The 144,179-nt window shown below is 38.9% G+C and overlaps 1 protein-coding gene across 1 annotated transcript; it reads left to right on the forward strand.

Moving 5' to 3' along the window:
* The first annotated feature begins 7,239 nt into the window (after positions 1 to 7,239).
* Positions 7,240 to 116,498, forward strand: BICC1 (BicC family RNA binding protein 1). The gene is made up of 21 exons (XM_037400683.1): positions 7,240 to 7,607; positions 44,647 to 44,693; positions 60,240 to 60,309; positions 87,772 to 87,851; positions 89,030 to 89,188; positions 90,111 to 90,164; positions 91,182 to 91,376; positions 92,343 to 92,594; positions 96,283 to 96,414; positions 97,525 to 97,711; positions 98,245 to 98,403; positions 98,776 to 98,972; positions 99,237 to 99,378; positions 100,477 to 100,633; positions 102,030 to 102,195; positions 103,548 to 103,587; positions 104,260 to 104,414; positions 106,749 to 106,905; positions 109,434 to 109,594; positions 111,828 to 111,927; positions 113,489 to 116,498. Exons 1-21 carry the CDS (start codon positions 7,406 to 7,408, stop codon positions 113,617 to 113,619), a joined length of 2,943 nt encoding a protein of 980 aa, XP_037256580.1. The 5' UTR covers positions 7,240 to 7,405; the 3' UTR covers positions 113,620 to 116,498.
* Positions 116,499 to 144,179: the final 27,681 nt, after the last annotated feature.

Raw genomic sequence — 144,179 nt, forward strand, 5'->3', positions numbered from 1 at the left:
AACAATACCTTACTGATCCCCGTGTAAGGATGCTGATAAGTTCTATTAAGAGTCTCAAATGCGGTCAGTGATAAAATTACCGAGACCTGTCCAGGAAGTCAGTACAAGAAGAGACAAGACAGGGAACCACGGGCCTACAATACATGCCCAACATCCAGCCAAGGCAAGAGACTGAACGCCAGAAGAGCTCAAACCAAGAATGAATGCTCGGGGCCAGGCTTAAATGGAGCTTCTGGGCCCATGGGTGGAGAGTGTATGTGGGGCCCCAGGTGAGGCTGGTCAGAGAAATTAAAGCCTATTAGTGCATTTAGAGTCCTGATAGCACAAAAGTGTGGTTACTGAGGACTGGCAGGTTAGTAGCTGTATGGAATAAAAGCAAGCATGTTTTAATCACTAAATTTATCTGGGTGCTTTTTTACAGAATAGTGACTCATAAAGTGCAAGCAATTTTATAGTAATGAAATCAAGTTTTAGGCATGTATAAGAAAACAAAAAAAAAATTCTCAAATCCCATTTTTCTGTTTGATTTCAGGTAGATAACCAAAGACTGATCTCAGCAGCTATTAACCTTTTACTATCGAGATGAAAACGCATAAATTTCACCAGCTATTTTACTCAATATGAAAGCCTTGAGTGACCAAGGGTATTCATGCAGCATAAAGGAGAATCTTTCTTAGTTGAGGGTCTATTATAATAATTCAGTAAATCCTATCTGTTGATAGAAATGGAAGAATAGAGTTTAAATTGCATCATTCTTAAATGCATAATAGCAAAGCAGGATGTTAAGAATGTACATTACATGTACAAATATTAGCAAAACAAAAATGACCAAAATATTATTAATAAAAAAGGGCAATCCTTTTGAAACCTGACTTCAGAAAACAATTTATCTGTAATTTTGTTTTTATTAGTTTAGGAATTTAGAGGGAAAATGCTTAATGTATTTGACTTAAGTGAAGAATTAACTCCTCTCAATGCTAAAGTGATATCATAAATTATTTTAGTAGCCTTTCCCTCTTCAATAAAGCCACTTTTTCCTGCCTGCCACTTTAAACTTGAGTGAAACAGAAAGAATGTGAAATGCCTAACAATCACCTGGGAAGATTACAGTGGCGCAAGGGGAGTTTCAGAACAGGAATAATTTTTCTTAAGCCAGGAGGACTTTTTTCCATTGACTTCTGAAGGAGAGAGAGTCTCTCCTGCTCTTAAATAAGGAAACAATACGGTTATCAAATTCAGAATTTAGTATTTAGATTCTAATTTACTGAAAACATTATAAAACAATTTTTCCTAATTTAAAAATACATAATGCAGTTCTTTTGGCAGCAATGAAGGATGTTACCTGACATGACAAGGAGATTGCCAGTGCAGTATTTGTGTCCTCAGTCTTTTTGGTCTTTATAGTGCCATCTCCAACTTTGATTCATGCTATATTTACTCTCCTTGCAAATTAGCCAATATCAGTATCTTTTTTTGACTGATAATATTTAAATCTCTCTTTATAATTGTTTTCTAATTAGATTTAGAATGTGAATTTATTACTGTGCTTCTGAGAGCCAAAAGAGACAGGCTGCACTGTTGCCAGAAATTCCCAATGAAATTTCCAAGAGTGAAAATTCCTGGATTTCTGAGTCTCATACATTTGTTTCTAATTCTCCTAACATTTCAGCAAAGACAAGGTTCACAAAGTCCATCTGTTTAAAAGTCTTCAAAGATTAAGATGTTTAAAACTGCATGGCTATAATAAGTGTCTACAGAAGGTTATACAGTACATTGAATGTTACCAAATGTTAACACCTTCTGTGTGATGTCAGGACTTCTAAGTCTAGGTCCTACAGTTTTCTGTCAGATTCACCAAGGCTGTATTTATTTCCCTGTTCATTCTCACAATTATTAATGTTTTTTTAAAAAAATCATTTGGTGATGGGTGACGTACCAGAAAACTGGAAAAGGTCAAATAATAGTGAATGTCTTCAAAAACTGCAGGAAAGGAACGGAGAAATTTTAGCCTGCTCAGTCTAAATTCAGCTCTCAGAAATATTCTGGGGAAAAAAAGGATCACACAAATTGGAACAAGTAACTGGCACAAGTAACTTAATAACGAGATCCAACAAGAATAAATCCTATCAGACTAATGCGCTACTATAATAGACCAGGAATGTCTGCAGGTAGGGGAGTAGCAGTACAGGCCATATGGAAGGACTTGAGCAGAGTTTAAACTTTATTTCCTGTAACATTCCCATAAAGTATAGCAAAAATTGTCAGTTGCTGACATAAAAATGGGTGAATAACCATCTCCACACAGGATTGTTATGGTTGTTTCACTGTCAAAATGGAAGGATGTATCAAATAGGACTGTGATATTCTGTTCTGGGCCCATATCTGTTCCGTGTTTCATTGATGATCCGGATGAGGAAACTGAAAGTATGCTTGTTAGAGGCATACTAAATAAACCTGCAGAAGTACAACATTACTGCAAAGAAACGTTAAAAAGAACCAGGAACACAGTCTTTAAGAGAAATGGGATGAAATTCAACAGGGACAAGACCAGGAGATCATGCTGAGCAAGAGTAATGAGCGCCAAAAATATACAACAAACAACAATTAGTTAGATGACAGGGTCTGCTGTGTGGATTTGTTTGTTTGTTTCCAGAAAAGGGCCTCGGGATTATAGTACATCGATATAAGCCAGTAACGGCATGCCATGGAGACAGAATAAGCATGACAGAGAAATGAATAAGCAGGAGTACAGATTGTGAGACAGCTGATAAGATCATGCTGTGGTTCAGCACTGGTAAGGCCTCAGCTGTGGTACTCTCCCCAGTTTGGTGCTCTGTATTTCGAGAAGGATGTGGATTATTGTGGAAAGAGTTTGTGGGACAACAAGCAGAAACATGACCTCTGAGAATGAGCTGAAAGACTCAGAAGTGGCTAGCTTAATGAAGAACACTTAAGGATTAATCAATGCTTGATAAAAGTATTCACAAGCATCAAAGTTTGATACAAAGAAGAAATAATCCATTCACTGTGTCCATGGTGGACAGGACAAGAACTAATGGCTGAAGTTGCAGCAAGAATAATTCAAGTTATTTATTAAGGGGAAAAAGTGTTTCCTGATGGCAAGTGAAGCACAGAAATTTACTGGAGAGGTCATGGAGACCTCTTCGTTAGAAACTGTAGAGGAGTGGAATAACAAATATCTGTCAGGAATGAACTCAGCAGAGTTAGGAGATGAACTAGATGACCTGTTTGAGATCTCTTCCAATCTTTTTTTATGGAGCCATGACTCAGTATAGCTAAGAAGATGTTTCAGGATCTCTCTGCTTTTATGGTTAGAAAAAGAATTTATCTTGGAAATGTCTAGGGGTGGAAAAGTTTTCATAACAGATGGAGGACCTTTTATGTACTTGCTGGTGGGCATTGAGTGCACAGTACTTTAGTACACAGTAGGCCACGTTATGTTATTCTGAGAAATCGGAGTTAATGGGGCCTACTTGGGGATTATGGCACAACAACATGAAAGACAAAATATCACGGGCTCGTACTTCTGCAAAGGAGATGAATGCAATAAAGCCTTTCAAAATACCACCAGCATTAATTTTCACTGGTAATAAACCTCTCCCAAACAACTAAACCCAAATTTAGCACTCTCCTAGAAAAGCATTTCTAGATACCACAGATATTAAAGATTTTTCTAGGCCTCCTTCATTTCCCCCACCCTCACATTGCAGCTTTCTGAGCTAGTGCTTTTGCAAGTGTCTCTAACCTCAGAAAAATACAGGTAACACCATGTTGCTTCATAATGTTGTGAAGTAGATGAATTTGAGGTCAAGAATAATAAATAAATGCAAGCTCTGGAATACAGACCGTGCTGTGTTAATGACAAGTTACATTGTGTCACTCTTCCATTTATAAGTAGCTTCCACATCTTGCCCTTGTGGAGTGCAGAGACAGCTAGCCATCAGGTTCACGCTTTGGCAATGGCCCTAAGGCAGACCCAAAGCCATCTAATGGTGCTCACTATGTGGTGGCTGTCATTTCTTGTCCACAGGCCAGAGGGCAGAACCACATTCTTCACCGGAGAGATCCTATACCCCTCTCGATATGGGGCATTTATACAGTCCCAAAGAAATGTGACTTATTACAGTAGATCAACCAATTAGTGATTCTCCTTTAAACTCATAGGATCTGTTTCAGCCCAATGAATATTATACAATAGACTTTGCATATACGCTGAGTGTGAGAATAAACCACTTTTCTACTCAGTTACGCTTTTTCTGAGATTTGCAGATATTACGTGTGTGTGAGGTGAGGAAAAGAGACCAGGATGAAAAAAGAGGGAGAGAATGTAACAAAATAGACACGGTATACCAAAATAAGAAAGATCCTGTTATTCTTTTCTTTGATCAAGCTACTGACCACATAAAAATGGCCAACATAAATTACATATGCCAAAGTCAACTTCAGCTGATGTTCTTTCTAGCCATTTGATCTTTTATCTGCCAACTTCCATCCATTTTCCCCAATTCTATCCACACTTAATATTATTTTAGCCATTAAAAATGTGGTTTTCAGCTTAGTTCAAGTTTTCTGTGCAACAGACATTTTATTCTTCCACTGCAATATACTGGAGAAATAAAATGCCATTTATGCAACAGAAGTGATACTCTACTGAATATATACTATGAATAATAACTCTTAATCACTAAATCTGTTTCTTTTTCCAACAATTTTATATGGATTTAAATAGGAAATCAAAGAGTTTACTTCTTATTTTTGGTCCAAAACCACGCCATAAAAGGGTTATTTTCAATGAATAAAACCTAAACTGTGTACATCATTATTTTTTAAAGAGATCTTTGATTTATTACACTGTTTACAATGGCTGCTGGGGAAAAAAAAAAAAAAAACAAAACCCACTGCCGAGTTCAACCATAGCTAATTGATGAGAAAGAAGGTTTCTGTGGCTATATTGCAGGAACTGATAAAACAGAAGGAAAGGGACATTGAGAATCCCTGGCTGTAAATCTCATTAGTTTATGAGTGGAAAATACGCAAATATTTTTTTTTTGCTCAGAGGTGCTAAGCACCTGTAGCTGCTGTGGACTGTAATTGGCACGGTCAACACTCATAACATCTGAACATTTGGGTTGCATATCTTACTGGTCCCGGCATCTAGAAGACAGACAATTCCAGCTGGTGCTGATCTCGGTCAGGCTTCAGACTTTGCTGAATTTCAGGTTGCTTTGGCGTGGACAATATTCAATTTTTCATCTGTAAAAAAAGAAACAAACACGAACCCAAACAAATGGTTGGTAACTGTAAACTTCTGAACTGGGAAGAAAAAGACTTGAGTGTTTCCTCAGACTGCCCTGCACACCTAAAGTGTTATCATGCTACAAGCAAACCATGAGAGAAAAGGAGATTGTGCTGTTTTCATGACCTATATTCATGTTTTGTACTATTGTTTTTGACTTTAGCCATTTTATTTCCCATGGTCATGAGAAGTATCAGAGGGTCTTTTGAGCGGTATGTTGTCTGCAAGCCACTGGCTAGCATCCACAGAGGCTGCGAGACCACCAAGAGAATTAAATACTGCAACTGAATACTAGATGTTTCCACTAAGAATACCTTCCTCTGTGCACATAATGTTCTGTAGAAACGAAACCATGGGTGTTGTAGAATTCACACTGTCATGACGCCAAGTGGGAAACATGTAAAGACTCAGTAAGCCAAAATGTGAACCTCTGTAAGAATGACTGCATATTGCACCTGGACACTGCACAGTTCCCATCTACCTGGAGTATTGGTGCAGTTCCTGACAAATTTTAACACGGTTCTTCAAACTGATGTTAACTATGAGGCGAATTCACCATCGCCTAAGTCAGCTGTATTTTTGTATCGCTTTCCAGTGTGCATACAGCAACCTGGTTTGGCCATCGTAACCATGCGGATGCTCCAGTACTGAAGAAGACAGATGACAGGTGTCTGCGGCACTGCGGGCGAGGTGTGGTGCTCTCAGGGCAGGGTACCACTGGGGATTCCAGGCACAGCGCTGCCAAAGCATCTTATCGCTGCCTGCTTTTTCAGCAGAAAGCAGCGATTAATCAAAACAGAAAGCTTTTGTTTGATTGTGTGATGTGCAGCACTGTTTTTTTTTTGTCGGAGAGGATTTCCAAAGAAGAAACAAGCTGGCAGACCCAGAAAGGGGCGTGCACCCCTCGCCTACCTGGCCTGGGCAGCCACGCATGGGGCAGTGGGTCCGACTGCAGAAGCAGCGCAACGGCATCGCTGTGAGCGTGGCTGCTCCTGCCGATGCTTCTCCTGCACGGGCGGGTGCTTTTGGTCTTAGATCTGTTTGTGAAGCGACAGGAATTGCGCCGTCCTGAAACTCCCGCGCTGGGATGCCGCGTGCGGGTTGCGGGATGCCGGGTGCGGGTTGCGGGATGCCGGGTGCGGGTTGCGGGATGCCGGGTGCGGGTTGGGGCCGTTACGCCGGGAGCCGAGGGACGCGTATCCCGCTTTCCCGCGGCGGTGCCAGCGGAGCGCGTGGCCTGGCGGAGGCTTCGTACCGAACAGCAGGGCCCCGTGGCCACGAGGCGGTCTGTCCCCACGCCGAGCCAACGGCGCCTCCAGCACACGGGCAAAACTTTGCCTTGCCTGTCCCTGCCGCGCACGCAGGCGGGTTCCGCGGGGTCTGTGTGTGGGGGGGGCGCTTTTTAGGCGGGAACGATTTTTAGGGCCCGTTCTCCAGAGCCGCCACCCCGCACGTCGCGTGTTCCCCGGAACCCCACGATCGCTACCGACCCTCCCTCAGGCAGCGGAGGCGGGAAGCCGAGGGGGCCGCGGGCAGCCCGGCGCCCCCCGCCCCGCCGCGGGCACCGCTCACCTCACGGCGGGGCCTGCCCCGAGCGGGGAGCGCCCGCCGGGCCGGGCTGGGCGGCGGCGGCTGCCCCTGAGCCCCGCTGACAGGGACCCGGCCGGGGCCGGCCCTGAGGCGGAGGCGGTGCGTTTGTGGGCGGCATCTCCCCTCCCCCTCCCCGTCCCCCTCCCCTCTCTCCTCCCGCCGCGCCGCGCCGTGCCCCCTCCTCCCGGGCCGCGGCCGGGGATATCCCCGGCCCCTCCCCGGCGGGCCGGCGGCGGCCCAATGGAGGCGGAGATGCTGTGCGGGCTGCGGGCGGGCTGGGGGCGCCGCCGAGCCGTGGACGCCGCCGCCGGCCCGGGGACGCGCACACTCGGCGGGGAGCCGGAGGCAGAGGCGGGCGCAGGCGGCGGCGCCGGGGCCGGGACTCTGGCAGGCGGCGGCTGGGATGAGCCGGGGGGGCGGCTGTGGGGGCAGATAGCGTCCCGCGGGGAGGCGGCCGAGTGGGGCTCGGAGCGGCGGCGGGGGCCGCCCGGCAGCGGCATGGCGGCTCAGTGCGACCCGCTGAGCGGGTACCTGCAGCAGCCGCTCTCCGACCCGGGCTCCAACAGCGAGCGCAGCACCGACTCCCCCGTGCCCGGCTCCGAGGAGGACTCGGCCGGTCCGCCGCGGCCCCTGCACAGCCCCGAGTGGGGTGAAGAGCGATTCCGGGTGGACAGGAAGAAACTGGAGGCCATGCTCCAAGGTGAGGGCGGGGAGCGGCGGCGGCGGTCCCCGGGGGGCGCGGGGCGGTGGCGGCCCGGGAGGGGAAGGGGCCGGGTCCCCGGCCCGCCGTGCCTTGCCTCTCCCCTTCCCCGGCGGGCCGGGGAGCCGCCTGTCAGCCCCTCCGGCGCCGCAGAGGGGTGGCCGCTGGCCGGCCGGGCGCTGGCCGCGGCCCTGGGTGGGTGGGAGCCCCGCGGGCCGGTCCCGGGCTGCCGGGCGCTGCCGTGGCCTCCCGGGCCGGCGCTGCTCGGGGCGGGGTAGGGGGGGAGGCTGCGTGTTTCCCTCTCCCCGCAGCGGAGCCGCGCGTGGCGGCCGGGGGCGTGTGACAGGGCACCCCCGAGGCGTCAGACGTCGCTTGGAGCCGGTCCGGCCCCGGCGTGGCGGGTGGTGCCGGTGCCCAGCCCCGCCAGGGCTCGTCTCGCAGCGGCAGCCAGCGCGCAGCCAGGCTGCGGCTTTGAAGGTCAAGGTGCCTCAGAAATCCCTCTTTAAAAGCATAATATCCGCGCTCTGGCAGGGCGGCTGAGGCTCTCGGCTTTCGAGGAACAGCCGGGGCCGCGGCGTACCGGGCAGGGAGCCTCTGGAGCTGGGCGTCCCGGCCGGAGGAGCGGGGCTGGCTGCGGGAGAGCTGACACCGGCAGCCGCTGCCCTGAGACTTGCTCAGCCTTTGGCTCTGTTTTCTTCTTCTCCCCCCCCCCCCCCCCCTCTCCCCTTTCCTTGAGACTACATATTTTGTCCCAATATGTTTTGAATTATCTGACTCTCCGTGGAAGTTACGTAGGCAGCTTCTGACAAAATATATAGGAGTAGCAGTTGCTGTTGTTGCTGAAGAGCAGATAAATAGACGGGAGCCGGCTGGGGCTGTTGCTGAGTGGGGTGCTGCCCCTGGGGTGTTTTGTGCTGCTGAAGAGCCCATGAGAACGGAGGTCAGTTTCAGGACTTGTGTTGTCAAATCTCAGGCTGTGTTTGGATCAACAAGGAAAGATAAAGTTAGTTTCAGGAAGGTCCTCCTTCCTCGGGGACTACTGTTTTGTAAACACTTCATGTTAACACTTAACACGGTGTATTTCATGTACGTTTTCAAAACAAACCCCTGATAAATATTTCACTGTTGTTGGTGTGGCGTGTCACCTGGAAGGCATTTCATTGACTTGCTGGGAGCCGGGGGTGCTGGTTGCCTGACCCTGCCCTGCAGGGCACCTGCCTCTGCCAGCCATGGCAGGCTGCGGGAGCGAGCAGGGGAACGGGAGCCGGTGAGTGGGGTTGGTCCCCGAAGAGCTGCGGTTTGACTTGGTGACTACAATGATTGGAATTTTTTTAATTGAGATTCTCTCTCCTGGGGGTGAGTTAATCTTTAATCAGTTAATACTTTAGCACTAGTAGAAAAATCTCATTATGTAATGCAGTAAAGAGAAAGGAATTCTGAAATACAGAAGTCTCATAAGCGGCAACAACTATTAATAAAGATTTGCTCATCGAAGGTGTCTTAAAACCAAAAAACCCCCATGGATATTGAAAAGAAAAAAGTGTTCTTGCGTATGAAGTTACAGGAAGAAGGGTCAAAAGTTAAAGTACTGAGAAGATTGAAGATTGCCTTAACATTTTCCTCTAGTAGCAAAATAAATTTCCATTATCTCATCCCACACACAGTCCTTCCTTCTACTGCCTGAGGTAGTAAGCATGTGAAGGTAAAAGACGCTCCTAAGCAGAATCCATATACTGTATAGGTTGTGTCATCCAGTAGTAGCCAGTGTCAAAATGTGAGAGGTTTTTTGTTTGTTCCATTTATTTTTTTTTCTTACTATCATAAGAGTGTAGTAAAAAGTTGTGGTTGATAGAGTACAGTGAGTAAATGCAAACAGAGTGCTGCCGCCTTTTTGATGAGAAGTTGTTGTATGTCTGGTCTAGAATACACATGGTTTAGGTGATGGTTTGAAGAGTTTTTGCATCAGATGTACTTTTCTTCACAAAAAGGGTGTGTTGGACTTGTCAATAATCGATTTTGCGTGAAAACATAATTTTTTTGGATTATTGGTAATGAAAAACTGCTTATTGGGAAGTGTGAGGCACACATAATAGCTCTTTCTGTCAGAAAACTGAACTTTTTGTTAAACATTGTCACTTTCATTCAGTTTCTTTTACGTACTTTACAAGTTTTTTATCTTGCCTCTTGAATTCCTACAAGATAGGCTTTACTTGTTCTTTCCTTGTAGAATACCTCAGGCACCAAATAGCTCTGTCAGGGTGTCACAAAGAGCATCGTGAAGCCAGATCTGTAACTGGCACCCAGAAATTCAGTGTCAATCATACTGCTAATTACAAGCCAAAGTTGAATTTGTTTTAACAACTTCCCCATCTCCCCCCCCCCTTTTTTTTTTTTTTGTGGCCATCTGTTGGGAGTGGAAACTTTTACTCCCCCTAGAAGGAAAGGAACAATGGAAAGGAAGCAGTGTGCCATCTCCAGAAACTAACTTTTTTTAGGCAGTTCATAGGGTCATGATTCATACAGTTTCTAATACCAGATCCTTCACTGGAAGATCTTAAAATATGCAGAAATTGCATCGTGGAGGGGAAACACCTCTGTAGTCTTAAGTGGTGATGACCAGATTTCTGATTTCCAAAAGTTAGCTGGATTTTTTCTTTTTTTTTCTTTTTTTTTTTTTTTAACTCGGGCTGGTGTAAGTACAGCTTTTTGTTCGTATTAAATGCTTAAAAGCTCTTTTGCTTTTACCAGCAGCTAGACAGCATGTTTATGCTTGTGAAAGGTCTTAAAATGACTTTAAAAACTTGTGATTTCTTCCACTGTTCACGATAGCTTTCTTATTTTATGGGAAAGTGGGAATATGTCATCTTTAGTTCAGTCATCTTTAAAGCCAAGCTTGAAACCGCATCTGTTGAAGAAACCTGTCAGGAAATGTTCTCATTTTTGCTTGTGGAATCCCTTATTTTTTTGCTAGTTAACATCTGTTGTTTACTGTATTAATGATGAAATGTAAAAAACAATCAGGGCTAGAAAGAGTATGAAGAAGCTCAGTGTTTTTCTTGGTCCTTCTGTCACATTTGGTGATTGCGTTGCTGAATTTTCTGTTTCTGCCATGGCTGTTTTCATCTTTCCCGCACTTAATATTGCGTGGATAGTTTCTTGAGGGGCAACGCAGGCTTCGGTGAGACTCACCTGGGCATAGCAGACTGTATAGCTCCTGGGCACAACTGGGATACAGTTGTCAGATAGAAAATCCACAACTGGAGTAAGTGCCGTAGTGAGATACCGGGTAGCTCTTTCAGAAATGTTCAGGTGGCTAATTTGCTACCAGTTGTATTTGAAGCAGAAACCAAATGTTAACTGAGGTATCAGAAAATCTTGATAGATTTGAGGGTGCTTCTGGTACATCCCCCCCCACCCCCCACCCCCCAACTTTGAAATAATTGGTTTAATATTTTTGGTGTTTCGGAGTGTGGTTCTGAATAGCCTTAAGATAAGTATGTGAAATGAAAGGTAGAGGGAGCTTCTCTAAGAGCTCTTATGTTTGGAATATCAGAAAATGCAAAATGCTGTGGTAAAAATCCTAAACATAAGAATAGTTTTTTCTTGTTATGTCCAACTCCTTTGTATGACTCCTTTATTACTTGCTCATAGATGAATGGAATAATGTTCCAGAAACAAAGCTTACATTCCACCATAAAGCCTGAGATATCTTATGGTGCATGTCTTCATCAGAGTTTATTGGTAAACAAATATCTTGAGAATAAGCTTTTTCCCCCCCCCCAGGAAGCAAGTTTGATTAGAATGGATGAGCTGTTCTTTTCAGCAGCAACAGAAGATGATCTTTCATAGTAGCCCTATTAATTATAGCTACTCTGCACAAAATTCTGGTGTATGCTCAGGTGACTTAATACTGTGGAATGAATGACTTAGTGCATGTTTGACTGCCTGTTACCATAGCAGCTGAATATTATTTAAAAATGCAAACCACTAAACTTAGAAAAGCTGTCAAAAAAGTATAATTAACAGATAATGTCACAGCAATCAATCGAATTAGACAAATAGCCCATGAACTTAAAAGAAGAAAACAAACCAACCAAAGAAACAAAAAAGGCAACTTTTTCTCTTGCATGTATGTCTTATTCTTGGCTACAAAGCGTTATACCAGGCTTGCATTTCAAATAAGCTTTTTTCTATGTCATGCTTTTAAACGTACATTGGGGGTTTTGATGGGATATATGTACAACACGTTTAAACACTTCATAACTTTATAATAACTTTATAATGTCACACAACAGTATTTTGGTAAAAAAGCAAATTCATGCTGTTTTTTAGTAAGAATCTAACGGCAGCAGTGGTGTGTGCACCATATTCTATATGGCTCTTCCCTGTCCTGGTCCCTCTGCTTTGGTGCTCTTTGCATGTCATGGGGAGTTAGGAAAATGCTCAACTAGTAGTCTTTCACCAGAAGAAGCCATGCTTTTCTTAGAGCGAAGTGACCTAAGTAGTTAGAGACAATTTTTTCCACAATCTAATCTAGGTCAAAGTTTAGTGTAAATCTACTGAAATTTGTTAATTCCTTTGCGTGGAGGTCACCTTTTGAAGCCATTGCCTGATCCTAGGACTGTACTTGTGCAGTGCCTAGTTCTGATGCTTGGATGATAACCAATTTATTTTGTTTGCTGATCCATCAGGTGAAACTCACTGTATTTAAACATGTATATTTTCCCTACTTAATGCATAACTATGTGGGAAAGTACTTTTAATACTTTTCTACTTCTCTTAGACTTCTAGTAGTTTTAACTACAGAGAATAAATTGGTAAGTGTGACAAGCAGAGTTTGAGGGGAAGAAAAATGCTTGTATTTGAATATATTAAAGAAGATGGAGATGTTCAGATGTTCTAGGGAACCTGGGCCTCTGCTGCGACATTGCTATGAAGCATAGTTTTGTTAAAGACTAGCCCCTGAAAACATGAATTGAAAGATTTTCAGTGAGTTAGCTGCTTAATAGGCAATCATAATTTAAATGGAATGGTCCTGACTGATGGTTTCTGTGTGGTGATAGCAAACTCCATGTTAAATTTATGTTGGGGTTTTTTATGTTTAAATGGCTAAGCAGGAATTACTAATTCTCTTCTGGAATTTTACTTTTTTTTTTGAGAGTGTGATGGTGGCAGGAATCTGTATAATTAAACTAAATGTTGTGTGATCCTTTGAATAATTTACCTTTCTTGCAACTGAAGTTAAGAATACTTAGTGCTCTTGATTTATACTGCTGTTTAAAGTTCCCTGTGTCCCTGTTGGAACTTTAAGAGATGTGAAGTATGTCTTTTTCTTTGACCAGATTCTTACTGAAGTATCTTCTCAATTCTTTATTTTAGTAGGTCCTAAACAGCTTCCTAGAGGAAGAAAGTGTGGTGGGTTTTTTTTCTGAATTGAGATTTCTGTTGGTGGTTTTTTATTTTGGTTTTTTTGTTGTTGTTGTTCCTTGCAATGTATCAGCATAACCTGGGCAAGGACATAGTTGTGGAAACTGGAGCCTTTCTAATAGCATATACATTTGGTATTTAACTTGCAAATAGTAGAAAAAAAAAAAAGAAAAAAAAAGTTCTTTTTCAGGTTTTCAATTCCCTAAAGTGCTGAATAGTCTATTTCTACAAAAATAAATATATTAAATGAATTTGTGTGACTTTTAGTTTAAAAATGGTCTTGCATTCCACTGTTAACAATTGTAATAATACCACTTTCTCAAGTTTCAGTGTTTTTTAAGTAGTACAACGGACTATCATGGTTTGGCATGAACTGCTAAGTTAAGTATTGCTGGCTTGCACATTCCTCTTGGTTATATTGTAATCTTTACCTCCATTGGAAAATACGTCCTATTTTGAGTACTTATTTCAGGCTCTTGGCTTTATGCCTGTCAAACAATGAAACATGCTAGTTTTTTTTTAATTTCAGCCCTCTGTTGAAGAATGAATAGCTTTTTAATTTTTTTTTACAGTGATATCCCTTACTGTGAAGACTCAGTGGCTTTAAGCGTAAAAACTAATATGACTACATGTGAATTGGAGTTCAGATATCTGAACTCATTTTGTGTGTACTTTTTGTAGCTGAAGGAATGAGTATACTTGATTTAAGGATTTATTCTTTAAGTTGCTACCTGTTAATTGGTGGTAATTTAAAAAAAAAAAAAAGACTTAAGCAACTAAAAGCCTTCCTTGAAACATATCTGCAGCTTTTGTTCAGTATCTATTTTTGTTTAGGCCTAGGCTTTCTTGTCTCTGGTTCAGATCAGTATGACTGTATTGCATGGGCAATGTAACTCTTCATGTTTCGATGACTTTTATAGCTGATTTATGTGAAGATGTCTACAGTGATATCCTCTTTACTGGAATAGGAGTACATAACTTTCAAAAAAAATTATTTCCTGTTAAAGGTTCATTGATGTGAAGGAACGCTCATGAGTGATAGCAAGCCTCTGCCAGGTCACTGTATGTGTGGAGCTATTGGAGTCGCTGTGATCCTCACGGAAAACACAAGGCTGTATCTCTGCTGCTGCTCTCCAGCTAATGGAGTCTAAGGAATCTGGGTATTCAACAGGTTCTCTCATTTAATGTAAAAGTGTAGGTTTTGGATACTGGGGGGAAAAACTCTTGATGTCTATGCAAAAAAAGGTGGGTGTGATAGATTGGGGGTTGAAAACAAATACAGAACAGAGATTATGCTAGGTGTCTGAATGGGTAAGTCATTTGCCTAGTAGCATAACTGTGTTTAACTTTTCTGCTGCAAAACAGATTTCCTGAAAAGAGGTTGATGGGTATGTAGCAACACTGGTTTGTCCTAGTCATTATCCTGGCTCTGTAGCTCTAGTGCAGTAGAGACCAAGGCACAGAAATCAGAAAGGCATGCAACAGGCACGTGCCTGCAGGACACTTAGAGAAGTCATCATGCTTTCTCTGGGAAATCCACATGAAGCACATATCTCACTGAAATGCCTGATGCTAATGCAGGCAGCACGGATGTTGGACAAATGGGACTGGAGGTCTGCATGCAGTTGCAGAGCTATGGTCTCATTGAGGTTGGAGAGGTGTGGTGGGAATAGCTCTTGGGACTGGAGTCTTTCAATGACTGGATACAGGGTCTTTAGGATGGACAGGCTTGGATGCCGAGGAGAAGGTGTTGCCCTTTTATGTGAGAGAGTGGTGGGCTTGCATGGAGCTCTGCCTTGGAGCAGGTGATGAGCCAGTTGAGAGTGGGTCATGATTACTGGATAGACCGAACCTGGGGGGTGATAAGCATGTCTGCTCAGTCCATCATCTGAGGCCTTGAGATGACTTGCAGAAGCCTCATGTTTGCAAGCCTCCATCCCCATGGAGGACTTTAACCATGCTATTCTCTGCTGGAGGAGCTGCACAGCAGGGCACAAGCAACGTGGCAGGCTTCTGGAGTGCATTCATGACAAGTTCCAAATGTAGGTGGTCAGGGAGGTGACAACAGGAAGTTCTCTGCTGGACCTTGTACTTGCAAGCAAGGAAAAACTGGTCAGGGATGTGAAGATGGAGGGCAGCTATTTAGAGGGACCTCGACAGACTGGAAAAATGGGCTGGCCAGAATGTCATGAAAGTCAACAAAAGTAAATGTGAGTTTCTGCACCAGGGGAGGAATTACCCCATATACTATCACAGGTTTGGGCGTGACAGGCTGGAGGGCAGTGTCCCAGAAAAGGACCTGGAGGTCTCGATGGGCAAGCTGATCATAAGCAAGCCTGCAGTGTAGTGTTGTGACAAAAAAGCCCAACAGCATTCTGGGCTGCATCGGAAAGAATGTTACCAGTGGGTTGAGGGTGGCATCCTTCCTTCTTTGCTACTCAGCCCTGGGGAGACACATCAGGAGTCCTGTGTCCAGACCTGTGTTTGCCAGTACAAGGAAGACATGGGTGTGCTGGAACAAGCCTGGCAAAGGGTCACAAAGCTGTTGGGGGACTGGAGTATCTGACATAGGAGGAGGGACTGAGACATCTGGGACTGTTTATCTTTGATCTTGATAAGTCACAGGGAAGACCTTACTAATTTTGTGTAATTGTGTTGGGGTATAAGCAGATGGAGCCAGACTCTTCTCAGTGGTGCCTAATGACAGAACAAGAGGCAAAATTTCATTTTATGACTTTTCTCCTTTATCTGAAAAGGAATCAAACCGTAAAATCTGGGGATTTTGGTTAGTGTTTCAGTGTTCAGTGCTGAAGTGAGATAGTGAATTTCGGAAAGCAAAGGAATCAAAAGATTCTTAACTACAAAGCTGAACATTGATTTCACATTTTCAATTGTTGAGCTACAATACTAAATCTAATATTTGACAGTCATGTTAGAGGTTAATATTTATTAGTGTTATGTATTGAATAAGACTATAAATACATGTTTTTAAATAAATGCTTTATCAAATAACAGTATTAAAAATGGTACTTTGCAGCCTTTACTTCAGAGCTGATAAAATTGTGACTGAGTATAGGGGTCAATTTGCCTTCCCCAGGACAGTGAGAAACATCTGCTGTGGAAAAAATGGTCTGTACATCCCACCTTTAAAAATCCTAGTAGGACTTCTTTTTTAAAAATTTTGTGTTTCTTATGCTTGGGTATTGGTGCTTTTTAGTGTCATGTCAGTGAAACTTACAATACTGATGGAGCAGTCAAAAGTTACTTAGGTTGGTGTTGGCGTTTTGAAGCTGTGGTTCTCTTGAACAGGTAGAAAATCACTAATACTTCTTAAATTCTTAATCTTATTCTATTTGTTTGTTGTGGTTACTGCTGTTTGTTAGACACCGCTTTAATTCATGGTGTCTCCTAAATACAAGGTAATTATGTTGCAAGTCAGCGTTTACCATTTGAGAGTGTTTCCCCAAAAAATCCATGTATATGATGCTGTTTCACAGGCCAGTTGTTGACCACTGGCCTCTGCCTGTGAACTGTTGTTTCACAATGAACAGTGAAGATCAGAATGTTGGGGCATCTTACCTCTTCCTCCTTATGCACACTTCTTATTTTTATTCTGATCCTTCTTTATTTTGATCTTCTCTTGTGCCAATACTGTATCCTCCTGTCTTATTTCCTTAGATTTTTATTTATTGACAAAAAAATGATAGTTTTTTGGGTGGTCTGTGGTAGGTGTTGGTGTAGCCAGGCTTTAAGTAAGCAGAACTGAGAACAAGTAGCGGTGCCCAGTGTGTTTGATTTGCACCAACCTGAATGATGCAGTCACAGGTTCAGTATGTGAGATGAGGTGTGGTGACCCCGCTGTGTGGCTGGCAGCAGTGTGCGTGTGCACGGTAGTTAAGTACATACCCTAGGTCTGTTGTATGCAAGGGCTGGGTATGGCTAATACAGGCTCAGCTGCAACCTGTGCCTGGGGAGGGTGCTGGTACCTAAGCCCCCGCAGCCTCCGGGAGGATGGCAGCTGGGACAGGGGGTGGCTGCCAGGGCAGGTCTACGTAGACACCTTCCTGTAGCCTGATCCTGCCCACATGGGGGGTGTATGGGCGCTGAGTTTGGCTGCAGATCAGTCTTGCCAGGGATGCTCTGGCCTGTGGCAGCATGACTGGAGGGTCCCTGGCTGGAAGGGGACCTGCAGCCTGGCTGGGTGAATTGGGACGCAGGTCTCTTGTAGCAATGCACTGAGCGCTGCTGCTTTGCTGCCTTCCAACAGCTTTTAAAATTATTTTCAAAGATTAAGTTAGCTTGTGTGTGCTTCTTAACTGCTTGAGCTTAAGCTGAGGCAACAGGATTCACTTACAGGAACTGGATAAACCAACTGGAGGTTCGGTGGCCAAGCAGTGGGAGCTGGCTGTGGTTTGGAGTCGCCTCACTGGTTCAAGTGGTGTAGTTCATGGACTACATGCAATGGCTTACATTATGTCCTGCTGAGCTTTATGTTCTTACTGGTGGCATGCTAGCAAGTTGTGAAAACAGAACTTCCTAATGCAGCTTAGATTGGAGCACAGTTGTGTTATCTCTATCACTTGGATTCTGCTGTGTAAGCTACAGAAAAACTTGTTGCTCAACATAGCCTTCCTGGAAGTCTCTTTTTTGTACATAGGAGAGAACAAATAGGAGATAATTTGTTCTTTAGTTTCTTTTTTTTCAAGGGTGAAGGGTTTTTTTTTAAATGTTTAGAAATGTATCACTGGTGAAGAGAAAGACAGACAACAATAGACATTGCGTTTAAAAGGCACGAGATTTCCAGTTATTCTGACTACCTCCCAAATGGCCAGCTGCCAGCAGCTGTGGCTTTTGAATTTGGAATCTTGAGATCAAAAGTTTTATAAATGCTGTGGAATAAAGCTATATTTTTTTATGCTTGGGGTTTTTTTTAAATCTGCCCAGGTGGATATTCTCTAAAACTTTAAAGGTCAGATTTTGACCCATTTTATTAGAGGCTAAGGACTATTACTGTGGTCACTTGCCAGGACACACACAATCTGCGATTAGCTGAAGATTTTTTGATAGGTATCACTTACCAGTTGTGAACTATATGTGTATATGTAGTTAAATGTTTTAGCTGTTACACCATCTCTAGAGAGGTACAAATGCAGCCTGATAGAAATGTTACTGGACTAGGAGCAGTATCCTCCACTGATCTGCCCTAAGAGCTTGATTAAATTGCTTTTCTTTGCCCAGTCTGACTGACTGTTGAGTCTTTTCCCAGTGGTAGGAAGCTGGTCAGTGTGGTACCAGCTGCAATGCAGCCTCAAATCCTCTGTTCCCTTGCAGTTCCAGTACTTGCCTGGTGTGTAAGGATTGCAGTAAACCTTGTGGAAAATACTCCTTGTGTAGGGGGAAAAAAACCTTGATGAAGTTGTGTGGTGAATCTTTTTCTAAAATACAAATTTAAAAAAATAGTGATGCCCCATTCCTTTTTCGGCTTTTTGCCCATTGGGAATGTGTAGATGCAAGTGAACTATGAGCTGTCCATTTTCCACTTGCTCAACTTCTGTGCAGGCCGGGCCTTGGGAGGCTTTGCGGAATCTTGGTTCCAATTTCTGCTAAAACTATGTGATATAAATTAGGTCTGTAAGAATTTTTTTCGAGGAAACAAATAAGCAGCAATCTTTGTGCTCATATGGTTATTGAGCCTTGCAGCATGTAGATGCTGAAGAAAATTTCTTTGTCATACAGTGGCTTTTATAGGTACTTTTTCCCCCTATGTCCCAGGGAAAGGTTTTTCTGATTTTTTTTTTTTTTTGTGTGTGTATGTGTGTGTCTGCCCAATGTTTTATTTGAGAAGCTATGGGAAGGCAAATTTTTTTTAGGTCTTTCAGTCCTTCTCTAAAGCTTTTTAACTTGCAAAGATAACTCCTATTTGTCAGTTACCACACAACAGGTTGTTTTTGCTCTAGTTGCTAAAATATTATAGAGCTTTTGAAATCCAAAATTATAAATAGGAATTACTGCCAAAGAAAAAATGAAACTTCATTCTAGATCATTCAAGTAAAATATATAATTTGAGTGTGGATATTAAAAAAAGGTTGGACTGGGATATTTTTCTACTTACTTGGTATGACGTATCTGTAAAAACTAGATTCATTGCTCAAACTAGCAATGAGATGACTAGCAGAACAAAACCAAAATGCCATTTTGCTGCTTATGGAACAGGCCAGATCAGGGGCATTCTTGGAAAGGAATTATGTTATATTTCCTCATGAAGAAAACTTGCAGTATTTTTTTAATGAAGTTCAGCTAAGCAGTTTATAGTATAAACACATCTGAAAACTGGCATTAAGCCAAGTACGTCTGTCCTGAAAGAAACAATGTTATTAAGATACTTGGAGGTATAAATTGGTAATACTAATGATTTATCCTGTTTTTAAAAAGTGTCATTTCAGTCCTTTTGAGAATGTATGACTTCCTCTTAAATCCAGTATATGCATAACACAATCAGTCTCTTTGATCTGCTGGTGCTATTAGTAACTTTATATAGCAAGTTTTAAAATTTGTAATTGTATTGAATATTCTGAAGTTTCATAGTGAGGTTACCAGATATTCTGGAGTTTAAAATATTTTCACCACTTCCTTTTTTGTTTAGAAAAATATTTTAAAATTCGACTTACAGGTGGGTGATACTCTTCAATTTTAAGTAAAGTCTAGCTTTAGGAATTTGTATTGCCACTGTGAATTAGTGGTTTAACTAACCTTTAAATTTGCCTTTTTCCCTATTGCCAATAACTTTATGTGAATGGAAGGCTTAGATTATATCTATTTTTATTGGCTCTGTTCTGTTCAGACTGTGCCTGCAATAAATTTATGGCAGTTGAATATACGAGATCAGTAACTTAAGACCAAGCATCTTGAGAAATGTAAAAAATGAAATACATAATTCCAAAATAAATATTAGGTCAATTAAGTGATGCCATGAAGCATGTTTATGTTCAAAAAAGCTTTAGCAGATTGATGTCTTCTGAATATATTCCCCATGACCTTTATAGTAAGATGATTGAATTGCTTGAGGGAATATAAACAGGGATTCAGTGAACTGTTTGCAGAATAATTAAACCAGAAGCTCTGTTGTAAAGTAGCTCCTATGCAGAACATTTCACTCATCGTGGCTTTTGTAGCACAGTGTAAAGTTAATTGCTTGATGGAGGGGGAAAAAAAAAATCTGTGTTTAAAATGGTATCTCTGTGTGATACATATATTAAAGTAACAAATGTGTATATGAATTTTGTGTAATTCAAATGAAGGCTAGATATGCATGTTGTTCTTCCTGTAATATTGAAATACTTAATTTCACTGTGATCTACTTCAAAGAATATAAGGCTTGGTCTTACTTTTTGTGAATGTGCAGCCATGGGTGAGAAGTTCTATGGAATGGTGAAATATTAAATGTCCTTTGTTTATATGCACTTAGAGCAGTTAAAATAGCATTGATTTAAGGAGTCTGGATATGGAATACATTTTTTTAAAATACTATTTTATATAGTGAAAAGGAATCTTGGTGCACTTTTTTGTTTTTAGTAAAAAACCCATAAGTGCTGGTTTTCCTTAGTAAATTTACTTCTGGAGTGTGTGTAAAATAGCGGATAAGGGAGAATCTGTTTCTAATCTATTCCATGTGCAGAAACAGCGAATAAATTTGATCAATTCTTTCGTCCTTTATAAGCAATTTCTTCTTGAAATACGAACATATCCTGCAGAATTTTCTTTTCTTCCTCTGTGTGGAAGACATTACTGTCATTAGAGTCCAGAGTACATGGATTCTCAATATGTGTGAAATTTTTTAATGCACTAAACAATTGAACATGTAAGAGTGTTTTCTGGGTTGCTTAGCAGCAGTCAGGTTTTTTACTCTAAGTGGTCTTCAGTGACATCTTTAGATTGTTCAGAGATTTGGCAGAAATAAAAAAGTCATTCCAGTGTTTGAAACACAAGGAATCGTTTATGCCATGAAAAAAGTAGGATCAGCTTACTTTAAAGTTTTGTTTATATTTAATCGTTTACAAAACTTCATATTCTGTGTTCCTGTAAATGTTTGGGAGAAGTGAGTGCTGGAAGATTGTATTCTGTTGGATGTTAAGTATAATTTTAGGTGATTTACCACCTGAAAGATGCAAACTTTGATTACAGATCAATTGTATCTAAGTTATTTTTAAATTGTTAGTGTTTTGAATTAAGAATATAATTCATAGCAAATAGAATATAAAATATTAAATGTAGTACTTTTTTCCCCTTAAGGATATCAAATGCATATTTGTAAGAATCTTTTAATTGGGTGGGTCTCCTGTATCACTACAGATTTTGTGTTGGCACTGCTTTCTACTCCAGCTTAAATAGCCAGCAGAGAGTTTGAGACTGGTTTTAAATTAATATGTGTTAAAGGGTTACGTGCTGTCAGCTTCATGCTGCAGCTCCCCACTGACTTAGGTTGCTTTTGGTGTCTCTCTTTCCTGCTACCTTCTTTCTACATTGCACAAGTTAAAGGAGTGTTCATTCTCCAAGCAGAGCACTGGCTTGAGTCTAGTGGGAGCATGCCGCTTGACAGAGTAAAGCGTGGGAGAAGCGAGTGGCAGAGTTAAAGGAAAGATTTACATAGCTGCCCATGCAGGTTAGCCAGACCGGAGTTTCAGTAGAAGAGTGTAAATGCCAAGTTTTTCAGACACATAGGAAATATTTTTGTAGTGGGAAGTCTTGGGACCCGAGAGGCAAATAGAGACGTGACTAAGAGGATTATAAAAGTCCAGTAGCTTTGGATGCGCACAGGAGAGAGCTCCCTGTACGTCGTGCGGCAGCCAGACATGCTGTTCCGAGAGGATCTGCTCTTGGCGCTTCTGTTCAGCTTCTCTTCCTCTCTCTCTGTTTGTATTGTTTTATGAGAGGAGAGGAGGAGAAACCACTCACCGGCTTTGTTCTGCCTTCTTCCAGTAATGTGATGAATTGAGATCAATCGGAGCACATTCGGCATTTTCGCAGCTGGCGCACAGACGCGGGGCTGTTGCTACTTCATGCTAGTGAAGTGCAGGCTGAGGGCAGGCACGGGGAGCTGGGAGCTCACCGGGCTGCCAAATGAACGTTCAGCGTTCAGCTTTCTTCCCCTGCTCCAGCCTGCCCTTTCAGAGGGAGTGCAGCTTTGGTGAACACCTATATTTCAGTGTAGGCTTTGGTGTAAATACTTTCCTACTTACCCACCCAGGCTTGTCTTCTTTCCATGGGATGCGTTGAGTTAGGGTGGTCTAGTGCATATGTCGGAAGAGAGCTGCTCCAGCTGATCAGATCTGCTTTTACTGGAATGGAGGCAGTGGTAAGACAGTTGGGACTAGTGCATTTTCTGCTCGCAGCAGTAAAGCAAATTCAGATGCCTCAGTGCACATGGACTTCCATATTGAAAGATTTAAACAGGAGAACCATGATGTAGAACTGCTGGTTATGCATCAGTCATCATTGGTTTGCATCATTCTACTCTAAAGAGAAAGGCAACAACCATAAAATAAATTTTGTAATCATCTAGATAGTGCTAGAGATTTAAAGATCATAGCTTTGTCTACAGGTGAGTATTCACTTTGTAAGGTGGTGCTGTTTTACTGATCATCTTAATATTTTTAAATAATTTGCAAGGTAATTTAGGGAATACACGTATTTAAGGTAGGTCAATTTTAGCTGATAGTGTGATGGTAATGGTAAACTTAGAGGTTCTTATTCTGAAACACTTTAGAGTCCTTAGTACTTAACATCTTATAATTTATACTTTCTTACATTATTTTAATAATCAAAGGAATAAGAGTGCATTCTGAACAATGTCTAAGTAATTTTATATCCTGCAAAGGAGTTTAGCAACAGCAAATGTTACAATGTTATACTCCCTTCTAATTACAGAATAAAAAAAAAATATCTTTCATTGTGGTCTCTTGTAATTCCCAAGCAATATAGTCTTCTCAAACATTGTGGTCTTGGGCTGTATCTCTTTAGTTCAGGTTCAGAAATGCAGAGGCATTTTTTTTTTAAGTAGTTCATTATTTAAACTTTATTGAATTTAAAGGGATAGTACTTAGGCTTTTTTTGAGGACAGAAGAAGAGATGAAGAGGCTTGTTAGGAGGAAGACACTTTTCTAGGGGTTTTGCAACTTTTAATTCAGATTCTTTCAATGTGCTCTAATGACTGGTATCTTCTTCTGTAAACGGCAGTTACTGCCCCAGATGGACCACAGGTCCAAACTAGTATGTCGCCAGTTGCTTTTGCTCAAATACAGACCATTACCTGACTTTCTGGCAGGATCTGGTTAATTACTGCGACGTGCAGGTTGGCAGCTAACTGAGCATCCACACTGAACACATTAGGGATTTGTACTAGCTCCCTGATGCTACTTCTCTAGCAATGTAAGAAGAGTTTTCTCTTCTGGAGGAACCTCTCTAATCTGTGACCAATTGGGCTCATGCAGACACAGAGCTGGTAAGCATTTCACTGTGACAGTTTAGGCAACAGAAGCCCATGCGGGTTTTTTTCTAAAACAAAATATTTGTTCGACACCTTAAATTTGGTGATTATTTTTCAGCAAGTTACAGAAAAAATCATGTCTGTTTCTGCAAACTGGTTTTGCTAAGGTTGTGGGTTTATAGTAGCCAAGCTGTCTCATGATTTCAGGGTAGCAACTTACAGAGCTGAAAAGTATTTTATGGTTAAAGACAGTTGAGCTATAACAGGAAACCTGAATTCAACCAAAATCAAAATAAAAGAAAAAAATGCAAACAGGAAGTGTTACTTTTTTTTGGCAGCCTTAATAATAATGGTTTATGAACTCTAGAAATGGAGTAGACCATCCAAAGTTTCACCTCTGTTAATTCTAGAGATCTTTTTTATTATTATTATTATATTTTTTTTCAAAATGGAAGATTGAGATGTGCAGAGACAGAGAACCTTGTGAGCTTTTTTGACTTTCATTCTGGTCATTGCAATGTTATTCCCTCTATGTCAAGACAGTTTTGCTGTGTCTATGTGAATTCATAAATTGTTCTTTTACATGCTCGTCCTTGCAGAACAATCTACTAGTCTCAATACAACTTAAAACAATGAGGCCATGCATAGAATTAGAATTCAGCAGTGTGCCAAAAAAACAACCAACCACCACCAAATAGCCAAATTCTGGTTTAAAGGGACAACTGAAATAGTTGAAGTAGCACTGGTAAAAACATCATTAAGGAAGATGTTTAAAAACAGGCAGTAGAAGAAATTATTTTTCTGATATAGTGGAACTGTATGAAGCACAAAGATTGGAGCCACATCTGATGTGCCGTACTTGTGCTATTGCATGGAGTTGATGGTTATACTTTTGTAGTACCTTGAGCTGAAAAATCAGTAGTACTGATGGTGTTATCTTTAGAATGTGGCCAAATAAGTGTGTGTATTTCATATTTTTTATAAGGTTTGGTTTTTTTTCTTAGAATACCTGGATTTCAGTATTAGGAATGCTATTCTGAATCTTGGGTTTGCATTTCTGTGAGTATGCGGACTTAATTTGGGTTTTTTAACTGTAAAAATAGACTTGATACAAAATCACCCAGTCTTTGCTGAGAAACTGGGAAAATTCCTACAGATTAATTGCAAGTCTAGGAAGATCCAGTTAATAAAGTCGATAGTAGGAGGCTTTGCTTGATACTTATCATGTGTGAGTAGAGCTGTGTTTGCCGTTTTTCTGGAGTAGGCATACTGTAGTTGTACACTTCTTACTCTTAGTGGACATTTTCAGTTGAGGGAGGATTTTTCTGAACTTAAAATGCTCGTTTTCTCTGGTGTCCGTTGCATCTGCTGTGTGACAGCAGAGCTGAGCATCTGCTCTGCTGCTAGAGTTCTCCCTGGTGACTCGTCCTTACCCTTTCTCAATGCCTTAGTGTTACAAAATTACTGAATGAGGGCTCCTTTAAGATTTCAAGAGCTAGTTCTTATGCAAATACCTTTTGTCTGGAAGTGGAAGTTTCCAGTATGATACATTTACAAGAAAACTCCAGTATTACTAACTTTCTTCAGGTACAGTCTTCTGCAAGCCTTGAGATACTGTTTACCTCTGCTTAAAGGCTCATGAAACATGAACTTTCCAAACATTCAACAGAGGAGCTAGGCCAGCAAGTCCTCAATTTTTCTCTTTCTGCTAGTTTAAAGCTAATTCACTTTAACTGCACGAAGAAAGTACTTTTTCTGTTAGCTGGTTTGCACTGCACGAAGCTATAGTTCATGTTGTGGAACATCTTGAAGTCTGTATTATTGTAATGGAAGAGGAATGTTAGGAATCTTTTGTGGACAACTTATTTTTTTGCCGCAGAGCTTTGTGTCCTTGCTTTGGGTGGTGAAGAGTAATGACTGTGATTTCTTGTTTAATTTTTCTGTTCCTTAGTAGTAAGCGTTTTCTGATGCAAGGGATCCATGTTCTATCCTCTCCTTCCTGTCTTAAGAAGAAAAAAAAATTGTAGAGTTAGTAATTTTAGGCGAGATATGTATCCTTGAATTTCACATTTTCAGCTGGTGGCACACCCCTGGTTTTTGTTTGGTTTTGGTTTCGGGGTTTTTTTTTCTCCTGGATGACTTAGTGGCATTCTTCAGTGTTACTTCAGTCTTTGTGTAGTTTATGCAAACCTGTGAGAATACTGACCTGTGTGTTTTGTTGTTTTTTTTTTTTTCTTCTGTCCTGAGTCACTGTGTGTGAATAAGTGGGCTGAAATAGAGGTGAAGGGCTCAATATATTGAGAATGCATAATTTAAGAGGGTAGCCAGTGGAGGGTTGGTTTTTTTCTTATAATATAAAGCAGCAGCATTTGAAGGTGAAGTTGACTTGCAGAACTTCCCAGCAGTGTAAAGCTCACCCAACATCATGTGAAAGACTACCTCTATCAAGAGGGCTTGATAAAGCCTAAGGGAAGTAATGGAGGACTTAAATTTCAGATTTTTTTTTTGTGATTGTGATACTTGCCTGAATGCATTGCAATTTAGTGTTGAAAAATCATGTGGCTTGAAATAGTCATTAGAAAGAGAGACTGTTGCAGTGTGTCTACCTTTTAAGTAAACTTTATACTTTTTAATGGGGTTTTTATGTTCCTGCTATTCATTGATTGTAACTTTCTTTTAATACTCTCTTAATACAGGCTTTGGTCAAGAATGAAAACCTAAAGCAAATTTTCTCAGTATTTATTAATTGGATCTGATTAGGAACTAGAGCAAGGCATTGTTGCTTTTTTTTAAATTTTTTTTGTAAAATCAGGTAGCTAGTGTTTAGAGGAGACAGTAAGCCAAATATGAGCACATAAGGAGTATTGACCAATCTGTACTCTGGGTGGTGGTGGTGGTAGTCATCATTGTTCACCAAAATAACAAAACTGAGAACCCCTGGTTGTCAAAGAGCAAAGATGCCATTGTATTTTTACTTCCCAGCAAAACTGAGTACTCTGTTCAACAGAATTAAAGATAAACCAAACCTCAAGTGCTACTATCATTCCTTTTTTGGCTGAAGATACTACTGATGGCGATTGCAAACAAGCGTATAGACTTTTGGGTTTTTATCGATGCGTAACTTGTCTCCTTCACAGAAACGTGACCCCAGTACACGTTTATGTCAGGGAATGTGGACTTTGAGCTACTTTACTTTGCTGTCAAGTAGACTGCATTTCTTCAGGAAGGTTTGCAGTTCAAAGACCCTAGCTGTTTAGAACAAAACTGTTGTTGAATTGGAAACTATGCATTCACACAGTGTTCCTGTTTTCCCACATATCAAATACAGATACGATTGAGAATTCAAAATTATTTATTTGATTAATTGAAAATAATTAATATGTTATGCTCACTTGTGTTTTACACTGTATAAATCAAACACAGGTACTTCTCAGGAGGGAACATGGCTCTATGAATAAAGGAGTCCTTTTTCTCATGTTACGTATCTCTATCATTCCTGGCTAAAATTACTCTCAAAACCAGTCCCTTTTAGTGTTCCCTGATGATGGCTGTTTGTTGTGCTGCTTTTAGAAAGACATTTGGCTAATGTGTTTCCTTTTGCCAGGCTTATTTGATATTTAAGTTGATGTTTTAGGCTAGTTGTGTTTTGGCCTGTTAATGCTTATCTACCTGTAAAATAAAGGCATATTTTTCTGTATTTAAGTCTACTGTTGTCTGCTGCCATAGCAATCTAATCTTTACATATTATTGGATAATACTTTGCTAGGATTTTTTGTCCAACAACTGGCCTTGGTTTTGGTTTTATTCACTGTCAGGTCCTCAGAGTGACATTATGCTCCTTGGTTATAAAACATATCTTCAGAAAGTAAGGCTTTTGTACTTTGTCAGCTGAGCTTCCACAGTTAGATCTGGATATGTGTGTTAATATATTTCAGTTAATTATGGCTACTCCAACAAACGCACGTTGGTAGGTAACAGGACAAATAACAAGGTTTCAAATTAGACTTTATTTTTCTCATTGGTTAGCTGGCATTCCTTCCAAATGAGTGAGACTTTCACTTCACTTAAAGTGAGTGTTTTGGCAAAAGCATTATGCAGGCATGAAACACATGATCAGTATTTATAAAAACAGGGATGTTTTGCAAGTACATGTTGAGAGAGATGTTACACAATGTTTACATTGCTTTATACTGACAGGTGATAATGTCATTCTGCATTTAGTGATAAAGAATTATGATTCTTGTATTTGTCACCCCAATACTTAAAATCTCTGATTTGAAAGAGCTATAAGGTTTATCAGTTATTATGCACTGTATTGCAGGATGTCATTGCATATTTTTTTTGAGGAGTAGGGTGGTATGCTGCCTGAGGCACTTACCATGGTACTTGAGACTCTAAGCTTTTTGCTTTAGTAGTTAATATGAATACAAAAGCAAATGTAAATGGAGACATTAAGGGCATTGTTTATGCTGGTAAATGTCGTGTGTGGATATGCTAAATGCTTGCTACCATGTTTACCATCATTTCATCGTTCATTGTGAGATGTGCCTTGCACTGATCAGCAGACACTTAAAAATGGTAATTTGAAACACTAAGTCATGTTCAAGGTCAGTTACGAATGTTCATTATGATGTATTAAAATTTTCTGCTACAGAATAGGTTTTGATTAACTTATTTTTCCTGTGTACAAGTTACTTTACTGTGTAAACACTGGAAAAGGAGTTACTAGTTAATGTAACACAGAAGAAAAAAAAGTATTCACATAAACTTTCAGTGAAAGGTTCCGAGTTGAATAATACTTACAGAAATGGTAAAGAAAATATTTCTGAAACAGCATTACATTAAATCAGCTGCACTAACATCTTGCTACTTAATACTGTTTTTGTTTGCAGAAATATAGTATTTCTTGAGCTAAAGCTCCCACACAGGAACTGGAGGCAGAAGTAGGCCAAATATTAGTTCCTTATTTGTTATCGTTTGTTTTTCTAGATTTTGGCAGAAATCGCACATTCTTTGTTTTAATTTTTCACTTCCCCACACTTGACACTTTGTATCCTTTAAGTTTACAAGTTTCCTTCCAGTTTGTTTTGCATGAACTTAAAGGGATTTGGTATTGTATCAGCTCTTTTAAGCAGGACTTTTTGAGTCTTAACAGTGGAAAAGAGGAACTTTCAGAAATACTCAAGGTTACTAGATAAATGAGTTGTGTAACTTAGAATTACAGTCGTCTAACCACAAAACAATGCTTTCTTGTTTACTTGCGGTCATTAATTTAGCTTAAGTATTTCCTGTGCTGTATCACAAGGTTGTGTAAATCGAGTTTTGTAGAATTTCTCTGGCTTACATATTTCTTGTAAACAACAGTTTTAGAAATAGCTTTGTGTCCATAAAAATACAAATTAGCTAGCAGCGAGCTAGATACTAGTCTTTGAGATCATACACTGTAGGCAATAATTTGCTTGCCTGTAAAAAGACAGGAATCTTAGGATTCGAGTAATGTATTTTGGGCCTGTTTGTGTAGGCAATGTAAATTCAAAACAACTCTCTACTTCCTGACTGTTTCTTAAATTCCTCAGTTTAATATAGTTTGAGTAAAAGGTTCACCAATCCACAAAGGCTGGCTTTCACATCTTGTTATGCATACATTTAAGAGATGTTTATTTAGAATTAGTCTGATAGCCATAGCAGTTACGCAATTTTGCTTTTGACTGCTCAAACCTATTAGAGGTTTCATTCCTCAGCAGGATTACTTCCTGAATATTGTAAAGTGCAAATGAAGCTTTTTCACATCTTGCAAGTGTAGCAGTTCAAAGGTGTTGCCGGACTTTGCAGTCTCTCTGGAGCATTTCAGCTACCCTATGGCAGGACCTTGCCTCTAGGAGGTGGAAATCACAACGAATCTTACAGTTAATAGATCTGGCTTTCTAAAGACCCATCTGTTAAGAGGGAGGTGGGGGAAGCTTTGTATTTCCATACATCTCCTATATAGCCAGAATAAATGAAAGCGTAGCCCAAATATACATATAGGGTTTGATGTTTGAGTGATAAAGTTGGTGATAAATCTTTGTTCCCGTAGCCTGTTCATATATTCCTGTGTGTTCAGGTACTCTAAAATCTGCATCCGTGAATAATTTTTTGTCATCTTGAGATCAGCCTAAATCTGGGAGGAGTCCCCATGTGAAGATGGCTTACAGCCTAGATCAGTGCTTTAAGGTGAATGGGGGAGTTAAAACTTCTCATCAGTTTTCCACCATCCACATGTAGTCTTGGTGTGATGCACTTCCAGCATGACTGTACTTAATTTAAAAAGAGCTTTGGGGTTTTTGACAGGCAAGACTCCATAACAAGCATTGAGCTATTTGAATATATATCATTGTATTTTCTACCAAGTAAGATTTTGATTTTGGGTTGGTGGGTTGTTTTTTTTTTTAAACCTTCTGGGTAACTAACTTATGGTCTCTTTCCTTTTGACTATGTAATACGCACTGTGAGCTCAGCTTCCTCATACTTGAACTATCATGCTTTCTTGGGAGGTACTTGGTTCAAGGCAGTTTGGAGAAGCTTGTGGAATTGTAGCATCTAGGACTGTAAAGCATTAAACTGAGCAGTTCTCAAGGAAATGGTAATGAATATGTTACCTTGCTGCTTGCTTGTGTAACTTGAAATTCTGCTTTTATATGCTTTCCTTAGAGCTAGTTTGGCAAGTTTTCTGAAATAGCATTTAATAAACCCAACGCAGTATGCAACTGGTTAGTTTTTTCCCCAATTAGAAAGACTTCTTATCCCTCTGTCCTTTAGCTCTTCATTCACTGCAGAGAAAATATGTTGTAGTTTTTTCCGTAGTTATTAATGAAAAATTACCTAGAAAGTTGGTGAGAGAATGTAATTATTATTTACCTTAAGTTCGCAAGGATTTGATACCACTCTGCAAACATTTTACAGATTTACTTTGAAAATCGTGTTGGTAAATAAAAAGATACTCTACCAGTGTGAGTGCAGAATTTCCTGCGGAGCTCCGTCTTTTTGTCCAGAAGAAGGCTTTCTCCTGGCGCCAATCTAGAGCAATTTTTTTTTCTGGATATATATGTATTTGCTATGTCTGAGTCCAGTACTGTTTGTATTTGTAGCATTGCCACAGTGAAGAAGCAGATGGGCTTTCCCAAATCAAGGAACTTAACGTAGGAGATAAAACTAATGTAATTGTTTTAATTATTTTTATCTGACTCTCTAAAACTGGAATGCTTTTGCTTGTCCTAAGCTAGCTAAACACTCCACAACATTAAAGTAAAAGCTAATCAGTTATGCTTAACAGCTAATGCAGTCCACATAGAAAATAACATGATTTGAGCTGGTATGGATGCTAGGCTCCCAGCTAAATTTTACCACTGAAATGTAAACCAGTGCAGGTTTTTGTCTTGCTGTAAACTGTATCTAGAAATATTAACTATACAACATGCCATTTTTTTATTAACTCTGTATGTTTGAATCTTTTTATTTATATGTATATGCATAAACAGAGTCATTTAATGCTTTGGCAGCTGTATATAGCAGTTGTGTGAGTTAATATGGGAACTGTTCATAAGATGAAAAAAATATGTTGAAAATGTGGACATAAAAACAGCTGTGAAAATACAACTTTTTCACCTTTACCAGAAGGGTCTAGACTTCTGTTGTGCTTTGATCTTCATACCTAAACAATTACTTCATTTCCTTTGTTTCATGAAAGCAGAAAGATCTTGGTGTTGTGAGTAAACTTGAGTTTGGCAAAGTAACTTATATTGCTGGTTTTTTGTGCTGATACATAATTGGGATTCTTTGTCTAGCTAATGTATGGGAAAATACATGTCAAATAAGCGCACATTTTGTGGTGATAGATAGCTCTAAACTTGGTATATGATGGGTAATTTTCTTTTATTCAACCCACTGTCTTTACTACTTTTTAATTAACTAAATACTTCAATGTATTGCCCCAGTGCTTATGCATGTACTTATTTAAATCTCATATCTTACGCTTTTCTTGGCTTTTTAAACTTCTTGTCCTTTGCTACTTCATGCTAGTTTATAGCCCAGTTATGCTTATGAAGTATCTAAGTGGGTTTGCATTTTTTTGCATGTAAACTTAAGACTCTTGGGTTTTGATTCAGGAGGAGTGTAAGATTAAAAAAAGGATATGATTTACTAAATACTCAAAGCAACAGCTGGTATCAAGTGGTCACTGCTTCGCTAGCAGTGTTGGTAGTGTAACGCATTATAAATTGAATCTAGAAGAGTCACTCACAATCTTACCCTGAACTGGAAATCAGCTGTTCTAAATTTAACAGCCCTCTTCTGGAATTCCTCTATAGTCACATGCCTTAGAATGTGTATATTAGAATATACTAAAAATAAGGCTGAAAAGGATTTGATTAATACTTGAAATATCGATGAAGGCATTTTATGCTTTTGCATAAAATGGAATTTGGTAGGCTTGTGGTATGTATATATATTTGATAATTAATAGAACTTATTTTCATGATACCAATTACATGTTATACAATAGGTACTGAGTGCTTGACCTGACTACTAAGTACTTTGTATGGAGACCAGAGATGTGGAGTAAAAAGAATGAAAGCATCTGTGAATGGTATCTGGGAAAGAACTTACCTCTGAGGTGATCCATCTGTTTTCAGACTGATTAATACAAAATAGGAAAAGGCAGATACGCAGATTAAGGGGGAAAAACTATGCCAACCAGATGAGATGTGTGGATTTGTGAGTGTGGTCTTTTTCCTGTGAGGTGTTACCAGCTGTGTAGATGTGCAGAATCAGGGGCTCAGATGCCTAGAAAAGAATTCATAATATGTGTCCTTTAAAAACTGTGAGGCTGTTGGTGTTTGGTTTTTTTATTTTTTTTTATTCAGTTAGTCAGAAATTAAAGTGTTTTTTTGACAGAAAAAGGGGAACCTTGTGTGTGTGGTGTTCTCCAAATATACCTATTGCATTTGGGAAGCTGGAGAGTGTGAGTTGGTTAGTTTTTGGAAAAGGAAGAAACCCCCTTAATTCCAAATAATGGGTTTTGTCCCAGTCCATACATATTTGCAGAATCTCATACAACATGATGGTTCCAGATACACGCAGTGTCTTGTTGCTGTTTGAAAAGGCGTTTTTTTCCCCTTGTAGCTCAGTATGTAACCTACATTGCAACAGACTTAAACTGGTTTCCTGTATAAAGCTTTGTCTTTGACTTAATCTTGGCTTCTCTCCTGTAACTCCACATCTGTGAATGACTCATAACAAGCAGGGCCATCAGAAAAATTTTGTGTATGTTTTTATCCAAATCTGTAGGGGTTTTGTTTCTAATTTTTTTACAGGCTTGCTACATTCTTCCCTCCCATGTAATGAATCATACTGTATCTGTACATGTACCTGACAAGAAAAGTGCTTGTGGATTGAGAGAAAGTTGAACGCTAAACAAATAGAAAGAATATCCCCAGCCATCAATCTGCTGAGAGCAGAGCTTTCGTATTTGGCAGTTGTCCTCTGTCAGCCCCTGAGGCACTTCTGATATTATCCTTTCCTTTCCTCCTGTAAACAGCAAGTTCTGTTAAATGGATACTCTGGCTTGAGGGCAGAGGTGGATGTGTTGGGCACTGGCAGCAACAGAGGTTCTGCCTCCTGAGGCATTCAAGGGCTTTTTTTGAGCCTTCACGGCATCCAGTGACTCAAGAAGGCAGCCCTGTTGCCAAGCTTTTCAGAAAAATGTCAAGCTTTACATCTCTTCTCTTACTGTTACGTGAATGTTTTGACTCATTTCCAGATGTGTGACAGCATGGAGGTAGCTCAGTCAGCTGTCCTGTCCCTTCTGGAGTGTTTATGGTGGCTCGGCTGCGTGGAAGAGGAAAACTGCTAGAGACTAAAAGATGGGTCCTTGTCTTCCATCTTTTCTTCTAGGTGAACAACAGTCCCAAAGTTCAGTGTGAGTTCAGTACATGTCAGCTTATGTGCTAATAACAAAAAGGGATTCAGCTGAGGTGGGCAAGATGAAAGCAGGGCTGGAATGGCTTAACCCTACCGTATTGGTTTGATCTCCTCCCTTGTGTCGGGGAGTAAGCGTACAGTAATGGAAAAGTCAGGTGCTGGCATAAGAAGCTTTTCAGTGCTGTGATGAGAAGTATTTTATAACAGCAGCGGGTCATATGGGATATTGGTGAGATTTTCCTACAGCTACCAGAACAGCCCTTCTCCAGCTGTCTGCTCCAAAACTACTGCCTCTCTTTGGATCATGGGCCAAGGGAATTGATACTATCTAGGCTGTTTAACGTGGGGGAGTTTTTTTGCTGACTTCATGGCTGGCCCCTGACTGTTTCTGTCAGTTCTGTTGCTACAAAGGATTTGGAACAAATTAATACAATGTGACAATTGTTCCTGGCCAGCCTGTCATTCTGATCACAGGTTCCCAAATTTTCTGAAAAACTGAAATGCAGAAAGGCCTGTCTGAAGGCAGGGACACAATTAAAGAACTCGTTGAATAAAATAAGAAAAGCTAAACCACCTCATTTTTCCTCTCCACCTCTCAGCAGAGGTGACACTTCTTGGATGTGACTCCACTTTGCATCTTGGAGGGCTGCTTGGCCAAGGAGTGTAGGAAGACTGAGGTAACAGAATATTTACTTTTATAGATTTAGGTAGCAAAAAGATTTTATGAGCATTAGAATGATTAATTCTATTCCCTTTTTAGTACAGTATCCAAAATATTCTCAACAAATGCTTTTCTCAAAACTGGGGAGAAATACTGGCGCGGGGCACAGTGCATGAATCCACTAACTATAATATTTTAATCAGGCTTCACTCATGATAGTAGTTGTGCATCTTAATAAAGCTGTCTCACGCTAATTGACAGTGTTTCATAGTTTTGCTTTTTAAAAACTGATTATCAGTAGCACAGGTACAAATTCTTTGTGTCCTTAAGAGAAAGTAGAAGTAGGTTCAGCATATCAATAAACTTCAGCTACTACAATATTTAGATGCTGGAAAGCTGTCTTCATCCATTGATCAAAATGGAAGAAAAATGATGCTTATTAAAAATTCAGATTATAGTAATACGGGAATCTCTTGGTGAAAAATTATCAAAAATTAAGCCTCTGTTCTTGAAAAGAAACGTTTTCACAAAGCAAAGGAAACCTCATTTTGCTCATAATAAGTATATTCTCTGATTTTGTATACTATATCTGAAACTTTAATGGTGGTGTTTAACTCCTAGTGATAAGAAATAATTAAAATTATAAGTTGAAATTTAACTTGCCAAAGCTTACAGTAATGTAGCAACTGTTCTTGTTTCAGAAGAATATCCAGTATTTTCTATGACCAGCAGCCCTCTGTTTGGGATGCCCCGTCTTGATTTCTTTCTTCCTTTGAATTGAATTCTCATCTCTTCATTACAGCCTGGCAGCTAGCTGCATCTTCTGCATGGATATTCTCCTATAATTTTAACCTTTTACAATACAATTAAAGTGCTTACAAACTTTTAATTGAATCTTTGCATTTCCTTGAGGCTTCTTATGCTTTAAGGAAAAGTCTAAGTGAAGTTTTGGGTTTGGTGTGGTTCTGTGTTTTTTTTTTTTTTACTTCAGTTGAATTTTTACTAGCTAGGGAATTTCCAACAAGCCCTCTGCTGCTCCCAGAAGCAGGGGAATTGATTTTAATCTGTCAGTCATTGAAATCAAGAATTCAGAAGGGTTTTTTGAAGAAAAATGCAGGAAATATAGTGACTTCCAAAGACACGCTTTGTTCTTTGGTTTATCCAGTTATGGTTGGGCAGCTGGGTATTCTAAGGAAGAAGAGGCTTTGGTTTCAGCCTAGATTGTGGCAGTAAGAAACAGAAATGTCTGAACAGGCTCTAGAAATGCTAGCGTGAAACTCAAGTTGGTAAAAGTTTGGATGAAGCAAGAGGAAGTTGATAACTTCAGCTAGAAACATCAGCTGGTCTATCGACTGTATGCAATAGCAGAAGTCCTTGAATGGATCAGAAGGGATGACATACGAGACTTCCAGGAATGTTTTACCCAGTATACTAAAATAGAGTGGAAGAATCAACTTTTGCAGGGTTGGGAGAGACTGCCAGTAATCGTTTTTGCTTTTTGACCTCTTCTTGACTTATGACTGCAGTTCTACCATAGCACTCCTAATCAAGCTGGAAAGGGGAAATTTTTGTTACTGGGGTTTCCTGAAGCAAGGAAAGAGAGGGAAAGTAACAGAGATCACAAGATGTTTGGGGCTTTAATATTGAACAAGTGTCAATCAGAGGCAGCTAATAGAGTTGTTTTAATCAGGTAATACAGTGCTGACAGCTAGTCAGTTTTCCTGGCTTTGTTTTTGAGAGTAGCTGGCTGGAAGCAAAGCATTCACTTTATTGTCTTCATTAAAATCCTGTATCTTGTGCCATGCACTCGACTGTGCTCCACGTTACATAAGGAAGTATTCTGTGGTGGTGTGGATGAGCTAGACCCATGTGTGCCTTTCAAAGGAGAGATTTCTAACAAGGAAAACGGGGCTCCCAAAGCAACCCCAGCTTCACAGCCTGCCTTCAAGCTGTGACTTGGCTATAAAAATAAATAAATAAACAGGCTTCTCTATACAGGGACTTGGCAGACAGCATTTTCCCTAGAGATAAATTTGTTTCGTAAAATTGGAAAAATCTGTTGTTATATATCTAAAATTTACAGTTGTTATATATTAAATTATTGGTTCTAGATAGACTTTTAAAAATATTGGGGGGGAGGGAACTGAAAAAGCAAGTAGCTTTCAGTGTTACTCGGTTCTTTTTACTTCTTTTTTTTCTTCCTTTTTTCCCGATGCTCTTAGTTACCAAATCCATGGAGTACTTACAGAAACTAGAAGCAAATCTGTAGGAATATTTGTTCAAAAATAAATGTTTTCTTGGTCTTTAAGGCATAATGGATTTTAATTCTTGCATTCTTTCTTAGCGATGTATGCAGAGATAGTGGAAGTAAGCATAGTTTATTTTAAACTTTCCTTTTTTCTCTGTTGTCCTCTTTATCCATCCATCATTTGAAATGAATAAAACTTTATGAATTTGGTTTGTAGGATGGTTTTAGTTATTTCCCAACAATACTAATTTTAATACAGTATGCCAGGGGAAAAAAGGGTTATTGAAAGCAAATATTCTAATACGTGAATATGGCTATATAACCTTTATGATTCTGTGTCTTGAGAGTAAATGTGGGCTTAGGGGGAGAATGAAGAATACAGTCTTACCCATCTGTGTTTACACATGCATTCAGATGACATGGGCCTTGATCCAAGACATCTCATCTAGCTAGCAAGTAGTCTGAAAAGAAGCCATAGACAGTGAGCTTCTGGGGGGCTTATAGACACGGTATTTTAACAGCAGGGTAAAAGTATTCTATACTCAGTCGGCTTTTTTTCCCAGAATTAGTTATGTCTGTCAGAAGTTATAGCACATCTGGCCTCTTTATGGATAGCGTAGTTATTGCATATCAGGTTCCTTCTAACAGAAGGAGATACAGTGGAACCCACCCAAAAATGTCCAGATATTTAACAGTGTATTTATCGTCATTTACCGAGCGTGCTGAAATTCTTCTGATTCTTCTTTGGCTGTTCTACCAGAGGAAGAATGCTCCCATAGAATTTCAAGTTTGCATCATGGATATCTTTTTGTCTGCATTGTTTCTAATTTTTCCTCCAACCTTTTAATAAAAGGTAACACTTATTTTCAACTTCAGTCCAAGTATCCTTTTGTCACAGAGTATGTAGACACTGGGTAATTTCTGTAGTATTCCAGATCTGACAAATTTGTCAGCATGGTATACGGACAGGTATGTTTTTGCTAGCTTTCTTAGCTGTTGAGTGTGCCAGTAACTTCTCAAGTAATTTGGGTCTCCCTTCGCACACCTCCTCCTACTGATACCTCCAGCTGACTTTGTGGATTTACTCTGACCTGTCCATGGTAAGCATCCTCAAAACCTAAAGGTCACTTTATATATGAATTTAACAAAATGTAAATGCCTGACTGTATTTCACTGACTTTGGAAAACTTGGTTGTATTTATGAAGCTACTTAAGATTCTAAAATACCGAGATTGATATGTGTTACAGGTTACTTCATTACAACAAATTGCATTAAGTGAGCTGAATATGTAATCTTTTTGAAAAGCCAACTGAAAAATAGTAGTCAAGACTGTTATGCAGATTTCTTGTGTGTTTAGACCTCGTTACTTTCCTTGTCAGACCCTTTCATTTTAGCTGAGTTATATCTCTATCTCGTTTCTTGGTTTCTAAGCTGAAAACTGGAAGTGAGACTAGCTTTGTAGTTACAAGAAAAATGGAAAATTGTTTTGTTTGGATTTCAACAAATTCAATTTAAGGTCCGTGTTTTTTTTCTTTAACAATGTGTGCTCTATCTTTTAGTTCCTAAAGGCATATTTTCAGCAATTTGGCTTAACTCTGTGGCCATTGGGGTGGAATTCTTTCTCTTGGCTTGATATAAGCAAGCTTTCAGAGTATGCATGGTTTAGTGTCTGACTTTGTGCACAGGAAAACAATCGTTTTGTCAGGTGGTTTCTGGTTCAATGAAACAAGCTCTTAGTTGGATTTTTTTGCTTGTATGATAACCAGCTTGGTAACCTCTGAGAAAGAGCTCAGACTTTCAATGCGAGTAACTGTCCATTTCATTTACAAAATAACAGTAAATAAAACCCAAACTTGGCTACGTAGCTAGCATGCTTCTAAGGCAGTTTCAGGAAAAAATCAAATCTAGTTAACATGAGGACAATCTGAACTGAAGTGTTATGAATTTCCTCATTCAGTGGATAGGAAAGGTAAAGGATTATTGATTACTTACCTTCAGGTATATTATTCTATAGTTTCCTAAAATCATAGAATAGTTTGGGTTGGAAGGAACCTGAAAGATCATCTCATTCTAAGCCCCCTGCCATGGGCCGGGACACCTTCCACATGACCAGGTTGCTCAAAGCCCCATCCAGCCTGGCCTTGAGCACTGCCAGGGATGGGGCACCCCCAGCTTCTTTGGGCACTTCTAGTGCCTCACCACCCTCAGGGAATGATTTTTTCCTGTTAAGTTGTTCTGTCTGACTGAAATTAAAGTATATATAGTTATCTCTCCTGTTAGTGTGTTGATGCAAGGCATGATTTTGTTTCACCATAGCTGAAACCTGAGGAGCAGAACATGGTTTTAAGTTTTCTTATAAATGTAGTCTTTCAATGCGGATGGAGGAAGAAGTTTTGATACCGATCAGCATAAAGGCAAATTCACAAACAGATATTACATTGTATTTTCGATAACAATTTCAAGAGTTTAGAAAATGAGATATGAAGCTGATGTGAGATCAACACATGCTTAGAATAATTAATTTTTAACAAAACTTGGCATAATCAGTGTATCTCGGGTTCAGTTCCTGTAAAATACGGCCTGTATTGTAACTATTTTTTTCCATAATTAAAATAACATTTGAAGTAAAAGTTCAAATTGATTTTTCCATGTGAACTTAGGAGAAATTACAATTGGGCTTTTTTATGATTTGCTGATTAAGTAGACAAGTAGTGTACTTCATGGGTACCATAATAGTTAACACCTGTTTCAACTGTTTAATATTTGTATTGGATGGAACCTTGGCAATCCAATATATCTTGAAAAGCAAAAACCTAATATAAAATATTTCACAGTATGGAAGAAATTATAATAAACAGAGTAGAGCTTAAAATATAAAATGCTTATTACACACATTTACGTAGCCTTTCATCTGTATTTTTGAAACCAATGTTACCATTCTGTGTAAAAATAATCCTAGTTTTTATGAAGGTCAGTTAAGTGATTATTCAATACCATAAAATAAATTCTCTTTCTAAGAAAAAAACAGCATTTCCCGAGTAGCAGAGGTTGGCAGAAACTAATCAATTTGTCAGTCAGAAGTTGGTACACTGTATTAATTACAATTTGGTTTGTGGTTTCTCCCAAATTTGCTTCGGGGACAGAGACCATTGGCAGGAGGGTGGAACGGTCACCTAATACAAGTAACCAGGCATGGCTTTCTAGAGCTGATCTGGAGATCTTGTCAGAGCACTGATGCCTTTTAAAAAAAAGCAACTTAAGCAGTTGTTATTGGCGCACATGTAGTTTAATTCAAGGAGTGCTTTCATTGTCTTGGTAGCACTTTTGCTGTAAAATGCTGCTAGAAAGTTAACTACTCTTCTACTCCTATTTGTAGTGCCTACTTCTGCTGGTGGGAGCCAGTAGTTCTGGAGAAGACTTACAAAAAGATAATTTTGGCTGCCACTGCTTCCTGAAGCTGTACTTGCCTAAACGCCTTTAGCTGGTGTATGTCAGAGCTACCAGCTAAGTAAGCCCCGAAATCTCCTTCCCTCTGCCCTTGCCAGCTAAGCAAGTCCGGGGGGCTATTCCAGTAAATACTACTTTGTCTATTAAGTCTAAAGCTAGGGCTGGTCTCTGCCACAGATGCACAGAAAGCTGTGCTGTCAAACAAAGGAGAGCAGCACAAGATGGAAGCGAGCAGCAAAGGCTTTTTCTGTTTGTGGCCAAAAGTGTTCTTGTAAAACACAAGTCTGTCTTGTCTTCCACAACTTGGACTTGTTTTTTCAAAACATTCTCACAGCAGCTGAAGATATTGGGGCTCTAGTGACCTGTATCTGTAGGAAGAAAGCTCTCTAAAAGTGTTTTTTAATCATTGTTTGAAGTGGAATTTAGCAAGCCATTAAATAACTGAAGTGCACTTGTCGACATATTTCCTAGACCAGGACTGTGATGGTATCTGAAGTGTTAAGTGTTAGCGTCACTTCTTAATGTTGTTTGTTAATGGTATGTTATTTTAAAATCATTCATTTCATTTAAGAAGTCAGAAAATTCAAAACTGTCTATTAAAATCTGAAAGCTTATTTCAAATGTAATGATGAGATGGACTAGATTGTGCCCTCCATGCAGCACAAGTATGGCACTGCTGGCCCCCTCAGCCTCCCACAAAAGACTTGTTCTCTTGAGTGTTTGAGAACTTGAAAACTTACTGCTTTTTGAAGAAAGCTTTGGTTCATATTAAAACGTTAATTAATATTAGTTAATTTACTGAAATAATATGCCAGGGTACGTCAGTCAGATGTAAATTTGGGGAGCTTATCAATGTATTTCAAAGATGAGTGTTATTTTGGGAGTTGGGGTTAATACTCTCAAGATTTGTTTAAAAAGAAGTTGAGCTTAGGATTCAATGACCTATCAGACTTTTTCCTCAACACAGATTAACTCTTGCTCTTACCTCTGTTTATCTGATTTGAGGTAAACCTCAATGACTTAACTAAATTGCAGCTCATTGTAGTGAACACTGTAGATGGTTTCCACTTCTAGTGACTTATGCATAAATTTCATAACTCTGGAATGGTTCTTTTGCTCATTTCCCTGCAAAAGATGCTGGTTTTGTCTTGTTTGAACAAAATCTGTTTAGCTGTTAAATTATGAAAGAAATGGATAAATTTTGCCTTGTATGTGGCTGCTGTTACTGTTTTCAGAAGTGCTAGAATGCCTTTGCCTGCTTTGGTGATTAAGTAGTAAATGTTTCGCATGCATGTTGGAAACTTCCTTAAATATAGGTACTTAGAGGTAAACATAGATTAAAATGTGTGTAATTGTGGGTAGCATTCCAAAATTCATAAACTACTGGTAAGATTTAATTTTTCCTAACTGTAATTTCTCCTTAAAAAAGAAATCAAATTTTAAGAAGCAAGTAAAATAAGAGTAAACCAATAGAATTGGTACAAATGGTTATATCAAGAGGAGGGAGGGCAAAAGAAGGAAATAGCTGGAGAAGAGCAAACTTAAAAGGAAACATAATATACTGCTTCACATAGTTCATCTTCAGATTGCTAGGCATTTTTTTCCTTTCTGGTGAAAGATATATCCTAAGTGTAACTCAGTAGATCAACTGCAGTTCTGAGGATTTTTTTTTTTTTATTATTCAGCGCATAATTGAGATGGTAATGACTAGATCCCCTTAATATACAAAAACTATTTTATATGAAAATAATCGGGCATACCTCTTAATGGATTAAATAGTGCTGCATCATGGACATGAAGTGACAAATTACTAATACATTGCAATGTTTTTAATGACATGAAGAACTGCTTTAGGTACAGAGACCTTAAATGTCAGTGTCTTAAAAAACACCACACAGTCGTCTTGCTTTTTATAGGTATCATGAGAGCTTACAAATAAGTTATCACAAAACATATTTTATGTGCTAAAAATCTATAATTAAAGACTATATCTTAATAGTATGGTTTTAGCAACTAAAACCACTGATTATTAACAAAAGATGTTTCTAAAGTGCCATTTGCTCCAACTTCACTATTTTCTATACTGTTTTGTATGGGTTTGTTTTTTCTGTGAACCTGGTTTAGGATGCTCTTGTTCCTTACTTAGTCTGTGCTTGTTGGAGTCCATCTGTTGTGCCGTACAGTTGTTGGTGGGGCCAAGCTGTAAATCAGGTCACCAGAATGATTCAGATTAAAAATAAACCTACAATAAAAAGCATAGAATTTGCTTTGTCAGCATTGTGTTTAAATGTCTTGCAGAGCATCGCTGCTATTATGTAAGTAGTCTCTTGTTTTTATTCAGTTCAGAAATTGTGTATTTGCAGCTGGAACAAGATCTGCCTATTCTCAAAACTGCAACTTCAGCCTCACGTCAGTCATGTTCTCATTTCCAATTATCTCCTGTAGAAATAGTGTGGTGGGACTCCTCATTTCCCAAAAGTTTCACAGCTATTCCTGAGTTAATGGAAAACTTGTCAAACAACATGCACGTATCGAGTGTCCACTGTCAAAAGAGTTGTGTTTTTCTGCTAGTATCTGTAGCTTGTAAATCTGAAAAACTGAAACCCTCCCTAATTGTTTTCTCTGCTTCCAGAAGACCTTGTTCTGGTGAAACATGCAGAAGTTTTCTCTTACAGGTGCTTGCGGCTTTGGAGGGCAAGGAGGGCTTTTGTTTTCTTCCCAGACTTGTGGAACTGTGGAGTCTGTAATTGCTCTGCAGCAAGATGACTGCTTGACAGGCCTCTTTCGCTGTCTCTGCTCTGACTATACTTGAGTTAAATAACATGAAGTTGTGAAGTGTATTAGATGAAACTTCCTACTGTACACTTTCTCCATGGTATTTAAGTGTTGCTATTGATATATTGAGCAGCTTATTTCAAATGTAGTGGCATTGCATCCTCTCGGGTAGAAAAAGTAATGTTATGCTTCTAGCCCGTATCTGGTCAGTTGCATTTGTTCCTAGGTTGCGCTAGACGAGTTTAATGTTAACTGAAGGGTTTGGAATTGCTTGTGCAATTAGAAGAGTGGGAAGAACTAAGTACCTGAAACAGTTTTGAAGCCAAGGTGATGGCATGAGCTGGAGGTTTGTTTGGTATGTGAGAAATAAAGAAAAAACTTGATGACAATGAGTTTCTTCAGTAATCCAGTACCGTTCAGGGAACTTTTCTGCACTTGGAGTTCTATTTGGAGGCATCCCATTCTCCAGGCAAAAAGAAACTGTCTGCATAATGATCTTGAGCTATTGTGTGTTGAATAGGTTGCTAGGTCTCGGGTTGCGACCCAGCTAAGCGGCAACGTAAGCTATATGCAAACAGTTCTATCCCTTTAAATGCAATAATTTACATAAACTAAATTTACAGTTAAGGTTTTAAATGCATGTGGGAGATAATCCAGGCCCTGATCCAGGTCTTGCTCTTGACATCACTGAATTACATTATTGCTTCTCGTAGGTTTCCAGGCTGTCTTCTACAAAGATGTTTTGTTCTGCCACTGTGATGTTGTTGGCACTGTTTTGGAAAAGTGTTGTGAAGGCTCTATAGTCTGTTTACAGCCTGCATGTATTTGGTTATTATTCACTCTTCCTTTTGTTAGGGTTTCCTTTTTATGTAAATAGAAATGTCCCAGTTTGACCAGTACAGCCCTAGAGTACAAGGAGCATTTTGGTGTGCTGGCACGTGTACTTCAGGTGATACCGGTTTTCCCTGCCTATGCTCCCTGAAGCTGAGTCCTGGGACCCCCGCCGTGCTCAGCCCTGTGCGCTGGGTCGGTTGACTCTGCAAGAGGTGTGTGATGGCGGTGAGGAAGAGGGTGGTGTTCTCCGCTGCCTTTTCTTCACCGAAGAGGATTGGTGTGAAGAATGCTCTCTGATAGCATTTCTCCTCACCAAGTCAAGATGTTCACCTTTCAGCCTGTGATTTCCTAGGCTCAGGGGGTGAAGTACTCTTAGTTTTTCCCTGCTTGACAAGTGCTTCTTTGCCCACAGTTGCCAAGCCCTACTAGTAGCCATGATCAGTGCCACAATTAAGCTTCAAGTCATCTTTCTTGAATGTCGTTGTGAAGTGTTGAAATGTGCTCGTGCCTCTCGTTTGTACAATGGCCTCATTTCTGGTGGGACTATCTAGGGGTGCCCTTTGTTTTTCAGCTGCTCTGAACGTAGTAGCTCATGAACATCGGCTGGTGGAAAGTACATGTTGCAAAATTTCATGGGGTAACAAGCAATTGAGAAAGGAATACTTAACAGCACTAGGAAGTATTTAGATTTTTGTTGTAGTTACTCAGTCTTAGTAAACCGAATAGTGGTAGCTCTGTATTTCACTTCAATAGAAAAAATTGCAGGATAGAGGAAAACATATTCTTAATCTGATTCTGGCTTACTATAATGCTTATTCTTGTTTTGGTTCTAATTTTTATTGTTGATACATTAAATCTTGTGCCCTCCTAGCTTTCTTTTGATCCTCTTATGGGTAGAATTACACAGCAAAGTATGCAGTATGAATAAATCATTAGACTTACACGACCATATTTACTTTGTAACTAAAATATGCATCAGTATATTATAGCTCTGGTATGCAAATACAAACATCTGCTTGGTCTCCATCCTTCACAAATGACTTGTAAAAGGCAGTTTCGGATATTACTCAGTTGTTGACAAATGTTTATTGCATGAGAAAAGATTGCCTGGAATTTTGGTTTCACAGTAGTATGTACTCACTAATAATTTCTGTATGTAAACCTGTACTATGTACATAGTAACCATATCCCACCTTTCTTTTACAGCTGCTGCAGAAGGCAAAGGGAAAAGTGGGGAAGACTTTTTTCAGAAGGTAAGAAAGATATTTTAATTGTGTAATATCAGTTGACTAGAGGAAAAATTATGCCCACTGCTCATGAGATCAATTTGATCCACTGTATTGATCAAAGTTTTGGAAGTGTTTGTCATTAGTGTGTCTGCTAACCCATCAGCTGCGCATGGAATGCAATGAGAAGTATGTTCTTTGGTGTATGCTACTGTCATTCATGCACAACAACTTAATTATCCTTTAACTGTAAATGTCAAAGTATACATTATGAAAGTTTATTTTGCTTAATGGCAGGGGCTTCCCCCAAAAGATCACGTGAGGTGGTCTTAAGATTTTTAGGTCTACAGAAAAATGCTACATTCTGTTACTGAAAAACTTACACCAAACTTTTTGCGCTATCATTGCAAGCATAACTATTTGGTTGAGAAATGCAAAGGCCTTTTAAGAAGTAAATACATCATCCACAGAGTGATTCAATAAAGTTTGTGGTTAGACAGAAGCACGGAAGGACTGGAAAATAGTCCTGCAGCAACTAAACTACAAAGAGAAACATGGTCAACAGTAATGGCTTTGAAATTACTTTTGCAAAGGAACATGGTTTTGGGGTTTGGTTTTTTGTTTTTGGTGTTCTGGTTTTTCTCAATAGTAGTGCATAAAATATTATTTATGACTTATGTTAATGAAGCTCTGGATACAAATAAAAATGACAAGCTGTGTTGTCTGTTGTGCTGTTGAGAAGATAGTGTAAATTTTCATGCTGTATACTGTAATACCTTGAAACTCCTTTTTGACTGGTTGTCCAATAAAAAAGTAGTTTGCTGGATTTTCCATGTTTTCTACATATTTATAAGTGGTACTTCAAAAAAGGTCTCTATTTTTAGATGTGAAAGAATACTTTATCCTGCATGTAGTTGTCCAATGCTTCGATGAAGGCTGGTGGGGAGGAGTATGTATACCATCAAAATTTACGTTTTGGGAAGTATTTATAGGAGTCTTCAGATTGTTGCTCTTGACTGTCAATTGAGTTACTTTTTGAATGTGGTGTTTGTGCTTAACTGTCTAATACTAGTGTGCATAGAGGAGAGTGTGCCAGTAATTCTTCCTTAGCATTTTATCAAAATGCATAGCGGTTTTCTACTTAGTGAAACAAGGCTAAGCCATAGTACTGTATACTTTATTCTACACATCGTTCGTTTTATGACAGTGTTTTCTCACATTTGCTTAAATATGCTCATAATTCTAGAAGGTGTGGACAAAATATTTCCCTATGGCATTGAGCAGTTTATATATTTGACATGTGTATTTGGATACTTGACTGTTTACTGTAGATATTATGTACCTTACAATTATGTAGTTGTTACTGTAATAACAAAAAATAGTGTTTTAGATTGAATAGGAAAGCAAAATGTACTAAACTTCAAGTATGTGAATGAGGGTACGCTACTTACCCATATTAATAATAGATGTAGTGGCTATTTTGACATTAATATATTGTCATATACCTGCCTAATTATATTATATAGACACAGTGTGGATGTTGTCATAGGTTAAAGCTGCTTCATTCTGACTGGCATTCTTCTTTGTCTCATCAACTCTATAGTTCAGGTTACTAAGTTTCTAAGTACATACACACAATACTACAGCTAATAAAAACAGATGGAAACTATCTTCTTCGTGAGTTTTCTTTTGTTCAAAAAAATCTTTGGCTAGTTGCTCACAGCTTACTCACCGTCTCTGTCTGTGCAATTTCCTTTAATCAGAGTTAAGCTTTTTCCTTTCCCATGTGAAATGAATAAGGCACAGTTTCTGGAGGTAAAATGAAGACTCTTTTCATGTGTTTCAGGTTGTGTAGCAAGGAAGAAAGTGATTTGTAGCATTAGAAACACATTGCAAACTAAAGGGGCAAGATACTATGAGAAATTTAATATGAATTCGAAGCTATAGTAAATGTGTGGGAGTTTTTAAGTAGTTTTGAAAATGAGATTTTCTTTAGGGCGTTATTGGCAGGCAACTGGAATGGGGAGGGGAAAAGCATCATTTAAGAGGTACATCAAGAACGGGTGTAACTTGTGTAAATAATGCCACGTACAGCATTTTTTGACAAGCTCTACCCTCCGTGTACTGAAGTTACTGCTTGGTGTGGCGGGGGTGAGGTGGAAGCAGTTTCCATATGAGCGCTGAAGTGATGGCAGCAACAAGGCAAAAGTTCAAGAAGGTGATTCCATGTGTTGAGACATGCAGACCGAGAGGGAGGGGAGAGGAGGCTGGTACTGGACAGAGTGAGACAATGCTGCCAACTTGCAGGCGACTCTTAAGTGGCTGCTGGATCTTGCTTGGTGGCTGGGCAAAGGGGGACAGCATTTGGGGTTTTTTATTAGTTTGCCCTCATACACTCGCAGAGCTGGGCTAAAAGTCAGGGACCCGGCCTGGATTGTTGTTATATATAGTATGCCCTAATGAATCTGTCATGTTTTCAAAGAAAATTAAGTTAATGCAAGGTTTTGGTCTTAAGTAGTCTTTTACTGGTCTTGAAATGTGTGAGCAAGTAGTATTACTTTCTTGGATTTTCAAAATCAAGCAGACTCTTAGTGGATGTGAACTGCTTATATAAGCTTTTAAATTTTGAAGTTTAATAATAACAATTTAAATGTCAAAATGCGTTATTTCACTGACCATTTTAGCAGGACTAAGTGCATGTGCTGCAATTGCCAGTAAGTTACAGAATAAGCCCCAGTTTTTGCCTGCAAGGGACAAATTAAGCTAATATTTCTGCTCTGTCACAGTGGGGAAGCCCCTTCCTCTCCTGAAATAAAATGAAAAGTGGATAAAAGTTTTTTGGTAGCATCACTTCAAAAAATCTGAAGACTATAGCATACTTTCTTCTAGTATTTCTAAGTTTAAATACTGCTTCAAAGGAGGGGGGGGACCTAACACGGTCTAAAGTGGATTTTTCAAAACCACTGGGAGCTGCTAATGACTTAGCAAGGAGTAAGTAAATAAGGTGATAGTTTTCTCTCTAGAGCTCTCTAATGTCCAGTTCAGTGACAGATAATCTTAAATACACATGGATAGGTTTGCTGTTGTGTGATGCTACTTCTGTGAAAGATCCTTGTGGGCCTTGCTCTATATATTATTGACCTAATTTATTCTGTGAATAATACATAATATTAAATGATTACTTGTTCTTTACCGAAAGCCCTTTGTCGGTTGATGGTGGAATTTTTCCATTGAGTTCCATAACATCTGGTTCATGCCTCATAGGCAAGCAAGGCCCTTCCCAGGGAAAGCCAGGACATTGTTCCAAGGACCATGTAATTGATGTAGCACTATAGATCTGCATGGTACTGTTAAATCAAATGTAAGAAGTTGACGGGTCTCTTCGCTGAAGAGTTCATAATACAAAACAGATCAGGGTCAGCTGTGTGGACAGAGGGGAATTTAATGCATTGTTTCTGGTTGCTTTTAGTTCTTGCATCATCAAGTGGGTTTTTTGGGGTTTTTTGTCGTTAGGTTTTGGTTTTGTTTTGTTGTTTTTTTTTCTTGAGCACTTGGAAATCTTAGTGCTGATAAACTTTCATTCTGAAACTTCTCAGGGCAAGAGTGTACATCTGGCCTTATCATGGCACTGTCAGCAGTATGGTGGGTGGTAGGTGACGGTTGTGATTTTAGTAGAAGTTGGGTGGAGCTTTTGGGCTAACATGGGGACTGTATGTGCAGAAGGTAGTGTCTAGAAATGATGCACATGTGGTGCTCTGCCCAGATGCTTGACTCTAGGTCAGATGGAAGCTGCTCATTTCAGCGTAATTCAGTGCATATATGTGTTAGGCATGGGCTTCTGGAGTATTTCTGAAGGGGCTCCTCAGATCTTCTTTTCCTGGCTTTCAAGAGTTTGTTTGTAGAACTTGGTTTTGTGGAAAGCACAGTATACTACCAGCCAGCAGTAACTTGGTTTTATTGCTGCTGAATGTCTGAGATTATTTAGGTTTTGTGGGGTGTTTGGTTTTGTTTGATGTGTTGGTGTGGGGTTTTTTGTGTTGTTTGTTTTTTGGTTTTTTTTTAATCAAAGAGAAATGGTGTTAAGAATATACTCCTTTGCACAGCTGCAGACACTTAAGGGTTTTTCAGATATCACTGGATTTAGGCAAAATGTGTGTTTAAATGCTCGTGCTTCTATTGACTGTAGACTCGCTTATTCCCTGAAGGGGACGTAATCATGCTTGGAGGTATGAAGATGCAAATGCACTGATGTTGCATGTGTGTACCAGAATGTACATTACCTATTTGTTTAGGAGGCTCTGGCAGTAAAGGCAGTAAGAAAGCTGCTTCAAGCTCTGTTTTTCTAAGATAGTAAAAGAGTTTGTTTTGCAGCATCCTGTGTTTTCACTTGTACCTTCGAAAAACGTTTGTTAGGTTGATCTGGCACAAACCTTCTAACTTTGGCAAAATTCTTGAGTGTGAATATATTGATACAGTGTTTACTTAAACGTGAATGCTTTTCTAAGAATACATAATATATACTGATGCACATAAATGTAACTGAAATTGTTATTTTTCTCCCTGCGGTAGGTCAGGCTGCAAGTTGGTCTGTCTTCCTTTTTAATCTCTGAACGTGGAACACGTCGGTAGAGCTTCAAATGTGAATTGCTTAGGGCGTTTTCAGGCATTAAAATATTAATCATTGACCTGAGACTAAGATGTCTCAGGCTGATTATTATCAGTGTTCAGCAGTAACTTCTGAAGGGCTTTCCATGTGTCCTCATCCATGACTTCTCTTGAACTGCCTATTTGTAATTATAGTCTCCCTAAGGCTATATTCCCATTTCTGATGGCAACCGCTCAGCTATTGGTTTCTTTCAGTGCTGTTTATCTTGCTGGTGAGACATAGTGAGTTCATGGCTATTATACAATATCATGGGTTTTGTCTCTGTTTCAACCACAGGAGCAGTTTTGAACTGCAGAAACTGGTTCCACAATGTCCACTTTCTCTGGCTAGAAATCCGTATCTGCGTTAGCGTTAAAATAACCTCTTCATGTAGAGTTTGGCTCTTAGCATGTGACAAGGATATATTAAGGCCACACATTTCCAGAGCTTGCTTAAAGCACCCGGCTGTGCTAGGCTGTGATGGGAATGCTGGCATGCGCTTCTAATTTACATTGAGCTTCCTCTCATGTAGCTTCCTGGGAAGAGGAAGTGACTGCTCAGAGAGAATGGTATGGATTAGAAAGTTGAAAGAATGTCAGTGGCAGTCAACATTTGCAAGAAATCTTGAGAGAGGTTTGTCTCCCGTTTGGCAAAACCACACCTAGTGGAAAGAAGGAGACTGTTTAGGTTGGATCGTTTTCTCTAAAAAGGTAAATTGAGAATGCTTACTTAACTTCTTGCTTAGTTCAGACAGAGCTAAGTGGTGGGAAGGCTTCATTCTTGTGGAAAACTGCATTAGTCACGTCTCTAGTATAGCAATCATGCTTGGGGGTTTTATTGTTTATTTCATCTTTAGTTTCTTCTATGTTGCTTCTGATATAATAGGGACAACCTTGAGGGTTTACCTGTACTATGAAAATGCTCTCTGATGGGCCTGATCCTTGAAGTGCCCACTGCAGTTGGAAGCCTTAAAACAGCACTGTCCTTGTTGAGTTCCTTGTGAATAATTCCCTTGGTCAGGAACAGTGGCAATTTTGATCATTTAGTATTATACATAGTGACTGTCTATATCACTGCTTGGAGCTTGTTCTGACTTCCAAGTGAATCGGAGTTTTAGTTGACGATGATGTTCCATTTTATTTTACCTTATTGCTATACTTAATGTTTTGTGCAATATCTCTTGTATTGTAAAGCAAAGGAGAAGGAGCAATTTTGTCACCACAGTCTTGATTGAGATGCCTAATCCTTTTCACTCTGAAAACTAAATGCTTTCTTAAAATAGGGGAGAGATTCTGGTCCTCAGAAATACTTGGTCTCTGTCCTTCCCCTCTAAAAACAAAAAATGAAGAGCTGAGTATGAGAATGATACAAATCAATAATATGCACTGGGTTCCTGATTTGTAGGGAAGAGACTTGCTGCTTCTGCTTGGAGAGAAGAGCTGCCTGCATATTGGTGTTTCTCACAATGTGCTGTGGGGGCTTCATTGTTAAGTAATAGGGTTTTTTAATTGGATAAATTTCCCCTTATTTATATTATTTGTGTAGAACTCCTTAATGCTGTACACACGGATGCATTTATAGCTTATATTTCGCATGCTTAGATAATCCCTTTACATTATTGACTATACTTTTAGTAATTTATTTTAAATAAAAATACTACAGGTGACTTCTGATTAACGTTTCCATTGAGGTTGAACAAAATGTTCAAGTCAAGTAAAGGGGGGACTTTAATGTTTCTCTGTAGGTAAGGGCATTTGATCCATAGTTTTCTTCTCACTTTACTTGCTGTACTTGTAAAGTAAAGAGTTCTGTAAACTCTGTAAAAAAGCAAAAAAACCCCCAAAAACCAAAAAAAACCCCACCGTTGCAGAAGGTTTACTTGGTGCCGTTTTTGGATGCAGGAACAATGCTGCAATACTTGCTTGCTTAACAAGACCCTTTTTTAAAGAATGATCTTTGCCAGTTCATTTCAGGTAAAGTGAAGGTTAAAAAAAAAAGTCATGTGTGTGCATGCATGTGTTCTTTTCCCTTCTAAGCTAAAAATGCCTTATTTATATTGTTTCCATTTCCAAAGCCATATCCACATAGATGACTTTTCCCAACTCTCTTTACCGATTCAGAGCTTTTATTTATAGCTTGACAGTTTGAGTTGTAAAGCTGGTATTGTTTACTCTGCTGCCTTTATTGCCTTTACGTATAATCTGTTAATTAGTTTTTGAAGTATTATCAGATGATACTCATTGATCAAAAGTACAAATAAATGAATACATTGGCTATAATGTTGATTTTGTCCTCTAATTTTAGCTTCAATACCACTTCATCCTGCACATGCTTACCTTATTTCTTGATAAAGTCAGTAGGAATAGCTGTGAGTACCTAGTGATTATGGTAAATTTGTTTAGAGTTAATCTGGGCTAGGATATAGCCCTTGACAACAAACAGCCTACTTGCTGCTTTGCAGAAGTCTCTAAGCCTGTACATGCAGACCACAAAATTACTGGTCATGAGAAGCTGGAGGAAAGCATGTTAGTATTTTGCTTAGCCTAACGTGAAGCTGTGTAGAAGTATGTGAATGGGAAACAGGCATGTTTTTCTTCTGTTGCCTCCTTGTACCTGAATCTAGATTAGTTGGAAAATTCAAACACTTTAATTTTGTCATTTAACAGTTAAAATAAAAATCAGTTTAACAAAGATGGACAAATTAGTATGCAAGGATCAAATTCCCACAATATTGAAACAAATTACTTGCAGCAGAAGAATGAAAAAAACTATGTATGGCAGTACTGAACCTTATCCATACTGGGTATCCCATATGGTAGTCTCTAAAATAATGTGAATGTTATCCTTTTCAAAGACAAAGTTAGGGGAGAAGGGCTAGCCAAGTCACATAGAGATACTCTTTTTTTTTTTTTTTTTTTTTTTTTTCCAAAATGTGTTTGGGGGTTCTGACAGTTGGAATATAAAATAGGAAAGTCAGGTACCCCTACCGTCCAAGACACATGCACTGGTGCCCTTGCACTTGGGAAGGCACTTGTTTCATAATGCTCCTTCTTGTGCACAAACTTGCACATCTGGAGCGCAATCCTTGTCGTCCCTGTGCATTGTTTTGTTGTGTATTTTTAAGTAGTTTACACTTAATGTACACTATTGGTATCGGCACTCTTAAGAAAAAAAAATAAAGGTTTTTCTGCGTTGTCTCACTGTGCTGCCACTCGGCATAGGAGATAGCTTTTTCTGCCACACAGAAGCACAAACTGTGAACTCGAAATGGTGTGTTGGTCTGGAACGTGTGGGTGCCTCGTGGCTATCTGCTGCTGCTTGTGCTCAGAAACAGGACCAGGTTTTGTCATCTCCTCTTTTTTAACTTCTTACATGCTTTATATTTTCTCACCAGCAGTGAAACTGTGCCATTGTCATGTTCTGGGTCCAGCATCTCAAGTGCTTACTCCAGCCTCACCAGTTTCAGAGGATGAATTCACGCTGTCGGTTCCTGAGTAACTTTACACAATTCATTTCTGTGTCTTGTTCTTCCTTCCCATCCTTATTCTTCCCCTGCTTTCCCCTCCCCCAACCCCCAGAAAACAACAAACCATTAAATATAATACTCCTGGTTCCAGCTACACCCATAGCTCTGTTCTTGCTGCCAAAACTCATGTTCAGGGATCAGTCATGAGCTCAGATACTGCTGCTTCACTGCTGCTGCATTGGAAGCAGAAGAAATAAGTATCAGCCCATATAGAATGTTTGGCTATTCCAACTCTTCAGTCTTCCCTGCTTTATATAGATTTTTTTTTTATTTTTGTGCAAATGATATTCCATGTTTCAAATAAAATTATAAGAGCAAACTTGTTTATTTTGCTCTAAATGCGTAGATACTGTTCTAATACTACTTCTCTGAAAGCAGAAGATGCAAGATAACATCTTGCGTCTGTGAAACAACATTCAGAGATGGGCAAAAATTTTGTATATTTGTTTTTACTGGGCATCGTGAGGTCTGATTTTTAAATTATCACATCACCATTTGGTTAATACTGAATTAGACTGTACATGTAATGGTTTTGTTTTCTAAAATAATATGCTTATTTGGGTGTTAAATTTTTAACAAGTAAAATCTGCAATGCTCAATTTTTGGCACTTTTTGTGAGTTAATGAATTGGATAACTAGTCCGTTTGCCCTAGTACTCTTGCCTTGTTAACTACATGCAGATTTTGCATCAAAACTGCAACTGTGTTCATGCTGAACTTAATTTGTGTGTCTGTCTTCTTAAAAAGAAATTATTTCTTTTTGTCAATTAAAATAAAATTGATGATCATCTGGAACTCCAGACTTCTAAATGTTCTGTGCATAACCCCAGCTCTCATTATGGTTCTTAAAGCTCCGTTCTTCAATGCAAGCTTATACTTTTTCTTATTCAGTTCGCTTTAGAAATACTTGAGTTGCCTGTTTACTTTTGTGGCTACTTTGAGCTAAAGCAGTTGGAGCCCTTGGTGGTATGAAAACTGGATACTTAAGCAGAAACTTTTGGTATCAAACGCAGCTTCTGTGCGTTTGTAAATGATGGTGGGTAAGGACATGTATCTGTCTTAAAATGAGTGTTTGTGTCTACTAACAAGACATTTCACATGTAGCTGAGATTAAGACAGTGCTTCATGTCAGTTTTCCCCTCTTTCCCCATTTGCTTTTTCCTCTGACTTGTTATGTTAGCATTGCTTCAAACTACTTTCAATTTTAAACTTCATATTGCTTGGGAAATCACATCTTATTTGGTCATACCTTTTTGTCTTGCTGGAAAAACTACTTCATACAAAGAAATGGTCTCTGAGATCTGTAAGTGTAGGGTTGAGAATGCCATGAAGAGTGAATCTAAAGGTAATTCAGAATATAGTTTGGGCCCCATCTTGATTGTATGGTTTGTGGTATCTTTTTTTTTTTGTCTGTACACAGAGGCAGTTTCTGAGGGAAAACCAAGATTCGACAGGTATAACTATATTTGCCTATAGCGTTGTCTTTTGCTCTGTCACTTAACCCGCTGAAGAAAGAACCTTCCCCCAGTGCACCAGAGGGAACTGGTTCACTTTTAGAAGTGCTGATTAATTTAGAAGAATCACTGCTGTGTTCTCTTTGCTGCTTCTCATCCACCTCTGTGTTCTATGCTGCCTCAGAGAGAATAGTTCTTATTTTCGTGGATATGATCACCTGTAGCTATTAAGTTTAATTTCCTTTCGTATAATTTACCCAACCAGTCTGCTAAAATACCACATGCAGCATGTCCTGCTTTCAGCATTTGTCACCCGGCTCATGAACAGGATTTGCAGTCTGCTTACAAGAAGTGGAGCATTGTCCCTGAAATATTCCAAGTAGCAAAGGAGTTAGTGCTCTCTGAGGATTTGTGTTCTTTGATAGTTGAAAATAAGGTACTCTTGCAGTACTCAAAGGTTTAGATGTGTGTAGTGCCATTGATGATGTTGATTTAAACCTAAATGTTGCTGTTTGTTTTTAACCTGCACAGAGGAAAACCTAGGAAAAATCTTGAAGATAAACTCAGCTGTTCAAAACATGACACAGACAGATAAATAAAAACCACTGGTGGGCATACAGTTTCATTTCTTTCTAGGATTTTTACTAGTGTGAAAAAATCTGTGTATCTACCAAATATGTTGTTGTGTATTTAAAAAAAAAAAAGTTCTTGAATATAGATTAAGATAAACATGTACCTGTTCTATAATAGAAATTTAAATGTGTTTACAAGATTTTTAACATCTATGCTTATTCATTATTTAAGTACTCTACAAGTTAAAATACTGTGTATATCTTCTGTTGTATTAAGGAAGGTTAAACTGAGGATGCTATTCCTTGCATAAAGCCTCGCATAACAAACTGGCTTTTTTTAAACAGTTATGCTTGCAGCTTTGAGAGTGACTTTTGCCACTTCTGTTGGAATGAGCTCATTGCTGAGCTAAAGCTGAGAAAACCAATTGCAGAAACTTACTGGCATATGCAGGTGTCCCCTCTTAGCTTTTTTTTCCTTTCACTGTGAATAAGGACTGAAGCAGAAATGGCCAAGGTGTGTGAATCCCCAAGGTGGGAAGATCAGAAATAGACACCTTATCGCTGCCTATAAAGAATACTACTGTCATTTAAGTGCTTGGTTTGAAATGAAGAAAGGTCCTGTTTGATATGTTGTTCTTTTTCATCTACTCTGTGTAAAAATACTTCCTTTGACTTCGGAAAATGCTTGTGGGCTTCTGGGGAGTTTGGGTTGTTGGTTTTTTGCATTCAGGGCATTCCAGTTTCCATCCAAAATCAGCTAAACAAACATTACAACGTAAGGAAAAAATAATTTCTTACTTGTGCTTAAGGTAAAAACTCCCCAAAGTGCTTAAAACTAGAAATTTTTCAAGCTTGAATACAAGGAAGCCAAAAGCTTTTCTTCCAGCTGCCGTAGAGCTAGGATGTTTTCTTCTGAAGGCCCAGTGATTGTGTAACAGAGCCATTCTTTCAGGGTCACGGCACAGTCCTTATTTGTGTTGTTGGTATCTTCCACTTCTTGTGTCATCTTCTGTATGTTCTCCGCTGAGAATAGTACATATTTATTGGGGCTGTGTAAACACTACTGGTTTCTCGTGGGAAAGGGCAGGAGGGGAGATGTAGGTAGATGATTTCTTAGGGTTTTCCGCATTTTGAGAAGAAGCAAGAGATCATTGACTACATGATTAAATCTTGCTGCCAAATATGCTTGCTCTCTTTGGTCAGTTGAACCCTCAAGGCGAGGAGAGTTACGGATTAGTATAAACCCTATTTCTTTATATGAATAGGGAAGCCGAAGCAGAGGTGCTATTCCGCAGAGATCTCAGTGGAAATGCAGCCTAGGGATGATTGAATCTAAGTGTTATGTAACTGAAGTATTTACACAATTAAAATACATGTATTATACGTATATTACTTGTAAATTGAGTTCTGTTTTGTTCTTTTGAGAGCGGTACTGCTGTTTTCAGGGTATGTGGCACGACACTGAGTATTCACTAAGAAAACTATTCCACTACAACATGCAGTTGAGGTTTTTATGGAATGATTCCAAATTTGTTTCAGGAAGAAAAATAAAATCCTGGCACTGAAAACTGCCTGGCTTAGAATGGTGAAACAGAACTAAAAGTTGATGCAGCAGTCATCTACGCTCTGCAGAGTTTTACTTGTCACAGTTTTCGACATCTTACCTTCAAGTTCAAAAGCTGTAGTAAAAACTCAGTTTCTTGTTTTCTAGAGCTTTGTAACACTCCTGCTACTACAATACATAAATAATAAAATAAATACAATAAATAGTTTTAAAAGTAGGCAATATAGTTCAAACTTTTCTTAAGGGTTCCTAGAAAGCCCCGATTTCTCAAATAAAACCAGAAGTTACTTTTCATTACAAACCTTTTTAGGCAGTTAAAATTCTCAAATTGTTTTACAGGCAAGATAAATTATTTCACTGGTTAAAAAAAAAAAAAGTGCTACAGCAAAAACTGTTATCCTTTTTTTCCTACATAATATGTGGTTTTCAAAATTCTGGAAAAGAATGATTATTGCAATCAGCTTGGAATTCATCATAAATTTTACTGCTTGGAGTTGAAAGCCAGCACATACTCTTAAGCATTTTTATACTTCAATAAATGCATTTCATTTAAATGCATCCAGACTTCTTTTTTTTTTTTTTTTTTCTTTCCAACTGCCTGAGACAGGCAGATAAACTTTTCTTTGTATGACCAAACTGAGTCGTCTTTTGGGCTAATGTGGTAATTTCTAGCATTGCATTCTCCAAAGAGCTTAAGGTTATTAGGTGGCCAAATCTCAGTGGCTGACAGTCAGACTACTTTCCCTTTGAAGATCTCATATGCATCTTTCTCTTAAGTCCCAGTATGTGTGCATCTCTGAAGTTGTGGGCTTTCATTTTGTTTTGGGTTCAGTATGAGAAATGGGGAGGAATTAATTTCTTTAAAGCAGAAGTCTTCAAATTTTATTCAGAGGGTAAAGGACTGATGGGAATGCAATACTTGTCTTCAATGACACTCATTCACTCCTCCTGTCTCCCCTCTTGTGGTTCCTTTTAGGTCTTTAACTCAGTCCTGCTCCATTCTTTGTTTTAAGGCATCTCCCTTCCTCTTTAGATAATGCCTTCCATGTTTTCTGTTGATTTCATCGCCTGTTGCAAAATTAAAAATAATCCTGGCCCAAATCCTTCTATCTCACAGAGTGAATTCTTGAGTAGAGCTTTTTTGACATCTTGGTTGGAAAATTGTGGAAAGTATGTGTATGTTGCCGATAGAATTTCACCCTCCTGGAAATGTCTTATTTCAGCTGTAACTTATTATCAATAGTTGCTGAAACCAAAAATATAGTATAATGAAGTCTGGCTGACACTTTCAGGTCTTCCATGTGGTATACTAATCTGGAAGTTGTTGTGATGCCCGAGGGGAATTGGAGTTGGAAGAAAGATAAGAATTCAGAAGTGTAGAGGAAGTCTGCCTTAGTTCTGAATTATACTATCATGGAAAACTTACTGGTATCGGTAGCCTGTTTTCTCAATCCATTCATTTTCTTTTTGGGAAGTGGCTTTGCTAATTATTTTGGGATTTTATATTTTGATATTGCTTACGCTTGTTGCAGATGACTAGAAGGACTAAAACGTACTGCTTTCTTAATACACCCCTGACCCCCTTAGGGAGTTAAGTTTTTTGGGTAGCGTCTGCTTTTTGTGTTACTGCAATTATTTGTTTCAGCAATCAAAAGAGCACAATTATTTTTTAGTCCCTCCTGAGGAAATTGAACAAATACTCTAATATATACAGGAGGAACCAGACTTTGAGAGTTGCCATCTGAAGTACACCTCTCCTTATGCTTTCCTACCTCGCTCCTATTTACAGCGAACAAATTATTTTAGTTCTTCTGACTTACGGCTTCTTCTAGCTTACAGCCCAAGTTTAGAGTGAGCACTTGTTTACTTGTTACCATTACATGCATTAAATAATCTCCTCAATACTTACTACCCTCTGTATCTTACAAGACTCAATGTCTAAAATAGTTTGACCCACAGACCAGAGGGTAGTGGTTACTCCTGCCGGCTCGGTTACTGCAAGGCTGCGTACGGAGTACTTGGTCCAGTTAAGTCTCCCTCAGCCTAAGAAAGATCCTGACAAGCAGGAGTGACTCCAGTGGATGATCACCAGTTTGATCAAGGGCCTGGAGCAGTTGATCTACAAACACAAGCTGAGAGCAGGGTTTGTTCAGCACGGAGGAGGTGAGGTCAAAGAGGAGTCTAGTAGTAGGCTTCAGCTACCCTATGGGTGATTAGAAAGTGGACTGAGTCAAGCTCCTCCTAAAAGTGCGTGGGTAATGATGACCAAAGGGTAAGCCAAGGATAACTCGACCAGATAAGAGAAAATAATTTCTCAGTAAAAGTGGCCACAAGAGGCTGTGGCATTGCCTTCCTTTGAGGTAATGAGAGCGTGAAGGGCAAGGGTCTGAGCAACCTGACCTAACTTTGCACTTGGCCTTGTTGTGAGCATGAGTTTGGACTTAAATGACTTCATTTCTTTCTTCCCTTTCTTCCCAATGTCTGTGATTGTAGGACCCCTTCTAATTGACGTTAGTCAAGCTGAGCAAACTGATTGCTATTAATCTCTTTCATAATAAGCTACTGAAATTCTCAAAGGAGTGAGGACCCTTTTGCTTGCCGCTGTACAAAATGTTGGCCATGTGTGAACAGAACTGGACAGTTCCAGGTGAAAATTCGTCAGGGCCTTCCATAATTAACATGTATTAAAAACTGCCTTGTCTGATGCAGCCTACCATGATATTTAATAGATGCATTTTCTTGGCATCCTACAACCATCTTGTCATGCACTAACGTGAGCATATCTTTCTCATCTCTTCAGGTCCTCATAATGATGAGATACTCTCTTCTTACTTATAATAATCAGATACTCTCATAGCTCAAATTTGAGAGGTATGATCTCGTCATACTTATTGATGAGATCTCAATGTAAGAGAAGATCTTTGTCTCGGTAGACGTGCCCACCATTTTTTAGAACTGAATTTCAATTCATATATAAGTATTTGATGTCATTCAGTTCTTTCTGTATTACTACTAAATGTCTTAGTGATGCACTATAACTCTGTGCCAGTATTAAATTTCAGTGTAATATGCCTATGGGTAGTGGATTTTTTTCACTAAAGCAAAAGGTGGCAACAGAATGAGAGTCTATTTGAGCCAAATGACTAGATGGATTTCAAAGTGTAAGTGTGTGTGTAGGGTTTTTCCCTGTTGGCTGGCTGGAGATTTACACATAGGTTGCACACTGTGTTGTAACAAATGCTGTCAAATCTCTACTCTGAACTGCTAAACCAGGAAGTAAAATTTTTAGTCTGGATAGGTTTACAATGAAAGATTCCTTTCAGGTAAAGGTGAGGGGGGAAAAAAACCAAAACCAAACAAAAACCAACAACCTGTGAAGGCAAAGCAATGTATCTTGACTTATGGAGACTCAAAAGGACTTGATTTCAATTTGACTGGCTTTACTTAGAAGCCATTTTAAGATAACTACAATAGAATAAAAATATTTCTTTAAAGCTTTGAAATTCCATCTGAGATGGACACAGAGCATGCCGTAGCTAGTCGTGGTCATTAGAACTTAGTAGAAACTGCTGAGCATCTTGGTTTGCTCTTTGGATTTCTCTTGAGTGATCAGAACTCAGCTCTACCTATCGTCAGACAAAAATTCTTCTCAAGAAAGCAAGAGAAGTAGTTAATGACTTGAGCTATTTATAAGTAATGGTAGTCAACAGAATTAAAAATGGTAAACGTCATCTCTTCCAAAAACGAACTTTTGACTTTGTAGGAGAAAAATAAAAGCTTAATTTTTCATAAATGCTTTTTTTTTTTTTACAGATTATGGAAGAAACAAATACACAGATTGCTTGGCCATCAAAGTTGAAGATTGGAGCAAAATCGAAAAAAGGTATTTTGTTTTGTTACTTTTATGGGGTGGGATTGGAGTAGTAAAACCACAGAATAAGCAATCCTGTGTTTAGAGTCACTATACCAATATTGGACACACCTGAAATATTTTCACTTCAGTCTGCTGTTTTTATAAGAATTTCTTGTTGATGTTCTCTCAGCGATATATAGATACCAGACAGAGAAACCCATTTTAAGTAGCTTGCACTTCTAGAAGTACTGTATCATCAATACGATTGTGTTTCCTGTCTTAACCGTGTGTGCTTTCTTCTGTATGATTCTGCATCTAATCTGAACAGTTTCTTTCCTTTACAGCAGCCAAAGTCAGTTAGCCTTTCTGGTAACAGTGTGGATTAGTGGGTGTTCTCTGGGGTTTTTTGTTCCTTTGTAGAGCACAAAGATGTGTGTTGGTCAAACCGGGTTAGAAGAATATACTCGTTGTGTCTGTGACGGAGGCGGTCTGAGTGCTTTTTTAGTTTCTTTAAGAAACTTAAGTAGAGCTGTTACTTTGGAATGGCCAATATTATATGTGTTCTAAATGATGCTTCTTTTGGAAGTACAGCCTATTAATGTGAACCAAGTATACAATGTGAAACATCTCTTGTTGAAGTAAGCCTCCTAGTTCTGTTATGAAAGAATCACAGCTGTGACTGAATCAAAGTAATACTTAAATCCCCTTCTGCAGGAAAAATGAAATTGGGAACGATGATTTCACACCGCATGTATTTCTGTTCAGGCTGATACATACTAAGACCCAAGAAAGTAGAGTTCAAATGATTTACCTGGAAGTTATGTTTAGAATGTATAGGTAGAGATGTGGGCTAGCAACCTTTGTAAATGAAGAAGGTCACATGAGAAGAAAAATAATCTCTTCAGAAGGGTGCAGGTTTAATGATATTTCTATGGTATAAAGTAAGATTCATTCTCTGAGGTACTTTCCCACATGGCATTGAAACACAAATTGATTGTCCTTCCCCCATGGAAAAAGAAAAAAAATCACACTTGAGCGGGGAAAAGTGGAGAAGGAATCCAGACTTTAAAAAATGCAGGTGTCGTATGTATGTATATATTCCTATGTGAGAGTGATAAGGTCTCTGTGCAAACCTGTGCTCTGCCTGTGGCGTTCTACACGCTTTCTGCCTGAGGTGCTATGAAGTGGTACACAGGTACAGCTCCTCAGGAAACTGAGGCAGGTTAGTTTTTGTTTATGTTTTCGTTTTTTTTTTTCTTTTGAGGGGACAAAAGAATAAAGCAGTACCTGCATTTGTTTTCTTTCAAATTCAAATGAGCCTGGTCCTGAAGATTAAAAGCATGGATGAAAGGCTATGAAAAGAAGGGTCAGAGAGGTGCCTGGTTGGGCTTCTGGACTGGTACACAGGTGCAGCTTTATATGTAGATTAATTTAACCTCTTTATTGTGATCTCAAAGAGAAGATAATATTAGATTGGTGGTGAAGCTCTATCAATATATGGGATTAATTTTAATACCAGGGGAAATACAATGGCTTAAAGTTATGAGCTGACAGTAGAACTAAAAATTGAAGAGAGGGAACACACAATAAGCTGGGCATACTGTGTGCATTTGTAGTGGAAATTATTATCCTGGAAAGTCTTTCTGCCAAAAGAAACTTTAGATAGTGATAGGCTGCAAACTAGGTATTTTAGTGCAGCATATTGCTATTTAAAATGATGTTTCACGTGCCTGTGAACTGCAGGGTGGCTCTAGAGTGAAGACTTTTGCTTTCTGGCTAGCTTTGCTCTAGGAGGTTGTATGTATATACACCTAAAAGAGTAAAGTACAATATGTACACAAAGAACCCCTTAACCTGGAGGTTCCTATTTCTTGTGAAACAAAGTGTAGTTTAAATGTTCTTTTTTCACTGGATATCAATTGTTTGCAGTTTTGTAACTTGCCATTTGCAGCTACAACAGCTGTTTATATAGGGAAAATATTCTGAGTGTTTAACATACTCTAGCTTCATTTAATGACATTTTGTGATTGAGAAGAGAGTCTGCAACAAATAGCTGTCTGCCTCTCTGGGGACTTGAACTTCATAACGTGCTCTTTCCCTGTCCACTTGGCTGGGAAATGAATGCTTGATAAGCAGGCACTGAGTGAGGGAGAAGCAGTTATGGATGCACAGTCTTGTACCCCAGCCATACACTGTACCCTATCATAATCAAGTGATACCAGATTTTTCATATAATGTTCCAAGATAATCTGCTTGCAGATTCAGTAGCTTCACATTCTGTGGATATATGTTGTGGCCTTTGGTCATTCACAGCTCTCCTCCCAAAATATGAGGAAACACAATCATTAGGAAGACATTTCTAGCTGTGCTGTTATTTCTGTCATGTTGTTCAGTCCATTATGAAACACTAAAGGAGGCTTAATGTAGTGTTCTTCTCGGTGCTGTTGCCATTTTTAATTTGAGGTCGTCGATACTAAATCATTAAGGACAGAGTACATGTTATCTTTCTAATTACAACACAGGTACTGAAATTTGCAGACGAGGTGTGCGTAATAAGGTTCAGCAAGGATCTGAAGGTTTAAGTTCTGTACGAGACCCAGAATGTTTTTATGATCTTGTGGAAAAAAAATTACTGTCATGAAGCTGAAGCACTAACAGTAGATGGCCTGCAAGTTGCTAAATTGTTTCTGTTCTGTGTTATACAGATTACAACTTTTAAATTGATTGTGAAATACTATATATTGAGTATTGTAGTGGTAATTCAGTAACTCAAACTTGATAAATATTTTCTGAGATTTTTTTTTAATTTGAAAAGACTAATGTCTGGATTTAGCATATGCAGAATTTTAAAAAGTTGCTAATTAAAATTTATTGTTTAATTAGAATTAAATAATAAGTTATCAACTCTAACAGATTTATAAAGACGAAAACAGGAATTTCCTGGCTTTAATGAACACCAGCTGCTGCAGTCTTGCTCTAGTAATGAGGGTTGATGAGGGTTAAAGTATTTTGAAATCCATGTTTAGAAAACACGCAAGCAGATATAAATCTTCCAGTAGTATCTTTAAGCAAGCCATTTGTTCAGGTTGACAGGGAGATCCCATAACATTAAGGCTTCAGAGAAGGAAGTGAAACAATTTAAAACGGTTCTGTAATGACAGATTCCTGTCTAGCAGTAATGAAACAATTGGCATTGGCACAGCCTGCCCCGCTTTGCATGCGTGCTGTAGAGTTCAGGGCATATCAAAATCTCATGTCTGGAGGTTTCAGATCATCTGTAGTCCAACAAATTATAACTTCTCTATCCATTCCTCTCTTGCTCTCAACATACTTTTCTACTCTGTTATGGTTACTGCTCCTTAGGAATGCTATTAATTAACTTCTAAAGATTTATTCAGTGGTATAAAAGTTTACAGTAGATTGCCAAATCCTAAATGGTCAGATGCTATAGTTACACAAACATTTTCAAAGCAGACATAAGCTAACATTATTTCCCTTTCCTTTCCCAAAATACTGACCTGTCCTGCTCTCCTGTTCTTGTTGTCCAGCCCTTTCTGCTGTGCTGTTGATGGCGCTTATAATGTCACATAGCTGACCAGGCTGGCTTAGAACAAACCATGGATAATTTCTACCACTGGACGGCTGGTGGGGTGTTGTGCATTTGCTAGCTGTTTGAACCCTAGCTGCTTTAACCCAAACTGTGTCCTCGGTCTTCTACATCGTATGGCTGTGTGAGTCTGTAATGCTTAATGCACTGGGAGCAGATGAACATTGTGTTGTTCAGCATGGTGTTTGTTGATGGCAATTTAAGGTCCTCTTTAGGAACTTTAAAAAATGAGTATATGTGAGTTTAGGTTTCATCCGTATTACTTATTCTTTATTTTCTCCTTTTAGAGTTCCCACCCCCCTCTATACAGGTGCATGCTGTTCTATTTCAATAGCTGTAAAGAAGTTATGGGGATGTGAATGTGCTCAGAATGCAGACAGCCTTGAAATAGCATTTGGATAACAACCAATATAAGAATCGTTTCAGCTCCTGGAAACTTAGTGGCTCTAGGCAGGAATTTGTTCATCGAGTTGGAGCAGGGGAAATTTTGGGAAATTAAAAAAGGTGGTAAGGAGAAATGCAAAGTAAATGGAGCTTACAGAGCATGGGTAGCTCCGATGTCTCTTTCACCATTCACTTCTAAAAAGGGCAGCTTTTACTGAACTTCTGTCACTCTTTTTTTTTCTTCCTGTTCTTCCCATAATTTTATTCCTCTTCTGCTTTCTCCAGATTAGTCTCCAGCTCTTTATCTGCATCATCTGTTGAAGTTACCCACTCCTTTCTTTCTTCCTTTCTTTCTTTTGCTGCTCTTATTTTATGTCACCTGTTCTTTCATTTGTTGTTTCTGTTTTTACGGTTTGTTTGTTTGCTTTTTGTTTGTTTTTTCTAGGTTTTCCCTTCCTCATGTTACTGATGCATTTTAAATGGGTTTAAGAAAAAGACAATCCAGTCCATGTTCTGTTGGTGCATTTTTTCCTCACCTTGTTTTACTTAGTCTTTCATCTACTCTCTTCAGAAGTAAAGCTTAATTAACTTTTGTTATCAAAACGGTTACTACATGCTACTTCTCATTAGCATATCTCAAAGGCACTTACATGGTGCATCAAATTCATATCTAAGGAGAATGGCAGGAGGGGAGGAAACACAGCGGCACTGAAGACTTTAGAAGGAAGGCAGCAATAACTAGTTGTGGGCACTGCTAGAATCCATTGCGTGGCAGTTGGGTTTCATACTTTTCTGTAAACTTTGCATTTTGCAAGCAGAGTCCAGTACTTCCTTCTTTGCATCTTAAACTGCTGAGACAATACGCAAAATAAAGTTATCAACTGTAATACTGTATTTGAGGCAAATAACTACTGAGAGACTAAAACCAAACCAGGAAAATAGTGCTCCCATTTATTTGAATGTTGTGTAGCCACAAGGGAAAAGCTTTGCACATTCCAGGAGGCATTATGATAAAAGCTAGAGGCTTACTACTTCTGTTAAAGCAGAAATGTCACTACATGGTGAACTTAAGGCCAAACTTGCATGCAAGTTACTGCCTTAGATATCAAGAGTAAGCTAAAATGTAATCTCTGTTTGTTGCTTCAGACCTTTAAGCCAACTTTCAACTGTTTCCCAATATTGTAATAAAAGCTGAAGTTTACATTAAGAGAGGAAGAAGGGAGGGAGAGAAGAGAGAGAAGATGTGGTGTCAGACTGCAGCCTTACGAATGTGTGCAAATACAGTGCTGGGTTATTTAGACTTCTGGCACAGGTTTTCTGATAAATCTCAAATCTGTTTTTATGATTTTCAGATATTTTTTTTCTCTTTACAAATACTGAATTTTCTCAATGTAGTTTGTCAGCACAAATCTTTAAAAAGTGGAAACTGCTTTGGATGCTAAATCTCTTATAGTAAAATATCATACATGGAGAAGTGGTTAACAAAGAGCAGTTCAGCATTGTACTTGCCAGTTTTTAGTGTCCCATGTGCAGACACTTCATAATTTACACACGTGTTCCATGGAGAGATTACATCATTTCTTAAAATATAAATGCTTTCCTGACTGTTATGCAATATTGATTTCAATATTGGAACGGAGCTGAATCCCACATTTGTACAAAGCAGAGACTGCCTTTCTCACGTAGAAACTTCAGCGAAACACATGGCAAAGAAAACCTCTGTGGCTTACACCTCAAATTGTTTGTTCCAATGTACTAATGGATGCAAGTAAGGCATTGTCAGTGGTTGTGTTCAAACCCAACATTTAATGATGAAATGTCAGTGAAAACGTAAGAGTTAATAATCCCATGTAGCATTATTCTGTAGGAGTTATGTGAGCTTTAAACAGCAACATAACCTTTTCTAGTTTTTCTGGAGGTTACTGGATTCTCTCTTCCCTGTCAAAATACAAACAAATAAAATCCCCAACAATCACCCAAAACCCCCCCCCCCAACAACAAGGAAACCTACCCAAAAAAACAAACCTAAAACCACAACCCCAAAAAACAAAATACCCCTAGGCAAAGCAATGAACCTAATGAGGCTGCAGTTGAGAAACTTTGAGTGCAGTGCTAAGTGTCTGTCTGAATCACTTCAGGCAACTGTCTCATTGCATTGATAATATTTTGTAATAAATGCAAAGTTTAGAGAAATGAGTAGATTTCTCTGCTTTCAGTTATCATTGGAATGCTAAAAAGATTTCAGTATATGCTACTAAACTTTGTTTTACTTATTTTTTTTCTAAATACCAGGTGGCTTGGTGTACTTCAGAGGCTGGCATGTTTGCAAAGCTTAGTTATACAATCTGAAATTTTCCCCGAGAAACAGGCCAAGTCTGAGTTTAGTTAAACAAGCATAAAAGTAACTAAAAATTACCTAATAGTTTAGGCTGTTTTCTACTTTGTCTTTTAACTTCGGAAGTTGAAAACCATAGGTGGCAGTTTGGCATCTACAAGACTGAAGGCATCTATGAGATTGAAAACTTAAACTTAAGTACATAATGTTACGCTGTATACATGTGTGTGTGTATGTACATAGAACAGTGACTGTTAGAATTGCTTTGTTTTTTAAGTCTTCCGTGTTTTCCTTTTCTCAGGCTTTACATGTACATGCTATCCCCACTTATTATAGTTGCAGCCATGACACATCTTTTAATTCTGTGTCTTCCTTCAATGACTTAATTATTCTGGCCTGGAGAGAGATTAGTTCCTTTTTTTTTTCCATTGTCACAATGTATATATATTATGCCTGCTTTAAATTTTGTTAAAAAGTAGTTTGGAACTAGCTGTATTGTGGAAAAACTGCAGTTATCAACACAGTGTCTACTAATTACCCCTGCTGTGCTTGGAGCTTTAACTTCTCATTTTGATTGTGGGCGAGGAGGTAGTGTTTCTTGTTTGTTTAGCTTCTTTGGCTTAAAACAAAAAAAAGTGCCCCAATAGATCAAAAACCAACTGTTAAGAAAGCAACCAAACCTTCACAACCTCCCCAAAACCCAATAAGAGGCTGTAAAACCTCGGTGATTTGAAAAAGCGAGAGCTCTTTTGTAATAAAATCTGTCCCGGTGTATTGCTTACAATAATGGTTACGCTCTGTACGGTATCAGAAGACCATTTCTAAAGGTGTTCCTGTAAGTAAATTGTTGAAGAGGAATTGCTCTGTTTTTTTTTTTAAGATTTGTCTACATACATAAAACTTTCAAAAAATGATAGATAAAAATATCTAACCTATTTAGGGACGCTGATAAAAGTTGAGTCAATTGTGTCAGGCTAGCCTGGTTGTGGATGAACCTCTTTGCTGTTTGTACTATGTAGTAAGCGAGGATGATATCAGCTTTTTTATATTTGAATTACTAATTTCTTCATGGAGACAGTCAGTATAGTCTGGAAAGTTAAGATAAAGGTATATGTGAAGGTGTTTATATGTTTATGTATATAATGGAGAAAATTAACAAGACTTTTCTGTGAACATAGACACTAAAGTTAAGAATATTCTCAGACTTCCTTATATAGATTTAAACAGTTTATGGCTGCAACCTGAACATAAAAATGTTTCAAATCAATTGGCATTTATTATTTGTGGCCTGCTTGGCAAATTGAGATTTAAATCTTAGGGCAGGAGGAAGGGGAATTGATATCTGCATACAAGCTTGAGCTACTGCATCAGCACATAGCTTTTTGGGGGTGGTTTGTTGTTTGTTTGGTTTTTTTTTTAAAAGGTTGTACATTTCAGAGATGGTTTCAATTATATGAAAACACTTTCTTGCAACAGCTAGATTTCTTAATTACACCTTATTTGATCTTAATTCTTTGAATATAAAAGTGAACCTTGCTACTTTTTTTAAAGAATACGCCCATGTAAATTGTGTTAAAAGTCTTTGTTTGCTAAGTTCTAAAAGTCATCCTATAATTTCTTTCACTTCTAAAATGACAATCTCTTCATTTGTAGCCACGTATAATCTCCAAAACTGCTTAAAAATGGTGAGAGGAATAATAGCGAACAGAGCTTAATGTGCCAGACTTGCTTGTATGCTTGCCAGTACATAGCTGTGTAGCTAATTTATCAGTCTTTAAGCCTAAGAAAAATACTCTTTACTGTAAATTGCTGTAAAAGGGATTCATAGTTTGTTTCTGTAAATGCAGTGATGTATTGAGTCTTATTTTGCATGTCAGTCTTAAATGCTAAGCCAGCCCCACCTGAGAAGGTCACATAGCATCACAGGAGTACCAAATGCTTCAGACTTCTAAATGGAACGAGTACTGTAACAGTAACTTTTTGTAGTTTGGGTCAACTTTTTTTTTTGTCCTTCTTTCATCTCTGTGGTCTGTTCCTAGTTACAGTAATTCTAGCTTCTGCTGTTTTCATGAAAAAAAACCAACCAACAACCCAAACCCAAAGCAAATAGCGTGGAAGAGAGTGAACATGGGATATAGTCAACTTATTTTTCTACCTTAAGTTCCATGCTGTGAGTAGCCACTTAATTGGCTTAGAGCCTTAAGCCTCAATTAAAAAAAAAACACACAACAACAACAAACCCCACCAAAAAAAAACCCCAACAACAACAAAACAAATATACAAAACAACAACAAACAGGCAGGGGGCGGAATTAATCAGGCCCTTGAAGACCTGCAGTGGTATATGAAGCTTTTTGACAAACTTTAGCTTCTAATCCACTAAAATGCTCTTGAAAATTGTGCTAACTGTCCTGCAAGACTGTGCCCTAACTCTTGCTAGGAGGCAAAAATGTATGGAGTGATGTCCAGTTCTGAGCAACCACAGCCCGTTCTATCATCTTTAACTAGGGATGTAGTGACACAGAAAAGAGAGCACGTATGTTTCTTAAGTGCTTAGATGCTGAAGTAAAAAAACCTTTTGTACTGGTTCATGATCAAGTTTTAATCTTGATTGTGTCTGCATTCTTTCTGTGCAGATGAATGGAAATACAGGTTCAGATTGCCTGATGTTATTCTGTTTCTTATAAAGCAAATAACATACTGTGTAATAGCAGGAACTCTGCCAGCAGCTCTGTCACTGCTGCCGATCTGAGGATTGGTTTAGGCATTTGCATTGCTGTTGGATGCCTTCCTTTGTGTGAATTGCCACCTTTACAGGGCAAAGGAAATTGTCCCCTGTCAATAACAGATCCAGTCAGGTGAGTGGAGGTGACAAATTGATGACTGTGCTGTAGGCACCTGTTCCCTCAGGAGAGGAGCTCTCCAGCTGGTTATATGTAGGTTAACAAAAAGGGGCTATAAGATGAGCTGTTGAAGTTACTCCACATGTCTCCCATCCATAAATGGAAACGGGATCCCAGTGCATCCGTTTGAGACAATTTCATATAATAGCACGGCACAGTAGTGTTTGATCACCATACCCCGAGGACAGCCTTGTTCTGCATGTTGCAAATAACGATAAAGGTGCACTCGCTTCTGCTCTTTCCAAGTACTTCTAACAGGAAGACTAGTAACTGCTTTTGCCAGCAATGAAATCAGGGGAGACAGAATGGTTTTCACAACTACCAAAAGTGCAGTTGTAGTCTTATCTTTATTGCCTCATTGCATGCTTAAGGTCTGTCCCGCTGCATCCATAGCTACCTGCTAGGTAGCTCAGCCCTCCAGCCTGGCATGCCCTGGTGTCAAACCCACTGATGGAGAGGGCATTCAGGGATGCTGGTTTATTGAGGCCTGTGTTCTTTTGTCAGCAGGATTTTTCTTAAAGCTATTTAGTTTTGGTTCCCAAAGTACAAAGTTGTAGGTTTGACTTTACCAGTTCAGTAAAGGTCATCTTAAAAGCCATGGCATTTCAATACCTTTTCCTTGTTGGTGCCCGTGACAACAGAGCCACTGGTTTGGGTGTTCTGTGTCAGCTTTCTACGCTTGGAGCGAAATTGCTTTGCAGCTTTTATTTGACCTCACTGAAAACAAGAAAAAAAGATTCATCCTGTTATGCAATTGTCCAGCTGATATCTGTGTATATAAGTTGAGGGTTCTTCAGTTATGTTATGTCTTAAAAGCAAATGAATTTCACAACAGTATGTTTCTTCATATTGAAGGTAGTCATCTCAGGAGATAAAGGATGCTCTGTAATGTTTCTTGAAAATGTTAACAAGATTTGGGGGGGGGGGAGGGAAGATAATTTCTTAGATCTGCAGTTGCTTCATAAAAAAAAGAAAAATCAGTCAGATATGGTATGTGATCTGCAAAATGGCACGTGTTTTATGTTCCTTCAAATGGCATTGCACTTATTTTTGTGCTTGACCTTTCTACAGCAAAACTAATGCTATTTTGCATTTCCCTGTAGGTAAAAATTAATTCACTTGATTGATGGGGCACCTTAGGTAGCTTGTTGTTTTGGGGGTTTTTAAGTCGTGCATCTTAGGTGGAAAAACAGAGTAGTTTTATAATCTGAAATGCAGAATACCTTCATTTGGGAAGTTCTTTATAAGGTGGGGAAGTATTTGCTTGATTAGTTTGTCTTTAGTTACACTGGATTTCAATTTGTGGCCTCTAAATTGCTTAAATGGGTTTATCTGACTTAACTTGCTCTGATGTAGATCAAATAGGCATTTTCAAAAGAAATAAGATTACAAAAGTGCATTAATAGCCTGCATTGGTCATCAGAATGCATAAAATGCTGGTCAGATAATTCCTAGCTATCGGTGATGTTGTCTGTCAGGCTTTAGAATGCAGCTTCTAGGGAGGCTGCAGTCATTTTCTTGTAATTCTGTATGTTATCCCTGTTAACTGTTACTACTCGTAATACTTTTTTCCCTTTTGCAGAGGGATTATTCATACTCTAGTATTTTTCATAAGAGAAAGATAAACTGATGTCAAATGTCAGTTGAAGCCCATAGAATGTTTTTGTTGTTTTATTTTCCAGTATGTACTTTGTCCTCTGTGTAGTTGGAGAAGTGTTGAGAAAGGGGAAGTGTCATGTCTCATCTTTTTTTAAGTGTAACTCACTGCTGCTTCCATGTGTTTAACTCGTAATGGTTCAGAAGTTTTCAAGAGATGTTGAAGTTCTTGATGCTGGTCTGATGCGTTATTGTATGCAAATGTTTGACACTAGTATGAAAAACTTATTGCAAGCCTAGTTGAGGATGCTAATTTAAACACATCAGTTACGCATTCAGCATTTGTCAGTGAATGGCAATGATGTCTCAGTAGTAAAGATGATTCAAAGTTTTGTTTTGTTTTGGAATAAAACCAGCTTGAGTGGAGGAGGCTGGAATCCCCAAACAGCTTTCAGAAACATGGAGAAACCAGCATGCGTAGCGGAACTCCACCTATGGATCTTGTCATATGCCCACCAGTATTACTGCAGAGAACACGGCTTTTTTCATACTCTGAAGGGATAATGTCTCATATGTGATAGTCTGTAGCTGATAAAATGTTGGCCTTTCCAGTTTAATTCTGTGCTTCTGTAACTGCCATCCAAAGACCAATTTTCCCCAAAGCCAGTGCCTCACCCAATGCTCCAGGCTTTCCTGCGGACAGTAGCACTTGCAGGTAGGGCTGTCTGCTGCGTTCCCCTCTTCAAACCTGTGCAACTCCTATAAACTGTCCAGTATTACAATGTAACTGAGTATCATCCTGTCTCTGCAAATCTCTTTGTATTTTAAATGAAAATCGGATTATTATTTTTAGACTGCTCTGGTTTCAAATATTCTTTACGCTGTGCATTCTGAATATAGACTTGAGTCTGTGTCAAAGACCGAGTGCAAACATACAAAATCATCACTGATAGAAAATCTCTCCAATTACTTCCTCTGGAAACTGTAATTTGAATCATATGATTTTTTTAGAGTAGCAGGAGGAGGGACTATCTGAAAAATAACTATAATATGATTTTCAGAATTTTAAGATTTTCATCAGTCCAAACTTAACTTTGTATAAACTGTGCTAGTCATTTTGTTCCTTGATTATTTGGCAAGACTTCACATTTCCTGTAAAGCAAGTCTGATCTGCAGACAACAAAATGCAGGGTATAAATAATGTTCTTGTGATATTTTTTTATATATATTGTTCTACCCGGATTTTTAGCAATTACAAAATATTTGTTGTTTTATGGTAAATGGTTCTCAAATTCTGGTAGCCTGTAGTTTTGGCTGGGTGGCAGTAATTGAAGCTGCTGAACTGGTATACTTTAACCAGTGAGACTGATACCGTCTGGCAATGTTTACCAACCAAGGCTGCTCACTGAGGACTGCTGGCAACGTACACTCCCTGTATTAACCCCTGTGAAAGGGAAAGGCAAGTGATCTCTTCTTGATGGGAGGAAAGCTGTGGGAAAGGAAAAGGTTGGGAATGAAGTGGAATGGAGTAAGTGAGAGACTGCTGAAGAGACTGAAGGCAGTTGGAAAGAGTAGATGTGATTCAGCGAACGAATGGCAGGAAACGTAAGGTTAGAGTGGGAGTCTTAGAAATGAGTTTTTTGAAAGAGTAGGATAATAAAGATAATAGGAAGACAGATGGGAGGTGGAAAGAGGAAGATGTGGGGGAAGGACTGGGTGAAAACATACATACCAAGAAGTGGAGAGGAGAATTACAGCATGATGTTCATAGGTGTCTGGGATGGACTTCCGATACATATCCTAATCTTGGAAATGAGGTCGGACACAGTTCTGAGGTTCCTACTTGATTCGTATCCTGGGGAAAAGCTGGACTGATGCAGACTTTCATTACTGTCTTAGACCAGCGATTAAGTATCTAACATGTCATTATTCTCATCTCCAATACCTTTGTGCTACCTCCATAAAGATGCAATTTAGATGACTGCAATTTCAATTTGTTAAACATTTAACAGATGTCTCATCTTGCATCAAAACATATGTATGATTTAAAATACTAGGAATGCAAAGCATTAATTTCTAGTCCCTGGGAGTTGAGGATGTTGGCACTTTCTACTAAAAATCACAAAACAGAATTAGAATGTGTGCAAGTAAAACAAGACGGCAATAAAAAGGATTAAATTTTGAGTGCAACTGTCATCCAGCTTATTAGATCTGTGTCCAGTGCAATGTCAAATACTGTAAACTGCTTGGGTTTGTGACACTGAAGGACAATAATAGCCAAGAAAGCAAGCTGAGAAAATCTTGGGCTTCAAGAGAATGCAAGATGTTCTGTGGAACTTGCTTAAAATATTGCAATGCCAAACAGTTCCCACCAAGGTTTGTGGCAATAAATTTATAGAGTTATATGAAGTTATACATCTGCAAAATACATTCCTGTGTATATTTCTCATCTTCCGTTTCTCTTGTAATGTAGTGCAGTGAGAAGTTAAGCTAGTGTTAGCTTTTCTGCGTGAATATACTGTCATGTGTAGAACTACAGATGTGAATTGACTTGTTTGTAGATATACATTTGGTCACTTCAAAGAAATCTAAACTTTCAGAATGAGCGTGCTTTCAGGGGGCAGGGCAGTGAACCACTGAACGTGACTATTGGGGTGCAATATATGTTTCCTTTACTGCTTGCAGGAAACTTGCCTGAAACTGAAGTGGTCCAGCCACTTCCCATCCTTACAATGATTGAAATGTAACATCTGTCTTTCCGTTAGGTATCCTAATGTTCTGTCCCATACTGGGCAGTGCTTTCATTGATCATTTATTGATGGGATAGTATGTATTTATAAAATTTGCAACCATCATAAAGTTGACAGAATACAATTTACATTCAAAACAAACTGGAGAAACTATGCAAAATTAGTAACAATTCAGTAATGGTGACTCAACACAGGCTACTTGGCGAAGAAAGCTCAGGTGTGCAGTCCTGAAGAAAGGGGTCTAAATGTCAGTGTGTGTGTCAGATTAAACAGGCACTGGAGTTTAATTCTGTGTCCTAGAATAAAGCAAACTGGGACATATATTCAGGCTCATGGTTTGTAAATAAAAGAAATATTTATGTTGTGCAACTTAATACTGGTGAGGTTTCACCTGTGAAATCGTACTACTTATCGGTGCTAGTCCTCAGAGTTTGGACAACTTGGAGAAAATCCACAGGAAAGCAAAGAAGATGTTTGAAAACAAAAATTGGGAAAAGGTTAAAAAAAATAATGTTATATATAATCTAAAAAATTGAGGGCTATGTGGGAATAAGAAAAAGGTGATTGTTATCCATGTCTACTTAAGACAGAATTAAAAACAAACATTTCTGTCACAGATTTCTCTTGGATTTTAGGTGGGACAGGAATAGGTAATTATTGTAATAAGTTTATAGGCTTTGGGGTCCCCTACTAGTAGAGCTTTTTCAGGACAGATTAAGTAACTTATCAACAGTGCTCTAGTATACTAGCTCCTGCCATGAAGATGGCTTAAATGACCACCTGTAATAGTTCAGCCCTTCACTTCTGAAACTTTCAAAAAAAAGTTAAATGCATTTTAGTTGCTTACTGAAGGATGCTGCAAGAAGGAATCCATGTAGAAGAGCCACGGCAGTGCACTAGGGAGGGGAACAGACTTTTGGATTCCGTAAGTGGAGATGGGATTTGTTCCAGAGTGAGGGGTTACAAGAAAAATAAACCAAGAAAAAAAATTACTGTAGAGAAGGCCATTTGTAGTGTGAATAATTAGTGAAATGCAGGACAAAGAGATAATAAAGTGTATAAGCTTATGACAAAATGGATTATCATTTTAATCAGCTGACTCATTATATTAAAAAAACACTGCTTAGCAGTGTAAGCAACATATCAGCCCAAAGGAAGAAATTGTCAAGAAGTAAGAGGCCCTTGACAATTAACTAGCTTTATGCGTACACACACACGCGCACACACACCAATATACAGTAACAAACAGGGATTACTATTTCTTTTGCATATTTTTTGCTTCTTCCTCTTCTGTAATTTTTTTGATTAGAACTTGAACCGCAGTAATTTCTGACTTTAGCAGCAGCTGAAAATGAACATCTGGTAAGTTGTATTTGAGTGCATAAATTTGGGTTGCTAAATCTGTATCTGCAAGCAGTTGCTTCTGGCTTAATCACCCTAACAATACAACTTCCTGTTTTATTTTTTTTTATTATTTCTATGGGCAGGCTAAATTTTATCTAGACAGTGAGATTTGTAAGGCCATAGCTGCTAATTAAAATATCAACATAATACTATACTCAGCATTGACATTCAGGAGGTAAATTGGCACGGTAGTGTATGGCAAGTGCTAGGTCATGTTTTCCAGCTTGTCTCCAGTATTGTCTTTATTTTGTAAGTCTTCTGTTTGAAGGTAATTTCTGGAGTGACTTATGCATGGTGGTAGCAGTAAACAAAAATAAGTCTTTGCAAAAATTCTTTAGTTCTGGTTTAAATTTGTCAGAGTAAAATCAGTTGAAGGCAACTTTGTGAATGTGGCGTAAATTTGTTGAATTGATATTGATTGAAATATCTATTTTTATTTTTTTACTATACTTGTGAGCTGGAATTTGGCTTTTCTATGCATAATGGAAAACTTGTCTCCCACAAATATTTAGATAGCTAAACCGCAGGGATGATTTTCAGCTGTCTTATGTTGTTTGTCCACAGCTGTTGCTCTGTGTTTTCTTGGTTTAAATTGATAGGACATGATGGATTTGTAGGAGATATGCTGGAAAGGGGCTGTAATTTTTTTATTATTTTTTTTTATTGTCTTGTCATAGAGAAACAGTTAGTGGCAGACTAGCATGGGGAATTTTTTTACTTCAAACTGTGAATATAGAACCTGAAACAAAAATGACTGAGTTTCTTGGTAACTCAAATAAAACACCACTGCCACCATTGTTCTAAGTGGATGTATTTTGCACCTGAAGACCCAGCTTCCTATACCTCACTATCTTCTAGTCTAGTTTTTCTGTGATTTGCCAAGATTGACAATATTTGCATATTTTGCAGTCTGAAATGCATGCACACACCACAGAATATCCAGTCTCTTGAGAGTGGCTGCTCTCCCTAGGCTGAGATACAAAGCTGGAAAAATTGTTTTCTGTGTTTATGATGTTTGGCTTGTGAATATATCAAGGAAAAGAATCTTTGTAGCTTTAATAGTTCTCAGAGTATTCATTTTGGGTACTTGCTCACTGCTAAGCTTCTTAATTAATCTGCAGGCTACCTGTTGCAGTTAAGACAAGCAATACTTGAAAAACACAACTTTGAAAATGGTAAATATTTTCTGTAATGTGTTGCTAAGGCAATCAATACATAATTGACTTAAAGATTTAAAGCAAGTCTCTTGCTGACATAGCGTTTATTGTTTGGAATGCCAGATTAATTACAGCATGTATTGCAGTCACTGTATTATGAGCTACATCTGCTTTTTGTTAACTTTCTCTGTAAATGAGAAACTGTCAGTGCATACTGTTTCTCATATTCTGCAGAAACATTCCCCAAACTCTCTTAACTGTGTACTTTAAAAATTAAAGAACCGTTGTGTTTAGATCACAAGTTCATTTATTTATTTTGTTTCTGGAGGAGCTGATCCAAGCATAGATGACTCCTCCCTGTTTTGCAATAAATAAATGAAGAGAAAGAGACTGTCCCAGGCCATTTGAAATTTGGCCACAGGAGTTCATGTTGATTCACTCCTATCGGAGCAGTTAGATATGCACACAGCTACAGCATCCCTTGTGCTAGCCACTGGCAGCAAATACTTCGGTTACTGGAGGTATTTGTGCCAGCCTCCAGTTTGCTACAATTTCAGATATCAGCCGGATCAATTATTTCTCCTTCGTTTGCATGCAGCGTAGGTGACAACTGAGAGAGCTTGTAAAGTCAGTCACATTTGCCTGAGCCTTTTATCTTGTTTGTAATTAGCTTGTTGATACTTCTGTGCTCGATGTGTGTGTGCCTACAGCAACAAATGCTGGTTCTATGCAAAAATGTAAAATCATTAATATGTAGTGGCTCAGGGAAAGGCACTATACACTTGCAGCCACATTTTTGAATGATTTAAGGAAACATTCGAGGTAGCAAAGGAGCGAGCACATGGGCATGGTTCTTCAAGTAAATTTACACAAGTGTCATTTAAACTCTGCAAGACTAGGAACAAAGTTTTCAGTTTCTCTGTTATTGATCGGGGCTTGCTGTAAGGAACAGCAGTTTGCTTGTACTCGGACATAGAAGGGAGAGCCAAAATACAAACAGATGTAATATGAAGGGAATTACTAAGGGGCTTAACGTTCACTGAGAGTACTTGGCAGTAACTGTAGTACAAACTCAAATTTTGGGCCCTAGAATGTAGCAATATAAACTCTTAACATTTTAATTAAATTACTTGGGAGTACAAATTTTTCACAATATTTCAGAAAAAAACTGTAATTAGTTAATGTATTGTTTTGGGATTTTTAGTAGCTTCTAGCTGTTAGCAGAATCCTTGCAGTGTGCTCCATGCTATGTTTACACGTAAACTGGAGAATGACATAGTGTTGCACTCCGCAATTCCCATCCTTCTATTGAAACTCAATTTTGGGGCACCAAAAACCAGAATGACTGCTGAAATTAACATCACACAGATGCCAAACAGGCAACTAATTTTCCAGAGGTGAGTTTTGTTGTTTGTCTAATACTGGAGAGAGGCAGATGGACAGAAGACATGCAAAAAATTTTATCTGAGAACCGCTCAGGGATGATTTCCTGATTTAAAAGGCAACACTTGACATCTTTCGGGCATTTATTTTTTTTAAGCGTATCACAAAGTAATTACCCTTCCAGAAGAACAGTGTGGGAAGCGTGGTGTTTATTTGCTAAGAATCCCTCCTTAAAAGCTTCTGCTTTTCTTTTTATGTCATTGGTCTTCAGGAGAGGAAGGTTTGCTTCCTGCATCAGCTGCAAACTGCCAGTCATTCTGGAGAAAATAATTTAATATCTGTGGCTAAGAATAACCTTTTAACGTAAGATCTACTACTGTTAGTGCCATATGATATTACCATGTTAAAAGCCAAGAAATGGTAGATTACTATATGATTAAAACATGTAATTCGGTATTCGCATCAAAAATTGCTTGTATAAACCATCTGGAAGTTTTTAAGGCATAAGCTTCCACTAGATGACTAATTTTTTCTTGATTGGATGCCTCACAAATGGATTTAGAAGGAAGAAGGAAACTCTACTTCCCCAGACTGCCCATTTGCTTTTTTTCTTCCTGGAGACTACAGCCTGAATAGCAGTGATGCATGGAAAAAGCTATTACATTGCCATGCTGGCTGTAAAAGAAAAAAAGGCACCTTAGGCTTTTTTTAAAAAATAAGAGAAAAAATAATCTTGTTCAATGAATGGCAGAAATTAGTTGGTAACAATCATAGCAATTTTTGACTCAAATTTCATACATTTAACAATATCATAGCATTAAAATATGTATTGATATTTCAAACAATGATGTAGAAATGCAATGTATGTGATCGTGATCTAAATTTCTGTATCAAACCCAAAATGACTGCTGCGTTATAGCTTCAAAGAAAGCATTAAGGAGGCTTTTCTTGCATAGGATCTATCTCTTGTAAGCAACGTTATTTGTATCCGGTACATGAAAAGACAGGATAGGCAGTGAATATGATCTGCTTGCACTTGAGTTCTCTTTCAAAAGAGACTGCAAAGCCATTAAATCTGTATTAGACCATGGACTGTTAGACTACAGTTTTACTGGATTGTCGGTGCTGTAAGAAAATGCCTGTCTTCTGCTGCTGCAAGTCCTTGTTATTATGCCTGTCACTGCATGATCTGTGTACCACCAACACAGGTAGCTGATGGAAATACCTCATGTCCTAGGGTTTATCAGCAGTAAGTCAATGACTTTACTAAATACGCAGGTCTTATTTTTATCGTAAGTAAGATAAAGTAAGTACTATCAATAATGTGTGTTCAAGATGAGTAACAAAAGATCTGCTAGAGCTCTAAACTCAGTCTTTAACAATAGTTCACTATAATGCAAATAGTAAAAACATCTAATGAGGCTTTTAATGCTTGGTGTTTGCAATATTTGCTCAAATCTTACTGTTGACAATGCAGTGACCAGAAGCATCTCTCTATGATCTGCCAGTTGGTCATAGATTCATATTCTTTGATTGCAACTGTTTCTGCTGTTGGGCTTCTGGCCTCAGCAGGCACCAGTTTGTGTTTTGCTTTGGCTCACGGACCTCCTGTTCCTGCTTCTGAGCTACTTGTTACGCTGCCTCTAGCATTTGCGCATTTGGACTTGCCTATAATGTCTTGCAGAGGCTGTTTGCTGCCAGAGATCTCCTTGCTGAGGTGCTCTGCTCCTCTGTGTGGTGTTGCATGTTTTCACTACGTTCATTGCACTTCAGATCTATACTTGGTAGCTGATGAAGTGCTTGATGTTGTGCATTTATACTCCCTGTATTTTGGTGGGGGGGGGAAGCTTAGAGGTACTCTGTGAAAGGCAGATACACTTACAATCCATGATCTGACTATGCTTCTCATGTTTCAAAGTACCATTTTCATGTTTTCATTAAGCTGTTGCTATTTGGTTACCTGTCAGGAAGACTGTATAAATGTTTCTTTATCAGACTTTTAATTTTTCTCTATTAAAAACAAACAAACAAAAAAAAAAAACAAACACAAACCGAACAAAAATAAACCATTTACCATGTTAATCAGGAATACAGTTGAAATAAAGATGTCTAAAAATATAATAGTCCAGGAAAGGCAAACTTTTCTGGGGAGAATCCATTTCACTCTGTAGAAGTGTAATACTAAAGCAGAGAAAGTAATAGAGTGTTTGTAATCGTATCCAGAAATACTGTGTATAGTTGTCTTTGGCTTTAGTCACCGGGTGCCTGACGTCCTATAAAGAACCTACTGTTTCCATTTTTCTGATAATAGTTCATTTTGTTCTGATTCTCAAGAGGACAGTTATGTCCTGTTCGCTCAGGTGAATCTCATGCAGTAGTCTTTGCTGGAGACAAGCTGCATCCTCCTGTTCCAACCAGAGAATACTTTCCAATGGCCATATAAAAATCTGCTCACACAGCGAATGCAGTCAGTCAGAGCAATAAGACATTAAAAGACATGGCAATAATCAGGGAGCATGAAGATGCAAAGTAAGCATAGTCAGATTTGGATGTGGGAGAATTTGCAAAGAAGGTTGAGCCTGAGGCGTGCGTTTAGGGTCATGAGTCAGATGTTATGATGCTTTTTATTTAGCAAAACACAGCCGCAATGACTTCTTTGCAAATGTGTGTGTGAGAAACTAAAATTATCTCAAGGGTTATGCATCGAAATTGTAACCTCAAATATAAAGTCTATGTGCAATGAAGGTATAATTCTGGGTTTTGATAGTAATGTTGTGGGCTATTTTTTAAGTCCTCTATTAAGTTGATCATCTATAGCTTTTTTTATTCCCTACTTCTTATTTTCTTTCCCAGGCATTGTGGTTCTGTGTTTGTGCTTTGAGATGCAATGGCAACAGCCGTTTAAGTAATGAAATCTGAATTTGTTGGTTCCATGTTGAAAAAATAAGACGTAACAGACTTTGTGTCCTGCTGAGAGATTGCCTTGCTTTGGGTGACCTGAAGAACAACTGCCCAAGAAGTAGCAGAACTGCAGCATGGCGTGTGCCTTGTAGTGTCAGAATGCATTTATAAAATGTCCCTAATGACCTTTTTTGGAAAAGTAAAATAAGGAATTTAAGCTAATTATGGTGGTAAGAAACTGAAATTGTTTAACTGAAATGGAGTCTCTGGGTGATTACAATTAATTCATTTTCATTTCTTCTTTTCAGGTTTTCTTCTTCTCCACCTTGGCCTTCCCCTTCTCCCTTCAAATCCGTTTAAATTCTGTTTAAATTGCCATACATTCTGTTACCTCTTCCTTGTCTTACCTCTTTGCTTAATGCTTTAAGAGAAGTCCTTTCAGCTTCATTTCCTCTGTCACTGGGTCCGAAATCCAGTCATCAATAGTTTATTTCTCCAAAAATAATAAGTTGTACAGGTAATCTATTTTTTAAAGCTTATCTGATGTTTCTGGCTAATTTTAAGTAACCTGTTACAGGTGTTAGTTTCCTTTTGAATTGCACTATGAAATGTTTGAGAAACAAGGTTCTTTTCTCTGTTCTACCAGATGTTGCACATCATTTCTATGGTTTTGTGTGTGTCTAAGGTCAGTGTTTTACCCAGTCTCAGCATCACGAGTAACTGCGTGTCCATGTATGTATATGTGTATATACATGTATTTTTATAAATGTTGGAGAGAAGTAAGGAGAGGATAGTAGGCTTCACCATCATGTAGTTGTTACAGTGCAGGATTGAAAAGCAATGCTCGGATACTTAACGCTCCTCAGGTGACTACATGATAGCAACCAAAAAGTAAGAAGAGTGAAGGGTTGTATGTAAACCGCTTTCCCTGGAGCTATGGCAGAAGCAGTGCAAACAGTATTTACTTTTTTCTTAGCTTCATTCTCATACGCTCTGTAGAGCAGAAATTCTTCTAAAGATGGTTTGGAGTTAGATGCCAGTAAGGGGGAAAGTTAAGAGTCAAAATCTTCTAAGATAGTCTTCCAATTCAAATGTGCATGCATGTGTAGGCAGTGGCTCTAGCTTTTCCCAAAGAAGGTTTCATAATCAGCTGTTTGTCCGCAGCAGTCAGATCCCCTAGAATGGCCAGAGCCTTAGGGTATGTCGGCTCTGAAGACACCATTAATTGCTTGCAGCCGGTGATGCTTTTTTGTTTGGTTGTTGGGGTTTTTTTTTGATGTTCTGTGATGCTTTGGTGAGCTTTTGATCATGCCCAAGTTAGCTAGTTGAAGTCTCCTTCAGAGGTGATGGTGCTGCGGTGTAATTTAAACTAAAAAACAAACAAACAAACAAACCACCCCTGTTGTTGAGTGATATGTCTTGAAGGGTACACAGGGCGTGTGCAGTAGGAAATGACCCATTGCATTCTGCCTTACTATATGAGTAGATTCGGGGGGTGGGGGGTGGGGGGGTGGTTCTTCAATGGTTTAGGTAGCGGGAGGTGAATAAGGGTGCCAAGCTGCTTTGGAGAGAGGGTTAGAATTCTTTTAAACTGGTAAGCAAACAGTGAGAAGTGCCCAAGTGACAAATTTCTTTTCATATACAATTGCATTACTTTGCATATGCTCTTAATCGTGAGCATTTGCTGCATGCTTTTAGCCTTAATGTTTCTTTTCCATGGGAACAGACTGAGCCTGTTCCAGGTCTGTCTTGGCTGTCATCAGTCCACCTAGTTTGGTCGGTGAATATCCACTTGACAACTGTACACACAGTATTTCCTGATTTAATTAAAAGAAATAGTTTTAATTAAACTATCCCTTTTTCCATGCTAATAGGAAGTCCTATTTGACCTTTTTGATTGATTCACTTCTTTTATAGACCTATGTTTCATTTTGTTTTAGGGTTAATAATGTACTCGCTCTTTTGGTTGACAAGTTAGCAACTTACCGGTCAGGTATTCATTTGGCTTTCTCTTTTCATACTGACTTCTCGTATTAATTAGTGTGTTTTGTGCTAGTAATTTTGGGGCAGATATTTCCATAAATTGTTCTTAAAAATGCTAGGTCTCTGTTTTCTTTGAATGGCTCAAGTTCAGTAATACTCATGGGCTATTCAGATCCTAATCGGTTATTTATTAAGAATGACTGTCATCTGCCCTGGTATTGCCCATTTGTCTAGCTATTTTTAGAACAGTGGTATTTTTGTAGCTGAAGTGATGTCTGTTCATCCTGTAAACAAGCTACTTGCATTGCTGTGGTCTGAAGAGCTTGCCCAGACATTAAATGTAATGTCTTGAGTTGCAGGAGAGGTCTACACAGTTAAGTGTTATAATTATTAGAAATACTTTTTGCCTGACAAACGTTAAGTGTTGGATGCGTTTGCCCTGGCACAAATGTATTTGCTTGGAGGAATTTTATTTTGCTTACTGAAATCTCGCACACAATAGTAGCAAAAAAGCTGGAGGCTTGCTGGTATAGCTGTGGACAAAGACTGAGGAGGTGGAAACTGCCCAAGTATGGAGTGAAGAATTTGAGGACAGCAGCAATAAAAGACCACTTGAAGGCAGAAGTCTGGCAAAATGAGGACTGAGAAAAATTTCCAGCATATTTTGTGGTGTAACTTTAGCTTTCTATTTTATGTAAATATTCTTCCATTCTTGAGAAGAGGTGGGGGGGATATCTGTTAAATTTATTTTCCAGTCTTAGGGAAAAAGATGCTGCCCATCAAAACTGATTAAAAGATAATTACAGTTATTTGTTTTGTATTTTGCAAGACACTAATCGTATTGTTTCTTATGAGTCAAAAATCTTTTCCAATTTCTGACACTGCGCTTGTGTTTAAAGCATTAAAGCCTTACATGCTTTTAGCACAGACTTCTTGTGAAGCCTTTGTTCTGTGTTTACAAATAGTTTGTAAAGCTTTGGCGTATTGTTTCTTCATTCATGGTAGTCATCTTTCATTGCTGTAGGATTTAAATAGTTTTATTTAAAGTATATTTCCAGTTGTATTCAAAAGCTTTTTTTAAAAAAAAAAAAAAGTGCGTGGGTGCGGAAATTGCTTTTTTCCCCTGCCCACCCACCCCACCCCAGTAAAAACAGGTACCAAACCCAGTGTTCCTCAGGGTTGACGTATGGCATAACAACTTGGTGATCTGATCCAGTTGTCACCTGGACCAAAATAGCATCATTTTGCCCCAGTCCCAGCAGGATCTGTCTGTGGCAGTGCGTTAGTCTTGTTCCATGGGTGGCCTTGTCCCAGCCAAGGCTGTGTGCAGGTGCTGTGGTCACCTGGGTAAGCCCACGGACTGGGCAGTGATTCTGTGCTTGTCTGTATGGACCGTGCTGTATGTACACTACACCTGCTATACCTTTATGCCTGACAATTTTCTTCACACTTTTAAGAGTGCAATTTATCTTGTTTTGGGCTCTGTTGAGGATACATTGCTACAGTCACACCCTGCAGGTATTTCAAATATTAATGTAGAGCTTTATCCAACAAATATTTTTGTCTTAGTACTAAGAAAATATAGTATTTTTTTCTAAATTAAGAGTAACCGTTAATCCATGGAATAAATAGTTGCACCTGGAAAATAGGGTAAAAGTTTTATGTTCAACCTTGTTTAATGTAAATACAACAGCAAACTGACATCGCTTGTCATATGCAGGTACTGAACACCCTACGTTTGTGGTGCCAAGACGTAATAAATCGTCTGGAACCATTTTTATTGTCATTGGCTCCTTGTTTTCTGAAGCTGTTGCTACCAATATCTAGAAATCTTAAGTCAACTGTTTTAATTACTCCCTTGTATCAATGCACAAAGACCTTACCTGGTCACTTCATTCCCACTCAGATAGAAATCCTGAAAACACTTTTCAGATGCTATACAGCTTTGGACTTTTCCACAAAATAGTTCAGATTAACCAGAAAGCTGGAAACTGAAGGTAAATTAGTGACAGGTTTTCTCTGTTGAGCAGACAGTTGTTTGAGGTCAAATGTGGCCTGATCTGCACTGGGCTTCCAAGAAGTTTGGGACTAACTTGCCTTCTGACTATCTCCTCATAAACCTGCCTGGAATACAGTGTTTTAAAACAGAAACGGAAGGTCCTTAACTTTGAAAATAAATAATTCAGCCAGAAGAAAGAAGACAGATTCTCAACCTCATTTTTCTTAATAATTGGTCAAATGAGAGTATTCAGGGTTGGTCTCAGAAAAAGAGCTCGTATAGTGATAGGTGATTTGATTAGCATATATGGACCTTGACTGGAAGATGCTATTGAACACTAAAGGTTCTTTAATCTTGGGGGGACAAAAAAAAAAAAAAAAAGTAGAACAAGAACCAGTGAACCTAAGTGTCCAAAATCAGGCGCAAGTCTGGGAGGCTGAAAGGGGTAAACTATTAGAGCAGACAATTTTCTACTTTTCCATATTTTCCAGAGGAACTGCAATGCAAACAAGCTAATTGGCTCAATAGAGAGGTGTATTTAAAAAATTTAAGGGTCTGAAATATAAAAAAGACTATATGATCCAATTGCCTCTCTGAATTTTTAGTCAATTCCTGAACTGATCTCTTTGTTCATTGATTCAGTATTATTTGGATACCTGTTGGCTTTCCTGCAGATCGTACATAATTTCAATGTACTTTCAACTCCTGCAAAGCCAGTTCAAAGAATTAAAAATCTGTTAGTTGCAAGTAACTCTTCTCATGCAAAATTTTCATGTGGGTGTCATATCTGAACGGTGTTTCCTTGAAGAAAAGAGTAAGCAAGTCTCAGAGGAAGAATTCCATTAACTTAAATTAGTTGCTTAATTAAGACTACTGTGTCATTGAGAAGAAGTCAAGTAAGGAGAGGGTATTTAAGAGCAATTCTAAAAGATTTTTGTAGCATGTTTTAGAATTGTCATTGGTATCAGTGGATTCTTTTTTTGCTTTGTGAATTCTTCTTTTATTTTTGAAGTGAGTAATTGGGCTTTTTTTCCTGTAATGTAGATATATGGGGTTCTTTGCTGAAGCTGTTGGTATATAGAGTCCAACTAAGATGAGAAATAGAAAATATAGGTATTCTAAACTGCACTTTCACCCACAGCTAAATAAATAGTATTATGGAATGGTAGTAATCTTCTTTGGTACTAATAGGATGCCATGCTTGTCTTCAGATATTTTTCACACTTGTAACCAAATGTGTATTAAAATGTAATGTTTACAAATGTGTGGAAGTCAACCCCAAAATGGTGGTCGTCTGGTTTTGTGTTTTTCCTGGTTGTCTCTGCGGAGAGTGCTTGGAGCTTACACATAGTGTGCTAGAATCTGCTTCTGGGAGTTTCTGCCTGTGACACCCACTTCAAATAACGTTCACAGCTTAAACACATTAGAACCACATAGCTTACTGTCAACTTTAAAAAAGAAAAGAAAAATTGGCCTTAAGACTATTTTGTTGGTTTTTTACTTTGCTCCATTGTGAAAAGGCTGAAGCAGCAGATTTGTGGAGCTTCTTTAGATTCTATGCACATACTGTGTTTTTGTTACTACACAGTTTTTCCATTTTTAAAAATGAAATATATCTGTTTCTCAGAACTCAAAATGCTGCATTTTTCTTGACTTTCATGAAACTTGGCAGTGAATCCTGTGTTCCTTCAGTGTTTCTGTATCCCCAGCTGAATGTGCTCAGAACTTCCCAGTAGTAAAGACTAGAGATTATTTTTTTTTTATTGTTGGAACAAAAGAAGTATCCAGGCATGGCTTAAAGAGTTGCAGTTTTCAACTGAATACAACAGGTTTGGAATCTACAATTGTATTATTTGGCATTTCCTTAGTAGTGAAGTGCTTTCAATTACTGAGATGATGGGAAAGGCAGGTATGTTTTCTGCTGCTACTGAGAATATATTTACTTTTATATAGCCCAAAATGTATGTATCTGTCTAGCATAATGAATTAGATTAAATCATCAGCTAGAAGAGGGTTTCAAATTCTTCTTTTTTTGAATAACAGTTCATCCCATTCCAAGAGAAAAAACACTGCTTTACTGCAAAAGGGCAGAGCACTCAAGAACTGGGGAAAGAGAAATCGACACCCCTGCAAAATCATGTTCTTGTTTCTTATACTTAGAAATTTGAATGCTAGTTTGGGAAATCTTTCTTTGGTTTAATTGAACCTGTATTTAATGCTTTGACAGTAATTTTTAATTGTAGCACTTCAGGCCTCTGGACACCAGATGGTGCTGCTAAACTATCTAATGTGTAATTTTTACCCTTTTTTGAGTAGTTGATACTTGATGTGGCTCCGAAGTCAGTTCTGTACTTCCCGATGAGGTGTATATTCCAGGATGCAGAACTGTACTTGATAGCTCAGCAAAACATCTGCTGGTTTAAGGACAATGGTCTGCAAATTGTAAACTGAAGCGTGTTGTGGAATCAATATTTTGGATCTCACTGGGCAAAAATTGCTATCAGCTGATGTTCCTCCTGGGTATATAGCTTCGTAGCAAATTTTGATTTATATGCTTGACACTTCTGAGAATGGATTTAATGAAGTGTCATTTAAATTTGATGTGATAACTTCAAACAGAAAACTTCTGGTGGAGGCATCTTTATTGCTAGGTTAAAACTGCAAAGGAATTTCTAGAGGCTACTTAAATGCAGTGAAATGGTGAGGGTTTTTTTCCTAGACATTTTGTTAAGCTTCAGTAAGGCTGTCAAAAAGCTTTTAGCAGCCCTCTATTAATAATTGTTTGAGAAACCACGGTGGTTTAGTTATGTAATTGCATTGCAGGTGTTTATAGTAGTGTGATGTACGTTTGGTATTTGATTCCCATTTATTTTTAGTTGATTATGTTGGTTATCATAAAGTCATCTGGTAATCCTAACTGTGGGGCTGAAGGAACGGAACAATACATTTGCTTTGTAGGTGAATCCCAATGGTTGGTTGGATAGTTTATTGCTGAACTATAAATAGTAAATTATTGAAGTTATTTAAGCAGTGAGGAAAATTTAGATAGTTATTTTACTGTATTTTTTAACAACTTTTTTTTTTTTAATAGATCCCCATATTAAAGTCTCTGGAAAAAAGGAAAACGTTAAAGAAGCAAAAGAGAAAATAATGTCTGTCTTGGACACAAAAGTAAGAAAATATATATTTACAAAAAAACTTACTTAGAATATTACCTTAGCCCCTATTTTTGTGGTGGCATTGATCTCTTTAATGGGCTCATTTAAACAGAAGGTATTTATGGATGCTCTGAAGCAAAGTTACCAATAAATTCCTTCTGGATATTAATATTTGGTGTATACAAACGTATTTAATCATGCTACAAGAAAATACTTGCTTAAAGCACTCTTTCCAGATCTGAACTACATAGAAATAATATTCTTAACCATATGGCTAAAAGCATGCATGATTTGCTCATTGGATTGAGGTTTTTACTTCTGAAATACAGCTTCACTGCAAACAGTACATTATGCAGCCACTTCAGTGAACCTAAAATTTTATTTCTGTTTGAAATTCAAGTTTAGGAGCATGTATGCAGTTCTATTTGTAACTGTTACTGAATTCCTGTACTCTGAATTGTTAGGACTGCAATTTCTAAAACATCTGGATTTTGGCCGGTGTCTCATGTTCATCAGATTTTCTTTTCATCCAGTAGCAAGTCTTTTGGGGCAGTGTGTATGGCTTCTGCGTAGCTGTACACCAGCTTTTTGATTCTCTTAATAGATTGCCAAAAGGAACACTGCAGTGATAAGCACCATTTTTTGAACAACTATTAACAGTATTATAGACCGTTAATGAAATAGTTTTGAAGAACCGCTGTAGGCAGTGTTTGTGCATCTTAAAAATTGATGTACTAAAAAAAAAAATTAGTATGTTTTATTAAAGGAGGAATAAACCCTGCTATTTTATTCCCATGGCTTTGATTTGCCAGTCGTCTTCATATGATCCTTTCAGATCAGGCAGGTGTATGACTGCAAGTGAAAGAACACAGAACTAAAACTAGAATGGATAGCAAAAGGATATTTTTAAGTCACAGTTGATAAAAGCTATGGCATGTTTTAAAAGCCTTAGACATTTTTGTGAAGGTATATGTTCAGGGTATTTATTTCCATGTTATTTCCTCATTGGGAAGAAAATGTGAATGGTTTAGTATCTGACTATGATCAGTTTTGAAAACATCTTACTTCTGTAGAAGGTAAGCCATGGCAAAAATACTTTGGAAATAGAATGTTGAATGTCATTCTTGAAGTTACATTAATATACTCGGGTTCTGCTGTGTACAAATGTAATCTTGGGTGCTTGATTTCCAGAGCAATCGGGTAACCTTAAAGATGGATGTTTCACATACAGAACATTCTCATGTGATAGGTAAGGGTGGCAATAATATTAAAAAGGTGATGGAGGAAACAGGATGCCACATCCATTTTCCAGACTCAAATAGGAATAATCAAGCAGAGAAAAGCAACCAAGTAAGTATGGTTTAATATTTAACACATTTATCCTGTAATTCCTGAGGGTATAAAACTTCTCTAAACTTCTTTTGTCTCTCTGGGTGTTTTGTTAACAGTGAGTTCATGTTCAGGGAAATAGTTTTTTGGTATTTACACTCAAAAAACACAGGATTTTCTAAGTAAATAAATGTTATAGAACAGATGGAAACAATTTGTGATGGCTCATGAATAATTCTAATTTTTTTAAGTACAATTGTTTTGAGCTTACAGAAGTCAGCAAATTGGTATGAATAGTAGAGAAACAGTATGAAAACCACTGCTTTTGTAAAGTTTTCTCCTCTTCAGCACCTGACTTGTTTAGCGTATCGATTGATTTCTTGGTGCTTTTGACTTAGGTGTAATTTAGTTGAAAACTAAACTTGGTGGATAGCTAGTGAAAATGAATGTCCTGTTGGAAGAGTTCAACTTTACTAGAATAAGTCATTGACCCTGAATTGTACATCTTCTGTAATGCTAATATTCCTGGAATGTTTACTTTAAGGTCTTTCATCACTGTATTTAGAACTCCCTCTTGTGCATCCTAGTGGCTGCTGAGCAAAATACAGTTATTTAAAAATGTTCAGGAAAACTTAATGTGTTGAATATTAGCATTGAGTAAATGTATGTAGTAGTTATTCCAATTTTTGATCCAAACTGTATTGTTCCATGTATTTTTTTCTAGTTGCTAATGCTATATAACCTTAGATGTTAGAATATTCATAGATTGGTTTTTTAAAACTGGTTTTAGTTTGCAGTTACTGCTTAGAGAACACATAGGATGTCACTAGGTGTGAAATAAACACTGATTTTAAAACAAAATAATTTAAACAGAGCGCAGTTATCGGAATAATTTTTCCAATGCCCCATTTCAAAATGTGATACTATGTTTTTAATGTTCCAGGTATCTATTGCAGGACAGCCAGCTGGAGTGGAGTCGGCAAGAGTTAGAATTCGGGTAATAGTCTATTTCAGTATAGTGTTTCCTTTAGAACACCTGAAAGGAAAACGAAAGAAAAAAAAAAAAATAAATATATATATATATATATATATATATATAGTTTTGAGAATCCTAGGGTTGTCTGGCTTTGTCTTATAACAGCAGAAATACAGGAACAAATGTGAGTATCCATATGAGTAAAACGCAAAGGGTATTATAAAAACAGTGATTCACGTTCAAGCCAGACTTTTTAACTAGCCCAAGGTGGACCTTGAACACACAGTCCACAGTGTAAGCAAGATGTAAAGTATGCCATACTGTGCTAAAATTTACATCTTAACTTACCCTCCACAGATGGCATGTAGAAGCTCAGGCATCCTGTGTGAATCTGAGATAGGAAAGGCAATTTCTGCCTTTTTAATTATAACCATTTTCATTTATAAATTGTGTGAGTAATTTGGTGGAATTCAGTTTGTTCTCCACTTGTAGCACTTCTCCGTCTTTACTATCTGGTTTTGACTTGTTTGTGTATTCTGGCATGGATAATTATAAATCTAATCAATTATGAAAACTTTCTCACAATTTTTGTAGTCTGTTGTTGTCATTTACACAACCTTGGTCTTGACAGTCATGAAAAAGCTAATGTTTATGTAGATTTGTAGTTGAACTTCAGAGCCCCAATTAATCCATGACAGAAAAGAGACTTCCCTAGGAAGTTTTACAAACTGTTTGTAGGTCTGCCCGGGTAAGTATGGGAAATGACTTGGCTTTATTGTTGCTACATAGTTGCGAAAGATCCTGCTGTTTTGGAAAACAAACAAAAAGAGCCTATGCAGAACAAAAACTCTTGTGTCAATGGAAAAATTGGTGCCTTTTTCCAGCTCATGATAGTACTTTTATCAATGAACCCTGGGCAGAGGATGTATTATGCCAGGCTAGTCGTCAATGACCAGTACATGATGATTCAGTAATAAAATTGTTGTTCTAGTCAGTATGACTTCAGTTTTCAATATTTGCTCTTCAATGTTGTTGCAGGAGCTGCTTCCATTGGTACTCATGTTTGAACTGCCTATTGCTGGAATTCTTCAACCAATCCCAGATCCTAATTCTCCCACAATTCAGCATATATGTCAGACATATAATATTTCAGTTTCCTTTAAACAACGCTCTCGAATGTATGGTGCTACAGTCATTGTCAGAGGGTCACAAAATAACACTAGTGCTGTGAAGGTAATGAATCTTCTTAAGTAGGTTTCTGCATGTGATAAATATAATTTAGATACTTAAGAGCAATATTAATGTTATATCCTACCTTATCAGTACTTGTTATTACTGTATAATTACTTTTGAGGCCTGAGGGTTTGGGTTTTTTAAACTTCACTGGCATAGGTGAGGTATAAAAATGCATAGAAAATATTTTAAGTTTAGGATTCAGCATTTTTTGTGCTAAGCTTTTAATCTGTTTTTCATTTTTTGCACACCTGTTTAGGTTTCCAGCACTTCTGGAATACGTGCTAATCTTACCCATCTTCCAATTTAAAAACAAAACAAACAAACAAACAAAACCCAAAAAAACCCGCAAAACCAAACAAAACACACACACCTTCCTATGAGTTCTTCATGCTTTAATCTTCTCAACATACACTCAAATATATAACCTTGAAAGTTGCCCTAACAGTCGATAAAACTGGTCTTGCGAAACTGGCATTGGGAGATGTGAATTTGACAGTCAAGTAGAGGAACTGCCATGAGCTTATTTGTCTTAATAAAACAAAGAAGTTTCCTTGTTAACAAGTGGCAGTGTGACAGATTGATGTGGTCTTGGATGGGTGGATCTCAAGCCAGTAAGAACCTCTTAGGCCAAAACTGAAAGAGAATTTTAGCAAGTATACCTACCCAAATGAATCTCTATTGACATTTATTGCTGTATGTGGGCACAGAAGGTCTGTTGGGACCAAACCATTCGATCATCTTGCTGCCTTTTGCAGTGGCAATTAAATGCTGTATTTGGCCATAAAATGGAAATGGACTAAACTCTATCTGCTATCTGTTACCTTTAACGAATCAATTGGTGGTTTTAAGCAAAACAGAATTTTCTGTCTTGAATGTGGAATGTATGACAGCTAAGGGAACTGACTGAAAAATGCTGTATGCCTATGGGCGCTGTTACACCTGTTTCTTGCATTTCCCCCGCAGGAAGGAACAGCCATGCTTTTAGAACACCTAGCTGGGAGCCTGGCCTCTGCAATCCCTGTGAGCACACAGCTAGACATTGCAGCACAGCATCATCTCTTTATGATGGGTCGAAACGGCAGTAACATCAAACATATCATGCAGAGGACCGGTGCTCAGATCCACTTCCCTGACCCTAGTAACCCGCAGAAGAAATCCACTGTCTACCTCCAGGGCACGATTGAGTCTGTCTGTCTTGCCAGGCAATATCTCATGGTAAATAACTTTCAGTGAAACTTACTTGAAAAAAATGCCAGATTACAGAAAGTATGCTTATTCTGCATGTATTTATGGGTCAAATATAAGTTACCCTTAGAGAAGAAGGACTACTATACACGTTGCCAAAAGCTGATTCAGTTGAGTGCTCTGTTGTCAGTGTTTGTGAGTATTTGTAGTTATCCAAAATATTTGACATCTCTGGTATCATGATTTGAAAAATTATCTTGGTAATGCAACATAAGCAGTTTAAATTTATGGTAACACTATGCTTCTGAGTAGAAGGCAGATTTTTGGAGGGTTTTGCTGTTGTTGGGTTGTGGGTTGTTTTGTTTCCCCAACCTCACTTTTGGTAAGTAAGTTTCTTTTGGAACAAGTGGCAGGAATTTCTTAGTTCCTGTGTAGGTAAGTTTCCAAGGAAACTGGGGACCTGTAGGAAATAATTACTTACTCTGCAGTATTACCTTCTTTTTAGTACCATACCCTCACTACTCTAAGGCCTTTTATAAAAATAGCTTTGTTGATGAGTATTATCATCATTATTATTATTATTTGTACAGATATTTGTTATATTGGTCTCTAAGCTTCACGGGAGCCTTTAGGCATTGTTGTAGTACTAATGTATGTACATGGCTTTTTATATGTATGGAGATTTACAAAAAAACACAAGGGAGGATTGGGTTTGAATTGGGGTGAACCATGATACCATTAAATTCCAGAAGTCCACATCTCTCTTGCGTTGCAGTGTGCCTTCCTGTATAGTGGAAGACAAAAACATGGTGCCTTTCTGTTTATATAGTTATGGTCATGATTATTCTAGGGTATTTTTGTCTGTAAATACAAAGAGAGAGCCTTACTCTATGTGTTTCCTTGGTGAGGTCTCAGTAGTACTTTTCTGGAGGTTCATGAAATAGAAGAAAGTGCAAACAAGCTGCCATATAAACATCAAAATACACCTTTATTCTAGAAACTTAGAATTATGTGAGGGCCATCTTCTTAAAATATTGAAGCTCATTTTAATTCCGAACACATCAGTACAGCTTAGTATCCCACATCACATCCACTGTATCACCCTTCAAGAACTGTGGTGACCAGGAGACTTGGTCTGTTTCAGCTCATACACGTGACATGCCCTGAAACTGTTTTGTAGATAAAATGAGTATTAAAATCCAGTTTTGTAGATAAAATGAGTATTAAAATCCAGTTTTGCAGAGAAGGAATATACCTTTTTAAACAGCGAAAAATTGAAAGGTTGAGGGAAGACTAACAAGATAAAAACTTACTTCTGAGTCTTAACTTAGTGGAATGAGTATTTTTCTGCTTCAGATAAAACCACTTAAATATGCCAGTGATGCCAATACCTACATACAGATAGATAGCTGCAGTCATTCTCGGCTTCGTTTGAAGTGGATTTCACCTGATTTGTTTTCTTCTTGGGCATTGCTCAATGGAATAAGATTACTGTGTCTGATTTCCTGCGAGGTGCAAGTCCATGATGGCGTCTTTGCTGTGGTCACCATTGTTGTTGTCTCCTGCCAGCTCCTCTGGTTCAGGCAGAGTAATAGCTGATGCTGTTTCACAACTAGGCAGCACAAGTGTCCTGTGGAATGGGAGAGAGGATTTAAAAATAGCAGCTCTGCGGAGTTCCTAGAAATAACTGTCTAGAAGCATCTGAACATTAATACAGAGAAAAGGAATACCACAGTGTTTTTCTAAACTCTTGAATTGTTGTCATTCTGAATTTCTGTAATTCTTATAAAAGACTAAAAAGAGTTTTACAATGTTAACAGAAAATGCAATTGAGTGCATAGACACGTCACAGCAGGACACATGTAATGTCCTGGTGCCATCTTTAAATATCGCTTAGCAGTATGTCTAAATGAAAACTTTAATATCAGCTAGTAACTAATGTAATTGAGAAGGCTATGGATTCTAGTGTGTAAACTGCAAATATCCTTTATCTCTGACAGGTATTGCAAGTGTCAGCTTCTAATGATCATCGTATTGCTTGCAGGAATGTATTCAACATGGTGGTGAAGACGATACTCGTAGCGATGAGGGCAAATTGCATATAGTAATTGAAAAATAAAACTTATGTAAGCAAGAGGGGTTTGGACTCTTGTTCTGTATTTTTCCCTCAACCCAAACCTCTTGATTTCGGCTATATATTAATTGTCACTAATACTGAGACTTTTTGTTAGTTTTTCATATAATAACGAGCACTGTACTCTATTTAATTATGGAGGATGTTGACAACATAGTTTTGTTTGCTCACTTCCTGTCAAAGAACATTATTTGGTCCTGTTCCTCTCATCATTATCATGTAGGTGCTCTAAGGATGCAATAAAAAAAACCAGTGGTGTAAGAGAAGAGCCTTTTAACATCCTTTATAAACATAACCTGACACGTCAACTTTGAAGTTCCTATATTTCCTGTTTTCTCTTGTTAAACCCTAGCTGCATTTTCATTCAGCAGGCTTTTGGTGAGACCTTCTGATACTACTTTCTGTAACTTCTTTACAAAAATTTTTGGAAAAATCAGATACGAAATGCTCTGAGCAGTTCTGTTATCATAAAATCCTTGATTATTGATTTCAGTGTTTTTAAACAGACTTTATTCATAGTTGTTCTTTTCAGAGAAGTTCACTTTGTGGAGTTAAGCTGTGTTTGTCTGTCTTCCTGAAGTCAAAATATTTTAAGATGCCTTGCTTTATTTTTCCTAAAGTTAGAATAAATGTAATTTAGATGTGGGAAGTACTGTGTAGCTATAGGTGGTACTGTGGACAAGTGCTGTTTACTTATAAAATGATACTGAATTAGTGATCTGAAGAATACACACACTAATTTGCCATTTTTCTTTCTGAAGTGAATGCAGGAAATTGATTACTTTACACCACTTTCTTGAATGTATTTTACTGTGGCCTTTTTCCTGACACATTTGAGACTGCTTACTTTATTATGAATCTAAATTATTAAGAAGTAGGATTTTCCAATGACTTTGTACCCTGTATTCATGTTATTTTATAAGAAGTAGTAATCTAATAATTTCTAGATACCATGTAACCATCGAGATATTTGTTGTTTCTTGGGTTTGGGCTTTTTTTTTCTAAGGGCATTTTTTTTTACTTAGATTTAATATTTCAAATGTTTCAGAAATGTCATTAGTGTCACTTAAAATGCCTATCTAGCTGATCCAGGACAGGGGAAGAGAAAGGTAAAAGTTAGGAATTAGGCAATCGTGATTTAGAGAATTTTTGTCAGAATTGTTTTCTTATCTCAAACATCGTTTAACTTGAGCTATTTGAGTGTGTGAGTCCTGCTATCAATTCCTGACAATATTTTATTCTGATTTGGTAGATAATAGTGGTTTCTTAATTTGAATCCTCTGGACATCTCTAAGTCTATATAAATAGCTAATGCTGGTTGTGTATGTGCTGATTGGGATTTCAAACATTCGACAGATCATTTCACCCTTATACCACCAAACTGTTTGTTCAGAATCCCAGAATAGAAAGATACACCTGTATTCTCGCATACAAGGAAATTACTTGACTTAAAATTTCATCCTTGCTGCTTTTTCTGTACATGTATCATGATGTACATGTGTTACAATCTCTGTTTCAGTTTATTGCTAACCTTTTCATGGGAAAATGTTGTATGACTTATGAATATTTGTCTTGTGTTTTCAGGGTTGCCTTCCCCTTGTGCTGATGTTTGATATGAAGGAAGAAATTGAAGTAGAACCACAGTTTATAACACAGTTAATGGAGCAGTTAGATGTCTTCATAAGCATTAAACCAAAGCCAAAGCAACCAAGCAAGGTTGGTGAAAAGCTAATGTATTCTTTTTAGGCTTTCATGACAATTTGTCAGAGTTGATGAGTTGACATAACTGCTGCTCATCCCTAAATTAATGGATCATAAAATGGTAAAAGGCATATATATATGTTCTGCTTGAAATACCAGTTTAAATATTACAACAGCTCTTCTTTGGTAATTTGGCTTTAATTAAATATTTGACAATACAGAGATTAACTTTTGTATGGAATATGCTAATATAATTTGTCTCATATTTTATTTATTTTATCTAACTAGAACTACTCTTGATTTGTTTTTAAAGAAATTCCTCTTAAATTGCAGCTCATCCATGTAACTGCAGTGTTCTTTAGCAATCAGGATTAAACAAACAAAAAAACCCAAGTCAAAAAAAACCAAATAATTTGACTATGAGAAGTCTGACTGTGTTTTACACAAGATGTTGAAAAGAACCACAAGAAACAGAATAACAAAATACTTTGAATGGGTGGTGTTCATTGTAAAATATTCAGGCGAGTGTGGGTAGGCAACTCTGTTATCTGTGTTGTTGTATGTAATGCCATAACAGACAAAAATTTCAAAATATTAAATGAGCATTCCATTCTGTCAGTAATTAAGGTTCACTGTGTAGGGATATATAAAATAATACAGTAACAGTGTAGAGAATGTATGAGAAATAATGTTTTTGCAATTTTCCAGGCATTTGTTACTTGAAATGAATTTAACAGATTCATTTAATATGAACAACTCTTTTGTCCACTTTAAGGTATAGACCTGAGATAAAAGAGAAGATAAGATTTTAATTAGTGATTCATTTCTCTAGATCCTGGGGCACTTAAGATTGAATATATCAAGTAGTGCCAAGGTACAGTAATTGTTTTTCTTAGATGGAAAGTTCTTTAATCATTCTTGTCGTCAAGTGCTGACAGAATCCCTAAACTTACCATCAAGGCTACTGAATTTGAATAGTTGCTAATGGACATTATCTCATACTGTCTCACACTGCTATGTTACTGATAGCAGTGAAGGAGTATTAAGAAGTTGCGTATTGCAGATCCGTGTTAGATGGTTGTTACTCACTGTTTTTGTGGTTTTGTTGTTTTTCTTTCCCTACAGTCTGTGATTGTAAAAAGTGTTGAACGAAATGCCTTAAATATGTACGAGGCACGGAAATGTCTCTTGGGACTTGAAAGTAGCGGAGTCACTATAGCGTCAAACCCCTCTACTGTCTCGTGCCCTGTTGGTCTGTCTTGTCCTGGTTTGGATATCTTGTCCTCAGCGGGGCTAGGACTCACTGGACTTGGTATGCATTATATTCTATATGCATCTTTTTTTTTTTTTTTTTATAGGTAGGTATTTGTTTGAAACTTAATTCACTTGTACTAGAAAGGAAGGACTAGATGTGTGTTTTGCATAAGGAATTGTGTTAAAGCGTTAGAGAATTCCAAAAGCTTCTAGCCTTCAAGGCCCAGTGCGGTTGCTTTCTTGTCTCTTAAGTGATGCTTCTTCGAAACACGCTGACAGAAGCAATAGAGGGGATACACAGGGATGGTGGGGCTGAGAAGCAGTTGGTGCAGACTCTTGTTGTGACAATATTTAGTCCGTTAGAAGGACATAAAGGATGCTCCAGTTCTTAGATACGATTCTCAGTTGAAGAACAAGCATTCTTATTGTAGTCTGTGCACCAAATCAACAGCAGGTTTAATGTTAAAATTTGTAAAATACATGTTGGTGCCATTTAGTGGGGTTTTGTTGTTTTAGTTTTAGTTGGTACTTTTGTGAAAAATGCTTTTCTGTAAGTCTTCGCTAAATACTCCATTGCTTAATTTTTTTCAGGCCTTTTAGGTCCAACAGCCCTGTCAGTCAACACCTCAACTGCTCCAAACTCTCTGTTGAATGCCCTTAATAGCTCTGTGAGTCCCTTACAGAGTCCAAGTTCAGGCACACCTAGTCCCACATTATGGGCAACATCTCTTGCTAACACAAATACCACAGGTTGGTACAAGTTAAATGTGAATTAAATGAACTGTGCAACACTTGAGTATTAAAATGACAAAAGTCCAGAATCATTCATTGTTTAGAACCTTAACAATTCTTAAATTTCTCTTCACAGATGAATAAATATGCAAATTGAAAGTTGTAACTTAATACAAACTTATGACATGCTGCCACATGCAATGTTTTAATTCGTTTTATATAGAAAACTGTGTTAACCTACAAAGTAATAGTTAGACAAAGCATTATGTTGTTGACATGCAGTTCTAATGGAAACTTCCTTCATGCTACAACCAAAGCTGCATAGAGATTTATGTAAAGTGCTGTAATGCCTGAGAAACTTAATCGGAACATGACCAAATTTTATTACAGGTTTTTCTGCGATTCCACACCTAATGATACCATCTACTGCCCAAGCAACCTTAACTAGTATTCTGTTGTCTGGAGTACCTAATTATAGTCAAAACACTCCATCTCCACCACCAGGCTTGACTCCTGTTGAAGTCCATGTTAATGGCATGCAATCAGAGATGAAAAAAGGCTCGCCTTCTTTAAATGGTCATGTAAAGGTAAGTAATATTATCTCTGTAGAACCAGATCCGTTTGTGATACACCTTTGCTAAGAAAAGCTGAAGAGAAAACTATAGACACATTAGTAGAGCCTTAAAGCCTCCAAGTTTAGAAATAGAACAGTGGTGTTGTCAACCTATGACCTAAAGATTGAAAAAATTGAATGTTCAAGCATATTATTCTTCTGCAGAGGTAGAAAGGGGAAATTCTTTCAATATTTTCTTAAGCATAACCATCACTTTGATATTTGACAATCATTTCAGACCTCAAATATCAAGTATGCCGCACTGTCTGCCACATCACTAGGAGAAAATGTGTTGAGCACAAACCACAGTGATCCGGTAAGACAAGCAAGTACTCATGGTGCCTCAGAACAAGTAGCTGCCAAGTCAAATAGCGCAGAAGGTAAGATTTTGACATTCTGTTCTTTCATCTGGTAATGTTTGTGCAGTCAATGTACAGTTCATGAAACAAAAGTGTAGAGATATTGCCTGTGCATTGGTTTTGCAACCATGTTGAAGGAAAATACCACTGGATCTGCCAGATTCGTTGTCAGAGAAAGTAAACAGAAGTTGTAGTGTCTGAGCTGCACTGTTGATAGAAACACTTTAAGTCAACATAAATTCACTTGTAACATTTAATTTATTACCTAAGAGCAGAGGGAAGTAACCTATGAAAACTCTAATATGTTTTACAGCAGCATAACTTCATCACTTAAAACAATCTATGCTGGTTTAAACAATGTTGTATTTTTGCTTTTTAATGAAAGGAAAAAGTGAATGCCTTTGAGAAGGTTATTGCAGAAAATTGTGTAGATCAAACCTAGATGACACTAGCAAACAGACTTTATTTGCATATTTCATAACAGTGTTTCGGTTATGCTGCCTTTTAAAGCTACAGGAACTAATGAACCGTTCCTGTCATTCTTGGAGGGAGGAAATGCCACTTCAAACTCCAGCAAACATGTGTAAAGGCCTTGTTTCCCTTGCAAATACTGATCAACAAGGAGATGCTGTTTTATTAAGGGTTGTGGTCATTTGAAATGCTGAATTGAATAAAAGGTACATTGCCCAATGAAGGTGGTGTTTGTAAGAACACGTTCTAAAGGTATTTGAACATCAAAAGAGGAGCTTTTACTCCAGCAAAAGTTATCTGAGCACCTGGCAAGTTTATTAAAACTGGATATAAAATCAAATTTGTTCAAAATACTTAGTCACTTCTGATTGTCAGTCTTCAGATTTAATGTTGACTAATATTACTTAAAATCTTTTGAAAAAGAAAGTACCTGGTGCATCTGCTATATGTGTGAATACTAACACCACCTTTGTGCATTCGAGCTTAGCTTTCTGACTTCTTAATCTTGGCCAAGTTGTTATCCTTGAAGACTACAATAATACTGTAAGGAAGAAGAGCAGATTTTGTTCTATAGTTGTCATTGCTTCAGTAAGTTCACTAGAACATAAGAGGGTTTCTGTTTAACTGTTCTCTTTATTGGTCTTGTAGGTTGCAATGATGCTTTTGTTGAAGTGGGCATGCCAAGAAGTCCGTCCCATTCAGCAAATGCCAGTGATCTGAAGCAGATGATGAGCTCTTCCAAACAGGCCTGTACTAAGAGACAAACGGTTGAGTTACTGCAAGGCACCAAAAACTCTCACTTACAGTAAGTTATATGTACAAATACAGATTAGTGGAACTTTTGCCGTGCAAAAATACGTAATGTGGTTTTGTACATAGAAGGGGTGGTTCAGTCCTAAGATACTCAGCTGGTATGAATTAGGCTTGATCTTTAGTCACATAGGTGATTTTTAGTCACATTAATATACCCCCCCAATTTGATAATTGCAAGCTTTGAATACTTTTTGTACATCCTAAGTATTTTTCTTTGGTTTGAAAAAAGTAAATGCATTTCCTCTCCCACAAAAATTGAGATTTTTCAAGAGGAACTTTTATTGCCTATTTCTAAAGGATAAATTTTTGCTCTTTCCTTTATTTATTGATTGCGTTAAGAAAATTCCTAACAGGCAGCCTTTTTCCTTTTGTGTGTACCTGAGGCTGTTTTCTTCTTAGAAAAATGATATTCAGGGCATAACAGCATGTTCTCAAACACTTGTCTCGATTATTTTTTTGTTTGGTTGTTTTTGTAATGAGCCAGCAGGGGGAAAGGCTCTTTTGAGTCACAGTATGTCTTGGCAACACAAGTTTTGTGCTTAACGCAATGTTTTGTCTGATCTACATAAAGTAGTGCTTTCACTATTCCTTTTGGGAACTGTTCATCCTCGCTCTTTTGAGATGCATATTTTCTCTTACGTTACTTACTGATGCTGTTAAAGCTATGTTATGTATTTCATTAATTCTATTCTCATTGTTTAGCAATCCAAGGATACCTGCTAACCGTGCTCGGTTGTTTGTATGTCTTGTTCTTGTTGTTGAGGATAATAATGCTCACAGTTTCTTCAAGGCATTTTTCTGGGATCGTCTACAGTATCTAAAACATGATCACTTTGCACTGAAATAAGAACTTACATTCTTCTAGAGTGGGCATAAAATGTGGCTGATTTTTAGAAAGAAAGGATTACTTTAAGAGGTGCTTTGGCTTGTAGGACTGCAATTACTGAAGCTTTAAAAGCAAGTAGACCCACGCTAACTTTCTTAGTCCCTATTATGCATCTCTCTTTATTCTATCTATTTATACTATCAATCTGTTGGAACTGATGAACTCCTGGCCTGAGCAAGGTTAAATGTCATGAAATCACTATGTAAGGATTGCATGTGATAATTCCAGGTACCAGACAGCTCAAATCTGAATGTGTAAACTATGCCTTGTGCATGATAATATAAGAAGCAGCAATAAATGCCTTGTTCCAGTGACAGAGAAACAAGTAAAGGGAAGCTGAGAAATTTGGAAATATTGCTAAAAAACACTGAGATGTTGTATACTGGCATTTCTTCGATTTTGCTGCCAAACCTCGCAAGAAAAGCTCGATTATCGAAATTGCATTGATGTTCACTGCTTGTGAAAAACACGACTGGAGTTAATAATGACTTTGCACCTGCAGTACTACAGAGAGGCTGCTCTCAGATGCAGAGTTAAGTGCTTCTGAAAGTCCCATGGCTGATAAAAAGGCTCCTGGAAGTGAACGGGCAGCAGAGCGAGCAGCAGCTGCCCAGCAGAACTCTGAAAGAGCACGTCTAGCTCCGCAGCCGTCATATGTAAATATGCAGGTACGTTTTCCTGAGTAAACCCAAATCTAGCGCAAAACTGGATAACTGCAAACTGAAATTGCCACGGAATGCAAAGGTGACTGACTAATATATGTACTTGTCATAACTGTTTCAGTAAAAGCATTTCCCAGCAAAGTCATTAACTCTTTCAGCTGAGAAGTGGGCTAACTAAAAGTTTTGAAGACAAAGAAGTCCTTATGCTTCAGCTGAATAAGAAAAAATTAAGTACAGAACATATTGGATAGCTATATTAGTCTATACAAGCATCATTGTATGTAAAAAATCTTACATTGTCATTCGTTGCTTTGAGAAGAGAGAATTATATCTTCAAAAGACACTTTACAACTCTTCATAAGCAGTGTCAATGGTTTCTTTTTTTTCTATAGCTACGGGTTCATATACAGGGGGATCATACTGCAGTAACTACACTGGTTTTGCTTTACAAATATGGATATCTTGTTTTTCTTTTTCTTGTACTATTCCTACTTGGTTAATTTGAGCCTACTACTATACTAATATATGTTATGGCAGCTCTTAGAGAGAGAGACCCTTTTGTCAAGCCATAGTAACAGAGTAGTTTTCAGTATAGATCTACCAGTGTGTGGGCATAATTGGACTGCATGGAGCAGTGGGACAAGATTAAAGTTAGTGTTTTACAACCCTTCTCCTTAATTATTTCTCTAGTGATTTCAAGTAGTGAATTCAACACTTTGGGCTAAATACTGATTTCTTTTGTAGTTTTGTGTGTGTTTAGACTCGCTAATCCGGAATTCAAAGTGTAACTTATTTAACCAGGAGTATTTAAACTTCAAATCTTCCACCGTCATAGGTTGTGCAAACACAAATATTTTTTTTTGCACTCTCAAAACATATGTTCTTTTCCTTTCAGAAGATGAGTGCGTGGGGAAGAACTAAACTTGAAAAATTATTAAAAGTAACTGTGGTGCCTAGATTTACTGTCTAAGATAAATATATTTATCTTTTTTGTACTGTTGAAAAATGCTTTAAATGCTAAGAACAGATGATTAAGGAAGAGAAACTATGCTTGAAAAATTTCTTTTTTAAAAAAAAAAATTAAATAGAATTTATACCTAAACATTCTGTAAATACTGCTGCAGCCTCACTGAAATGGATACCGGGTAGTTACTTAAAGTCTTTGTTACCTGTGTTTGAGTGAACATTTCAAGTAACTAAGGCTCTAACTGGACTACTATCAAATAACTGTGTTCAGGTTTCTTCTAGATGTATTCACTGGCTGCTCCAAAATCCTTGTTTTTTACAAAGAGCTGAGTACTGGGATGGCATTCAGTTAGAATGTCAATTAAGCAGTCTTCTGCATGTTTCATTTTTAGGCATTTGACTACGAACAGAAGAAGCTATTAGCAACCAAAGGTATGTGGATAAACAGTGGCTTTTGAGAAATGTGTTAGTACATGGCTGCAAGTTTTCTGAAGTTTCTATTTTGTAATTTGATTTTTAATCAAACCTAAAGCTGATAGTGAAACATTTGTATATTAGTTTTCATGTTGCAAAAACTTCTTAACACAAACATTGTATAAAATACAGTATAAACAGCTTGCAGATGGGATGCTGTCTGTGTGAGTATATTCATACGCAAATGATCCATGTTGTTTTCAGAGACCTCATAGCTGTAATACTTGATTTTATTTGGATGCAAATTAAACTTTAAGGTGTTTGTCACTAGCAAAGTTTCTCCGTATTTCAGGGATAAATTAAGTTACAAAATTGGTAAGGAGCTTAAGCATATATTTGACCCCGTTTAAAAATAAACCAAATACACCCACACCAAAAGAAAACCAGAAACCCCTCTTTTTGAAACAGATATAATTCTTCTGGCTTCCTTGCAGACCTATGGGGTTTAACTGTCTTTTGACAGAATAAATTGCCTTAAGGAAGGGTAGGATTCAAGCTGGGTAGCAAGTGGAGATGTTTAGTGTTTATGGTTAGGTGGGTTGAGGTCTGCTAGCATACATAACTTCAGGACTATCATCTCAATACCTTTACTAAGGCTGAGATTTACTAATCTGTGTCTGTTTCTTCCAGCTATGTTAAAGAAGCCAGTTGTAACAGAAGTGAGAACTCCAACAAATACGTGGAGTGGTTTGGGGTTCTCTAAGTCTATGCCTGCAGAAACTATCAAGGAACTAAGAAGAGCGAATCATGTATCGTACAAGCCATCTATGACAACTACGTACGAGGTATGAAAAACTGCTGTAGTGGAAGTTTATTTCTATTGAATGATACAGTTGTTTCTCTTGAGAAATAATTGTAACTTTTGTAAAAAGAAGTCTTGTAGCTTTCTTCTTCTGGTTCTAAATATTTAATTTTTTTTATGGTGGGAAGTGTTTCTTATGTAAATATTAAGGCATATGGAATACATGCAGCTCAGCACACAAAATTTTATCCACTTTCTAAATCTTATTCTAGCTTTATAGGAGTCTATTTCTGAAAATATATTTGTGTAAAGAAACTAAGCAACTTATGGGACCAAATGTCTCTATAGTTATAGACAAGTGGTAGAAATTTTGTGATGTAATTAAAACAGTGTGTATATAACAAACTATATAACACAAGTCACTGCATGGTGGAGCAGAATGTTAGAACAAGGAATAGCTGCAGCTCATCTTCTGTTGACAAGAGCTGTAGAACTGGAGGAGCTTTCTCTGTGTACTGTTCACTGGACCCAGAAATTCCCAGGGAGAAGCCAGCTTACAGCATCCAGCAAGTCTCTTCAGAGTCCTACCATGGGAACCTTCAGGGAACTTCTCTTCCTTTCATTTCAAAGCAGTTCTGAAGGTTTTTTAGTGCATTTCCTTGCTGTAATCTTTCCCAAATTCCATAAAGACACATCTTTATTTCTGGCCTACTTAACATAAAATGTACGTTTCTTCAGGACTTCATAAAGCATTTTCTCCAGATTATACCTATCTTTTAATGGAAAAGAAATACTCAGCCGTGGTAAAAATGTGCCTTGGTGTTCCCCATTTGACACGTGAACTTCGTGTCATTCAACTCCACGTAATAGGCTTGGATACTTGTAATGAGCTGCAGTAGTAACTAGGGGGAGAAAAAAAAGCTACAACCAGCATCTGCGAATGGCGGGGGTTTTTTACATACTTTCTATAGTGTTAGAGCTGGGGTGGGGGGTTTCTCCCAGACCATGACGCACTGCTAACAGTTACTAAGCAGGCATGTCACTGTAACAATGAACACTTAGGCACTTGAATTCTGCCTACTTGCAAACCACAGGCTTCAATCTCTCCAGTGAAATGATAGCATGTTCCAGCTCTGGTTTCCATTTTTTGGTATAAGCTATTGTGGAAACATCTGGGGAAGCTAAAAATCTTGGTTTCCTTGTATCCCCCTTCTGTTTAGCAGTCTTCAACATAACTTGTATTAGAGGCAGTACTGCCATGCTTATTCCGTACACATGCATGTTTGAGTCGTGCGCTGAAGTCTTTGAACAGACGTAGTATTGGTATTCAAGTCTAATGTCTGGGAAGTTAATTTGTAAAATAAGCTCACCAAACATCTTCACAATGGTATTTTACTGTGCGGCCAGTTTTCTAGAAACGTTGGATGACATTTGTTTTACTTCACAACTCGTAGCCATCACTACAATGTAATGTAATGTGGAGGTCGTGCTTTTTCTTACTCTTCTGTAAGGCTCTCTGTAAGCCTTTCTTCATTTGTTAATTCTTACTAACCATAGCTCACACCTTTGCAATTTTGCCAATAACAAGGAGATTTTGCCCTTTTTTTTTTTTTTCCCCCCAGTGATGTCAGTTTTCCTGAATAGTAGAAATGATTGCTGCCTCCTAAGTCATGTTTTTCAATTGGAATTTGTTGCAAGTGTATAGAATTAAATTATTCATTTGTCTCCACAGATTTTAGTTCATGTAAATGTGTGGTATTAATAATGTCCATCTTTTTTTTTTTGGTACATCCCCACCCAATTCCGTAGTTAACTGCTACTTTCAGGGGATACTATTCCTTATTTTGGAACATTCTGACCCACAGTGATGAGAGTTGATAATTCATATTTTACAGGAATATGGAAATCTATTTTTAAAAAAATCTGCAAATTCACAAACCTTTGCAGAACTGTTGTTCTATTGTATACAATACTGTTAGCGAGTTTTGTGTACTTGATGCCCTTTTCTCCAGATATAATGTGCCTTTATGTTCTCTTCCCCATGAAGGGTTTTAGTCAATAGACTTTGTCTAGAATTTGCGTGGGAATTTGATATCCTGGGATATTTTGGAAACAAACATGGAAATACTGAGCAATTTATTTTGAAGCATGGTCTTTAAATAACTTTGGCAAACTGCATATGTTCTGAGCACACCTGCTGATTTTGTGTCCATTTGCAATTATTTGGCTATTGATCAACTGCCAAAAGAATGTTTGCAAGCATTAAAAGCTGTTTTGTTTTGTTGTCTTTTTAATTGAGCTGCTTCAAAGAGAACATCTGAGTCACAATGGAATTTCTCAGCAAAACCAGCCCAGATTTTCTTTTTGTGATTTGCAGGGCTCATCGATGTCTCTGTCACGGTCCAACAGCCGGGAGCACCTGGGAAGTGGCAGTGAATCTGATAACTGGAGAGACCGTAATGGGCTTGGACCCACAGCCCACAATGAATTTGTGTCCTCAATTGGCAGCCCCAAACGGAAACAAAATAAATCAGGTTAATAATTTCTTATGATCTGACTAAAAAAAAGATAAAATATTGATATCGGTGAATATTTATTTTAATATAAATGTGTCCTGAAATCACTAGGGGTTTAAATTACTGGCAATTACCTGTAAAGTAAACTTCTTTACAAATTGAAAAGTGAAAATGTATGCAAGGTTGTATAATATGATACATAAATGATGGTCCAAAAGGAAAACTTTTAAGGAAATTTTTAAAATGCAAGACACTCTTGCTTGAAAGCTCTTGTCTTGGAAGGGGTTTTCCAAGGTGTACTGAAAACAGACCTATAGATTTTTAGATCAAGGTAGACTATCTCTGTTATCGATGCAACAGGTCTTTATTGGGCTATGTACTCAGTTGTGGATAAGTCTCAAATCTGTGGTGATACTGAATTTTAAGGCATAGTTCTCTTTATGGTGATAAAAAAGCCTGTCCGTATGTCTGGCATGGCCTAGCACATGATTTCTAACTCTGGTTTCTGTGGATACAGGCTGTATAATGTTTGATATTTACAGATTAAAATTTTACTTTGGTTGAACTCCTTGAAACTTAGTTTCATTTTTAAATAACTTAATATATGCCTTTGTGTAAGAGTGAAAAATGAAGGTAGAGAATACTGGTCCATGCTAACTGCATTATGGGGAAATTACTGTGGCTGTTTTGACTTTTTTGTGCATTTTTCTTATAAGGCTGAATAAAACCTAAATCGAGATTAACTACTAAGTACACATTAAAAGTTGGACATTGAAAGAAAGGATAGCTTCAGTTAGAGAAAATATTCATGGCTGGTACACTCGTGATTAGTAATGATTTTAAAAAGCACATTAGCTCATCTGAATGGCTGCATACCATATTCTAAGTACTCACAGATCAGAAACAATTAAAAGTTTCTTTGAAATCCAGCTGTTGATGTTTCCAAGGTAATTGGACAAAAATGGAAGCTCTAGGTTAATCAAAACACATAAGGATTAAATTGTATTTATATATACATTAGAAGAAAATTAGAAACGTGAATACATTGACAGCGGGGAAAGCTGTTCTATAGCTGCTGTAGCTTTCCCACAGAATGAAATATGCAGAGGAAGAACAAAAGAAATACATTTGTTCAGCCAACTCATAGCTATTTACCTTAATGCATAATAATAATAATGTGCCAGAGTACTAAAATGAAGTCTTTATGGACACAGTTGTATAGTAGTGTTGAATTTCTTCTTTGTTTTTAAGATAATGCTTCCTGACTGCACCAGTATTTCTTAATACTGAGTTTTCAATACATGACCTTGCATCGTTTGCTCCGAGTACAGGATCGTGAACTTCTGTTTGGGTATTTTTAGCGTGATCTTACTCGGATAGTGAGGAAATTAAGGCACCACCTTTTTAAGTCTAAAAAAATCAGCTGAGTTATTGCTTCATTTGTCAAAATGGACGTTCCCATTTTCAACATTGAGCAGTTTGCTGTATTTTAAAACTCTTTTCCAAAATGGAGCTGAGGTTTGTAGAAATTCTCTGAATTGTAAATCAAATCTCAAATGCTTCTAGGTAGTTTGTGCCCAGAAAACGAGAAATGTAGCATAGCCAGTTGTGAAAAATGGTCGTTTTCACATCCTATTGGCGTTCTATAGTGAAGGCCATAGCAGAAGTCTCTGAGGCAATCTTAATTTACTCAGCTGGGAAAGTTTCCTTTACCTCCTGCAAGCCTCTTACACATTCACTGTTACTCTTTTCTGTGTCTGTAGCCCCCTTTACACAAAAGCCTGACGGACTCCCCGGGAGCTATCCTTTTCTTATGCAGCATGAGGAATAATATTTATGAACTATGTGATTACATCCTATCAGTATGCACCCACAGAGGAAGGGGATTGCGCTGCTAAACTGGTTTACTTGGGTATAATAACCTTACTCTGGAAACTTTTTTTTTTTAAAGATACACCTTTTAGGAATGTAATTTAAAATTGTGTAGGGAGCGTATTTCTTCTGGTTTTAATCTTTTATAAAACTATTGCATTTGGGTTTTGTCTGAATTATACTAAAATAATGGCCAAATCAAGTGGGTATTATGTAGTTCCTTTACTAGGAATTGCTCCAGCATGGTTTTCTCCCCATCCAGACCAAAGAGGGCTGGTTGCATTTGTGTACAATGGTGTTTTCTCCAGTTGAATATTTTCAAAAAGAGGAGAGGAGGCTGAAGAGGAGGAAAAGCAGCGAGGTCTTGCAGCTGTTCCTATAAGGAGTTCCTTACTTCTTATACTTACTTATACTTATGACAGTTCACATAATGTGATTTTATTGCTTAAAAGATTTACCCAAATATCTTTCCATAGAAAAAAACCCTAGAATTTAATTAACAAAAAATTTCCTCTAAGCTGTTCATTCTGTCAGAGCACTGAGAAGCTTTTTTTGCTGAATAATAAAATTTAAATGTTTTGTTAATTTAATGATCTAATTGAATACAGTGTTGATACGACAGAAAACTATGCTCTTCTGTGATGTGACTAAAAAGTGCACTTCTTCCCTTTCAGCTGAACACTATCTCAGTAGCAGCAATTACATGGACTGCATTTCCTCGCTGACAGGAAGCAATGGCTGCAACCTGAACACTTTGTTTAAGGGATCTGATCTGCCTGAGCTCTTCAGCAAACTTGGTTTGGGCAAATACACAGACGTATTCCAACAGCAAGAGGTTAGTGTTCCTGTGGAAGACACCTTTGTGTTTGTAGCATGATTTCCAGCAGTAGTTGTTCTGTGTTTTGACCAGAGCCACTAAGAAGTCTCACTTTGTGACAGGATTTTCTGTGAGCTGTTCTTTCAAAGCTGTACTATGTATCTAAGTTTCCAGATAGCCAGCCTGGACATGAGTACTGTTTTGTCCTGAACCTTTGATTTATACTTAAATAATTAAACTAGGGTTTCAGATGTTTTTCTTTCAAAGAAATTTAAACCTTGGCTCCTACTTGTAAACTAGGATGCTAACTAGAATATAATGGCTTTTGGTCAACTTAGTGTTTGGGTTATGGAACTCAAGTCTGCTTTCAGGAGTAGTGTATTTTTGCAGCTGATGTTGAGGTCACATATTCATCCCTTGCTTCTTCCTCTACATGCCAGTTGACTTTGATCCGCTCCCAGCAGAGGGATATATGGTCAGTCATCTGTGTGAGCTTTCCACATCTGTACCAGCTAATCACAGTTGGTAGTATTTCGTACCTGTAGAATACTGCGTAGGTAGAATCAACTTGGTTACCTGCAGGTGGCTTATTCTGGTGACAGATTTAACTGTGTCACAAAAGTACAGTGAGGCCAGCTGCAAGACTCTACAGGCTTAGACACAGAGCCGCTGAGCTTGTCCTGAAAGCACTGTAGTTGTATGTCGGAAGTTGTGTGTGTCACACCACTGGAACTGAGTGTACTAGGGAGCAAAACAGGTGTCTGTGTGGTTTGTGTCAGTATCTCATGCGGTACAGGAGAAGGACGACAGCTGGATTTGGCATCTTACTGTGTTCTGGACCCATGGTCTGCTTTGCATCTTTATGCACCAGTTGTTGGTCTTGGATTTGCACCTGCATGATTTCTCCTAATAGACCACACCAAGTGGATTCTTGCACAGATTGCCATGTCATTACGAGTACCTTGTCTGTGTTCACGAAGACCAAACTCCAAGAGAACCTTCCATTCATGTTGCGTGAGTTGCTGTGGTGTACCAATACTTAGCTTGAGATTTGCTTCCGTGAGAGGAAAACTGCACATAGCAAGGGAACATTCCAGTGTGTACTACATTATTCCAAGGGTAGACATGAGGCAAATTTCTACCTTCTCCTCTTCACTAAGTCACTCGTGTGTGTGCACTCACAGAATCATCCCGAGTCCACTGAAGCGTCTTGCTGCTGTCTCAGCCCACAAGCAGCTGGATCTGCTGCGTTGCCTGCCAGAATTTCTTGCCTCCCTCCAATCATGCAGTTTAAGTGCTGCAGGGGAATTTTATTCCTGTGCACAAAAGTGCGTAGGAATTGGCTGCACCTGAGCTAATGAACTCTTTTTGGATTGCAAAGCACTGGCAGGTGTAGGATAGACACTGGCATGGGTTTGCCTGTAAACCAGTTTGAAAGTGGCCAGGTCAGTCCTCAATCTGAACAAATAAATCCAGCTGTGCCTCAGTTCTGTGTACAGCTCCTCAGGTCCATCTTCCCTGTACTTCCATGCATGTTAATAATAGTCATATTATCCCATCATTAATCCTTTCTTTTTATCATAGCTACTCTCCTAAAAAGGAGAGATGGCTGTGTTGGTTTCTAACACTAAAGATGGCTTTTGTTTGATGGGTAGGTTTTTGTTTTGGCTTTTCTTACCTCAATTGCTGATGAGGTGTGAGATGGGCCAAGTAGTTTGGCCAGAGTGAAAACTAAACAATTTGCCACTATGTTTCTTTGAATTGTATTGGGAGCAAAAAAATCTATAAATATACATGGTTGCATCCACTTTGGAATGCTGGGATATACTCTCTGCTTTAATTCAAATGTGTTACCGGTAGTTGAGCAATCATCTTCTGCTAACCTCCTACAGTCTGAGGCACCTGCTATATCTACAAACACGTAATACCTGACTGTTCCCAAGTACATTGTAGCAATTGTGGTAAATAATCAAAATCCCAAGAGTCACAAATAAGATTATTTGATCTTTTGTGCTCTTCTGAAACTGCTCATTTTTTAGCTTATGTGTCAGAAATGCAGAGTAGCAAATTGAGCACCTGTGTGAAGAAGCCATTGGAAAGCAAAGATTACTGCATTTTACAGCTACTCTGCCAACCTATTTGCATGTAAACAGCAAGAAAAAAGTTGTGAAGCTATTCTGAACCACATTCATGGCTTAATACTTTGGGGGAGAGACTTGTTTTGCATAATTTTCCTGTTTCTTTTTACTAGATTGATCTGCAGACATTCCTTACTCTTACTGATCAAGATCTGAAAGAGTTAGGAATTACCACTTTTGGTGCCAGAAGAAAAATGCTGCTTGCAATCTCAGGTAAATAACACAGATTATCACTTGTTGATTTTAAGTATTGTTTGTATCCTTCTCCAGTTGTGTGTTTAGGGTTGACAAAGGATCTTGGAAAGACTGAAAAGGAAGAATCTAGTATCCATAGGTCATACTGGCCTGCCCCTCAGAAGGCAGTTAAAACCAGCCTTTATAGAGCTTGCACATTACCAAGTAAGATGTCAGTCGCGTAATGCTGTTGCCCCCCTGTAAAGCTGGAGCTTGGTAAAATGTTTGTTTCCTAGCAGACTGTGAACTTTCTTTTATGCCCAAAACTGTGGGTCCTAGAAGCTCTGGGATTACAGACTCTGCAGCAGAGTCTGAACCGGCACTACATACCAGTCAGAAATGGTACCAGACAGAAAATCGGTTCCCTGTCCTCTACTTTATTGCTTAGCAGAGCAGTCATCATACTGGGAAAAACTTTCTGGTTTTTGGAAGGACTTTGGTTTTGTTTGGGGTTTTTTTGTTTAAGATTTGTTGGGGATTTTCCCAAGGCCAATTGTTTCTGCAGAATGCATAGGTTTTAAAAGAAGCAGCAACTCTCATTTGGAATTTTTCCAACCCACTTTACTTAAAAGGTCGTCTTACAGCCTCCATGCAGAAAGATGAAGGCCAAATGTGATTTCTTACAATTTGTTGTAGTAGTAACTAGATTTTTTCCTAATTGTAATAAATAGCATGAGATTTCATATTATAGTAGTGCTCTGTCATCGTTGTCTAGGCAGTGAATCTGTATCAGAGGAAGTGTTTTCTTCAAATGTTTCATTGTAACACTAGATCATTTTTCTCCTGATTGCATCTCTTCTACTGATGCCATTAGTGAATGTTTTAATGCATTTAAAATGGTGGCATAAAGAGTGTAGAGATGCAGTGTACTTCGCTCAGTAGCAGTCACGAAAATTTATGTAAATCTTTCAGTGATTTGTATCTACCATGAAGTTTGTTTACAGGAATAGAAAAGTAGGGAAAGGAAAAACATTTTGGATGAGCAGTTGCTAATACAAGCTTAGAGTACATGTTTGAATGAGATGAGCATCTGTTTTTTCTAAAAGTCCTTGTTAAAATATTGCTTCAGTGTTGTGTTTAAAATAAAGAATTTGCAGTGAGAAATGATCAAGATGCTAACAAGCTTTTTGTCCTCTCAGTTTACGTTGCATGGTAGTGCTGCAGCCGTACATTCTGTTTGCATCTACCTTCAGGAAGACTGCAGCCTTTTGAGTATTGTAACATAACCTTTTAAAAGCATTTTAGCTATGTCAATTTGATCTAAATCAGTGTTGCAGAACATTATCTACTCCACACTGTATCAAAGCCGAATAAGAATTGCACCAAATAAATGCCTGCATCCCAAGCATCCCCTCTTAACCTGTTGCTCTTACTATCCTCCTGTTGAACTGTTAAATTGAATAACTACCTCAAAGACACTTTCCATTCATACTGTTCTGTCTAAAATATTTTGTTTAATTGAAGTTTTGCCTTCGGTTTAGATGAAAATATTGAAATTAATTTCTGATGAGAAATTTGGTTTTGTGTATGACCTTTATAGAACTGAATAAAAACCGAAGAAAGCTCTTTGACCCATCAAACATCCGTGCCTCCTTCCTGGAAGGTGGAGCTAGTGGAAGACTGCCGCGTCAGTATCATTCGGACATTGCTAGTGTCAGTGGTCGCTGGTAGCAGCAAGTTGTGGCTCAGTCAGCTGTAAAGATGGACATGGCAATCCTGTGGACAGCCTTCACTGCACACCACCCTCTGCACTTTGGGAGTTTGGGTGTCAAGGACCAAAGCGTTTTGTCTGCACAATACTGTGCCAAAAAACAGAGAAAACACTTTTTTTTTTTCCTGTTGTCTTTCAAAACACCAAATGTGGGTTACGTTTTACTCATGTAGATTGGACAGAATTTGCAATAATAATAATAATGATAACATAGGATTCTTTGTTTAGTATTTTATTACCTATAACTATAATGTATGCACTGAATTTTTACTTTGTTGAATGAAGGAAGACTGAAGAGCTGGGATGCCAGAGAGCATAGATTTTGGTTTTATCAAGATGGATTTTTCTGGTACTGCTTAAAATAATTATTGAGGTCTTTCTGCACTTTACATGTTCTGATTTCTTGTCCTGTGGAAATTTATTTCTTTCATTTCCATATCAATTTTTATATTGGCACTAATCAAATTTTTTCAGGTGTTCCTGCATTAAGTCACATCTCACTATAATGGTACTAGAATCTGGTTCTTGAGCAGATTTTTCCTTCTCTCTCTGTCTCCCTGGTAGTTATCTGAACTGAGTTTTTTCAAAATCAAGCCACCTGGTAGTGGACCAGTCCTTTCACGCTCTTACGAAGCAGTCTAATGCTGCTTGCAATACTACTCGCTCACTGTAACAGACGCAATGAAAGACCAAAATGGACCTTGTGGTATTAACCCTTTGCAGTCATATTTAACTGCTGCCTGTTACGCTAAAACTGTTTTTAATGGTTGTCTCAAAGTAAAGGGCTACTTTTAGTACCCTGCCACTAAAGGACACTTATTTATATCAGACTTTTATTTTTAGATTCTGTACACCTACAATACCTAACAGATTAAACTGATCTACTGCAGATTTATGGTAGAGAATGAAAGGTATTCATCAAAGTCGAGCTCTGGGCTGTCAGTTTGATTAAACAGACAACTAATCTAACTTGACAAGACAGCACTGTTGCCATGTGATAAATGACGCATATTACTTACATGACTATGCATGCAGCAATTAAACGACCTACATAAAATAGGTGTAATAGCATCTGTTTTGTTCAGTCTAGATTTGTAATTGTCAGCTGCAGAAGTGTTTAAAACTCTGGAGATGAACTATTTCTGAAACAAGTTATGTTCAACAGAAAGAGTCCGTGTTGTAAGTGGCTAGAGCTAACTATGGCGTTCTTATACTGTGAAAGTCCAAAAAATTTGGCAATATTACTCCTCTGTCCTTACAGATGTCTTGTTATGGGTTTATGAAGGGTTTTGATATAATGAAGGAATTCATAAAGTGCCTCTTTCTGCAATGCAATATGAAATTTCCAAGCGTTGATTTGTTGAAAAGCATTCCCATAAGAAAATGTTGTGAATTACCTCTACTGTAATATAATTATTTCTGTTAAATGTACAAGCCTTTTGAGATGGACATAAACCACTGTCAAGTGCTCTTAACAGGAGGCATTAGAATAACATTTACAGTAGTTGGTTTTTATGCAAAAATGGGTGAGAAATATTTTGACACTTTCCTTGGATAATTCTTTCTTTTATGGTGAGAATACAAAGTGATGTATAGAGAAATTTGCACACACAAAGGGAATTTAAAGAAACCGTTACTTGAGGGCATAGATGATTGAGCAATAATGTAGTTTTGTTGCGGTTAGCAAAAAATAACTGCTCAGTACTAATTTCAGCCATATCTGCTTAATGGTGTATAGCTGGGTGACTTCCCCTGTAGATTAAGTAGCAGTTACCTTCCTCTGGTTTTAAAATTGTATTACAGATCTGAGTGATGTAAAACTGCATCTTGTATGCACGCAGTTGTTCACTTCAAAGTTACTGTGCTCAAATGCCAGAAGTTGGTATCCACATATCTGAGATATTTGTGTGTATGTGTGTTACACGGGCAAGAGCAACGTCATGGAAACCCTTGTGGAAGCCACACCTTATAACTCTATAACTATTGACACTTGTGCTTATTTCTAAGCATGTAGATAGTTCCATTCACATGGACTATTTACGTGCTTACAGATAAGCTGCCATTTAAACGTTTGCAATTGCAAGACCAGTGTTTGAAAATCAAATTGTATTCAGTCATGTTAATTTTATAAAATATTTTTTATGAAATAAATATTCAGCAACACTTTGTACGGAATTTTCTGCAACCCTTTCTTGCTTATTTTGCCTAAACTTAAAGCATCAAAAAACCTTTACACTCTTAGATTATTTTATTTTTTTTTAGTCTTTCATAAGTACATACTATGTATCTAGACAGTACTATACTGGAAACTGATTTTATTACAGTATTAAGTTGATGTGGTCTTCTGCTGAGCAGTGCTTGTATCATCTACACCAAAGTGAAGAATTTCCCATTAACAATGTTGTCTTTCAATAGGGCTTCACACACACAAAAAAACAAAACACACTGGAAGAAAAAGATTTCTCACTTATTTGATTCCACAAAGGGAATATGACAGTACAGTGTACCATATTGTTAGTGTTATATTATGCACAAATATTTGACTTGCTACATAAAAATGTTAGTTTAAAATCTGTGCCTTAATAGTGACCAGTTATCTGTAAATATAGAGCAGATACAGATTGTATTTTTGTGGGTTGTGTCCTTTTAGTGATTTTTTAAAAAAAAAAAATAAAAGATGAAATTAAAACATTAAAAATGGGAATTTTCAAAACCAATCAGTGTTGCATAAAATAAATTTATATAACTCCCTTGTATTCTGATCGGTTAATGAAGTATTTTTTTTATATAGAACCAGTTCCAGGGATGCTTGCTTGTTAATAAAATATAAAAAGCAGTATATGACATAATTGCAACATGTTTCTTTCACATGCTAATGCTCCATGTGTTGTACTGTTCTTTTTATATCACATGCAGTGTGTTTGTCTGGCTTTTAAATGAGAACACTTCTTTGAGATACATCTCCTAAACTCCTTTCATATTAATTTTTGTCTCTGGTTCAATTCATAACAGGTATTAATGGTTTGGCTTACATGAGTTTTATTCTTTCTTTGGTCTTCCTGTTTTAATGGCTATATATGTTCTGGCCTGGTCAGCAGGGTATTGTATGTGCTCTTTCACGATGGTCATTATATTATCACTGCCAGTGTAGAAGTGGGGAAAACCGACAGGGATTCTTTATTTGGGATGCTGGCTGTGCAGCCAGTCAGAATCTAGCAAGAGGCATAGCTTTCACACTGAGGTAATATGTACATATCGTTACATCAGTCTTGTCTGTCTGCTTGACATGTAGTGATACAAGTTTCGTATTATTTATTCAGTGCATTCAGGCATTTAATTATTCCAGCCTGATGTGTTTTTCTGTGTTAACTATTTTATACGCATAGGTCTCCGCTTAAATTTCAGTATTCCTGGCTCACTGACCTTTTAAAAATAGGTGAGGGATTTTTCTGAATACCTACTGAGAATTGTAGATGTGGGAACAATTCTGGGAAGGAAACAGATCACCAGAATCTTCTGTTGAGGGCAACTGAGGGGTGTGGTGCTGAGTACCAACTCACAAGGCATTGGCGTGAACTGAGTGGAGATTACACAGACAGGTGGACTTGCAAATTGTGCAGCATTTCTGATGCCTGAGGAATAGTGAGCTCCAGGGCTCTGAACCAAGATAGTTTCCTTTGTGGACCATTTGTTTGGGAATATTGCTTCCAACAGACTATGATGTGGCTTCAGTCAGCAGAGTGGTAAAGATGGTGTGGGAAAGAGGAGGAACGGTGATGCAGCATCAGAGCTAGGTGGCCGCTCTCCTTGTGTGAGCAGTGTTCCCAGCAGCTGGCGTGGCACAGCGTGAACAGGGCTGCCCCTGAATAAAGAGGCCTCGCTGTCCAGGTGTTCATCACCTCTCTCTGCTACCAGGCGGAAGAGCAAAACATGATTTCCAGTCTGAAGAGGAAGATGTCCACTGAGAAATGTTGCCAGTACAGAAAACAGGTGGATTCTCCAAGCTGTGTAAAGGTTAAAAGTGGGACCTCTGTCCCCGCTCCAATCAAACACTTGGTGGAGGATACTTTTTTTCCAAAGCCCTGGGAAACATGGTTACAGAAGGTATACAAGTACTATTGCAGGCTAGTCAGGAAAGGTGTGGTAGGCAAGGATATTCAGAAACTTGTGCTTGTACTGTGAAGCTAAGAAGTATTTGATTCCAGACAAGTCTGGACACTGCTGGAGCGACCTTTTATCCTTCAAGAACTGGCTTGCTTTGTGTCCCAGACATCTGAGCAAAAGAAAAGCTTGGCTGTTATTTGGAGTTGCTGCAGAGTTCTTGAGGATTTGTGAAGGTGGAAAAACAAATGGACTTCAAAAAAACTTTGCAGTGTGCATAATTGGTGTCTACAGTGTTTTTGACAGCTTATCTGACATTAGAGAACTGTATGGACATGCAGGCAGCTAGGGAAAGTTTACAGACTTCCTGAAAGGGTTAAAAGATAAGTGAGCCCTAACTTTGAATTAGGGGTAGTTGTAAGTGAGGAATATGTTGTAACCTGAAAAGCACACAAACTTAGGCTTTTGGTATAAAATGCCTTTATTCTTCTTAAATTTTCTTAATTTTCTTTTAAAAATATTTAAAAAAAAAAAAAATGAGGCATTTCTATATCTGAAAACTAAACCCAGAAATTACAAGAGGCCTTTTGCAGGAGATCTGCCATTGTATTAAGGGAAGTTTGGGGTTTTTTCTTGGTTTGCTGTGCTGCAGATGGACAGAAGATTCTTTATAGTGTTACTAATTTTAGTATTTTACATGATGCCATGAATCAACAGAGCAAATTTATAAATGAAAATTAAAGACCACAACAGTCATATTTGCCAATTTTGAATATTGACACAGCTAATGGTTAAGATTATTTTTTTCCTCTTACTTTGTCTTTAATAGTGTACTTTCTTCAGATTCAAGTCTTAATAAACTGTTCATTGTAATAGGGTTTAGCAAAACAATGATAAGGAAGAACAAAAACAATTAACTTGTACCTTCTCATCAGAAAACAAGTTTTCAGCCTTGAAGGAAAAAAAAAATGTTGCAAACTCTTAAGCACAACAATTCTTGTTATTGTTTTTGGGGATTTTGGTTTTTTGTGGGTTTTTTGGTGTTTTTTTTTCTTAAATACTCCAGGAAATACTTTCTGAAATTCTTGGAATTACATGTAAGTTTATTTACAGTGTACTGTTTTGTTATTGCCAGTACTCTTTAGAATATCTCGACCTATAATTGAGTGTTCTACGAAAGTTTTGTGACATTGAGTTGAATAAGAGTAAAGATACTTGATCACAAAGCTGCAGAACCTTATGCACTAGCCAAAGCATCATCTAGTGTCAAGTTCTTCCACTGTTCTAAGGAGTAAGATTTATGTAAAATTTGCTCTGCTGAGAAATGCAGAATGATTCCAGATGTTTGACAAAAATATGAAGAAAGATTAATACATTGTGATGGAAATTATCTGCTTTGTGCCAAAACTGTGTTGCAACTTCATGGAAACTAACAGATGGAAAAAGCAAAACATAATATGAGAAAGAGAAGCAATTATATAATGAAGTAAGAATTTGTCACTTCTAACGATGAGTAATGAATGTTTTACAAAATAGTGTTGCCACTAACATAATAACCCTAGGACCCTGCACTGATATGGATGTTTTTACACTTTTTTGCTATGCTAAAAATCAGTTTGTCATCTATAAAGGACAGAAGACTTGAAGATTTGAATCTTGCTGGATGTTTGTTTTGCTGATTGACTGGATACCAGGCAAAAAATGAATTCCCAAATGCAGTTTATTATCCTACACTATAATAAAGGAAAACAGCATGCAATATGATAAAAGGAAACAGTACTAGTTACTATGCACAATATGATACGAGAGCAATAGGAGCAAAGCATCAGATCATTACTGTAACATGTTACATAGCCTAAGAAGAGGCTAGATTACCAATTCCCACCTTAACATCAGCCAGACCCGCTCTGGCTGGGAAGCCCTGCTGCAGCCGGCACCAGCAGTCTCTTGGTAGCTGGTGTGTATGGGTGAGGCTTCTGGCCCAGTCCCAGAGCTTTGGCTGCCTTTATGCTTATTGAAAGACAAAAGTAGCGTACACACCTCATGTATGTAAACTTTTAAGTTTAGGCTAAGTGCAGGTGTGCACTATCTCATGATTTGCAAGGTGCACACACCCTGGGGACATGGGCCAGGCGCCGGAGCATGGTGCAGTTAGCATCATGACATAGCTGCACACAATATTGTCTGGATGTTCCTGCTCATGTCTTGCTTGTTCGGGGTGCTCAAGACAAGTAACACCTGCTCATTAAAGTTGTCCTTGAGCTACCTGAGCTTGCTGTCCAAGTTAAGTGATCCCTAATTAAAGACAAAGACTTTTTCATAATCAGTAATCATTTTAACAAATTTTCACTATCATGTTACATGTTGAATGTACTAAGGGAAAAGGAAGATGGAACACAAGAAATTACTCCATTTTAAAGCAAAAGAAAATTAAAGTTCAGGTACAACAAAATATTCACCACCTTTTCCTCCAGCAGGAGTCTTTCCACCACGCAGCGAACAGGTTCTGGTTTCTCAAGAGTAAGCCTTTGTGTTCGTGCCAAAGCTTACCTCTGTGAAGTTGCTATTGCATGGTACCAAAAAGATCCTTACTCTGAAATAGCTTGAATGCAGCATTAGATGCTTAGCAATGATAGTTAAGTAATAAAAACGCTGATTCTTTTGGTACTGAAAGGTATTTTTTATGTAGTTCAGCATCCAGAAATCAGTGCCAACAGAGCTAATGTGGTGAGGCAAAGTTGTTGATGAATTTGAGTCTTGCTTGGAAACTGGATGAGACACAACTAGCTGAGGAATCCCTATGGACCAAGATATTTTTGTGCAGCTAGATTATAATTATTTTTGTCCTAGCAGTATTTCTCCTTGCACCAAACGGTGACAATAGCCAGCAAGCTGGAATGCTGAAGGCATCTATCACGTAGGAAGGCTCTTCCTGAGCATGCCTCCAGCACTGGCTTATCTTCCATCTTCACTAAAAGTGGTTGCAGATGCTCCACTGTTGACTCAGTGCTTTTTTTCCATTATAGTTTTGGAGTCCAGATGCTAGAAAGGGCTAATTTTAAAATTTTACATGCAGTTTCATGAGCTTTTTGCTTCCACCAGCACAACATTCACTTCTTTTCCTAGGAGTGATTAACGTGGAGAGTATCCAGAACTGCTTGTGTGGATGAGCTTTGAAGGATTTTTCTTTTTTTGAAGGGACTTAGAAGTCATGACTGAAGACTGGAAATAACAGTCCTGGCACTTCTGCCTGTCTTGGCTGCTGGTGGTGTCTGCTCACCTCTCCTAGATCTTGGCTCTCCCATACTTGGCTCAAGTTACTGCTCTCTTCTGGTGAGCAGTCAAGTTTCAAACAAGTACTAGTGGGAAGTTGTGAAGCATTTTAAATGTTCAGGCAGTTTTGTGTCTGACTTAAGCTATGACAGTGAAAGTGCAGATGCTTATGGTCATCGTTGGCCAGTGTGAGGAATTAAATTTGTAAGCACAATATAAACAGTACATTGTGATTACAAAGCCAGTTTAGATGAGGACGTAATTTCTTCAGACGGGGGGTGGTTCATTAAGAATAAGTGAAAGAAGTACTTGTTTGGTTCATATTTTTTTTTTTATACCTTCGTAGAAAGGAACATCTGTCCTTTTGCACAGTGAAACTACTACAGTTTAAAAATGATTATGCAAAGTGATTCTACAGGGCACTTCCTGTAACCAATAATAAATACATAAATATTCATGGATACAGGGATGCTTTAATGTCTGTCTATTTTCTCTTTAACATTAGTTATGAGAGTACAACAGCACATCTCTTTGTTCCCATCTGTCAGTAATATTTCTGCTGAAGCCAATATATCTATGTTCTTCAGCTGAATATTAATAGGTGGTTATTCTCTGTGCTGGAATTGCTGAAGAGATAATGAAACCTCAAAACCAGAATTGCTCATGATCTAGTTCCTAGTGCATCTTCTCATTATGTAAACTTGTTGGGAAGTACAAGAGAATTTCTGGATTGAACAGATGTGTTGGTCTTCTGATAACTTTGAAAGCCAGTATTTTCAAGTCCACTCTCTGCTTAATTCAAGTCCTCTCTCTGCTTAATCATTACATGACAATTTTGTAAGTTTCAAAACATTTTGAATCTGGTTCTGTTTGTCAAATCCCTTTCAAGTGTTCATTTATTCATGATTTTATATTATTATGTCATCCATTATAAAAATTGGCATTAAATACCATATGAAAATGCATTGTCTTTTCAAGGCTATACTAGAAACTAAATATTAGAGAGTTTTTGTATTCTTGGTCTATTTTGGGTTTAAGTGAAATCTTTAGATGCTTCAGAATTTGTGTGTATGTTTAAAAACCCAGAATGTTATGACTGAGATTCTGTCCCTTCCACCTTTTTTGCCAAAACCAGATAACAGTCAGTGTTTCATCTTAAAGCATTATTTTTTTTTTAATCTGATTGAGATTTTCCAAGCTCACAAAATTTGGCAGGAGGCAAATCAAGTCCTTTGTAGTTCCTAAAGACAAATAATTTTCTGATAAAAATTCTGGTGTGTTTTCAAGTGCTATTCAACGTGGGACATGTGCAGAAATATCAAAAAGATGTTGAAAGCTTTCTTGCTTGACCTCTAACTCTTCACCAGGTCAGCTTTTCTTTCTGCTTGAATCTAGCAAAATTGTTCTGTGTTTAAGCACAGAAAAGAAATCCACAGTAGAGCAATACTTCCTTCCTTTGTGCATACTGTGATCTTGCCTACATTTTCTGAAAGCAAGTTTTTCAGACTTCTAGACCTGGTAATATACCGTAAGAAATGTCTTGTTGCTACACTTGCGCCTACTTGGAGATGAGAAGCTTGTGCTCCATGATGAACAGGCTCTGAATTTGTGTACTCGAGGGAACTAATTCATGCCTGCATTTCATGCTCAAGCATGAAAAGGTGGAACTCCAAGATAGTATAAATTTTCAGGTCGTCTGTTTCCCATAAAAGCTGTCTCTTGCTAAGCTGCTTCTGTGAAAGTAGAGTTCTTTCAATTCCTGTTAAATGAACTGTTAGGTAGTTATTTGTCAAAACAAATGTTACGGTCTATCTCCAGGCAGCTACTCAAGTCTGCATAAAAGTGAGTTTTACTCCATGGGGTCCCATGACTGAGACCAATAGTGGCGAATGCTTGCTTAATAATTTATTTTCCTTTTTCAGCATTCACAACTTTCATTACGTAATAACCTAATGAAGAACTCGTCCAGCACAATTTTCTTCTTATTTGCAAGGTATTGTATTGCCATGTTATAAACAAAGTGAGGAGTTTGATGGTCAAAGATTAATGTGAACAGCTATTAGACAAACTGGACAAAAGTCTCCATATTTAACTTGGAAGAGCCGCTGCAACAGGTCTTGAAAGAACAGAAAACATTGCAAATCTTTGCTTTGCCATTGCTCGTTAGCTGGAGTGGTAATAATTAATGGTTAGAGGAAACCATCTGTGTGGTGCACTGTGCGTTTTCAGGAGCTTTATCTCAAGTAAGAATAGATAAAGGGAGCATCTTCTTGGAACTGTGACGTACCTTTTAAGAAACCACCAAATCGCTGCTCTGAAGAGAGAAAGTTTCATGGATGTTTTTATTACCTCATCATTAAGTACTGAGCTTATTTATTATAAATGTGTGCTCGTATCTCTGAGAAAGTCATTGAGATTTTTCAATTAACAAAAAAAGCCCACTTTTTTTTTTTCATTTTCAATCATTTGCCAATCTTTAGCCGGGGGTTTGGATGGGCAGTTTCCCATCTAAATAAAAAGTCTAACCTTAGTTTAAATCTAGACAGAATCGTATTTCCAGCCACTATTTAACATTTGTCATATAAATTAAATGAAATCATACCTCAGATTTCCACAAGGAGTTGCTTAGGTTGCAATCAAGTCATGCTTTGATTTTTGTCCCTGTGAATTAGCTAGATGGAGTTCCACGTATGCTTTTACTGACAGCTTTTGGACCTCTGTAACCTGTTCTCCACCCTTTCCACGCGCTGCCACTTAGCTCTTCAGCAGCCCTCCTGAGATGGGAGCACCAGCCATGCACACATCATTCCTGCGCAGCACGGGCAGCACCTGAGACAGTGGCACAGGGATACTTTATCCTGATTTGAGTGGTGGGGCAGCCTGGATGATCCATTCACCGCCTGGATGATTGCTTCAGCATGCTCCTTTTCAGCCCCCAACCCTTCTGACCATCGAGCTTGGTTGAAAACTGAAATAGTCTCTTGCTTTTGGTGGGCTTGGGGTGGGGGTTTTCCTCCATTATTTCATCTGTGAAAGAAAAGCGGGTTTTGTTTTGTTTGGGTTTTGTTATGTTTTTACGAAGAGGCAAAATCTAGGCCGCCGCTGCTGCTTTGCCGCCGTGTGGGTGCTCCCACCCCGCTCCGTGCCGCGCTGCTGCCCCTGCCCCTGCCCGGCTGCGGGGCCCGCGGCTCCCAGCAGTGCCGCGGGCAGCGGGGGCTCACTGAGGGTGGGGGTCCCACGGCACCCCCCGGACCGGCAGAGGGGGGAACAGGAGCTGGTTTTTCAGGAGCCGCTCAGCCAGCTCTGAGCGCAGCGTTGCGGGGTACTTGTGGCGGCGCGGGCGGGGCTCTTCCCCCAGCACCGCTGGCAGCTCCTGCTCGGCTGATGTACCTTCCCCTCGCTGCGCGCCCCTTTCGCTGCTTTTAGATAGCGCCCGGGTGGCAGCCCCGAGCTGGGTACCGCACAGGGCGCTGCTGTGTGCAGGTTTCATTGCTGTGACCGGCACAAAGCGCCCAGGCGCAGCCTGAGCCCCGGTGGTGGGCGCCCAGGGGTCGGGTGCCCGTCCCGCCGCGCTCCCGCCTCAGCGGGGACAGTAAGGTGAGGAAGCTCTCGGGTGGAGAGGAGGACGGGCACATCCCTTACTGATGGCTGTCACAGGCGAAACAGGCTGAGCTTGGGGAAAATTAACTTAATTTCTTGACAATTAAGATACGTTTGGATGGTGAGAAACAAAGACAAATTAACCTCTTTTCCCCACCTCAGCCTCTCCGCTCCCTGCGGCTTGGGCAGCATTTTCCCGCCTCTGGCCTCGTGCGCCAAGGCCCCGGCTGAGGGGCTCAGGGGGCTGCCGGGCCCGGCTGTGTCCCCCCGGGGCAGCCCCCACCTCTCCTCCCAGGCTCCTCGCCCTGTCCCCCCGGCAGGGGCTGGGAGCTGCCCTGGCCAGCCCCAACATGGGAGGTGGGGCCACCTTCAGCCTGCGCCTTCGGCCACCTTCGCCCCTCACCTCAGCGCCTGCAGGGCGGGAACTGAGGCTGGTTGTGCTGGTTTAACACACAAAGGTAAGGGTGTCCCAGCTGCACGGAGCCGTTGGGGAGCGATGGTTTTGGTGCACTGGAGGGGCTACTGGTGAGCCACCCTGGGCCCAAGTGGGGGCCATTGCTGGTGACTGGCTGCCCCAGGCCCAGGTGGGGCCATTGCTGGTGAGGAGCTGCCCCATGCCCAGGTGGGAGCCGCTGCTGGTGACCGGCTGCCCCAGGCCCAGGTGGAGGCCATCGCTGGTGACTGGCTGCCCCAGGCCCAGGTGGGGCCATTGCTGGTGAGGAGCTGCCCCATGCCCAGGTGGGAGCCACTGCTGGTGACCGGCTGCCCCAGGCCCAGGTGGAGGCCATCGCTGGTGACTGGCTGCCCCAGGCCCAGGTGGGGCCATTGCTGGTGAGGAGCTGCCCCAGGCCCAGGTGGGAGCCACTGCTGGTGACCGGCTGCCCCAGGCCCAGGTGGTGGCTGTTGCTGGTGAGGGGCTGCCCCCAGAGCCCCTCCTTCCCCAGGTGCTGGCCATATCAGGGTAGGATGGTGCCCCTCAGCACCGTGCTTTGGGGTTGCAGGCACTGTGTGAAGCAGATGCCTTTGTTGTCACAAGTTCCTGCCCGAGTTACCCAGAAAGGATGAACGCTAGCCTGTGGAGCAGTGCATGGGGAGCACTCATAAAGGTAAGTTCTCTTTTAAAATCTTGTAGAAGAAACAAGTTGATTGCAAAGCTGCTTGTGTTACAGCTGTGACCAGGTAGCATGTCCCCTCTCTTTGCTCTCTGTTGTGTATATGGTAGCGTGCTTCATAGCAGGGGCTTGGCTCTGCTGTCCCTGTGGGTAACATGTTGTCTGTGTGCTGGGTTGTCCGAAGAGCCTTCAGCGTCTGGCTGCACGGCTTAGTATCAATGCCTGTATTTGGACCACAGGAGGATTTTGGAGGGTGCTTTAGTCTCCAGATTCTGGTTTGTTCTTTTTTAAAAAAATGCTTCTTTGTAGCCAGGCATGTTTTGAATTGCATATCTAGCCTTATCTAGGGCTTGGTTTGTCAGATGTGGGTGTAAATACTTACATTAAATCAAAACGTAGCACCCTGAGGAGGGGCCCCTCCCCTGCTGTATGCTTGGACTCTAGCTCTGAGTGCTGCATGGGCAGAGACAATGTGTTTCCATGTATGATACTGCATGTTATTAAACTGTGTTCCAGTGCGATAAATTGTGTGATGAATTTTGGGATTTTCTTTGGCAGAGAATCCCACATTATCCATGCAGGTCAAAAGTAATCTATATGAGTTTATAAAACATGGGTTTGCAAGAAATAAGTTTGGGGTAGACTGTTGAATGTGTTTAGTTAATTAATAGCCATACAAATCTGACCTTGACTCTTTATTCCTTAATCTGTGCTGTTTTGTTAAGTTTGTGTGAATACAAGAGCAATCAAAAAGTAGTCATGATGCAAATTAATAATGTTTTTAAACATGTGATAAAGGAATTGTTTTCCATGTAGAGTCACCGATATTTTTGTGAGGCATGGGAGTAAAGGCAATAGCAGATGGCAAAAATTTCCAGCAACAGGCAGTGTGACATCTAAGCAGAGCTTTCCCAACACCCCTGCTGTGGCAGCAGATGGAGAGATTGGCAAGTAGGAGGGACGCTACTTTTATAGTGTGCAGTGCTTCGAAAGATGGGCTTTGCCGGGTGAGCCGGGGTTGGCAGAGTTGAATGTGCTGTGGCAGCCAGGGCCAAGGGAAGAGTAACAAATGCTGGGAAAGGGGGTGCCAAAGGCACCGCAAAAATGTAGCAAAACTCCTAATGGTGTTTTGAGGTTTTCCTTGCTTTTGACCTTTTATGACTTTTTCCAAGGCAAAATACCAGAATTGCAGCTTTCCGTCAGCCTGTGCATGCAAATGCACATACACACACAGACACGGGGGAAGGCATTTCAGCATTTTGTGAACCTCTACAAAACATCTGGGGACTTCAAAACCTTTCTGTTGTTTCTGGGACAAATCAAGCAAATATCTGAAAGCATTATTCAGATAATTGCTGTCATCTCTACTTGTTATCAGAAGTGTTTAAAATAATGTCTGATTATTCTAGAAAATGAACCCTCCTGTCTTCTGCTACAACTTTGATTTTTTAGAGATAAAATTGATTTTGTGAAAGTGTCTAGGTTAGCTTTTACTTTATATTATGTGTTTTCTACCCCATTATGTTTTCTTACAACCTAATTTCACTCAGCCCATCCAAAATTATTCCACTTTACCATATCTTTAGAAGCAATCTCTGTAGAACTGAAACCTGGAACTGCAGGTCAGATTAGTATGTGAAAATCTTCACTTTCGGGGCTTGTGTTGACTGGCTTATTATTTTTAGGGGCTTTAAAACTCTATCCTGATCTAGTTGAAGATGTCTCTTCTTGTTGCAGTGGCGTTGAACTAGAAGACCTTTAAAGATCTATTCTAACACAAAGCATTCTATGATACCTTTAACAGTGAAGAAGTACAAATTAAAAGATGCCTGCATAAATTAGCTCAGAAATTGAGAGCTTTTAAAGAGTTGTTGGTTGGTTATATTGCTGAATAATGGATATGTTTAAAGGGAAACCATTTCAACATATTTTTTTTCCTCTGCTTCTTAGGCTTTGCTATCAGATTGTGGAAATAAGAAATGTTTCTTCAGGGAGCTATGGGGCTGAACAGACACATGTTGAACAGACACAAATTTCCTAATGCAGCTGTAGAGAAGCGTGCAGGGATTTAACAGTTGCTCTGGTATGGTGCAATGAGAAGTGTACATCTATTGTGCTGTTTGACTGGTGTATGGGAGGCTGAAGAGATTCTGGTGTCAGAGGAGCACAAGGACAATTGCAGCTCAAATTTGGGTCAGATGCAATAAAAGACACACACACCCCACCATGCACCCCTGGAGTGTCATTGATGAATCATTAAAGTGAAAGATTTTTCTTCCTTTGCATGTAAAATTATAGTAGGTTAAAATTGTGCTCAGTGGGTTGTTAGCACAATACACCCGCATCTAGCTGAAGCTTTGTCTGAGGACAGTGACCTGTGAATTGTATTTTAAAATCTGCCACCGAGCTTTGAGGTGCCCAGAGGCACCGTCTGGACTCGTCAGGAACTGTGAAGCAGCTGTATTTCATAAGAGTCTGGAAAGTCACTGGGTAATAGCCTCACAAAACAACATCATTCTGGCTGAAATGATCAACTTCGTTAGGTCAATATAGCTACACATGCTAAAGAATTTAAAACATACTTTTACAAGATTACATAAACCATCACATGCTTACAGGCCTTATAACTTGTGAAGTCTGAGGAAAATCACCTAGTGCTTATTAAATTCTCTTCCATCCTCTGAATTCTGCAGCCAAAGTACATCAGTGTTTTTGACTATTACTTTTTAACCAAAGAGAAGAAAAAATGTTCTTGTAACTTAGGCATTTCAATACTAAATACCTCCATGTTTTATATGGTTTGTGGAATTGTGGTAACTTTGCTTAGGGGTTTTTTTTTTTATTTGAGCATATGATTTATGTAACTTCAGGCAGGCAGGTGGAAGACTTGAGATGAGGTTAGGGAGCCAATGACTAATGCTTTAGGGAAGCTGTTTTTAGAGAAGTCACAGGGAGTTGGTGGTGCTGGTGTTTTTCTGAGTATGTCTGCTCTCTTCAGTGGTTAATATCAAATCAAATGTAGTACTGAAAATGGGAGATTTAGTGCATCTTCTGTTGTTTGCACAAAAGCTTAAGGTAGATCAAGTGTTTTGGCAAAAGCTGATAGGAGGATTTAAGCATGTGGGGTTTGTTGGTTTTGTTGTTGTGTTTTGGGGTTTTTTTCGAACAATAAGGTATTTTTTGCATGCATCTGTGTGTGGGACTTTAATGCAGATTTTGACAACATGCTACTCTTTGACTTGTTTTAAATTGGGAGAGTAGTTGATTCATCTAAAGATGAACAGAGGAAGATTTTCCTGGTAATAAATCAGAATCATACTTGTGCTCCCCAAGCAATAGAAAGAGAAGAGGTAAAACTGTAACGGCAGTCTACTGCACAAATACTTCAGCTGTATGTACTAAAAAAAAAAAAGTGACTTTGTAAAGCCCTGCTTGGTTGAAGCAGGCAGTGACATACCTGGGAATGGCTGTGCTGGCATAGGTCAAGATCCTTCTGGTCCAGCACTGTGCTGCCAAGAGCCATGATTTATCCTCTAGGATGTCTTCTTGGGCTCTAGCAGATTACTCGGAGGCTTCCACACAGGATCAGCTATAATTTTGATAGTTAAGAACACGGAAAAAAGATCTACCATTTAATTTTCTAAATGTCTGTTTTGGATTTTTTCTTTTTTTCTGAGTGCATGTGAGGAGAACATGGTCTGGGTGCCCACCTGGGGCAGCCTGACCCTTTCTGGAGTGCCCATCCCTATCTGGCTGCTTTGCAGTTAGGGGCAAATTTCCATTGCTGCTGCAACTTTAACCTAGCTTCTTCAAACTCATGATGGGGGATTTTGGGGTTTAAGGTTGGGATTTTGGCAGGGGTGGTGGTGGGGGGTGGTGGTGGTGTTTGGATTGGTTTGGGTTTTTTTCCATGTTTAAAAATGTTAGCCTCGTTTTTTGAACTACCTTAATATTGTCTGACTAAAACACATGGATGAGTGCCGTATGTGCGGGAGGCAATATTATCCTCATGGTAAAGAAGAGGTGAAGCACTTTCTAGTGGCTCAGAACACGCTCATTCCTTGATGATACAGGTTGCAACACTTCCCCCACGAGTGATGCTCTTGTGGTACAATTCTGGGAAAATTATGTTCTTTTTTTTTTGTTTGTGGGGGTTTTTTTTCAAGAAGAAAAATGTTGTTTTTCTTATTAAATTCTACAAGTTTCCTTTCGAGTTCTGCAAGAAATCTCAAGAGCTTTCTCTTCCCAACCAATGCCGCCCTTGATTTGCTGTTGACCCCTGTGGGATGAAGTCATCAGGAGAAAGTTCTTGTTTTCCTGTATCTGTTTTCCTACACAGCCTTGTTGCTTTATTAATTTCATCAGAGTAGGCATGTGTTTTAAGTTTGATGACTTGTATTACATTAGGAAATCCTCCCACAGCACAGACCTTTCTAAACATTGTTTGTTGACTTATGGGAACAAGATCATTCCTGTTGCTCCATGCTGGCCTTCGAAAAAGGGCTGACATTTGTGTGTGGCAGCCACATGCTCTGGGACATGAGGACAGCTCAGTCCCCTTCCTGTTTGCATGGTCAAACAACAACAAAAAAATAACAATGCTGCTTTCTTAGAGAGACTTTTCTGTGTTAAATTGCATGGCAAAACAGCTTTGAAGAGGCATCGCTTTCATTAAAAAGAGGTGTTTGCAGCCAGGAGGCTCCTGAGAGCCTCACATGCAAGCATTTAGGGGGTAGGCGGTATGTCTGTATCTGTCAGCCTGCCTGAAAGAATCAGGGCAGGAGTGTCCCACTGAAAAACAAACAGGCACCGATTTCCTCCAATCCTGATCCCCATCCACCAAAAAAAGAAGCAAAATAACTGCGGGAAGGGGACGGGACAACAGGGGATGGGGGGCGGGGGGATGACACAATGACTGTTTGGCCTCTCCTTAAGGAATGCAATAATCCCAAACATGGTGTGAGAGCACTTCATGATCACACACTGGCACTCGCTCGGTCTGGCTGCTGCCAGTTTCCCTCCCACGCGTGCTCAGTCTCGGAGGTAATGTGAGTCTGGATGCCGGACAGTTAATCAACTGCAGGAAAATTAACGTTTCGGAGACTGTTCTGTTGTGAGGTGCTCGCTGTTTAATAAAATGCAGCACGCTGCCACGTATTGCATACTTACATGACCCTGCTGGCTGGCTGCTCTGTTGGCTTTTGGTTTTGGCTGGGCTTTAGCATTTCTCGGTGTTGAATTTCTCTCTTCTGTTGCCATTGCCGAGGGGAGGATGGGCTGTGGCGTGCTGGCGAAGGCAGCTGAAGTCCGGCCCCAACTGCCCTGTGTTTTCTTCAGGGCTGCGCACTCTTGAAAGAGCAGTATCCTGTCGCCCCTGGTACCTGCCTGCAACTGGGAGAAACACAACTGCATTTTGAACAGTCCTTGTGAGGTTATTGAGGAGAGAGGGATGACGAAGGGGAGGTGAAGAGGTGTACAGGTGTTTCTTATGGTGATTTCTGTGCACAGGAGAGGCTCCAAAGCTTTATGATATATATATAGCTCCAAAGCTATAAGTCTGCAGGTGTGAAGCCAAAACATTTTTCCATGGCAGACTCCTCCTTACTTGAGAAGAAGGATCCTTGCACAGTGTGGAGAGGCTTTCCAAAGAAAACCCTGACAGCAGTGGTGGGGTTGTTCCCATGAGGGCAGAGCTGTGTGATCCCCATGCTTTGGCCCAGCCTGTGTGTTTTGCTCTGGAAGGGCTCATTTTGCCCCATCCCACTGGCCAAAAAATGTGTACAACTGCTGTAATTTTTTCTGCTTGAGCTTTAGTGTAGGTTCATTGTTATCATTTAAATAAATGTATGGAATGTGACAGACTAGAACAATGTGTGTCCTGTGATATGATATCCAAAAAAGACTGCAAACAATACACCCTGACTTTTAAGGAGAATTTTACACCTTGGCCTTGCTCAGATAGATATCTCCACTACTTTACCTATTTTTAGGTCATTTAAATAGTCCTCAGCTCCGTGACATTAGAAAAATGTAACAGTGATCTTGTTTGCTCATTTTCAGTCTCTTACAGGGCTTGGCAGCTCTGCCAGCTATCCTTCTCTCAGGCACTGATCTTTGTCTGGGTAAAACACCCACAAGTTCAACATTGGAAATGTAATGGACTGAAGTTGCATTTGTGAAAAGTTGTGTTGTGGTTTTTTTCCTCCCTTGGTATATGAAGTGATTTTAGGAACATAAGGAAAAAATATTCACATAGCATATCATTTCATTGACTTTGACCTTCAGAATTGTCCTTCTTGTGCACACCAGGGGAATGGCTGGAGAATCTCTTGCCAGCCCCAAAACCTGGTTGATGTCGAGCAATTGGGACAGCATGGGTGGTGTGTTGCACTCTGGGGTTATGCTCACAGACCAGAAAAGGAAGCCACAGCTCAGAAAACAGCAGAGGCATGTGGTTGGAAGAGGTATGCAATTTTAAGCTTGTCCAGAAACAACTGAGGTAAGGTTTTAGAGGGATAATTTTGCAAAAGGAAATCGCTCTCCTCCCACCCATTGCACGCAGGCAGGCAGATGCAGGGAGGGGTGGCCAGACAGAGGCAGAGGAGTGGGGGAATGTTTTGTACTGACACGGCAACGGTGTTGTCTGGAGAGCAACAGAGACTTTGTCACAGTTTCAAAATAAACAGATGACTTTGGACGCAGGAGAAAATACAGCAGCTCCTCAAGAAGACATTGAGTGTTGCCATCAGCAGAGCTGTGCGCTCTCACTGCCAGAAGAGCAAAGCTTTACTCCATCTTTGAATGAGCACTGTGAAAACAAACTGTTTTCTAGCATTGGTTTGCTCAAGAGAGGAGCCTCTGGGGTCTGAGCCATTGCCCATCCAGGGCTGTTCAGCTCCTGGCGGCCACTTGCCTTTCCAGACAAAAGCATCACAGTGCCTCTGAGGGAGGACAGCATGTGGCCCCTCGTTCCTATGTTCTAGAAGAAAAATCACTATAAAGTCACTATGGTTATTTCCACCGTTAAGGAACAAATGGAAAATATCAGCATGGGAAAAATTGTAATTGTTAGGGTGTTAACCTTTCCTCACCAATGAAACGGGTCCCAGCATGCGTCGGCTCTTGTTACGAAGCCAAAACACAGTCCCACTTCAATTTAAGCTCTAATGCTTTGTTTTATTAGGTTCTTTTATATCTTAATATTTGTCTTAGGTGCCTCTCTAAAGTCCTGTTAGTAAAGTACACAATATTGCTGCCAGCTGAGAGGTGCGGAATCTTGAGTGTGTTCCCATAAACTCTACAGAACTGATCCTGCCTTGGGAAAATGCGCTGTTGTGCTCCTCGGCAGTGCCGGTTTCAGATGGTTTCTCTGGTGGTGGGTGCTGAAAAGATTTGTTGGTTTGGCCTTTCTCAAACAACGCTTCTAGCTGAGCCAGCCTGCTGCTCTGCTTATTGCAAAAATGTAAATTTTGCACTCTGGCTCCCCTGTGCTCGAGCTCTCCTCTCCACCCCTATTCTCCAGCAGACCAGGATTGACCAGTGTCTGTTAGACTACTGATTTTATTTCTTTTTAAATTATTTTTCCATTGCAAGGCTGCAGGCACAGTGTTGCTTGGCATTGATTTCTGACAGTATCACAAAGGGTGCGTGAGGCGGTATGTTTGCAGGGTCAGCCCATCTGTGGAGAACAGCTGAGCCCCCACGCTGTGGAGCTGCACATCTGTGTCCCCCAGTCCCAAAGGAGAAAGCACAGGGGGAGAGGGCTGATGGGATAGAGGAAGGGCAGCACCCACTGAGTGGCTGATAAAACCCCACACGTGTGTGTCTTTATCAGTGCGGCTGTCTTGGCCTCTGACTGCAGAAACATGGAGTTTCCAGAATCTGAGACACCCTACACGATTTTTCAATCTGCTCCAAGAAAAATATTCTTCTGCTCCAGTATGCAACAGGGGCTGGGTTTGTTTAGCACCTAAATAAAGCCAAAGCAGAAGTTAAATGTTTGGCACACCATAGAAACATTGTTGTTTTTAAAGAATTTGACCCCAAATTGTTTGGGTCATGCAAGGGTCTGTTCCTCTTTGACCATTATATGCCATCTATCTAAAACTGCAATCACACTTCTAGGGTTTGTCTGCCTGAATGGGGCTAGAATTGATGCTCAGAGTGCAGTGCTGTGTGCTTCTGCTGTCCACGTTTGAGTCGGAGGCAACTACAGCTTTGCAAAGCATTTGATCTATCTCTGGACATAACATTTAGAATTTCAGAGTATTTTGCAGCCTATGGGGATACATAGAGCACAACACTGAAGGCAGGATTTTAACAGACTCGGAGTTGAGAAAATCTGGAGGTTCAGTCCTGTGTACTCTCTGAAATGTTTTCAGCTCCAGTTGCAACCCAGGACTGTAAATGGAAGCTGCAACTCGCAGGTAGCGCAGCACCAAGAGCCGTAACCTGCAGGCTTTTTAGATTAAGTAATAAAGGTGCAGGCAAGAGCTCGCCGGTGGCTTTTGTGTCCTCGGCAAATACAAAGTTTTGGTCCTAGGATGGAGCTGTGGTAAAGCTAAGGTCAAAACCAAAAGACTTTCCCTGCTGCTCTCCTCTCCTCCTTTCCTTATGTCCTTCCCTGGTCGCAGCTGGTATTTTGCAGAAGAGCAAGACAGAGTTTTTGTTACAGGACTTGGGTGCTTTGTTAAGGCACAGAGGCTTCCAGGGACCACACAGCTGCTCTTCACCTGGGGGCAGGGCAAATCCTCCAGTGCTCTTTAAATCCTGTGGTGCAGTAGGTCCCCTTCCAGCATCTACAGCTTGAAGAAAAATTTTAAATCAGGACATATGCAAGGATTTATTTGAGTCCTTCCAGCAAAAGTAAAATATCTACTTCCTTCCTTGCTTCTTATAACCCTATTACAACAAATCAGGGTGCCCATACAATAAAAGGCAAATTAGTTCACCAAGTCCCAGGGAACACACGTATATATATATATAAAACCCCCCACATCGTTACTTTTAATATGTCTCATATGCAACTTAAACCACTGTTTTCTCCACCTTCCTGGTGGCCTTCTTACAAGGTGAACTTGCCTGAAAATAAATGAGACTGTGTGATTAATGGCTGTAAGAATGGGGTTTTTTTCTCTAAAACAGGAAAGAAAGAAAAAAAATATTCTATTCTCAGTTCCTCTGCTTAGGTGTGAAACTTGCCAGACAGCTTTCAAACGATGTAGGCGCTTAATTCCCAGGAAAAAATGGGATTTGTCTCCACAGTAATGAACTCGCTTTTTTTTAGAAGATGTTGGTGCTATAAAAGGACTTTCTCATCTAAGTGAGCACTTCCACTGCTTTATCATCCTTATTGTAAAGTTACCTAAGAGGCAACAGAATGACATTTAATGTAATTCATGCATTTAATAAGCTACCAAAAGTCTTTATATTTAAAAACAAACAAAAAAAACCCCCTAAAACAAACTATCTCCAGTAAATCCAAGAGTGGCTTGAACTCTTTTTTTTCCTCCCTTCATCTCAGTCGGAGCTTCACTGTGTCCATTCCCAAAACAGTTTGGTCAGTGTGTGTTTGAAAAATGACAGCTTGACTAAATGATTGATCCAAAATTTCAGCAACCTTGTGTGTTACTGATGTTTAAGAAATTATTTTGAACTAATTGCAGAACTATGGTGGTTTGTGTGTGTCGGGTTTTGATTTTTTTAATGGAGACTTATTTATTGTTTTGACATTAAAATTAAAAAAAAAACCAACAACTTGGGAACTGGGGCACACAGATTTTAACAAGAAAAGTTTTTACCAGGTGTTTCTTCACTAGTTTCTGTCTATATATGAGCTGGGAATGGGCTTTTGCTAGACAGACTTTTGCCTGAAGAGCAATATAATCAAAATACTTGTATGTGCCTTTTGATCTGAGACACTTGGATAAAGAACAGCCTGATTAACAGTGACTACTTGTTCCTTGGACAACCATTTTAAAGATACTGGGGCCTGTAAAGATACAGCAAGTTCTGCAAGAGTGTTTTGACCTACAGAGTAAGGATCCAAGGCACTTAAATCTGGTTACGCAGACCTCAGTGGTGCATTTTGTTGGAGTTACACTTGCTGCAGGTACACCTGTGCTTTCTGCCCTAGCCCCAAGTAGCACATGTCCTGAGCAGACAGGTGTTTACTAGCAAATAAACTACTTGCTTCTAAAGCAAACATGCTTTAGAGGACTTGCACCCAGCATCGTGTCACTGGGCATGAGGTGGAGTAAGCTGTGGTGCAGGACTGAGTCCTGGAGGCAACTCTTGACCCGTTGCTGAGAGCAAATGGTGATTGTTGTTTGTGAAGCCTCAGAGCAATTGTGAAGCTTGAGATCTCTTCTTGCTTGAGATTTTTGTGGATTGTGTACTGCAGTAATGTGTTAATCTCACAGCTTCTAAAAATGTTTACTGTTAGCAATGAAAGCACGTTGGTCTTTGAGGGAAACTTGCTGCACTGCCAGAAATTATGCCAGGAATGGAACAAATTCCTATGTTATCAGCCAGGACAGTTTTATTGTCATTCTCAAGATAGGTGAGAGTGCAAAATGCTGTATTTTATTAGGACTTGGGTATAAGTTTCTATAGTGCATTTTCCTTCCTTTGAAGCACACTGCAAAATTGAAACTGCACACTTCCTTTTTGTAAAAAGGAAAAGAACAGCTCTGCAAATAAAAACTAAATGGGGATATTGTACAAACTTTTTCATACAAAAACCCCTTTCTGGCCTATTTGGTTTTTATTCAGTTTTCCACACATGTTGGGAAGCTTTCATGGACCTGATGCCACATTCCTGCATGCACTGGGAATAAATTATATCCTTATGATAAGGAGCAAGCAATTTACAGATGTCTTGGTAACAGTTGTTTCTCTGTTCTGATGAAAGCCCATTAGATGTATGCTTAAAAAAGAAAGGTTTTGAACACTTTAAAATGTTCTGGTTTACATACAGTATTTAAAGCTTTAGAGAAAGAAGTGAGTGAAACTAACCTTGTAATCAAAGCCGAATTCACCAAGGTACAATTCCCTCAGTGGGAGTTGATGGCCACAGCCTTGGTGGCTGCCATGTTCCCTGTGGAGGGGGCCAGGGAGGCTGTGCTGTCTGGAGGAGATGCTTTGCCTTCCTCCTCCTTGCTGGCCAGGGCTATGGGGGAAAAAGCTCCCAGGAGAATCAGCTTGGCTTTTGTGATCATCCCCTCAGGCAGCTGCAGGGATCTGGGCAGTTTTGTGGCCCAGTCATTTTGTTCTTCAATTGCAAAGTGAAAAATCCCCACTATAGTGCTCTCGCAGAGCAGAAATGCTGCCCTTTCCCTGAAATATGGAAACTAGCCCAAAGTCCCCTAAGGCTTTGGGTTCTGTGAGTATGGCACAGGACTGCTCTGTTTGGAAGACAGGGGGCTGCAGTGGTCCAGAGTGATAGTTTCCAGATAAGGATTCATCTGGGTGAGGAGGAGGAGACCTGTAAGTGACTGGATGAGGCCCGGGGAAGGGGGGAAGGCTTTTGCTGTGAGTCCTTCTGTGCAGAAGGTGCTGCAAATTCCTGTCATACTACCAATGTGCTGTGAATCAGGTGTCAAAGGCCTTGGAACATATGTTGGGAACACAAACCCCACCATTAAGAGCAGAATTATGTGACTTCCTTCACTCGGGAAAAATCTGTATGTTAAATGTGTATTAAGCCCCTAAAGCTCAAATGGAGCATAAACCAGCACAAGCCTTTCTCATAACCATAGAAAATATGTTTTGAAGTTAGGGAGGGGGAAACATAGCATTCATTTTCCGTTTATCGGTTTCCATATTTCCCCATTTTCTGGAAGCTAGAAAATAAAGTCCCCAAATGATGAAAATTGTTTCCCCCTCCTGTTTCTGCTGTGACCACAAAACAGAGGTTCTGTGACTCTGATAGGAAACTTGTTCTCATGGACTTGCCAATCTGTATCCAGCTCAGGTACTGATTCTGCTTAAGTTCAGCAATAAACCAGCCTCCAGATGTTTAGGGCTGGTACTAATAGCTGAGTTCACCCATTTGTTCTCCAATTATATGCCTTTTGGGCTGCAGAGTGTTCTTTGACAGACAGCTGAATATTGGCAACCTGACTGCTGACTGCGAGGCTGATGACAGCTGCACGGGCTCAAACTCATAAATCCATTTTTCAGAGATATGCATGCATGTACTAGAGAAAGTGTTAGACCTTGGATACACAAATCATTAAAATAAGGCAACAGTAGCTGCCCGTTTTCTGAGTTACTTTGCCATAGAGTCACCCTGTGTACTGGGATGCAATCTGCTCTCTGCTGTCACAGCCACATAGTCTTTGCTGTCACTGTTTTTGATGATTGACAGAGTACTAGTTAGAATCCCTGTTTCCCAGACACATTAGTGTAGGCAGTGTTCCACATAAACCTTGCTTCGTTAGCTCTGCCATCTCGAGGTCTCTTCCTCGTTTTCTGCAGCTCCCTGGGTATTTAGTGGCATCTTTACTTGAGAGCAGAAGCTTCTCCCAGCTTGGCTTTTCAGGGCCAGTATGTTGGGTCAGAAGGACCTAACCTTGCTCTGGCGAAGCTCTGGTAGATGCTAAGAAGGCTCTGGTTTACAATTACAGGTTTTTTTTCTGAAGCTCTGTGGCCTGCTTTGTATCAATGTAACTGCATTTCAGAGCAAGCCAATTTAATTAATGGTTTCCCTCGGGATATCAAACAGCAGTATATCACATTTCTTACTGAAATCCATAAACATTGAATTATCTCCAATTCATTTCTTTGGTCTTTAACTTTTTCAGTTTCCTTTTAAAACAAAAATACAATCAAGCTTGTTTGGCAATATTTTCCTTTAATGAACATGTGTTGTTTGATCGTCAAGATGTGAGTCACCTTGACCTTGTTTTCAATTAGCTTTTCATGCTCAATAATGAAGAAGCCACATCATCTGTTGAAAATCCACTTTTTGTGTAAGTCTTTGGAAATTTTAATTCCAAATTGCCAAATAGCTGTTTTTTCTCCTTCCTCGCACACAGCCCCCTGTCAAGGAGCCTCCTGAGCAAGGAAGGGTTATCCTTAGACTCCTTAAATATAATGGTTTACTGCTGAAAAATATTCTGTTCCAATTTTCCTCTCTGCTGTTGCTATGCCAGCAGCTTCCTAGATTGGGGAGGCTTTGTGTGTGTTTTGTTTTGGGGTTTTTTTGGGTTTTTTGTGTTGGTTTTTTTTATTTATTTATTGGGGATTTTTATTTCACAGTTATGAAAACATCTAAGGGTTTGATTGTGTTTCTACTTCTTTCTGTGAAAGTTGTGCATTGCTCGGGAGCACGGTGGAGGGGAGAGAGAGGGGACTAAGTGCAGAGGTCATGTTGATGGTTGCATTCTAATTCTGAGGGTGGGCTTGCAGAGGTGCTCAGGTGCAATACCAAAGCTAAGAAGTAAAGGGGAGTACCTGGTTGAAAAGATAGCACCAGAGTGCACGGTTTAGGTTTCTTGGGAAGTGGGACAACTTTTGAAGTAAACATACGCAGGAAAGATGAGTTTCATCTGAGCCAAGCCTGGCTGGTTGTAATTATTCTGGTGGCATTATACATTGCCAAAGATTATATACTTTCTTTTTTTTTTTTCAAACTGGAAAAGCTATTGTGCATAGAAGACTGCACAAATAAAGTCTGCTTGTTACATATCACAAGCAGATGAAATAATGAGAATCCTGTAATCCAGGAATAAAAATTATAGAGTATAACAAAATTTGTGAAGGAATAACAAAGACTGTTACAAGTAAATAGCCCCTGATAATCACAACACATGAAAATGCGTCTTCATTTGTTACTTGTCTGTTTTTTACACAGATGCTTCAGCTAAACAAAAAAAAAGTTACAGTGCATTAAAAGAAATGTCCAGTTTAAATCAGAATACAGATACAAAAGGTATGCCAAAAGCTTAGTAGAAGTGGAATGCTGTAGAAAAAAGAAATAAATCATACAGGCATGACAGCTCCCACCATGAGAAGTCATACTTACCAAGCTATTGGATTTTTAAGATGTTGTCAAGAAGAAAACAACCTACTTCATGTAGTGGTTTTGGATGTGTAGAAAACTTATTATATAAGTGCTTCAGTGCATGTTCCTATAGATACTAAGCTGTTGTAGGATAAGAAGGTTTTCATTATTTGCATTTATTAATCCATTATAAAAAATAGAAGTTGAAAAAAAGGAGGAACAAATGGCCAGTCTTCAAATGGGAAGAAGGTTTCTATTGAGAATCCAGAGCAATTCACTATTCAGTGAACTCAGTTATGTGGGGAAACAGGTGACTGAGTGACAGTTTGCTGAATATGTCAGATTAACATCTGCTTGAACCATCCCAAATACTCAGGATTATTCAGAGTGGTGGAAAATGGTTCTTACAGTTCTAAACAGCTAGATGATAAAAAAGCAAGGACTTTGTATTGACAGAAGCTAAATTTTAAGTTCAATAGCAGTAGGAAACAGCTCCAGCAGTGCTAATCCACAAATGGGTTCCAAATGAGCTACTGCTTTTTTAGGAATGAGTCTGAAAGTTCTGCTCAGTGCCACTAGTGAATATATCCAATGAAGTTTTCCTCCCTGATGACCAGCAGGTAGGGGTTTCCTTACAAGATGTCTCTTGTTTCAAGTCAAAGATCTTCCTATTGCTATTGTGTTAAGTAAATGAAGTGCATTTATCATCCCTTTCACTTCCCAATTTAATCCTTTAGCATTTGGGAGTATATGTGCATTCCTATTTTAAAACATGCTATCTTGTTTTATGTCCAGCCTAGTTTCTAGTGTAAAGATTTTGCCCTGAATTTTCTCAAAAGTTTTGTAAATATTTTCTTTTAATCAGTTTATACAGAGTTTTCTTAATGCTAGAAACCTTCACTTCCTCTACATTAGGGATTTACTTAATTCAATGGAGATCTAGCACTACTTAGGATTTTATACAGTTGAAGTGATCTATAGTTTCCAAATTTGGTGGTATTTATAGATTTTTCTTGGAAGAATTTTTGGTTTTGTTTTATAGATACTAGTTATCTGTAGTAGATATTCACAGCTGCTTGTTTGTTCAGTATTCTCTTGATATTAGTGGGCTTGGGTGCACTTTGAGAATTGTATCGGAAACAGTTACTTAATAAGAACAGTAAACCAATTTCATAAAGTTTAATTTCTGAAGGATTAAGTCTTTATGAGCTTTCATTCAGAGGTTGGCTGCATTGTATTTAAAATGAACTTCTTTTAAATAACAGAAAAGAACCTTCTGGTACACAAACCTCTCAAACTCCCTTGTGACTTTTATAATTTTTTAATTAAAAAAATGATTTTAGGTTTTGCAGTATTATAATGGGGATATGAATATTTAAATTGTGTTTGGGTTCCTGACTGGAGCAGAAGTTATTGCAGAAGAGTCTCTTGCTTTCAACTAACTGAGAATTGTATAGGAAAATAATGAAAACATAGTAAATCTCTATCTTCCTTTTCTGGATCATTACACACAGAGGGAAATTCACTCCTCCCACATTCATTTTGCTAACCCAAACTGCTGGCTGGGTGAAACTTATCTCTTCGAGGAACTACTTTTGGGATTTGTGCCCAAAAGCAGCTGATGAGGTGCCTGAGAAGTGGGGCTCACCACAATGCAGAGAGCATGAGGGAGCAGATTATTTGCTTTATGAAATATAAGCAGCAAAATGAGCCGTAAAACAGTTTTTCATGATTGAATGAAGGGTCTATCTGCATATAGAAGTATTCGTATTCAAATGTATTTCATACAGGAATATTACACAACATATAAGGGCTTCCTTCTTACTGCTGAGATACTCATTCAGCAGATTTGTTTCCTGCAAATTTATCCACTCTGTTGACCACACAGATGTATTTGCTATTCTGTACTGAGCTGATCCACACATAAAAAAAAAAACAACCCTCAGCGCGTTTTTCAGTTGAGTTGCTTTTCATTAATGCTTTGCTGATAATATATGCAGGAAGATGGAAAGAAATAAGTCATTTATTGTTTCATTTCAAGAAGTCACTTAGGATTAATAAGATTATTCTTTTTTTACACTGAAAGCGTAATAGCTGACCTTTAAAAGAATGGGTTTATTGTTCTGACAAGATATTAAAGTTTTATTAAAAAAAAAAAAACAAAATATTTTTCTAAGCTTCACATTCTTAAATAAGAAAATATAAATTTATTGCTCATAGTTATTTATACTGCACCACTGAAATCATAAACAAGAATGTAATTGGAAGAAAGATTAGTGGCTTCTCTTCTCTGTTCCTCTCTTCTCCCCTCCCCGCCAATCCCTTCCAAGTCTGTTATGAGTATTGATGCATGTTGTAAATAAGATATTTCAAAATGAGTGTTTCTTGATTGCATTGGAGCTCAACAAAAGTTTCAAACCTAGAACACAAATACAGAATGATTCCTGTATGTTAATTGCTAGTTATTTAGACCTAAGCTGAAGAATGGTTGCAACTGTCACAAATATTTTCTCGAATATCTTTTAAAATGAAGTTCCTTCCCAGAGAGTATAAACACTTCTGAGAATCACATTGATTGAGCTGAATTACAGATAGCTCCTCAGAAAGATAAACTCAGTACCCTGCAGCAATTTATTTTCCTTTAATTAAGAAGGTAATATATTGTCCTATTTCATCATCCTCTGAAAATATCTCAGGAGTATTTTCCATTAAGTGAGAGCTAATCTGAGCTGATGCCTCCTTTCTCTTTCCCCATAGCTTGGATGGGAAAATTAATGTAATGCCTAGCTTTCAAGTAGGAATCAAGTCATAGCATCTAAAATAGTATCATATAGGAGAGTTTAGACTTCCATGCCATCCAGAACACCTTTCTCCATCTGGGACGTGCCCAAATATTGCTCCCATTGCCTACTGGCTCCAGAAAGCATAGCAAAGAAATAAAATGCCTTTTCCTGCATGTTTGTTGCACAAGCACCAGAGAGAGGCTTTTGTAGGTGGTGGGTCTGTAACTCCATTGTGAAGACCTCTGTTCTGCCAAGCCCCAGGAGGAATGCACTTCCCCACCATGGCCTGTGTCTCTTACCTTTTTTCTCTCCATGCTGTGTGCCGCCAGCTCCTGAATTGCAGTTCATTAAGAGAAAGGAACAACAGCATCTGCAAGATGATGATTTGCAATAAGGTTGTTCCTTGGAAAAAGCAGCTGGACATGAACAGAAACGGCTCCAGCATCAGAGGAAGCATCCTGCACATCCTCCCAATACTTAAAACAAGGAGAACAAATGTCTTAGAAGTAATATAAAATTGTGGATAACAAATCCCACCCTTATCATGCTGCTCATGGAGACAATGACAGCCCTGTTTCCCTCACGGGTCTCTTCCTCTGTTCACAGCTTCAGGCTCTTGCAAGAGGTTTTCAGACCCACTGCAGCAGAGATGTGGAGCTCTCTAGAGACTGAACAAGCTCCCCTTTTCTCCTCTACTTTGCCCCACCCACACTTTGGCTTAATAGGAGCCGTTTCTGATTTCCACTGGTGTAAATAAAGGGCTCAGTAATAAAAATGCTCATTTTAGCCTCCTAAAAAAAAGGTTTATAATGAACCACTATGTACTTTCTACTGTTGGACTCTATTGATTTGCAGAAAGAGCAAAGATGAGCCTGGAGGCTCCCCTTGGTACTGATATAACATTGATCCTCTGCTGTCCCTGTGGTCTGCAACCTTTGACTCTGTTCTATAGTGCACAGAAGCCTTGCAAAGAGGGCATTTGGTCTCTTTTGTGTCTGGAAAGTACCTAATGTGTTTGAGGCAGTGGCTATCAAGTAAGAGTTGATCTGTCTGGAGACCTACACGGCCCATCTCATTTCGGGCTCCTACTTAACCTATCTTTGGTTTGTTTTACCTGCTTGGAGGGGAGACCTACCCCACCACTTTTCCAGCACCACCCTTACCACAGTTGGCTAAACTGTGTATATTTTCTTATGTGTGTGTATGTAAGTATGTATTAGTTTTGGGTAAGCTAAGGCAATTGTGAGAACTTTTCAGGTTGTTTTTTTTTATTATTATTATTGCCGTTGGCAGAGTTTGAAACCATTTGAAATGCAGCCACATTGGCTTGTGCTCTATAAGAAACAGGGGGAAGGAATCAGTGTCTGCCAAATGGAAAAGGATAAAACTGGTGTAATGATATGTTGCAATCATGCTGCAAAACCTACCACAGTAAATTACTGTTGTAACAACCTCCTTCCTGTTGCGAAAGGCTCCAGCTCAGGCTTTCTTGTGTGTCTCTTCTTGACGTTTCAGCTCTTCAGAGAAAATTACCTCTGCAACCCTTAGCACTGAATGACTTCTAAGTTTCTCGGTAAACAAACTGAAAAGCAAAGATGGAAGCCAGGAGGGGCAGGTCCCTGATATTGGACTGGCTGATACTG

This window comes from Falco rusticolus, chromosome 9 (assembly GCF_015220075.1).
Source record: "Falco rusticolus isolate bFalRus1 chromosome 9, bFalRus1.pri, whole genome shotgun sequence".
NCBI lineage: Eukaryota > Metazoa > Chordata > Aves > Falconiformes > Falconidae > Falco > Falco rusticolus.

Coding starts and splice junctions, on each gene's coding strand:
- BICC1 (XM_037400683.1), top strand. CDS start 7,406: ATGGCGGCTCAGTGCGACCCGCTGAGCGGGTACCTGCAGCAGCCGCTC. Junction 90,165..91,181: donor CGGCAAGAGTTAGAATTCGG/GTAATAGTCTAT, acceptor ATGTTGTTGCAG/GAGCTGCTTCCATTGGTACT. Junction 104,415..106,748: donor CTATGACAACTACGTACGAG/GTATGAAAAACT, acceptor TGTGATTTGCAG/GGCTCATCGATGTCTCTGTC.